General features: G+C 44.4%; 5 protein-coding genes across 12 annotated transcripts; 1 reads left to right on the top strand and 4 right to left on the bottom strand.

Annotated features, from left to right (window-relative positions):
* Positions 1–1,786: 1,786 nt before the first annotated feature.
* Positions 1,787–13,637, bottom strand: LOC310915798 (interleukin-9 receptor-like; the record flags this gene model as incomplete). Its single annotated transcript, XM_083872938.1, has 9 exons — positions 1,787–2,326; positions 2,818–2,902; positions 3,913–4,027; positions 4,270–4,444; positions 4,768–4,913; positions 5,600–5,793; positions 7,077–7,185; positions 7,595–7,691; positions 13,545–13,637. 9 exons carry the CDS (start codon positions 13,635–13,637, stop codon positions 1,787–1,789), a joined length of 1,554 nt encoding a protein of 517 aa, XP_083729064.1.
* A 1,764-nt stretch (positions 13,638–15,401) lies between these two features.
* On the bottom strand, positions 15,402–33,278 carry IL21R (interleukin 21 receptor). 7 transcript variants are annotated; one of them, XM_083872855.1, is made up of 10 exons: positions 33,134–33,278; positions 31,767–31,857; positions 25,697–25,771; positions 22,468–22,573; positions 21,655–21,851; positions 19,887–20,038; positions 19,307–19,484; positions 18,852–18,945; positions 17,966–18,047; positions 15,402–17,461 (listed from the first exon to the last, which is right to left on the bottom strand). In XM_083872855.1, the coding sequence occupies exons 3-10, from the start codon at positions 25,749–25,751 to the stop codon at positions 16,547–16,549; spliced, it is 1,779 nt and encodes a 592-aa protein (XP_083728981.1). In that variant the 5' UTR covers positions 25,752–25,771; positions 31,767–31,857; positions 33,134–33,278; the 3' UTR covers positions 15,402–16,546. The 7 variants fall into 7 exon arrangements, 6 of the variants coding, with proteins under 6 accessions (XP_083728981.1, XP_083728980.1, XP_083728979.1 ...); XM_083872854.1 differs by lacking the exon at positions 33,134–33,278 and adding an exon at positions 32,035–32,129; XR_014591212.1 differs by lacking the exons at positions 31,767–31,857; positions 33,134–33,278 and adding an exon at positions 25,915–26,064 and having other exon boundaries at positions 15,546–15,568; positions 15,685–17,461.
* Positions 33,279–37,048: 3,770 nt separating this feature from the next.
* On the bottom strand, positions 37,049–49,279 carry IL4R (interleukin 4 receptor). Its single transcript, XM_083872225.1, is given in 11 exon segments — positions 37,049–37,699; positions 37,701–39,212; positions 39,314–39,390; positions 39,530–39,599; positions 40,178–40,277; positions 41,039–41,195; positions 41,770–41,924; positions 42,972–43,123; positions 43,951–44,092; positions 47,324–47,446; positions 49,157–49,279. Coding segments are annotated over 10 exon segments (2,718 nt in total). The 5' UTR covers positions 47,403–47,446; positions 49,157–49,279; the 3' UTR covers positions 37,049–37,425.
* A 142-nt stretch (positions 49,280–49,421) lies between these two features.
* Positions 49,422–55,073, top strand: NSMCE1 (NSE1 homolog, SMC5-SMC6 complex component). The gene is made up of 8 exons (XM_083872888.1): positions 49,422–49,489; positions 50,474–50,633; positions 51,304–51,425; positions 52,029–52,106; positions 52,844–52,990; positions 53,931–54,047; positions 54,278–54,398; positions 54,861–55,073. The coding sequence occupies exons 2-8, from the start codon at positions 50,516–50,518 to the stop codon at positions 54,926–54,928; spliced, it is 771 nt and encodes a 256-aa protein (XP_083729014.1). The 5' UTR covers positions 49,422–49,489; positions 50,474–50,515; the 3' UTR covers positions 54,929–55,073.
* Positions 55,074–55,195: 122 nt separating this feature from the next.
* KDM8 (lysine demethylase 8) lies at positions 55,196–61,466 on the bottom strand (the record flags this gene model as incomplete). 2 transcript variants are annotated; one of them, XR_014591214.1, is made up of 7 exons in its annotated part: positions 55,196–55,728; positions 56,024–56,327; positions 56,424–56,516; positions 57,561–57,710; positions 58,454–58,495; positions 59,359–59,491; positions 60,778–61,466. XR_014591214.1 is itself a non-coding variant. In XM_083872887.1 (6 exons), 6 exons carry the CDS (start codon positions 61,464–61,466, stop codon positions 56,163–56,165), a joined length of 1,272 nt encoding a protein of 423 aa, XP_083729013.1. In that variant the 3' UTR covers positions 55,196–56,162. The 2 variants fall into 2 exon arrangements, 1 of the variants encoding a protein (XP_083729013.1); XM_083872887.1 differs by having other exon boundaries at positions 55,196–56,327.
* Between the last annotated feature and the right edge of the window lie 60,430 nt (positions 61,467–121,896).

The raw sequence follows: 121,896 nt of genomic DNA, 5'->3' as shown, positions 1-121,896 counted from the left end.
GTTTTGCACTCTCCCTTCCACAGAAGCCTGATTTGCTTCTCCTTACTTATATCTGAATATAATTGTTCCCACTCTCATTTTGCTAATACAGTACAGAATACCTTATTAAGAAAACCAGATTTTATGAAAATTGTTAGATTTCTATATTATCTAAATTATGAATGTGTCTGCATGTACATAAGAAAGGCCTGTCAAGATCTGGTGAGTTGAAAATACAATTGATCTGACAATTTCAGAAAGCATCCCTCAGATTCTGAAGATTAGAAATTTGGGATTCTACATCAAACTATGCAATGGGATCTAAAAGTTTGGGATCACCAAAATCCTCCAGGTATGTGGCATTGTTTTCCTGATTTTCTTGTCCTGGGGAAATGACAGCAACTGTTAATGATAGCAACATCATGTTCTTCTCTTGCCATTAGATTGTGGCGGAGTAATAGAGGCACCCTTGAATATAGTTTTTGCAAGTTAAAAAGCACCAAGGACCAGAAATGGGATATTATTTCAGGTATCAGAAAAGCCCTTTGCTTACAACACTGAAAACAAATCTTTGCCATCACCCCCTGTGGCTGTCATACAAATCCCATGTAAACTCCTCTTTCTGTTTCTGTTTTTCTCAGAGAAAAAGACTGCTCACAGCGGTTCTCAGGCTTAGCACACTTTTTGGGAAGGCCGTCTTGACCTACTTTGTTTCTTCTAAATAAAATCTTTCTTTGCCTTGTCAAAACTAATCTGTGCTGTCACCAGAGAGACAAGGGAAGCACTCCAAAGAGTAACAATGAATGTCTGTGACTGTGTATATAGATGTGTCAGCTGGTTTGTGTGTGTACACATCTCAGCATGCTTGCTAAAACTGTTGAGCCCATTAAATCTAAGAGATGCAACTAAGACTCCAGAAATCTTTTTGGTAGATTATTAATTGCATATAGGATTTTCTGTGTCTAGGGCAGAAAGTAAACCCCCAGAGATTCAGCTCAGAAAGGCTCTACCTGTTGTGCAGATAGGCAAAGGACTAATCAGTTCTGAAGAACTAATAGAAGCCTTGGAGAGGCAGTGGATCTGGCCTGTTCTGTCATTAAATAAAGGTCATTCGTGCTGTTCTTCTTTTTCACCTTTTTCCATTAAATCAACCCAGTCACTTAACCTTTAAGTATTTTTTAAAGCAGTACATGAGGCTTAGTTATTGCAAAATAAAAAGTTACACCCATTTCAGTTAATAAAGAACAAGGCCTACTGCCTGATTACCTTTAAACAGAGAAATTACAAATTCTTATCAAATCAAAAACCCCTATAATTGATCAGTATCATGTTAAGAAGCAGAATTACTTTCTTAAGCAAAAAACAGTTTCTCATAATTTTATGAAAAATCATGTATAGTTTTTACAAAATGATGGAGTTTAAATCATGGTTCATCACATTGCAAATATTACTGCTTCCAAGAGGCACACAATTCTAATAGTTCCTCCTGAGGAAAAAAACAGGTCTGCTGCTGCCTCCTTAGACAAGAGGGTTACTGGATCTTGCAGCCGGAGGTTAATATAGGGAAGGGCACAGTCACGTTTCTCTGGGACCTCAGATGTTGCCAGAGTCAGGGTTTGCCATGCCTGTAGGGGTAGTATTTGCTAGACAAGGACTTAGTCACAATCTTCTGAAGTACAGAAGTTGAGGATGTATTTTAAAATGATACGTTTGAAATTGTCTGCAGAGTTTATGGTGCTTGGGAGGACAGTGTTGGGAGGCGATAGGAGAGCACAAGGAACTTTGTAGGAATATTCCTCAGGGAAGATCACTGGTCTTTCTGATGTTTAACATGACTATTGCCATTACAGACCTTCAGTAGTTCAGCAGAAATCAAACCTCCTGTGGTATCATTGTCACACAAAGTACAATAGTCACTACCACTGAAGGACACATCTACTATCCCCAAAGATTCTGGAAGCATAAGAAAGTCACCCTTTCCATGCTGTGAGTGAGAGGGATAATTCATTCCAACACTAGGGCTCTCAAGGTTGTCTTTAATTACTTCTGAGATTTTCAGGCCAATGGTATCATCAGCATGGTTTGGTGCAAACGACAGTCCTGGCCACAACTCTGTCTCTTCTGCTCTTATGTACCTGCTGGGGACGTATTGCTGGCTTGGACCTGAGGCAAATGCAAAGTTTTCTTCTGCAGTAACCACATCTGTGCTTCCTATAGGTTTCAATGAAATTTTGGAAATCAGTTCTTGGGTCTTTAGATCAGAAACTTGATCTGCATTGACTTTCCTTGAGTTGCTGGCCTCTTCTCTTTCAAGTTGGTTACAAGCCTCATTCGGTCCAACCCAGTCCTAATGAAAGCATCAATAAGTTTGGGTCACTTTGTATAGTTATTCCAAAATAAATTTTCTTTCTTTATGGCTTTGGCACAATAACCCAGATGTTTACTGCAAATCCAACAGGCAAAGTTAGAATAATAGGATAAAAAAGCCTAGCAGCTAATTTCACAAAATTTTAGAAGAATTTTTACAAGATCACACCACCAGAATACAATGCAAGCTACTGGTATTTCTTTGGTTTTTGAAAAAGTGCACCTTTTGCATTGAGTCTGAGCTGGGAGCCACTGAAGGAGTTCCACTTCTAAGGAGCAAGAGGCTGGACAGAAACTCTGGTGGTTAGCTAGTATATGGAAGTGGGAAAATGAAAAACTATGAACTTCCAGGAAGATCAGAACCATGTGTCAGCAACTCTGTTCAGGAGCTAGAATTATTAATCCCAGAAAAAAAAAATCCTCTTGTCATGAATGGAGGGTCATAAGAAAGAAATGAAATTTATTTCTTACCTTAAAATTCCCATTGTGCAAACTATAGAGTGGCTGAAAGAAAGTAGCTGGCGTGGGAATGTTAAAGCAGGTGAGGCTTTTTGCCCTAAAGTGAGAAAATAACACTTTTTAAAAATGGACAGTTTTTCTGTGTTCTGTCTCCATGATGCTGGTTAGATGAACCCCCCACACTTATGTTAGTAAGATTGCACAAGAAGCCCACTCATCATAATTTCTGACTTATCATGTAATTATTTTTCTGCCACCTGTGCATGCATTTAATGTTTCTAACCTGAAGCACAGTCTCATAATTTTCTTAGGAATATGTAACAAACTTAATATACTGGTCTATTACTCATTATATGCACTGAGCTTTGTTTATCAGTTTACTTTATCTAAACCACTAGTTCTGAAAGTTCTAGTTCCATTACGTTTAAACAGAGAAATTTTGCCAGACATCCTTGCCCCTTTATTGAAGTCTATCCTATAAAGATATTTTATTATGTGGACATCATTTATTCTGTTTCTCTAAGAATGATGTGTATATGAAGCATAATAATGTATGTCAAGGTAAAAAAGAAAGAGGGAGGAGATTTACCTATGCTCTGCCAGCATAAAGAGTTGCAGAGGATGGTTGAACTGAGGTTCTAAAACCAATATTTTTTTTTCTGTACAACTTGGTCTCGAATCAGAGTTAGTTAATTTGCTTATATTGGTATTTTACCTATTGACTCCTGCCAGCAATATCACATGATGTAGCTTAGCATTGACATTGGTTTAGCCGCCTTTATGGGTTGCCGTGTACTTGCACTTTTTATTTATCTACATGGAACTTCAAATATTTCCATGGGCTTAAATTTCTTTAACTCCAAGATGCCATCATCCTTGGGCTTTAGCCGAATTTGGGAGCCCCAAAAGGTACTTTGGTCTCCTTAAGGACTGTATAGTGGGTCATTAACTATTATGGCCAAGGAACATTCCAAGATTGTCTTTTGACAATTCTTTTGGAAATGACTGAGTCTGTGCAGCAGAAACAGGAAGGAAAAGGGATATAACGACTCTTGATTTACCCTTCTGAGGCCATAAAGATCAAGGGCCTTAACGAAAATCACATACCTTGAGGAAAGCTTGCAGCTCCAGAATAAATAGAGTAGAGTGCCAAAACTCAGAGGAATGAATAAGTACTGCATAGTTTTGGTATTTAGAATCTTTTCAGAGACTTTTGGGACATCTAGGAAAAGAATCGGCACAAAAATTTTTAATAAAAAGTCTGGAAGTCAAGATAGAACCCCAAATAATTAAACACTGCAAATTAAACAGGCAGCTAAAGGCCTTAAGGAAAGCAATTTGGCTATGAATACTTGAAGAAAGCCAGGTCTGATTTGAAAAGCTTCATTTTACCAAGTATCTTCTCTTTTTTTGGAACATGGGCATGAAAATAAATGAAGTAAGATGAAAAAACATTCTTTGTACCTGCTCTTTGAAACACTGTTGTCTTGCTCCAATCACTCCACTGACTGTGGAACGAATCCTCATTTTCAGAAACTTTGCAGCGAACTCTTGCAGTGTAAGAAATGCCACTACGGAGCTCTGTGGCTTCAATTTCTACTTGTGACAGTGAATTGGGCAGTGTCTTGTTCAATGCAACCTGCAAAGTATTACATAGCATTGCTGTTAATGAGACTGGGCAAAAGGATGGTGTTTAAAATACTTTTTTGTTGGTTTTTTTTCCCTTTTCTTTTCCAGATTTTTTTTTTTCTTAGATGCAGGAAGAGGGCCTGAATGATGATGGATGCAGGGTTCATGAGGAGAAGAGTTATTGAACTTCAGTATTGATGTAAAATCTCTCAGCCTTAATATGGGAAACCAGAAAGGCCAGCTTAAGTCAGCTGGTGGAGCACCCTGAGCTGAGTGGCAATGCCATTGTACCCAAAGAACAAGGCAGGATCACTGTATTTTGCATCCAGTTACCTCCCAGGATGTGCTGTATTCCTTATACTGCAACTCATATTGGAGAATTTCAGTGAGGTACCAAGGCACATTCTCCACACTCCACCATATCTGGCACTTGCTGGCAGTGGCATTGCTCTGGATGTCCATAGGTGGATCAAGTTTTACTGCAAATAGAGAAGACAGGGTGTTTTTCCTAGTGTTTGGGACACCACAAAAGAAAATGCATGATATTAGGGTGACTGAAGTAATGGAAAATAAAGCTGAGTCTAAAGAGGTATACTGACACTAGCAGTAGACTAGATTAGCTTACAGCATCAGAACAGCTACGGATCATAAATTAATGATAACTCCAGTAGTCCCTATGGTTAATCTTGCAAGCAAAGAACCACTCTGGATATCAATTTCTGCCCTTACAACATACCACTAATGCGGATTGGTTTTGAGCATTTCTTTGTAGTGCCAGGCCATGGGACATTCAGTTAAACCCATGACTCCTCATTATATAATTTCTTAGAGAAAAATAAAACAACAAAACAAACAAATAACTGAAGCAATCCAATTGCAAATTACCCAGGGCACAAGAAAACATGATGCAAATGAGAAGTATTGGTGAATGGTGCTCCAGAGCCAGCCCTTCTGAAGTGCAGGAAAAGTCAGGATGGAGAGACTCAGCATAAGGCATCCTTACTGGTGCAGTTCTCACAGTGCACTCTCTTGGGATGGGCAGTCTTGATTTTTTTCATTGTTTCCCCTTGTATCTTTGAGACATCCTTTGTTGGGCAGCATATCAGACCTATCCTGAAGCTGCGGGGCAGACCCTCAGCTCACAGCTCTGCTGATTTGTACTTACTGTGTTTGCGGGGATTGTACTCTGGAAAGATCACGTATGTATCGTTATGTCCAAAGAAGTTTCCTTGAAGAGAGACTCTATAACCATCTGTTTCCAAGATCTGGCTGACTAAATGAATTGTGCAGTGGTACTGATTCTGCATGCTCTCTATGGCAGTCAGATTGCAGCTGGCGTTGTGGCCCTTTGACCAGAGGCTAGAAGAATAAAAAGGCTGAAAGTTTCTTTTAGGTCATACAATTAAATGCTTTTCAGTTTGTGAATGTGTGACAGCTTAGCACAACACTACACTCTGGAAGACCATGAACCTCTTTAGTGCAGACAGCAAGCAAACCAGCAGTCCAAAAGCTGGATGGATGGCAGGGCTGGATAGGGAGGAAGAAGACACCTTCATAGCCTCACTGCTGAGAGCATCAGATCTCAAAGGAGTTGCACATAGCATCCAGTAGCTGTTCCCTGCTCCCTCTGAAAGTGAGAGCAGCTGTTGCTGCAGGAAAGCAGGTGGGTAGGGGGAAAGGAGTGGATGGACAGTTGGTTACAAGTGCATAGCACAGAGGTAGTGGATGGACAGTTGGTTACAAGTGCATAGCACAGAGGTAACAATAAGCTGTAAAGTCCTCTTTCACTACAAACAAACCAGTACTGACAGCAGAACACGTTTGAAGTTGGTTTGTCTTTTTGTGGTTTAGCCATTTATTAGCATTTTTTTTACATTGTGTATGATCCTACAGGAAACTGGGATATCACAGTTTATCAGCTTGCCCATCTTTCCATAGATTTTAAATCCAGTATTAATAAGAGTTAGGGTATTTTTTACTTAACTGTAGCAGAATATGAGGCATCTGCTGTCAGAGTGGCTTACCCTCATGTAATAGTTATGAGTGGTCAAGACAATGTTTCTACATAACCTAAACATTCATCTGAAGTTATCCTATCAGTTAGCAAACGATTCACCTGATTTCTTCTATTAGAGAAAAAACTATTCAGATAATATTCTAAATCTCTTATTAAAGCTTATAACTGGACTTGTATTTATATATAGCCTAATAGACATTAAACCATTAGATGTTTAATTTGTAGGCAAAAAGGAAAGAAATTATTAGAAGTTGATTAGACAGCTTTATGCAGGATAGGCCCTAGAAGTTCCCAGGTCATGAGGACCAGAGGCCAGGAAGGGAAGGTTCTGTGTGCTGAGATGCCTGCCATAAGGGTTCACTGAACAGATGGAGAGCCCACAGCTGACAGAGATCATGCAGCCAGGTGGACTTGACCTTTGCTGGAGCCCCTGAGGCTGTGGGATCACAACAGAGAGCAACTTCTGAGGTCTGGGGTGATGAGATGGCAGAGCTAGCTGTGCCACAGGTATCCTGCTGTGGAGGGAGCAAAGCCCATAGCTGGGCTCCATCTCTGCTTCTCAGTGCTGTCCTGTCCATGCCAGGGCTAGGGCTGCCACAGACAGCTCTTGGTGTGCAGCTCTTACTTGGTGAAATGCAGGTGGAAAGGTCCATCACCCACAGGCTTCTCCGTTACCCACGTGCAGCTCACAGTAGTCACGTAGTTATTCAGGCAGCTCAGGCCACCAGGGAGCTCTGCGGAGGAAGGAGACCAGAACTGGATTCATATATTACTGGATGATGCCTTACTCAGTACACTAAATAAATGCATTACTTGCTAGTACTTCCTTTGTTGATGCTGCATCTGATCTTCCTCATCGTGTTCTTACTCTGTTGTAACACACTTCACTGCATGAGATGAGTGTAAGATCTTAGAGCAGGGACCTTGGGCAGTGACTACGCTTTTTCTGGTGCCCATTTTGACCAGTATGAGTATGTGCTCAGTCCCTTAGGCCTGGCACTGTCAGCCAGCTGTACTGGTTCCTGGTACCTGGAAAGGGCTGTCACAAGATCTTGTGTTGCATATTGAAGGGTCTGTGAATGAAAAATGAGCAAGGCGTGTGCCTGTATTTGTACAGCAGACCTATTCCAGATCTCCTCTTACCTCTCCCTCTTCCTCCACCAAAGAGCAGCGCAGCAGCAGCAGCAATGCACAGCTGGAGGCCCAAATGCCACACAGCTCCTCCCATTACAGATAGTATCTAGAATAGAATAATCGTTAAGAGCAGTTTTGTGGGTATTTCTACCAGCAGATTGAAGCATAGCTGCAGGCTTCTGTCAGCCCGACAAAAGCTGATCCTGAATCTGTCAGAGAGGGCACCAACTTAGCTATATAATTTCTTTGATAGGAACTGTTCTTCTAATGACAGTAAACAGTACTTTACCCTAAAGCACCAGCTGCCTGAAAGGAAATCTACAATTCCTGCAGTTTTATCAAGGGTGAGAGAAGACGTGGATGTTCTTTCTTTCTGCATTTTTGTCGTCTGGATAATGACCATTTAAGAGCAGCAGAGAGCCACAGTGGGCTGGAACCGATGTTCATGTTACCCTGAATTCTGTTTCTGACCATAGTCAAAGCCAGATGCTTAGAGAGAATCGTAGCAGTAGAGCAGAGATGTTCATCTCTGAGCACTCTCAGCCTCCAGGCATTTGCAGCTCTTCCTGGAGCAACGTTATTTCTGCATATTCAGAAAACAGACACAGAGAATAACTGATATGATCCTGGTCAAAGCACTCATTGGGAGATATAGAATACTTATGGCCTAGTCATTACCCCAATTCACTGAAGGGTTATGTAAGGATGAAGTATATCTTCTGCAATATGGGACACTACACCTCAACAAGGTTATACTAGGCTCACTCTCTTTGTAACCAAAAATTCCATTCTCTGAATTGTCTCCTGATGAAGTTTTAATTTAAAATTATACTTTTTCACTAAGTTTCTGATTTGATGATTTTTTTGGCAACATTTAATATGAAGAATATGGACCTGATCTGTTCAGCAATATGTGGTGTTTTAAAAAGATGTTTCCAGTTTGCCTTATTTGCTGTTACCTGAACACAGCAAATGAGCCCAGCACAGCTGCAAGAAGAGTGCTGCTCCAAAGAGCCTGAAACCCAGAAAACATGGAGTGAGTTTGTAGACAGAGACCACTAATCAGTATAAACAAAAACAGTTTCTTGAAAAATTAAAAAAAAATAAATTTGAAGGAACAATGTTTGCACTATTTGACTAGCACAGACACCAAACTGAGCTTTACAGCTGGGGTAACAAGAGAATGGAATGTTCCATCTCAAAAGAGCTTGGGTTAGTTGTTATTATTAGAAAAAAAGAAAAAATAAAAAAATACCAAACAAAACTTGCCAGAGATTATGATCTTTCTTTCAGAAAAAAAGCTGGGGGAAAGGGAAGGAGTGTCAGGACAGGAGAAACAATCAGTACAGCATTAGCACAGGACCAAGTGTATATAGCCTGACTATAGAGTAAGACTGTGATTTCTAACCAACAAAAGGTCTGACACAGTCTGTAATAGAAGTGAGCAAGAAAAGGTCTATACTTAGCAAGGACTATGATATAGTAATTGTTAGGATTGTTTTGCTGAAGAGATTAAGTGAACTGATCCACGACCAAGAATATCCTTCTAGTCATGAGTTACATAAAGCCAGACAACAGCATCCATGTATAACTACTTGCATGTGATTATGCCTGGCCATAGTGTCCCTTGTCTGAATTAAATTGTAAATAATTACAATGTTTTGGAAACTGATCAAGAGAAAAGGGTATTTCTGGCTTTTACTTCACCACCTCTTTAATTATGGGTTTTTCATAAATATCCTGTTTTGCTGCACACTTTCTTCAGGGTGGGGGTTGTTGAGAGGAAGTGTCACCATTAGCTGATTTTAGCTGAGGGAGGCTGGGAGGTATGTTGTCTCTCCTGCTTATCATTTTAATCAGGTTTGCTTATGGTCCCTGTGATAAATACAGTAATACTGACTAAATATGAAATAGAGAGAGCTGCATTAAGCAGAATTATACATGTACTTACAAGAACTTCTTCAGGCACACAAAAAAATAAACAAACTTAGATAAGTAAGATATGTAAACCAGGACAGAATGCTTCCAGGTAATTGCTGCTAATTTGATAATCCCCCCCTCCCACCCAAGAAGTTCCTTGTTCATTTCTGCAGTGTTTGAAATGTGTTAGACATTTCTGGCTCTCTAGCTCACCTGGAGACAAATACAGCATGTTTAAATGCAAATTTTTGTGTTAGAAGCCATAAATGTTAGTCATAAGTAGGTCACAGAACACTGAATTCTGAAAGACTTATCAGAAAATAATTTCAGGAAGTAGCACATAACCAGCTGAATGAGATTCTGCAGCACATTAGTGCAATTAGAGGAGCTAACATACAGACTGTGGATACAGATCAATTAAAAGAAAAGCTATTGCAGCTACATGTAGCATTTATAACACCATTAATTAATTTCTTCTGTTGGAATCAACACTAAACAAAAAATTGCTGTCAATATGAAAATGCTTCTGAAAAGGGCTATGCGAATGGTTTAGTCCTGGAGAACTTTACTCAGAAATCAACAATTACAGACCAAGTGAATCTCTTTAACTTAGCCAAGGGAAAGGCTAAGTAGTCATGTCACACCTGCCATAATTATCTTACATGAGGAGATGATTTCAATGAGGAGAAAAGTACTTTCTTTTCTTTACTTTCTTTTTTAAATCTATGAGAGGAAGATGGAAAGAGTCCATAGTTGGACACTGAAGGTAGATACAATTAGACAGAAATGAAGTGAAGAATTTTTACAAAGGGGAACAATCTTTATTGCTGAAACCTCTTGCCTAAATATATGCAAGACTTGTAGTCTTCCTGTTAGCTCAGATGGAAGCTGAATACTAGCAGTGCAGGTGCAATTACAGCAGCTGGTAGCAGTGGAAGACAGATCAACTTCTTAGCTGGATATCTTGAAGACTAGACTACTTCCTGCTTTCTTGTGTTCTAATGCCTAGTTTCTGCAGCACTGCAAAGTTGTGGGTGAAGGCAGAAAAGCCATATGAGAACTATTGTCAAGAAGGGAGAACCACCTCCACTATGCAGGAAAGAGAGACAAAATGTCTGAGATGATGCCCTGAAGTGATACACCAGATATGCTGCCAGCAGTCTGTCAGCGCCAGGAGGTGGTAGTGACCTTAATTTCCAAAGTGGTCTCAAGCTGGCTGCAATGGTGTTTCTATCCGTTCTGTTTTCATGTTTCCAGGGCAGAATTCTGCCTGTTATCCGCTCAAGGAAATGAGGCCTTGCAGCTGTGCCTTTCCCCTCCCCTCATCTAGTTCCTGCATCCACTCTCCAAAAGCAATTTTACGTAATTTTAACCAGAATTTGTACAACACAGATTTTTCCAAATGCTCTCATCTGCTTATTAACATAATAACAGATGATTGACTGTTATTGATAAACCTATCACCAGAAATTCATATTCTGGGATTCACCCCCAGATTTAGGGTCCAGTTGAACACACAATAAAAAGATAAAATTTTCTCATAAGAATTTGTAAGTTAAAATAAATTATTTGATAGATACCACTGAGAGAGGAAGTAGTACAAGCAGTTGACAACACCGTCACAGCATGTGGGTAGCCTAGATATCATCTAGGTTTTAGAAACTCTGTAGAGCAGAACTTTACAGGGAGACCTAAAGAATTATATAGCCCAAGAGAATTGTAAGCAGTGCCTTCAATGTGTAAGCAGTAGCATGGAGGATGATTAGGAGAAGTACATTTAATGATCTAGTGGGGGGTGGAAGCTGACATCATAGAGTGAACTTCTAGATGGGGAAGTGAGAGAAGACAAGAGGACAAGAAGAGGCTGTCAGTGACTTTAAAAGTGGGGACAAGAAGCTTATGCTTGATGAAATAGAGAGATAGAAGAATTTTATAGATTGTGTAATGGGCTCAAAGGGATGGACACAAAATAGGATTTTTGTATCTCTGACTTTTGGATGACTACAAGTAAAATCAGTTTTACAAAAGCCTGATAAAAACATGAAGTATCATGTAAGAGCATGAACAAGGATTTCACATGGAGATGTGTGCATAAGGTTCTTCAATATGCTTGGGTATCCTTTGATACATATGATATTATATGCCAACCTACAGCAGTCAGGCAGGAGTTCTAGGTTTTATTTCACTTCTGACATCAACTTTTTTATAAGGTATGTTGTTTAACCAATGTAATTTTTTCTTGTTGCAACTCATTCACAGTCTTGTATGCTCGCCTAAATCTGAGAGGAAGTCAGAAGCTTCAGACTCTTTCAAAGTATGTTTTGCTTGTTCTCATTTCCCAGGACAAGATTCTGATGTTGAAAGACGCTCAACAAGGTCTAGCAATGCATATTTGCAGCCCAGAAAACCTGTTGTGTCCTGGGCTGCATCAAAAGCAGCATGACCGGGTTACGGGAGAGGATTCTACCCCTCTACTCTGCTCTCGTGAGACCCCCACTTGCAGTACTGTATCCAGTTCTGGGGTCCTCAACATTAGAAGGACATGGAGTTGCTAGAGCAAATCTGGAGGAAGCCACAAAAAATGATCAGGGAACTGGAGCCCCTCTGCTATGGAGACAGGATGAGAGAGCTATACTTGTTCAGCTTGGAGAAGAGAAGGCTCCAGCCCCTGCCAGTACATAAAGGAGTTGTAAGAAAGCTGGAGATGGGCATTAAGTGATAGTGCAAGGGGGAATGGTTTTCAACAAGCAGAGGCCAGGGTTACATGGGGTGTTGGGCAGAAATTTTTCTCTGTGAGGACAATAAGACATTGGCACAGGCTGTCCAGAAAAGACATCCCTACCCCATCCCTGGAGGTGTTCCAGGTCAGGTTGGATGGGGCTTGGAGCAACCTGGCCTAGTGGAAGGTGTTGATGCCCATGGCAGAGGATTTAAACATCCCTTCCAACTGAAGCCATTCCAGGATTCAATGATACAATAAGTGGTGCACAGTGGGAGCCAACACAGCAGATCTGGAACCTTGAATGCTCAGTTTCTGTTCCTTACATCTTAGCAACTAGTCATAAATGACCTGCTCTCCCTTTGCCCTAATCCCTTCCTTTGCTCACATCTCTCCCAGAGGCAGTACCAACAGGCACTAAAGAAAGGTAGGACTCTGACTAACACCTACAAAGTAACACAGCGTCAGGCAATAGTATGTCTGTACCAACAGGTACAGCCCTTCATCCACTGAGATTACCCAAAGTGCAGAACCTCCAGAGCAATCTGCTGTGCTAGTATGTGTAATTGGAAGTGTGTCCATTATAAACAATCACCTCTGCCCATAAGAAAAGATTTTTGTAGGTCCTTTAAGAAAAACTATTGATACCTTATCTACCTTCTGATCACCTAGGCCTCTAAGCACACGTCTGACAGAGGCACATCAAATGTGCACAACAGGCTCCCATAAGACTTATCCTGGGGAATAAGGAAAAAGTAGTTGGATTTTCTTATCTGCATAGATTATCCGAGAGAACCACATATAACCAGCCCTTTTCTCTCTTCATCTTTGGAGAGCCATTTTCCCAACAATTTGATGCCCACAAACAGCAGTGTATTTTTAGATGTGGTAAAATTGGATCCCAGAAAAGAAGCTGCTACAAAGGATGACTGCAATAAAGCAATATTCATAAACACACATATATATACACACATACATTAAAAAAGTATGTTTGTGTCTGCAAAGTCCCAAACACCAAGGATGATTTTGGCTGGATTCCTTTACATTAATTTCTTGCAGTCACAGAGGAGTACCTTGTTCAAGATGATCCTTCTTTCAAGCACAATCCATCAGAATTAATGCAATAGTGTTTTGTGCTCAGCAAACTATCAGAACAAAAGTGCAAAGACACTTCTGGTCTTCAGGTTCCTAGTTCAAGAAACAACATTTAGAATTCCACATTTAGATAAAAAAAATATTTTGCAATATTTTAGATCAGTAGATGTCCCCTAATATTACATACTGGAATGCATGGAACAGAAATATGTTAAATTGTCTTACCAGCTCAAAAGAAATGTCACTTTTCACACCGCTTCTGTCCCTTGATAGTTTAAGCTGTGTGGTTTGGTGATCAGGCAGTAGCAGCAGTAGCATAATAAAGCAGAGCTTACTGTGCCTGATTTTAAAGATAATCTCAAAAACCAATGAAAAACTGCTCCGATTATCAGATTGAGTTAAAGTAGCTATATATGTAATTTCTCATTAGTCATGGAGAAACAGGAATTTCTCCTAAAGGGTTAACATTTAAAAGGCCAAGTAATTTGCTGAATAGAAAAGTATCTGCTTGCAACTTTTATATAAATAGGTCAACAAAAGAGCTTTCTAAGTGACCTAAAGCCATTTCTAGCCCTGTGTTGATGTTGGGCTAAACTGCTTCCACCCAAGACCTGTACCCAACTGTGTTCAGATCCTTGCAGCACCCCTGAGCTGCCCTGTCCTGTACTTCTTCCACAGCCAATTGCTGCATTGTGCTCAAAGGACAGCTGTGGAAGTAAAGGCAAACAAGCATTGCAGTGCTTCCTTGTCCTGATCCTAGGGTGTATAAGGAACAGATCTTCCCATGCCCAGCAGCAATGATGCAATGGCAGTGTTACAGCCAGGATCCATCCAGGCAGTCCTGTATGTGGGTCTAGGGCTAGAGAATAGAAAGAGAGTAGCAGTCAAAGAACAGACTGAAAGAACAGCTTCTGGGGCCAAGAGACAGTGAGGCAGGGGCCATGCAGAAATGGAGATGGACATTTCCAAATTGGTACATCAGATTAGATTGTGGTGCTTCTCCCCGTACCTGTTTTTTGACCCTCTCATTCCTGGGGGGGGGGAAAAGCCAAATTAGAACTGCTAGGTCAGGGACATTTGCAGTTTGCTCCTCAGAGGCACTGAAAACCCCCCACCTCAAACCCCTCCACATGCACAGTGACAATTCACTGACCAAAAGCTTAATTATTATAGCTTGCTTCAAAGGGAACAACTTGCATTATTCTAATACCCTTGTGTCATGTACTTGTTCATGAAGTCTGCCTCCTAGGGTGAGCAGAGATAACTTCCAGCCCAGCAGAACACCAAACCACCACCTTCTATCAGATGTAGAGCCAGATAGTGTCCCAATAACAGAAACGGTTCCTTCAGCAGTTCTGGGGCCATCAATACAAACGGAAACAGAGAGCACAGAGAACTGAGATGTAAAGGGCCCCAGAAAGACAAGCAAGTTTCTCCCTTGAGCAGCCTGGGGTCAGTTAACACAGTGTAGTTTCTGAAGTGAAAAGAGCTGCCAGGTGAAGGCTCAGGAAACTGTGCTGAGGCCATCAGAAATGCTTCTGTCCAGTACATGTTAGCATTGACATGATCACTCTGCAAGCAGCCCTGGCAGGAAAGTGTGGGGCAGTCAGCTCATCAGGGCAGTGGAGCTGGGGTGATCCTCTGCTGCCTTGTGGAGGGCATGTGAGGGACTGGCAGCAGCAGGGACAATGCATCAACACATGGAGACAACATCTCCCATGACTTATTACAGCAGATGACAAGAAAAATGGAAAATAAGGAGGGAGGAAACCAAAGAAGCTAATATCTCTTAGAACAGTACCCAGGAAGCCATTGAGCTAGGGATGTATTGAGGAAGCAATAACAACATGGGCAAATCTATGTCATGTAGGTCCAAAGTCAACATAGCAAATACCATGGCAGGTCTGAACAATCAAACCAGAGGATGTGGATGCAACACAGTACTGTCCCAGCACTCACCTATGAAAAAGCCAGCTTCTCTTTACTACATTGCTCTCTCCTGTTTAGGGAGCTGTGGGGTTACCTATAGTCTCAGGTAAGAGAAGGGGATGAGGGAAGGGAGTTTATTGGTATCACAGCAACAACAGATTATTACTACACTGGAAACATGCATTGTTCACCACAAAGGTTCTCTCAAGATATGACCTTCTGGAGCCAAGCAGTCTATGGGTTAGCAGCACTATGACTATGTGAGACAAAGGTCTTCACAATCAATTTCAGCATTAAAGTGACTTTTAAAGACAGTTATCCTGAAAAAATCAGAGATACAAAGATGTAAGAGAGAAAAACAGATTCAAGGTTACAGTGCAGTTTCATATTTGGCTTTATTAGCTAGCAGAAATTGCTTGACATTTGTGCTACTGACCTGTTAACTGCAGCAGAGTAAGTCCAAGGCAGAAGTGGCAGGTATATCCAGGTAGGACAATGTTTCAATAATTTTGGTATAATTCTAAAAGCTGCTCAATTAATATGCATGAAAAGTGCAGGGAGAGAGTCTGACTCAATAGAAAAGCCTAGTAGCGAGAGTTTGCTTAGAATTATTTATATTTTGAAGACTTTTCATTTGCAGATTCCACCTGGAAATTCTTTCTGAAACCTGAGTTGTGCTTGGTGTCTAGTACATGCATTCTGTGATGATTATGTAAGAATTAGTTTTCATCCCCAGGGACAGGTCTGGAACCCTCTGTAATTAACAAACCACTACAGCTGAGTTTAAAGGGACAAAGATAATAGAAGGAAAAGTAACATCACATGTTGTTTGGAAAGGGTGGGGGAACTTTAATGTACCAAACATGCTTGCCATGGGTTATGATTCTAAGGTTCCATGTACAGCCAAACTCTCAAGTCATGTGAGAATACCAGGGAAAATAACTTAAAGTTCTGGACTCTTTATAGGGTTACTACAAACAAATTTGCATATCTACAGAAGCCAAAGGATAATTTTCAAGGTACAGATTTTTTTTTCTGACATTTTTCTCACATCAAGGAAAGGTTCATCTATGATTCTAAGAAAAACACCAAACCCAACAAAACTCGGGACCAATCAATCACAGCAAAATTATGACATTAATAGGCTAAGTGGGAACGGAAACAGGCATATTTCTGTGTCAGTTTATGCAATAGAGCTTACACAAAAGTAAACTTTGTTTCTTCTGAATTTTGCTAGCACTTTGCTCCTGGCATACTATGGAAAAGGCCCTGCACTCATCCAGGCAACATCGAAATCCTTAGTTTGGCTGTGTCCCACTGACAGGGCTCTCAGAGCGACAGGAGACCCACTGCTTGACGTAGCTCCGTGGAAAGTCTTGCCCCTCCTGCTCAAGAGGGATGGCCCCACAAATGGTCTGACTGTTTTGCCCAAATTCAGAGTCAACTGGACTTCCACAATCTGAGTCCACAAAACCACTGTCAATAGTGTCCAAATCTACACAGATCAAAGGATAACTGTCACCAGACCTTGTATTGTGAGGGAAGAAGTCATAGAAGCCTTCACTGTAAGAAACACTTTCACCATCTGGAGAAGGTAGAGAACCTGGATTTTCCAAATCCCACTCATCAGGCTGCAAGCAAAGGGCTTCTAGGATGCTCCCCACCCCTCCTTCCACTCCCCTTTCTCCTTGCTGGTTGACTGGGACACATGTGCTCCTCAAGTGGTCTGTGGACACAGAGCCTGAAGCAAGTATTTTGTCCTGTGTGCTCAGATCAGCCAAATGCAAGTCACTGGACATCTTTCTGTCTTCCGCATCCATGTTAATCTTGGGGTAACCGGATTCCCCAGCACTATCATCTTCCTTGTTGGCATGCTTGTGTTCTCCGTACACATGGTTACAGCTGCACTGGCAGTTACAAGGTGTAAATTCATCAGCCACAGTCACTGTATCAATTGACAAGTGCCCATATGTCTGGTCCTCAGTCCCACCACTGCTGTTTACACTACTCCACAGGGACTGGCTACCATGACCTGGGGCGGTCAGGCAAGACACACAGGGCTTGCAAGGCAGATTCTTCCTCAGCTCATGCAGCTCTTCCTGTGGGGTGCTGTTGGAAGGATGTGTGGTGTAAACTTCTAGGATTTCTGGAAGGACTATTCCCCATTCAAAGAAATCAAAGGTCATTTTCATATGGGACGCACCAACCCACTTCTGCAGAAAAGGAAACACAGAGAGAGAGGTTAGTATCACAAGGCTTGAGGTTCCACAGAAATAACCAAATTTCTTATGCTTTTAGAGGCAAAAATCAAACTCTAAAATCACTGACTCCTCCAATATAATAGAAGGATGCTGTTATTATGAGACACAGGCAATTCAGGAGCACTAACTGAAGTAATCAAAAATAATTAGCTCTGAGAGGTTTGCATGGCTTTGCAGTTTTCTCTGGCACTCCCATCAGGATGCCAGGCTTCAGAAATCACATTAATTCAGCTCACACACTGAGACAGCACCTATGGAGAATAAGGAGTATAGATGTAACATAAAGGTCTTCACCGCAGATACTAGAAAGCTCTGGTTCTTATATCTGGAGATGTTTGGCATTCCTTTGAGGTAGATTTCCCTTTCTACTGCCCTAATTAGAATCTCTTACTCAGGATAGCATGATAGCCTTTTAGTCTGTCATGTGCTCCACTCACTTGTGTAGACCATTTATACCTTAAAATCTCCGTTATGAGCCATGTAAAGAGGTTTGAAAAAAGGAGCAGGGTCTGGGATGCAAGCCATCTTCTTCCACAAGCTGGAAGAGAACAGAGAAAGGCTTTGGAGTTAAGCATACATTACAGATGCAAAGCAAGGCATCTCCAGAGCCATTTCAAGCAACTGGAATCACCTGCCCAGCCTTGTGAGTTAGCAAGTGGCTGAGGTTCCAAGGAGGTCTTGTGCTGCCAGAGACATCTAATAGCCTTTCTTGTGAACCTCACTGGAGGTGAGGCCTCAGCACTTGCACACACACATTAAGGAAAGAGGTTCCAGATTTTTCCTTCCTGGAAAAGCACCAAATGCTAGAAATGCATTTTCACTGAGACTGGGCTGGTTTGTGGTCTGCAGGCCAGAACTCTTCCCTATGCAATTCTTCCGTAAACCTGGGCTGTGCCAGCCCTATTGCTGCACCAGCCCAGCCCTCCTCCATGTCAGCACCCCATATCTCTTCAAGGGTATGAGAAGCCTCTGAGAGGGACAGAGGCCTCCAGCCAGCATTGAGGGACCTACATCAGCTTCGGAAAGGGACAGCTATACTGCTTAATCTGGCAACAGCAGAGCACAGACAAGACCAGGAGAACAGCTCAGGATGCTCTGTGGCCCTTGCTTTGTCCCCATGGGCCACCATCTTGTCCCAGCCAGCTGAATGGCAGCAGAGTCCCAGAGAAAAGCAGGTCACTCGGGGCAGTACATCAGCCAGTGACCATTCTTGGCTGTCCCTCACAGGCCCATAGCTGCCCACTCATAGATATACAAGATTCAAGGAAGGCTGCAAGTGAGCACCCCATCTTTAACAAGATAGATTAAAAGCATTAACTCCTGCCTCCTGAAGCATTCTTACCTCTGCTGTTTGGCCAGAAATGTTGTGATTGAGACCATGATTGCCACGACAATACCAAACAGCAACAGCCATTCCATACCTATTGTCTGTGTCACTGCTGGGGAAAGAGACAAGGTCATTCAGGCTCACCTTGCATTGTCATGATCAATAAACAGGAGATGGTGAGGAGAAAAAGAGTTTTTTGAATGGAAAGTGTTGTCAAACATTGGAATGGGCTGCCCAAGGAGGTGATGGAGTCACTATCCTTGGAGGTGTTCAAGAGATTGGTGTTCAAGAGAATGTCAATACTGACAGCCCAGGCTTGGTGTTCACATAACCAGTAAGGGAGCTAACCATACCTGTCTTTACTGGACTGTTTAAAATTTGTTCTAATTAATTAGATTTTTATTAAATTTCTGAAAGCATTCTCTGACACTGGACTAATTGAAAGGGCATGGGGATCTGGCAGCATGTACCGGCAGGGCTGGTTTTCAGTGACAGTGGAGAACTCCATTCACTCCAAAAACCACCATAGCCTATGTCTTCCTGGGGTCTGGCTCTCACTTGGAACTCGTACTCAGTGTTGGCCTGGAGTTCCCATGGCAGGATCACCAATGTCCGTTTATCTTCATGAACAGCTTTAGTCTTCTGAGTCTGTGAATGATTAAACACCAAACACTAGAGTGACTGCTCTTACTTTGCACACACTGCTGTGCAGTAAGGATGCCTGCAAAGTAACCTTTTCTGCTTTCATGTTGTTTCTGCAAGCCCATGCTCTGACTGGTCAGCAGCTGCATGCAATCCTGGGGGAGCCTTTCAGGCAGGACAGCATGAGAATTGAATGAATTATCAGCCTTCCTCACAGGATCTAACACTTCTGGCACAGCTTCTGCTTCTCAATTATTTTTTGGGTTTGCCTGTTTTCAGTCCAGTTGAGCAGAGAGACATTTTTTTCTTAACCATGAAAACCCTTCTTTCCCACCAGTCCTACTGTATTGGTTGTGCTGCCTCTTTTCTGGTACATCCTACTTGGTGGTAAACTGACATCTCACTTACCTCCCAGGTGTCAGTTCTTCTTTTGTAACGCAGCTGATATTCCAGCTCCCCATTCAAAAAGTAGAAGGAAGAATTCTGGTAGATGGTTTCCCAAGAAATATTGTAACCCTCTGAATACAAAGCGGTCAGGTTGAATGGAGGCTGTGGTTTTACTGCAAGACAGGATGGTGTTACCTTTCATAAGATTACTACAGTTAAAAGATGGGCCAACATGGTATCAGCAATGCAGAGTGTGTAGGGAACAAAGCTGTCCTGGCAGTGGTGGGCCTTCCTGCACTAAAGAACATCCACAGCATTCCTGCCCTCAGCCATGCACAGAACCTCACATATGAAAAGAATAATGAAGTCAGGACCGTGTTTCTCTGAATATATCTTCTGCTTGTCTCTGAACCTCCTCATTGCCCATGGAGAAGGAAAGATAGTTCACAGGGCTAATAACCTCCTGGGAGATTATGTAAAATATAGAGCACCTTGTTCTTCTCATGACATAAAAGAACTCTGTGTAGTCACAATCATTTGCAAAATTGGCGAAATACCCCTCAATGTAACAGAGTCATGAGGAAAAGCTGAGGCTAGGGGACACTGCATAAACCCACAGCAATTCCATGTCCCAACTGCCCAAAGAGCAATGTTTGTATCCCTGCAGGGAGTGTTCATATATTGAAAAGCAGTAATGCAAAACTCCAGCAGTCTGCAGGGCCCACCACTGAGATATGGTGCCTTTGGATGAGGACCTCTAGGAGATATGCAAAGCACCACCACCCAGTCTCTAGTCTGTCAGTTGAAGAAAGGAGGCTTCCTGAAATGTTATGGCCTTTGTCAAAAAGATGACACTTCTCAGTAAAGTTTAATTTGAGAAGAAGCCAAATAGAAAAATCTTTTTCCTATGTCATTCCTATGCATGGTACCCATCTGCCTGGCTAACCACTCCTTTTCTTCAGTTTGCTACACAGCCCAGAACATACCAACATTCCACCAAGTCAGCTACATGATTGCATTCAGTCTTCGTGTCATGCAGGAGAAATTATTAGGAATTGCCCCAGAAAGGGGCACATCCTACTACATCTGGGACACCTTGTGCCACCCAAAATAATGTCACATTGGTTCAGGTGTCCACTGCAAAAGCCTTTTGGGAGCCTCCAGCTCCTTGGATATTACAAGAGAGCTGGAGAAAGACTTTTGACAAGGGCATGAAATAATAACACACTGACAGAGGACAGGGTCAGATGGGATATCGGGGATAAATTCTTGTCTGTGAGAGTGGTGAGGAACTAGCACAGGCTGCTCAGAGAAACTATGGCTGCCCCATCCCTGGAAGTGTACAAGACCAGGTTGGATGGGGCTTGTCTAGTGGAAGGTGTCCCTGCTCAGAACAGGGGGTTGGACCTGGATGATCTTTAAGGTCCCTTCCAACCCAAACCATTTTAAGGAATCTGTGATTTGTGACATTTGTAATAAAGCAATTCCTCCTGCCCTTTAGAATCCAGCCAAGAACAAGCTATGGCATAGCCTTGGTATGAGACTGGTCTAACGTGGATATTTATCACCTACTGCTTTATGGGGAAAAGGAATTTCCCCACAAAAAGAATCGATCAAGCCAGCTCAAAGCTCAGCCTCAAGCATAATAGCAATAAGAGCACAGTGCTTTATGCAGGTCAGTGTACAGCAAATGTAGCCCCGCACTGCTTGCCACTCTCACTCCTTGCCCAGACTATCCTAGCACATAAAGTCAATCAGTATTTATCTAGTTCACCATTTTTGTACTTACTGCTGTCTGACAAATAAAAGTCTTTGGAAAGCACGTGCTGCCCATCAGCTATGTCTGCAACATCCACCTGGACTTTGGTATCTGCCAGGAATTCAGTCATGTCCACAGTGCATGTGTACTGTGTGTGACTGGTGTTCTTTGACAATCTCAGGAGACTGCAGTCAGCCGCAATATTTTTTGGATCTTCCTCAGGAAACCTAAAAAAGCCAAAATGAACAAGTTTGCATATATCAACTACTCACATGCTGTAGTTGGATTAATTCGTTGCTGAACCACCAAGTACAGGAAATGATTAAAATGAAAAATCAACACATTCAAATAAAAAAATTGTCTTTGAACTTCATCAGATTTCTTTTCCCTTCTACTTGCTCAGCTTAGCACCTTTAGAGAAATAAGAAAGTGTTTCTGGAAAGGAAAGGTGCTCCTCAGGGCTACACAGCCCAAGACTGTATCCACTTCCTTGCTGAGGCAGAACAGCAGCAGACTGGACAATCCACCAATGCACACAGGTGAAAGTTCACTTTTAACAGCAGCAAAGGGAAAGGTATTCCCACGGCAGCAGAGAAGGCAATGCTAAGGAAGCTGAAGTCAGCACAGCACTCAGCAGCAAGAAGCACAGTCAGAGGACACTGGAACCAGGGGTCCTTTGCTAGGGAAGAAGTCAATTTGTAACTGGAGTGCAAAATACCAAGTAAAAAACCAACATGGCAGCAAAAACAGGATTTCTACCTAACAAAGAGGACAGAAGGTTGCCACAGTGCTGTGGCCATGTAGAGGCCAGTGACTGGACTTGCTCACCCCACCAAGACATACCATATCGCAGTGAGATTGTATGAGCCGGCACGCAGCTCATCTCGCAAGATACAGGTCAGGGTCTGTACATAGTCCACAAAACAAGTGAGGCTTTCAAAACACACAGCTGTAGGTTTGGAAAGAGAAAACACAATATCAACTTCTGTGGTAACGTAAGGAGAACTTTATATCAATATATGCACTACTCAGGGTTCCCACTAAATCTGAGAGGAACAGACCAGCCTCTGCAAACCATCCTCCCTCCCACTGAAAGTCTCCAGTTTTGGGATGTAAGATGTGTTCCAACTCTAACAAGTCATTGATGGCAAGATAAGTGTCAAACAAAAAACTTTTTAAAACACTGCGGCAGCCAATATCAGGAAATGCCCAGATTGTGACTGAATTTTCAGACTTATCACTGGCCTCTCTCATACAATCACTGCATCAGTCACATATTTCTCCAAGAGTCTTGGCTTATATGGCACATAGAAGAGGCATGAAATACAATAACAAACAGTAGCATATTCAAACATTTTAATTATACCATTTTCTAAATTGAGTACTGTTCTTTGATAGTCTAGTTTGCATTGTACATCTACATAGCAATTTACACATTTTATTAAAGTGCTATTTCAGTAATTTTTTCTTTGCCATTCTCTTTTCTGTTTTCTAAATCTTAATATCTGCAGCATCAATACTTTTTATGTCCAGCTCCAAAGCCTTGAAGTATGTTTTTCATGAATTTGGGAGTAAAAAAAATATTGCAAATTTTTAGTTGCTATAATTTCTATAAAACATTCTAAGCAAATTTATTAATTACAGACTTCTCAAGAGAACTTGAGAGGAAATTGTATAACTTATACTCATTAGGAAACTCAAGTAATTTTTTGAAAGTGGTCACAAAGCTGCATTTATATTTTTGTACTTGTTCTGCAGGAGCTCTGCTCACAGAGCAGTATCCAGTATGTGTTTTATAAAAGTACAATTGTCCTGTACTTACGTTTCTGGATTTCAAGGCAGGTGAGATAGTAGCACAGTGAGAAATGTCTGCATTGATGAATCCCCTCCTGACAGCTCCCTGGGCTGACAAGAGCTACCACCATTACAGCAGGAATGGGTGAATGAGGAAAGGCCTGCAGGAGATGCAGCATGCCTTGCTGTTTCAAACCATGCCTACTGCAGTGACCATTCATTTCTGGCATGTAAAGTATCACCCCTTTTCGATGGGAATAAAATTGTCATCATCTAGGAAAATACTCAAGATTGTTACATCCATGTTTAAATCAAGCACGGGTCCTTCCCTACCATAAAGGCTGCTCCCAGTCTCCTGAGAACAAACCACTTTGCAGCCATCAGGCAACCAAACCCTTTGATGCTAACCATGCTGCGAGCTCACTTCCCTTTGTTGTTCTGCTGCTTTCTTGGTTAGAGAAGCTGCACTCCCTGCTTCCTCCTTCCCTGTTGCAACGTGCTTTATGTCCAGAGTGTTGTTTGCTGATGTGATAATGTTCAACAACCCCCATGCCCAATCTTACAGCTGGAGCTGTACGCAGAGAATGGCATGCCACAGAATGCAGACAGTGTGTGCAGTGATCAGAAACAGGAACGTCTGTTCCTCCCTCCAGACCAAATGTCTGTCCACACAAACAAGCTGTCTGCGTTTACAGTCACAGTGCACAGCAGGTGTGTCCAGTGGAGGGTGCAGCCCCCTTCTAGGCTGGGATAAATTCAGAGGAAAACTAAGGCCAACCTTTCCCTGCTGAAGTCACCCATCACAACATTTACTTCCTAATCCTCACATATCAGAGCACAGACTACTCTCCCTACACAGCTCTCAGATTTGCATACAAGATCCTCCTTAACCCAAAGAGTGAGGATGGTGGCAGAAGAAATTTGGGAGTGTTTGCAACAGATTGGTTCCAAGGATGTGTATATAATTTTTTTTAAAGCTTCATTTTGACTTTTTCATTTCACACCAATTTCAGAATTCTGTTTTAAAGTTTTCATTAAGTTTTCACATTTTATTTTGAACCCTGAGTCGATTCTTCTGAGGGTTCTGGACCAAGCACTATTTACAGAATCCTGAGCAACATACTTTTTCTCTTTTTGCCTAACTTTATTTTCCTAGAAAAATGGGGTTAGAAATCTCTTGCATTCCTTTAGAAAGGGCAGCAAGTATTAATAGGCTATTAAGCAGCAGTAATTAGTGTTCTTCTATGCTATTATGTTAATTAGTCAAACAGACTACTATTCCTAGGTAGACAGACTACTATTCCTAGGTAGCTGGTGAGTTGCAAGGGTATCTTTGGGCAAGAATCTGTTAACAAAATTAAGAGGACAGCTTTTTACTGGGAAAGGAATAATTAAGTGTCCTAAAACTGGTTAGTTAGATCTAGGATGAAATGTCTGTCCTTGGCAGCTTCAGAAACAAAACTTGAATATTTCTAACAGTAAGGTCTAGATTGATCCAAACTGAAATTAGCACATGGTAATTCCCTGGCTTGCATCACACAAAATCCAGACCAGACATCACAGTGGTCCCCTATGACAGGAAGATATAATTCTGAATGCATCTTTTCTCCTTATTTAGGTCTGGGACAAATCCAATGTTCTGCCTAAAAGCAGCAGGTAAGATACTAAACTTGCATGGCTCTCTGCAGACATGGCTGTCACTGCCTTTTTCTGTCCAGCTGATCTGTTCAGAAAGTCAGCTCTGAGTCAGATGGAGTTTGCAGTGTGGGTAGGAACCAGCAAAAAATGGTGGGGGGGGACGGGGCCGGGGGGGGACGGGACGGGGGGTACTATGCACAGTCCAGTCCTAAACAAAGGGACTCAGACTAGGAGAGGTTCACTCCACTGACCCTGACTGACCAGCCAACAGCAACCCTGGGGATATCCTGTCTCACCCACCAGATCCTTTTCTACAGCAAAGGGTATTTTTCGTGGGGGAAATCCTACTCTAATGTCACTAGAAGACATTTCAATGCAAGGCAGGCACTACCTCTGCAGGCTCTCTGCTAGTGCTGCTCCCCAGAGCAGTATACAGCCTGGCTGAACTCTGCCCAGCTGTGCACCTTTCTGTGCCTGTCCTCCACTTATTACCACATGGAACTCTCTCCCCTGAGACCTTATCTTAAGCTTGCTGTCCCCTGGCAACCTTGTGCCATGGACATCTCATCAGAGCCAGCACATATGGTCACTAAGGTAATCCTGTGGGTGTACAACCTGAAAGAAATATCTGAGGACTTACTGTACTGGAATAAAAGGCAGAAGAAAATATTCTGGACCCACTGTTTGTTCCTCATGGTGGTTCTCACTGGATGTCCTGGAGAAGAAAAAACCAAAACAAGAAAAACAACCTCAAACAAGACTCCCACAACCAATTTAAAGCTCTGGTCAGACATCTACTTGATTAAGGTTGAGGTGGAATTAATCTTGCTTTCATTTAAACATGTAAAAGTAAAGTACCTTATTTAGACAATTAAATTCAGCTCTCCTGTGTGTATCTATTCCATGGGCTAAGGGGGTATGACCAACAGCCTGCCAGCTTGCCATAAGCAAGGTCAGTGAAGTCTTTGCTCCTTGCCAGCACATGCAGAGGGAAAGCAACAAAGTGGCTGCAGCCCTTGTCCAGGCAACAAGAAAGACTCTTGGGTTAATTGCTAACCCATTTTTTCTTCATTAGTATTGCAACTAGGAATGGCTTGCCACTAGAAGTGACATGGCTGCAGATTAAACAGCTGTGCAGTGAATTGGCCAAATACCATAATATCATTGTGGGTCTGTGTGAGGAAAGCTGGTGAGAACTCATTGCTTTGGCCTACCTATAGTTAAATAAGCATGAAGTATCTAGTTAAGGGACTCCAGAAAGACAGGCCAGAGAAAAAAAAGAGAAAAAAAACCCCCAGCCTCCCACGTAGCATCCAAGAGAACAATGTACAGTACTGACTGCAGGGAGAGGTTGCCCTAATGCCCTGAAGAGACCCTACAAGAAAGTCTTCAGAGAAGGGGACAGCAGGATGCTTAAAACAGAGGAAATGGCATCACATACAAATGACTGTTCAACCCACAGACGGTGCTCTAAGACAAAGCCCTCAAGTCATATAATATATTTAAAGCTGTATTTTCACAGCACTTAAACATTTATAGAAACACATGGATGTACACAGAAAGACTTAAAATGTGCTCCCTGTAGAGTATTGGCTGTTGATGCCTGGTCCAGACTTCAGCACTGTTTTGTCAAGCTATTCTTAAATGGGACAAGACTTTGGAGAAGCAATGCGTATTGTTTTGGGGACATAGTTTCACTGAAAGCAAGTTGCAAGGATGCGCAGACAGCAGGAAGGGCCCATATGCCATGCCACATAATCTGATATACTCTTTTAATTTTATAAAACCAACGCCCCTTGTGCTGTTGCAACGGACTTTGCTAAAGTATCTGTCCTTATCTTTTTTACTGTCTCCCTTTAAATAATGAGAGGTTGCAGTAAGGTCTCCTCAAAGCCTGCTCTTCTTCAGGCTGAACAAGCCCAACTCTCTCAACTTTCTCACAGCAGGGATGCTCCAGCCCTTGAAGCATCTCGGTGGCCTCCTCTGGACTCACTACAGCAGCTCCCCATGCTTGTCACATTGGGGGTCTCGGACCTGAAGGCAGAGCACTAGGTAGGGTGTCAAGAGAGCAGAGTCCAGGGGGAGAATCCTCTCCCTCTATCAGCTGCCCACACTGCTGCAGAAGAGCTGCAGGACACAGGGGTTTCTGGGCTACCACACATGGCCTGCCTATGGCCAGCTTTCTATCCACAATGTCCCTAGGTCCTTGTCAGCAGAGCTGATCTCAATCTATATGTCCCTCAGCCTGTCTTCATATGGGGGGTTGCAGGTCTCTGGGGTTTTGGGGTGTCTATGCTGCATCTACCACAAGTAACAAACGCCCAAGGCAATCGCTCAGCAGAGAGAAACCCATGAGACCTTGAAGACTTAGGGAACATTTGTGGTGTTTAAAAATTTCCCAGGTTTACTCAAATAATGAAAGCAAAACAAATTTAGCAGCTACCAGAAAGCCCCTGCAGCCTCATGTAAGCTCACAGATGTGTTCTCAGGGTGTCAGTGCCCAGGTGAGAACAGCAAGTCTCACTCTGGAGGTGCCATAGACACTGTGTCACACCCTGCTGTGGGAGCAATGATGCAGCTGCTGCCCCTTCTTTCCTGCCAAACAAACCCTGCCCATGAAACACTGTTCCAGCTCAGCAAGGACCCCCAGGCACCCTGCCATCCTCCCTCACCTGTTGCCAGTGGCAGGGCAAACACTCTACCTTTGTACTCCAGCCCTTCTTTCTGCATCACGCATTGCCTTGAGTAAACACTTTTCCTGGACCCCTCTGGTCCAAGCTCTCCAAGTTCTTCTGTATAATAACTTTTGTCATTACCACTACTTCTGGTGGTGCAGTCTCTAGTGACTGAGATACAGTCCACTATCTAACTGCACCTTGTGATCTCACCCATTTTCCACTGCTCTTCTCCAAATCCTCATTCCTTTGAGGAAGGCCTGCTGTTATTGTTATCCTGCCATCTGGAACCTGCTCACTTGATTTCATGCTAAGATTGGCTGCACCATGAGCCCATCTCAGCATCACTTTGTATTGTGACTGTCACACTCTTGGCCACCATGGAAAACAAAGAAAGGTGACTTGTTGCCTTGTTGGACAGAAGGAGGGAGGGAGGGAGGGAGGGAGGGAGGGAAGGAAGGAAGGAAGGAAGGAAGGAAGGAAGGAAGGAAGGAAGGAAGGAAGGAAGGAAGGAAGGAAGGAAGGAAGGAAGGAGGGAAGGAGGGAAGGAGGGAAGGAAGGAAGGAAGGAAGGAAGGAAGGAAGGAAGGAAGGAAGGAAGGAAGGAAGGAAGGAAGGAAGGAAGGAAGGAAGGAAGGAAGGAAGGAAGGAAAGAAGGAAGGAAGGAAGGAAGTGCTAAGCCCTCAGAGAGGTCTGTAGACCCACCACTTATTTCAGAATCCAATTGGCAGGGCTTCTGATGCTTCGTATTCACAGTATTGCAATAGCTCTCTGCTTTTATGCTCATTCCTGCCTAAATGAACAGACCAATGCAAGGAAAGTATTTTCTGCTTTTACCTATTGGACTGTGGTTTCTTTCAAGGGCCTCCCCTACTTTTCTTCCTCTGCTCAGAGAATTGTACCATCAGCCTGAAGGGACAGGCAGGACTGAACAGGAAAAAGTCAAAGCAAGAAGCCCAAGTAACTCATTGGGTAAATGTCTTACAGAGATACCAAAGGCTGCCATTACACAATGGGGATAGGTTAGCATACAGCCTTGTAATCTAGAAGGAAGATTCCTGAAGAAGAGCACAGTAGCAAAAATAAGAAAACCAGTAGGGTCTGCTAAAATAGCTGAAACAAAGAGACAACACTTTCTCAAGTGGGATCCCATTGTCCCATCTCTTACTTTTGCCTGTGCCCACAGATTAGTCCAACATTTCTGCCCTTCTCTTTCCCTATCTCAGTGTGGTAGGAAAGAACTGTGACCTCTGAGAGCACCATAGACAGTTTCAGTACTGCTGAAACTGTCTGACCTTCTGGCTGTTCTCCAGATTGTTATGACAAGCTATAGACAGACAAGACATGTGCAGAAGAGCTGGGAAAGCTGCAGCTCTACAGCAGTGTCTTTGTGGTCTCTTCATGACTTCAATGAAGATGTATAACAGCCCTAATTCTGAAGCATGCTCCAGTCAGGCCTCCTGTAAGCTTCAATCCCAGTCTATGATTGGAACCTCCACCTTTCCTACATCCCTCCATTTGTTACACCCTTCCCATTTACCTCCATCTCTCAGCATGTGATTGTTCATCTGGAGGGAAGAATGGCAGTGGGCAACAAGCAGAGGCAGGAATGCCCAGTCTGGCATTAGAAAAGTCTTTTCTACCTCATTTCATTTTCTCAGTCTGTGAAATGGGGACTCTGAATCAGCTTCACCCATCCTTGCAACACAGACGCTTCTTATAAAATGTCAAGCATTGTACAGCTGCCAAGTACCACTTCTGCAAACTCTGTAGTATCTTTATGAGATCACAGCAATAAAGCTGGGCAGCCATTCAGAATATACACATGTAAGTGATGCTACAAGTTTTTAATATGCCAGAGAATAGGAAATAGGACCAATACAGACAGACATTGATGAAGATTTTTTTTGTTAAGGATCTGGAAATACGATGCTATAAGCTGCCAAATGTGGATGCAGCCTAAGCTCACAGTTTGAAGTGTTTTCAGGAAATGTATGTACTTAAAAACAAAACAAAATCCCCCCACCCAAATACAATAATAAAATACAGTAAAAACAACCAAACAAAACCCAACCAACCAATTTAAAAAAACAACAAAACCCCCCAACCAACAAAAAAACAACCCCAAAACTCAAAAAAACCACACCCAAACCCCAAAACAAAACTAAGTAAGAACTCAGTTTAAGTAAAAAAAAAGAAAGAAAAAAAAATGGTATTTTCAAGCATGAGAAAATGAACTTTTGCACCCCAGTAAAAAAGAGTGGAACACACAGTCCACCAGTTATATGCCCAAACAAGCTTTCTTCTTGGAAAAAAAAAAAATCATTGATGCACACTGCCATCTAATCACAAAGCTGAAGCAACAGGGAGACAAAGGGGTGGTCTGGCTGTCCAGAGGCTAGGAACAATGACAGCCGGGGCACAAGGACCACATCAGCCATAGGAAAGATTCACAGTGAAGTTGCGACATCAAGCAGGAACAAACTGGCAGCAGGGAAAATCGGTGGAAACATGGACGTTACCTGCCCTGTTCTGTGCATTTCAGCCCTCCAAAACTTCCATGACCAGCCTGGCTAAATCATTAGTGCAGCGGCAGACCCAGCCTGAGGAGCTGGGGAGCAGGTGGATCTCAGCACTGAGTAAGAGCAAAGCCTCCTTGTGCACAACCAAAGGCCGTGGTGTATTGGAATACACGGCGATAAATGGAGATTGACGTCACCCGTGTATCAGTATTACTGTGCCAACAGAAGGATGTGGTGAGAGGAGGTGATGAATTCAGGTCCGAACACCCACACAACATTTATTACTGTACTGCTCTGCTTTCTTACATGAGAAAAGTGTGGGAGAGCTGATAAAAACTCACAAGCCCCATGTCTAAAAGGTCATAGTGAGGCTGGTGGACTTAGACTTGTGCAGTGAGCAGGCATCATTGTCAAGGTACCAAAGGGCTAAGCCAAACTACACAGTACAGCATGTGCTACATTGGAGACAGTCAAGCACCACTGCGTTCAGCTTCCATCCATTCCCCAAGGAGTCCCAGGATCAGGGCAACAGCACCAATCCTCAGACCACAGGCAAGGAGGTCATCTGGCTCCTAGACAGGTGAGGCTTTATAGATTGCACCAAAAGGCTTGTTTTCTTCAAATTTAACTCATAAAAATTGTAATTTCAGCCCAGCCTGCAGCAGTAATATTCACCAAGAAGCAAGTGTGAAGGCCAAACAAGGGAAGGCTTGGTAGATTTTGTTATTCATGACCCAAAAACATTTTGCCATCACTGGAAGAAGGGCAACATCTGTATGTATTTATCAGCAAGAATACACATCGAAAAAACAACATTCAGAGTGGACAATTCTTTTCTCTAGATATAAAACTAGTCACTTGTGGACTTACTAGGTTTATGATTTGAAGAAAAGGAGAAAAAACTCCACAGAAACAGAACTACCTCTGTACTTTCTTCTTGTCATAACAGAATTAAACCAATATCACCAGCAGCATCAAAGATACAGACCTGTCATAACTTTAGGGTCAAAGGCACCATTGCTGGCTGGTGACATTTAGGAGGAAGATAATCATACATTACAACAAGTAAAAAATGGCAGGAGAACAGCTGAGACATGAGTAACAGTGTTCTGCTGGAAGGGAAAGCAATAGAAGAAACCACCTCAAAGCTCAGGAAACAGGCTAAAATATGAATGAGCCAGGCAGAAAGCAGAGGTGTTAGTCAGCAAAGCAGCAGGTTGAAAAACACCAAAGCTCCACAGGTGGTGGCTGTGAGCTGACACAGGATGTTGCAGGGGAGGGAGGGAGGAGTGCATTGCTTTCAGTCTGGGGAATACTGAATGTCACCTGCAGAGACCCAGCATCCTGCCCTCCTGCCTCCCTTCTGCCTTTGCCAGTTATCTGTAGCCATCAACACTGGGATCAGCCTCTTGTTTTGCCCAATATCCATCAAGTCTGAACCCATACTGCATAAGTGTATGGGCTCATGGGTGAAAGGACATTGCTTTGGCTCTAGCCAGAGGAAAAGGGCTTACCTTCACAGGGCTGTGGCTATGTTTGTCTTGCTCACATGGAGGAGATTGCACAGAAGCTTATGTCTTCTCTTTGGAAATCACCAGACACATGCTGGTAAAGAGAAACAGGAATGACTGTGCTTTGTGAACTGACCCTGACCATGTGAAACAGAAACCTAAAGCTCTGCTCAGGCTCAAACCCAACATCCGCAGCTGCACCATGCAAAACATGCCCAGAGCATCTCTGCACGAGGTCAGCAAGGCTGTCATGCATTCCCACAGTGCTCACCTGAGCTGGCAGTGCTGGCAGAACTCCCTGCTCCTTCCATGCAGGTTGGCAGAAACTGGCCCCCTTAGAGGAAACGTCTATCAGCTTGTCCTCAGATCTCTGCAAGTGGGGATGCACCAAGACCAGAACTCTGCTGCTGGCCCACAGCTATTTATGGTAAGATCCTCATCTGCATCTCACAGAGCTCTGTGTTACCACAGCTATCAAAAATCAGCACGTCCCACCTATCCTGCCTGGCTGCAGCTCTTCCACACTTGGGGCTGGTGCAGCAGTGGAGTGTGCCTTAGGCAGCTTCCAGCACCTGCCATAGGGTGAAAAACACACCAGCTGTCTTCAGCCTCTGGCTGTGGCAGCATGTGCAAAGCAAAGGGCTCACACAGCAAGCTGCATCTGCAAACCACAGAACATGCAGTCCTGATACATTTAGTGACTTCTCATGTCACTGGCAGCAATGTACTGTGCCTTGAGGAGAAAAGGCAGGAAAGGAGTGGCTTCTCAGAAAAACCTCCCTTGTAGCCCCTCTCCACAATAAAATCTTGCTACACAAACCCAATATAGGAGCAGAGCCAGAGGTTTTTAGGTGTAAGAACAGCAAAGGCAGGTTGACAGAAGTGAGAAGAATTCTTAATACTTCTGAACACGGGTGTTTGTGGCAGGGGCCCAGCACAGCTCAGAATGAGGTTATGAAATACTCAGCATGTGCCAAACTGTGTATACTAATTGTTGCTGTAGTGGAGGAAATGAGGCATTTCATGGCTTAATTGTCCCCTCCTCATGTTGTGGAGGAGCACACTAAGTGTTTCTGAAGCACCTCAGCCAGGCAGTGGAGGGGGAAGACCACCCAGCAGTGAACTGCCCTGCACAACCTTCAAGCCCAGGACCTGCCATATAATGTGCACTGGTCAGCACTTGCAGCACAGTACAAGCCAGCTCCTCCAGACCTCAGCTGGTTACTTACCATGGGCACTGGCTCCGTGGCCAGCCACGGCCAATGCACACCTGGTTCTCACAGAAATTCTCTAAGGCATCAAAAAAAGGACTGAAGGCTGACCCAGGCATGGAAATTCTACTCCCAGAAGACAGTCCAGTGTTTTCTCACCTCATTATAATTCTTGTTCCTGTGTGGGTGGCTCATTGCAAGTGAAACCAGCAGTAGCTGAGCTGGGGAGAAGCAGTCAACCTCAAACACTTCAGCTTATAGCAAATTTCCCCATTTCTAAGAGCTGGGGGAACAACATCAAGTAGGAAAATCCCAGTGCTATATATTAGTCACCAACTTGGTAGCCTTCAATCAGAGGACAAACACCACACTGTTATGAATGCCCTGCTTTTTACAGTTGGGTAGGACAGGATGAAGGCTGATCCACCACTGAACTGGGACAGGAGCTCCTTAGGACACCTGCCACACTCCATGGACTGGGGCAGGTCTAGCACAGTGACCCCTCTACCAAAGACAGACTGTGGCTCACAGGCTGCACTGTAACAACTCTTGCCATGACAATTGCTTCTCTGCATTCAGAATATAGAATCTCAGGTCACATGCACAGATGGTCAGTTTTACAGAGAGCATTCTGGCTAAGAGCAAAAAAAGAACAAAACAGCTGCTCCTCCCCTCATGCAGCTAAATGTGCCACAGCAGCCAGTTCCCCATTCTGTTCAACTAGGACTGCTGCCAGTTTTTCTTCCCTTTCATGTTGCAGTCTTACTGAAGGGACAGTAAAGACATTTCAGTGTTATAGAAAGACACAGGAGAGGCAGGTTGGAAGCAGGACAGCAAAAGGGACATAGACCAAAGCACCTTTGGCCAGAGTTCAGCAGAAATATAAAGTTCCTCTCAATAAACTTGTCACAAGGAATGAAAACACTCAGGATTTAGCAGGATTTACCACCAGTGCTTCTGGTAGCTGTTATTAGGCACTCTGGGAAAACAGGCCAAGGTATGGCAATTCATTAAGCTTTAACTTTGGTTGTGTTAGTGAGGTGCCTGGAAGGTGCCCTCTTCCTCACTTGACTGTTTTTTTCCTTTGCTCTGGAGACATCTGCTTAGAAAGACAACAGTCCTGCTGTTGAAAACCAAACCAGTTTAGTGGTCTCCCTTCATTTTTACCAGAAAGTTCCTGCTGAGCTGTTGCTTGGCTTCCGACCTTGGGAATTTGGTGCAGTAGGAGACGCCTTGAGGGCTGTGGCTGTGACTGGAAGGTCTCAGTCACACAAGTGTGGTGAAAAAACCTAAAATTCCGGGTAATGTGAGATCAAGATACACCATCACGTGGGAGCCTGGGGCAGACCTTGTCTTCAGCAATCTGCAGAAGTGAGAAATGATCTGTGTGTTTGTGTACATGCATGGGGACACATGCCTGGGCATTGCAAAAACTGGTAATAAAAATTACCTGTTTTTTGTAAAAGAAACTGCATACAAAAGAACACACTTTGGAAGCACCTCTGTCAGGGCTAGAACACAGACTGCATGAATCATGGTCCCTAAGAGGTTTTCTACAGAAAATACATGGTTAGGAGAAAACAAACTATTCTGTCAGCCTCTGTTCATTAAGGAATTTTGTCATATAATTCCATGGTCAGAGGTAAACTTTAGGGAGCAGGGTTTTGTGAGTTACAACCCTCTCATTTAGTTCTCTAACCCTTTGTTCCTTTGGCCCTGCCATTGCAACACTTAAAGAACTCGTTTTCTTATATAAAGTTTGTAGCTCGTGGTGGGTGAACACTTGGACATCTTTGCACCCTGCCTCAACAATGTAGGGTCACAAAGCAAGATGCAGAGGCAAGCTATTTAAAAAGCTGCCCCTCCTTCACCCTGAATTAACTTGTCCCTACCCCCAAGAACCTGACATCCTCAAGGTCCTGCTCTATACTAGTGTCACCCTCATCGTGTGGTTATTGTTAGTTTTCTATGGGCAATGATAAACCTCGTGATTGATGAGTTTTGCCAACAGCTGATACTTACAGGTCCGTATTTCCAAGGAGCCAACTCTGTTCAGAAGAGAAATGAAAAGCCAAGCCTGTGGCATTTCTGCAATGGAAAAGGAATGTGTCTGAACTAGTTCTCCTGAACTGTGAATGCACCAGCTTTTTTCCTCAGGAACCTATTTCACTCCTGGTGAGTCAGGTTGCTAGTATTTGGTAGACAGGCAGGTGAGAAAGATGTGGAGGTGATTATAAACAAGTAATAAATGGCACTATAACTAGGCTAAAACTTGGCACAAGCCTTCACCTGCTGGCAGTCTTTCAAGACAGATTGAAAACCACTGAATACATGCTTACTGTGATCGGTAATTCTCTGTCCTGGCAGAAGCCCTCCACTAGCAAAAAAGGACATGCCTGGAGGGTACCAAAGCTCCTCTCTTGGGAGGGTGAGCTGCCTCTCTCTGTATAAGCATGCAGGCACAGGCTGGTCCCCAGGGGGTGACTTCAGTCCAGACCCTTCACTGCCAGCTCAACTCACAATTCTCACTCACTACCCAAGGGGCAGATCATCAGCTTAGGCTAGAAATCTGTCACTTGAAACCCACCTGGGTTTCACAGCCTGGTAATAGCTATGGATGGCAAAAGTGGCAGGGCTGAAGGATGGAACATAGAACTCAGCTGGCACTACAGCCAGGCACCATGCCTGTCACAGGGAGAGGGAGACCAGACTGCTGCCCCCCTCAGCCCCACTGCCTGCCTCCTCTTCTGGGTTATACAAAGACATAGGAACAGGGATCCCCCTTCTATGAGAGTTAGGTTCCATTTCACCAGAGAAACACTGAAGGGAGAGAAACGGAAGGTCAACTCCACACAGAAAGCCATCTTATGGAAATGTGCAGACTGGAGGACATAGCTATGTGGAAGAAAAAAGCCAAGGAAAGGCAAAATGGAGCTGGTGCTCAGCAGAGAAGCAAGTGCTGCAGCAAAGTTGGCCTGAGCAGACCTCTCCAGCCAAGCCTTCATGGAGGATTTCACAAAGAACACAAGAGAGAGCACAGAGTAGAAGGGAAAGAAAGCACCACTGGTGTCCCTACATAGATACCTCTACTACTTTACCAACTTGGAAAAGAGATTTGCAGCACCAGTTGCTGTGCTTAGCATTGTGGCTTCCTTCCTTATGAATGGCAATACAAATAGTTTTCTAAATGAGAATAAATGTATACATTTCAATAGAAAAACCCCATTATTCAATGGTTCTTAACTGTTTTATGCCACTGCCCATGTGCTAGGGTGGAATTCACCATACTGAAATACATAATTATGCTGTAGAAAAGTTGTCAGCAAAACTTCTAGACTAATTACCCAACAAGAAATACATACTACCTTTAAGGTGCAGGCTAATTCCCATTCTGACAGGACAAGGACAAGAACAAGAAGCCAAAAAAAACATTCCACGAAGGTACGGTGTCAGACTACAAACTGGATAATCTTTCTGGGAAGAAACACTGCTTAGAAATCCCCGATTCCTTTTACAGCTGCTGAAGTAACTGTTTGTTTCTACAAGACAAGAAACTAATCACCAATAATAGCACTATGTAAGTGCAAATGATGGTAATCTTTATTTCAGGTCTTGATTGCGCAGTTATAGAAACACACACCCCATGCCAGGGCTCAGCACACAGGACATCCCTCACCCCAAAAGAAGTTATGGAAGCTGTGTGATAAATCAAGCACCTCCCCTTTGGATCTGCACCTATATCCCACCTTCAGCTGTGTAAGCACATTCCACATCACCTTTGTGTGCTTCCCACGCAACGCACTGCCAGGGCAATAACCACAGGAGCTGTACTAAAAACTCCTGCTTTCTGCAGCTGCTGCTCCCTTTTAGAGATCATTCACAGCTGGAGACACCAGCTCTGACTTGGTCCCTGTAGAGCTGTGGCTGCCACTGCCACTGCCCCAACTGTCTCTAGGGCTCTGCATCATGTCCCAGCTGCCAGTCCCAGGCAAGCACGAGTTACAACCCAATGAATAATCATGGGGGACCTACAGCAGCCTTTACTTCAGTCAAGATTGAAACAACAAGCAACAATTCAACTTGCCACATAGTTTATTTCCAAAGTTCAGTCTTGGCAAATGGAGCTAGGCTAACTCCATATAGCAGTTGTCCTCTTGGGCAAGGGCTTGCACAAGTTTTATTTTTTTTCTCATTCTTCCTGCTGTTTTCCATTGACAGTTCTACTGGTCCTTTTCTGACTGCAAGTACCAATCTGGAGTCCTCACTGTGAACGGTGTGAGAATCAGAGGGATAGGAGTTACTCACAAGATGATAAGGTAACACGTTGTCTGAGCCATGGAGCACCAGGGGTCTGTAGTTCTTCTAAGTTTAGCCCAATACTGCCCAGTGATGCTGGTAAGCTGGCTGCTGAGCCACACCCCCTGCCCCTATCTGCACACTTCAGCACCTCTTCACTTCCCCCTGCATCTCCAAGTTCCCTCAAGTGGTTGTGTGAGTGGCAGTGGAAGACAGTATTTTAGTCTGTTATCACCACCCTCTTGCATTACTTTATCAGTAGGGTTGAAGCTTTTCCATTTTGTTCCCTTTGCAGCTCTTTCTCTGTTGTTTAAATCTTGGCATTTCATCCCTAACAAATACAACAGCTGTTCATCTCTGCTGGTATTTTCATCATTGCTATCACCAGACAGCCCATTAGTGCTGTTGATCCAAGGGCTACCATCACTAGTCTGTGTCATTCTCACTAGATGCTAAACCTGGGACAATGGTGCAGTCAGAACCCTTAATAGTCAAACACACACTGTCCTTTCTCCTTGGGTCAGGTTCATAGATTGCAGTATCTGGAGGTGCTTCACTCAGGTTGTTGCACAGACTAATGAAGGATTCATACAGTGATGTAGAGATAACCTCATTGTCACTGTCCCAGTATAGACCATTACATTTACCTGCACTACCAAAAGGCTGATGACCAGATAGCTGAGGTGCAACGGGGCAAGAAATTATGTTGGCTTTCCTTTGAACATTTTGATTTATTACTTGCTTATGTATTTCTTCCTCTGAAAGAAAAGCTGAAGCACTTTCATTTGCATGTGTGGAGAAAGATAGAAAATCAGTGTGTTCTGAACAGGTGTTTGGAAAATCAAGCTCAGTGCTGGGAGATCTGTAGCTGTTATAACACATCTGACTGCGGGCAGGCTGAGTGCTTTGATCCCTGCAGCTGCACTCCGGCGTCTCTGACAAAGGCGGTGAGGAAGGCACGTTTTCAGAGCTCAGAGTCAGGCTGCTGTCAGCTATGGACTGAGACACAAGGGCATTGAAGCTCTTGTATCCAGAGCTGCTTGGTTCCTTGCATGCAGACACAAGCACATTAAAGCTCTTGTAGGCAGAGCCACAGGGCTCCGGGGATGGAGACAAAATGGTGTCACAGCTCTTGTAGGCAGAACCACACAACCCCATGGATGCAGACACAAGGGTATCCAAACTCTTGTCTGCAGGGCTGTTTATTCTGTCTGTTTTGGTCCCAAACAATGATTTATTTGTAGACTCCTGGATCAGGACATGAGAGTCAAGCTCACTTTCAGAACTACATAGAAAAAGGCTTTGATGAACCGTTTGTTGAAGATCTCTTGCATCCAGAGAAGCAGAATTTATGCTGGAGCTCCGATAGCCAGATTCAAAGGATTCTTCTGATAGTTCTGACTCTCTGCTGTCTGTACTACAATTGTAGCCATCTTGAGAGGCTTTGGTGAAAAGGGGAGCTGTATGAGAAGTATCACACGGTTGCAGGCTCTGGGCTGCACTCTCTTTTGGATTTTGCTGTGATGGATTTTCTGACCCAATGTTCTCTAAGGTTTTCCTCTCAGCTGTGGGGATATTTGGGCCTTTATTGTCTTGCATGTTATCTTCATCTGCCAGGAGTGCATCAAACATGTTAGCTAGTAACTCATTGTGCTCAGGATGCCCTCTGAAATCAATGATGCTGCTCTCACAAGGCTCAAACATGGTGATCTGGTTGCCAGTTTCTTCTTGGCTCTCTGTTTCACTGTCTGTTAAACATACACAGATTTCTATACACTCTTCAACCGACATTGTATCAGGGGTTAAAACTCCACTGCTGCCTTTTGGCAACCATTCTCCACACTTGCTGTGGCAACTGCAAGATTTCTCAACATTTCTGATGTTATCTTTTCCCTTGAAGTTTTGGCTTGACAAACTTTGAGCCAGACAGTTGTTGCAACTTCTGTTTTTGGAAGTCAAAAGGAAAGGACAGTTAATGAGTTAATGTTTATGGTACAGGAAATAATTTTATGCTGTAAAGCAAGGGATTTTTAATTTACTTACATTTGTTGTTCCATATGACTCTGCTTTAAGTCATGGAATGGGAACTTAATTTCATCAAAGTAGCACAAAACTGAAAACTAATAAACATATAAATGAGATTTAGGACACATATGAGCTGTATTTAGTATCCCTTACACTAGACAGACAATAGAATTTATTACATATTCTACTTCTGATGATGAGGAAAAGGTATTTTTTGCAAAGCTTTTAAATTACCTTGACATTTTTTACAACCAAATGGCTCTTTGCTGGATTTGGGATTTGATCCCACCATTCTTTCTTCACTCTGCAAGGAAGAATGAAAATTACTTGTTTTGACTGCACTTGGGCTTAATTGGTGTACATTTCTCTCCTCTGTTCTCCTTTCCCTCTTAGGCATCTGCATTGCAGCAACAGAAAGTGTTAGTTGTGGGCATCTCCTGCTTTTCATTAAACCAGTGCAAAGATGTTTGTAGGTTTGGTATGTGACTGCTCTGCATAATGACCGCCACCAATTCTTCTAATCGTGTCTACAATGATGTGTGAAATAGACAGGATCTCACTTTCACATAACCATTTCAAAAATTTTGAAACAAATAAAGGTATTTAGCCATCATTACTTGAACTCCAGCAAAGACCAGGATCCAAAACTGACAACTCCCTACTATAATAACACTACTCTAGTAACATTAATAAAGACAGAAAATGACAGAGTGCAACTGACTTGTGTTTATAAAATCTCTGCTCACACACAGCTAGATAAAGGTGCTGAGAAAACCCAAGACATTAGATTTCTGTGCTAGCAGACATTCAGCTGCTCAATAGCAATACTGATATCCCAATAAACTGTTACTCTATAAACTCTGTAACAAACAGGATACCTACTTGGTGAAACAGAAGTAACAAATCACAGATCCTGCCACGATCAGTATGCAGGATGTGGGCACAGCCATCTGCAGAATGTCTTCAGCCTTCACCCGGTATTCTGTTAAACAAGCAAATATTTACATGTGAATGTGCATCTAAACAAGCACTGGCAATACCAAATTTCTTGCTGCTCTTCTGCAACTTAAAAAAATGCTCTTTTAGAGGATGTAAAAGAAAAGCCTCCAGCACATAAAGAACAGCCCCTCAGAGCTGCCAGCAGCACTGGTGTGCAGTGTGTCAGACAGGTCTGGTGCAGGGACTGTGCTCAGCTACTGGGTGTGGCAGGAGCTGGGAGAGCCAGGGTGCCAGCCCTCGGGGACAAGGCCTGCCACACAGTGCCTAAAATGGCATTATCATTGTCACTGTAGTACAGCTGTTAATTGTTCTCTCTGTTGCTCTTCAGGGGCTTTTATAAACCCTCATACCTCTATTAAATACTGCTTAATTTGCAGCCTAGATAGATAGATACATTTAGTTCTTTTATACCCACTTGCTCTCACATCAATCTTGCTGTTTAGTTCAAATATTTCTTCTATTCACTGCTGTCTACTTCATGAAATATTTATAGAGAATAAACACATTCCTTTCAGCCTTTTTCCCACAAGACTAAGCAAACCAACCTCCCTTGGTCTTTGCTCCCTTATTTTCCCAAGCAGTTGCCTATTTATGTTTAGTGTCTTTGGAAGCCTTTTCAAGTGTATTCACATTATATTCAAAATGATGAAGATGATGAGTCCATAACTCTCCTCCAAGAGAGCAGCAGGGTATCTAAGACTATACACCATCCTTTTACCTAACTCCTTTTTCTGACACTATTACCATAGCGAAATTCAACTTCTTCACTCCATTCACTCCAGTAGGCTGGGTAGTCTGTGTAGTTACACCTGAGAGTTGCAATGTAATCATAGCCTCTCTTCAAGGAGCTTGCAGTAATCTCAAAGCTTTTTGCCTGGTAGTTAATTGCTTTTACAGAAATCTGAAAAGAAAGTGAGAAAGTTCACTTTGATTTCTTTATAGTGTGAAGGTTTAGTGACAGCAACTAAAACCAATGTGTTTCAGTGACCTTTCACAAATGAACAAACAAATGACTGTGTATGATATTGCACTTCATGTCATCAGCAGGTGGCATTTGTTACCTGCCACCAGGCATCTTCTTCTGCTATCAGAAGAAATCCAGTCCAGAAATGCTGGATTATTCAGAAGGATGTTTGAAGTGCCTCACCTTCCCCACAGAGCCACCAATCTCCAGCTTCCTGATGTCTAAGGAAAAAATTAAGTTCAGGGAACAGAAGCATTGTATTTTCAATCTCTTCCCTGTCTACTGCAAGCAGAAGACCATTTTGGGGTGGCAGCCAGAAGAGTTTCAGTCCTCTGACATCCAGCTGAACCATCCAGGGGGAAAAGTGAACTGTGGCAAGTGTGAAATCAGGAACACCGTGGGGCTTGCTCTGGCTGGCCCTTACATTACTATTCATGAAGTGACTTTCTAGAGGATTTTTTAAACCTTAAAGCTCCAGAGACAGAAAATGAAGAGACTGGGTGTCTCTTACCTCTGTTGGGTGCTGCTTCCGCCAGTATTTCACTTCATAGATGACTGGCTGTCCAGAGAGCAAGGATGAAGAAGAGTAACTCTCCTCCCAACTCAGATTGAAGTTACCATTTTCCGTTTCCTCAACGACAAGATTTTTGGGGGCTCTTGGCTTAACTGTATGTTAAAAAATACAGATCAGGGTAATGGGAGAGCACTGATAGAGAGAAGTAAAGAGAGAAGCATTCACCAGAGACCAGAATATCATTGCAATCAATGCACTTAGCCCTTTTTACTATGCCATAGCACAAGAAGAGAGAGGCCAAACCTGAGCAGCTTCAGGGTATTTATTAACAAGCACTGATTCTTCAAGCTGGCTGAACAAACTGCAAGCAGGGCTTTTTGGTGCACTGGATGCAGCTTTCAGCCTGGAGAAGTGGGAACTACCTGTGCCCTGACAGTAGCAGCTGTGAGGCTGGGTGGGCACAGAGCCCCAACATCACAGCCAAGCTGTCTTGGCTCCCTGTCTCTTGGAAATCCATGTGCTTTGCTTATTTGGCAGATAAGCAGCAGCATTAATCAAGTGTTCTGAAGAGAACCAGCTCCTCAGCCTGCCTAAGGTATGAAAATGGTTTCTCTCAGTGTTTAAGGTGACAGGCATTACCAACAAGAACACTGTTCTGACCAAACTGGGGGCAGAGACATGAACTGTGTCTACACTCTGTCCTGTTTAGGAGCAGTCTCTTTAACTTTTTATCACTGGTTGTTAAAATCCAACAGCAATTACTGTAAAAAATCTTCTGCTCATGTAGCATGATTCAACTAGCATAAAAAATCAGAGTATGACAGAGACAGGAATGGAGAGAATTTCAGTAGGGATAACCTAGTTTCTTTCTGGAAACTGAAAGTAGCATGATTCTTCTTCATCCCATAAGCCACAAGTAAAATGCACTAAACTTAATCTAAGACCCCAAACTCCTTTTGGCTCACAGCTGAGAGGGTACAGCTAGAGAAAGAATCACTCTCTCCCCATTAGTTACCTTAATTTCTTAAGAATCTAATCCAGAATCAGGTTTCTAAAAGAAATGGATTTTGCATTTAAGCTATCACGACACTTTGCACCTCTGACAAGCAGAAACTGTTCTGGAGAGGCGAAGGAGAAGTTAGCTAGGATTGCAAAGCCTGGAGCCAGATGTGCCAGTGACAAAGTAAACAAGTTCTTACCAACAAGGGCTGGTGTAACACTGTAATTCCACATAACCGTGCCATTGAATTGTAGGGTTAGAATAAATGTGAGGCCTGATACAAAATAATCTGGATATATTGTACAAGTGCACCTTAAACTGTCTTTTTCATTCTCAGGAACACACATGTTTCTGAAAAACAGGCACAAATTTATGTGATGTTTAAGAGAATGTGACACACTATTCCTTGAAAAGGTGAAATCAAGTTTCCCAGCATGTATAACTAATCAAAACTAAGACAAGTCAGTTTCCAGAAATGTTTCCAAAACAAAATTGAGATCCCCAAACAACCCACCCTCCCAGGCCACCTCCTGGATATCTGTATCACACAACTGAAAAACCTGACAGAAAGGCTAATGATTGATCCCAAATACCACCCTTTGCCACACTTCAGCTTCTAAAGGCACAGCTTGTTAGCACAGGAACAGGTTTATTGCAGCATATGAGCAAGGCTATTTGAATGTTGGTGTGGTGAAATCATGCAGCAAGGAACAGGAGAACTCAGATGTATATTTTGTAAGAGATGATGACTGGCCCAGCTCAGAGCAGGGACAACAGTCTGTGCCTGAACATAGGGCTCAGTGGAAAGTATCTTTCACACAGGCTACAGCCCAGTGAATCAAGTAAGATTGCTCATGAAGAAACTAAAATTTTGCACGAAGTTAAGGTTTTGTAAACTTCTAAGAGTCCTACCACTCCTATGAGTAGGACTTGATCCCTCGGCTGTACAAAGAGAGTAGAAAGTTCGACAGAAGAGTAGACCACTGAGTAGAGAGTGCTGTTAACTGCAGAAACCCATTTTGCTTAAAAGAAGACAATCTATTTTACTTTAAGAAGAATAATCTGAAGTACATTTTGTCCCAGACACCCACAGTAGAGGGAGGGAATGAAAGGCAATAGTGGCTACAGGGTATATGAAGTTCTAACAATGGCAGTGTAACATCTTATTAAACACTTACGACACAGAAGAAGTTTCCTTTCTGTACCAGAGCTGGAACTTTTTGGAGCAATTGGTTTGTGCAGCCACCTTCCAGTGACAAACCAGCTCTTTGTCAAAGTCAGTGAAGCATGCAAAATCTTGTATGTGTCCTGCAGTCATAACTGGGGAAAAACAGCATACAATGAGAAGCAAGATGATCAGAAGACTGTATTGGACTAAGAAGAAATATTAACTTTTTCCATCTAAACAGAGCTGCCACACACCTACAAATTAAGTGAAACCACTGTTATTTTTTGTGTCTGAGTAAATGGAAAGAGGGGCACTCAGACTGTCTCCACCTTTCTGGAGACAATGTCTACGGTCTTGAAGAGTCTGCAGTAGTAATACTGAGATAGAAAGGCACATCTCAGCCAACAGACTTCTAAGAACAGAAAATCCAATTCCAATAGCTCTATTTAAAACACATCAATAAATTACAAAACAGCATCGTCCCACCTATTAAATACAAAAGGTTCAAAACCCAAAATGCTGATAATTAACAGAGTCAGACCAGGATTGCTGCTTACAGTCATGACTTGTGCTTTACCTACAATGGTTCTAACCCTCCTAAATGCACACCACACCTTCTGCCTCCCCAGAGCAGCTCCCCGGTGCCTAGAAGATCTTTCTGCCACAATCTTTCTTCTATTAGATACCCTCACTTCATTTCACTCAGCACTTCCTGTTCTATCTTCTACTTGTCATTGTTATCAGAGCATGCAAGACCAAGGAGAGATTGAGTCATACTGAGCCAGACAATGAGGAGGCACACAAAAGCCCAGAGTCTCTGCACTCCAATGTTCAAATTTACAACTATTTTCACTGGCAGTATTTAAGCACAAAAAAAAAAACAAAAAACAACCAAAAACACAACAAAACAAAACAAACCAACCAACCAACCAACCAAACAAAACAAAACAAAAAAAAAAACAAAAAAAAAAAAAAAAACAACCCAAAACTGGTCAAAATATCTTTGTTAGAACTGGAATTGGAAATAGAATCCACAATCCTCAGTATCCTTTCCAGGCCTACTTTCCTTTACTTCAATGTGTTCCACAAGGGTAACACACAGAACAGAAGAGGAGAAAGAAGAGGAGAAGCTAGGTGACAGTAAGTTCATGTTGTTATTTGGACTAACTGTTTGCCAACCCTGGTACTGGACCCTGGAATGTGATCATCAGAAAATAGCTAGAAATAGCTAATACAATTATCATCCATGACAATGATTTGCTTTTTCTGATGTTTGACTTCTCTTTCACAGGTATATAATAACTGTATCTCCCTTTTCTTGCACAAGCTGTACAAATATAAATGCTTTTCTGCTTTACATGTCAATCTCCTGTAAAAAAACTCAAAATATCTTAGACTGATTATTTGAATCCTATTAATTAAGATTTTCTGAGAATTTCCAAAGGGATTCTGAAGGTTTTCTGTGGCAATTATACAAGACCAAATTTTGTGTATATTAACAACTCTCCATGCTGGTCATTTACATTGCAAATTCAAGACTCAGTTGCCAACTATTCACATCCTGCAAGGCTGTTGTCCTTCAGCCACTTCTGCTTCTTATTCCTTCTGCAGTCTTATTCCTTCCAACGGGTATCTAAATTTCAGATTATTCAGCCCAACCTTTTTTTTTTTTTTTTTTTTTTTTTTTTTTTTTTCTTTTTTTTTTTTCCTTTCTGGAAGTACCTAATTTCATTTTATCTTCCCTACATTTCTGTTTTTCTGTAGTCCACTTGTGTTATTTACCATGATCCAACTTCTGCATACTCTGATACAGTACAGGATCTGCAAATGTGAAACGTGACGGTCAGATACCATTCAGTGGACATGACATATAGCACAATGGAATCTATAAAGTCTGGATTCTACGTTGTCTGGTATATTGACTGCTTATAAACCTAGAACTGACTGTGATTCATGGTTTCATTAGTGTTCAAATACTTAGAAAATGTTTTGGTTTAGTTATTGAGCCTAAATATTTATCTGGTAGATAAGAACTTTTGCTGTTATGTCCTTTCTGGATGGCAGTACCATGTTAGGTTCCCATTTTTTCTGCATGGTACCCAATCCTTTAAAACTCATCAAAAGGCAGCAAGTGAAACTGCTGCAACACTTTAACAGTCACACTGCTTTTTATTCTACAATAATCATTACGCTGTTGATGTTGTTTATATTTGGTTTGCAATTTTATTGCTAGTTTCCTTTTCTCAGTTTAAAATGTACTTTTAACAGAGGTGCTATCAATTTAAGGCCCTTAAAGATGAATGACATTATTTTTCAACGTGTTAATCATCTCACACTTTTAAGAATACTTAAATTAAGCTCTTCCTGCTGTGTTGAACTATGATGACTATCAGTTTTACTTTATCTTGCTATTCAGTGCCCTCTTTTCAGAGTACTAAATCATATTCTCTGTTCTTTGCCTGTCACCTCCTCGCTTTTCCACCTCTGATACGCCATAGTTTTTTTTAAAAGTCCAGATATTTGAGAATTTCCTTTTGAAATCATACACAGTACAGGGTTTGTTTTGAGTTCGTATAGTTGAAAGAGGAAACTCAAATACTGAATTTCTTTTTTAATCCTCAAAGAGTACACGATGCTGAAGAAACTTAAAATGTATAGTTAACCAGGCAAACACATCCAACCAAAGCACAATAAAATTAAACTTTAATAAAGATCATTTAGGGAAATGAAAAGATGGGGTTACCTAGATCAGACAACCCCACCACTGCACTCTTGCAAACCTTGATCCTTCTCATTAATTCAAGTTGCACTATTTCACAGTATATGAGACAGTAGCGAATAAACCTTCTTTTTTAGAGACAGGGTATTTTAAATTGTCATTTAACTATTTTGGTTTGCTTTACAAGACAAAACAAAATGAGATCTAAGATACTACAGACTACTGTGGAACTAGTTAAAAAAAACACAGAAAGTATAGTGTGAGATTCCTTTTCCAGAAAACAAAAATGCATTATTGAAAACCATTACTATATATATATATATATATATCTCATTAGTATTAATAATCAAACATCATGAAAGATGCAATGAAAACACACTGGGACCCTGCTCACAGGGAGTGTCCAGGGCACATCAGAGGGTGGGGAAGGAGGAGATGGCTTTCCAAACCTATTTCTCCTTTCTGCAAATTTCTAGTTTTTCTTGCCTCCCACAAAGAAAAGGTCAATATAAAGAAAAAAAAAAATCTAAGACTTTTTTTCTAGTACAGGGATATTTCTGACATTTGCAATTACAAATTTTACAGTAGTTAATTAGCGGTAACAGCGTTACCTAGTGGTCAAGAAAAACTTCAGTATAATAATTTAAAATATTGACAAACATACCTTCATATTTTGTATATGAAAAGAAAAGGATCCACAGGGTATATGGTGCAGAGAAACTTGAGAGTCTTGGACTTGCCATTATTGACAATGGTCAGGTTCAGTAGAAAAAACTGTGCTGCAATTCTGCCAACAGAAAACATAATAAGCTTACGTCCCTGTCTCAATTAAGGTAAAAGTACAGTTTTTTCCTACCACTCTGCTAGTTGTTAGAATTCAGACCCCCTGCTGTACCTGTTTCCCACCTCTGGCCCCTAAAATTAGCTCATGGAATGAGACATGTAGAAGAATAAAGAGAATACAGACGAGCTAGAAGACTTATCTGTAAAATTTTAATTACAGAGGATACAGGACTAACACTGGCAGTGGACCTACTCTCTTTAGCTACCAGAAAAGTTGCTAATATGTAAAGGGTAAAAAAGGGCAAGCACTAGACCAAAATCAGTGACATTGTCACCAAAGCCCTGTGATTCTACTCAGATAAGTAAAAGAATTTAAGAATGATGTGTCCAATCTATTGACTAAAATGTTTTCCCCAAGTCCTGTCACCAGCATCTTGATAATCTGAGTATCACCCTCTTAAAAATAGGAGAGGAGAGGGAGAGGAGAGGGAGAGGAGAGGGAGAGGAGAGGGAGAGGAGAGGGAGAGGAGAGATCTCCTTCAGCAGACGAATGGTGTTGGGTGTTCTGCAGAAGCTTGGTAAGATTCTGAAGCAGAAAGACCACTGAAAAGTATTTGTGGATGGCAGTTCAATACTCTCTTCCCTAAGCCAACCATGCAGCAGAACCACATTTCATGTGTCTGACAAAGGTGTGTCTGTCTGACTGAGAATATCCATCTTAGAAGTTAAGGGATAAGGACATTGTTAGTGAAAATAGAAGATCAGAACGGAGACTCTTCTGTGACTTTCTCTGGGGCAACTACTGCTTATCTAGTAATAAAAGACAAACCTGAAAGACCAATTTCTCATAAGAGCTTGAGAAAACGATTACTCAAGAGCTGAATTTTTCATATTCTGAGAATAGATGAAATGTGACTAAGCAGCATAATACGTTTTCTAAAAGAACACGAGCACCTTTGCTGCTGTTCAAAAAAAAAAAAAAAAAAAAGAGCCAACTGCTCTGGCATAAAAAAAATCCCTCCTTCATTTCCCTTTTTCCTGGAATTCCCAAGAGAGGAAGCATTTGCTTTCCACTGTTAGGCAATACTGCCACATGACTCGAGTTCCAAGAAACTCTCAGAACTCTTAAAACTTTGGCAGAGGATCACGAAGCACGTAAACATGTCCAAAGGAGCAGACGGCAGACCAAACCCATGTTCTCATGGAGGAATGGATGTGCAGATGTGGATAAAAATAGAGTGACGCCAGAGCTCACTCTCTAGTTTAAAGCCCTGGCGTTTATATAAACGCTCAATAAAAACAGACAAGCGGTAGGTGCGAGGCAAAGCAAAAGGTTCAGCAATAGATTCTGTACCGAACTTTGCAAAGAAAGCCCGTGATGCCCCTGATGAGGATCCGCCCTTTCCCGGCCCGGGCACGGCGGGAGCGGCCCTTCGGGGAATTACACCGCTTTTGTCTAAAATACTGTAAAAGCGGCGCTCGAGTTTAACAACCTCAAGGGAAGAGACGCGATCCTGCCCGCGGGCTCCAGCCGGAGCCGCCGCACGGGCCGGGCCCCGGGATCTCTGCCCGGCCAAGCCCCTGAGGGAGCCCGGACTGTCCGCCCTTCCCGGAACCGGCACGGAGAGAAACACAGACCGTGCAAACGGCGCGCCGAGCGCAAGTAACGAGAAGGAGCCGGTCCATAACGGAACGAAAGCGCCACCGGACGTACCTTTTCTCTACCGGGCCCCGCGCCGGGCTCCGCGCCGGGGAGCTCCCGAGCCCGGACGAAACACCGCCCGGGCCCGGCCCGACACCATCCACCCCGACACCATCCGCCCCCGCGCCCCGCTCATCCGGCCGGGCCGGGGCGGGGCCGGCACAGGGGCGGGGCGGGGCGTGACCAGGACAGGGGCGGGGCCAGGACAGGGGCGGGGCCGGCACAGGGGCGGGGCCAGGACAGGGGCGGGGCGGGGCCAGGACAGGGGCGGGGCGGGGCCAGGAGAGGGGCGGGGCTGTCGGTGCAGGCCCATCGGTGCAGGCCCGCGCAGCCATCGCCGAGCCGGTGAGCGCGGGCGTGTGCGGGGGTGGCTCAGGGGGTGGTATCGCGATGGGAAGCCCGGTGGGCCCGGGCAGGGCCTTGGGCTAGCGGGCCGGGCGGTTTTCCGGGCCATTGCCTCCGTGGCTGCGGCTGGGCCGGGGCTGCGCGGGCGGCGGGCGTGGGCGGAGCTGAGCCGGAATCGGGCAGTCGGTTGGTGAAGCGATCAGGGAATTTCCTGAGCTGCTTTTAATTACTTCAGGCGTTCTTCGAAACCTGTAGAGGATGGTTTTCTGTCCGGAGTCACTCGGTCTGATTGACTGTACTCAAATCAGGCTTTGTGGGGAGCGGGAGCTTTATCTAGCAGAATGACAAACAGTGTTGTGTTTGTCACCCAACAATATTATTTTTCGGTTTGGGGCATCATAGCGGTGTAAATTCCGCAGGGGAGGGTAACGGTTAAAGGGACGTTATGCCGCGGTTAGTGGGACGTTGAGTCAAACCGGCCCAATTCAGTTTGCTCAGCACCATTCTGTGCAATGAAAGCCACACTGGATGCAGATAATTGTCAATGTTTAGAGGCTCGGTGACCACCAGGGGTGCCTAAAGACGCTCCAAGAACACAGTCTAACTGTGCAGACTAAGAGACTACTGTATGTATCACCTTGAGCCAACTGTGCACGTTAAACAGGAGTCGTGTCCCTGTGCATCCAGTGCTGCAATAAAGTATTGCTTGCTTCTTAATACTACATTGGTGTTAAGGAGTTTTATTCCCGATTTTGTGTGACAACAACACAATGCCTACGTTGTTCTTTTCTGTAGTTAAAACTAGTTGGACTTTATCTCTTGCACCCTTCTGGACCCTCACAGCTCATCACCCTCTGCATTCTGAGGACAGCCTTGGGATCTGCTTTTTTTGCCCTCATTCAATGTAATAGACTTTAACTGAAATCTTGTGTACACTTGGACTGTTATATTCGTAATTTGCATTAACATGTGCATTTATTCCAGCTTAAACCTCCCGCAGCACTCGAAGCCTGGCAAAACACTGTGATGGCAGCTCAGATGACTGATGCTCATCGACGGTTCTTGCAGCTTCTGATGTCTAATGGGATAACAGAAGGGTCAGAGGCCAGGAAATTACACCAGCACTGCTGTGAAACTGATAAAGGTGTGTCTGTCTTGGTGATGAAAGAACTGGGTTTTTTTCCTGGTGCAGCTTACAAATAATTTGATTTATGAAGGGCATGCACTAGCTAAAAAAGTTTAAAAACTGTAATGATATGAATGCTTCCTCTATTTTGTGAAAGATAAAATAATATAGCAATGAGTAAACTAACTTCTAATTAGGCTAGATTCATATATAGTACTTTTTAATTTATCAGGGTTGTTGTTTATAGGTTATACATATAAACGATTTTAAAAACATAATTTTTGACACTGGAAGTACTTCACCGTAGTGAACACTTTTAAGTAAATGCCCTTCAGTTATTTCTCCCAGGTGTTGTAGGAGAGGTGTCTGCTGCAGAAACATTTTAGTGAGGATGAGATGAGGTTTCCTGGTGAATTGCTGTAAATTTCTTCCCACCTCACCTGCACTGTATTGTCCATTTCAAATCCTGGAAGCTGTGCTCCTGCCAGGCTTAGGAGTCTCCCTGTGCCATGCCACCATGCTACTCACTCTGCATGGACTCTTCTGGTTTTCTGTGAATTTGTACCTACTTATCCATAGATGTAAGGTCACAATGAAGTAGTCTATGTGTGTTTCACATACAAAGATCTGCCTGATGTGTAGTTGTTTGACTTTTCTCTGTATGTGGTTTTTTCTCATTCATTTTCAGTTTACTATGCACACGATAAACTGGATGATTTCATCAGCACTATTAACAGCCACCTGCAGCCTTTGTTTATGCAGATCCGGAAAGGAATATCAGAAGACGACGGGAGAGCACATTATGCTGTAGTAAGTACCTGCTGTGCTGTGCAGGAGCTGCTGGGAGGATAAACTGTCACAGCCCAGGTGTGTGGGAATAGGACATGGCAGCAAGGATGAGAGCAGTGTTGGAGTTACTTAGCATAAACATTGCTTAAGTGCTGAAGTGAGATTCCTTTTCCACAGGAGACTTTCTTTACTGAGACAGATTTTTAAACTAGAAAACAGAGAGAGCTAGCCAACATCAGTTTTCTTTTTCTCCCATTCAAAAATCAACCTAGCACAAAAGGGTTGCTGCGGAGTGGCCTATAAGTTGTTTCCCCAAATGATCTGCAATGTGCACGTCAGAGAAGGTTATCTAGTATTTTCAAAAGACCATACTGGAGTATTCTAATATCAGCTGCTGCTTTTAACCTGTCATTTTGTCAGTTAAGTGTAGTAGCATGTGCAATAAGAGTAGCAATGATGGGCAACTGGTTTTCACAGTGAAAAAAAGGCTGACTGGTAGCGTAGTTCCTGCTCCTATCTAGCACCAGACCTGTCTAGCACCTGTGGTGTCAGCTCAGGGGATTTTTTTACAGCTTCTGGTGTGAAACTACATCAGCACTTTATAATCGGTTTATTTATTTGTAGGTGAATTTGGCGGAAACTGAAGTAACTAAAATGGCATCTGACTACACAGAAATGGAATTAGAATTGTTCAGAAAAACAGTAAGTATGTCAGTTATCACTTAATAAATGATATTATTTGTGAAGGTATAATCTTAAAATTAATGAAAATGGAAATAGAGATGTGGTTGAGGAAGTAGCTGCCATTTTACCTAAGTTTATCTGAGATCAAATGGGCAAGGTGGGCAGGGTTGAAAGTATGTCCAAGTAATGATTTGCTGTTGTAAGTCAGTTATGGGTAAGGGAAAATCAGCACCAGGGAAGGGCTCCTTGGGGTTAGGAACTCAACACACCTACTTTTAGTTACACAAACAGCTTTCTTCTGGATTTTCAGTCATGATTGCAGAGTTTTTCACTGGCTTCAGTAGTTTACTAATATACAATAGTTTTTAATGCTAGAAAAATACAAAATGAATTTGCTGATTTGCATGTAAACATTTGTCTATGGTTATTGAGGTTTTTCCTCAAAATATCTTTGACAAAGAGCAGATAAAAAGTGGATCTGTCACCACTGAGTGTGTCCAGGGGTCCCTGAATGCAGCTTCATTTAGGCAGTATACTTCTGGTTTTAGAAGCATTTTCTTGGAAAAGATAGAAACTGTCAAGGGGACAACAATTGTTTCAGGTTTTGGTCTTTGTTTTAAAATTCTGGTTCCAGCCATATACTGTAGTATCTCTCACATACGTGGATGCTAAAAAAGTGCACATCAGAACATTACTGTTGGGTGTGTCTTCCTAATTGCAGTGTTTCTAATACTTGGTAATGTTTCTTCCTGTAGATGGATCTAATAATTTTATCAGAAAATGGCTTTGCCTCATCTACAGATATTTTAAACTTGGCTGACCAACTTAAGACAAAGAAAATGAAGAAAAAGGAAGCAGAACAAGTGCTGAAAGTTTTTGTGGAGGATAAGTGGCTCTCTGAGGTAACTGCATTCAAGTGTTTGTAGTTCAATGGGTCCAGTTACCATGTTCTTATGGATGTGGTAGCTGAGACTGGAGCTCTTCTTGAATGAATGGTGACACAAATGGTCTTATGGAGCTCATGCTTATTGCTGCTCCAGCGAGTTTTGCAGAAAAGGAAGTAGACTTAGAAGGAAAAAGTCCTTGGGTAGGTCTGTGCTGGACCATATGGTTAGTTTCTTGTACCTGAGCCAGGTGGGTTTGTGTGTCCAGTCCTGCCCAGTGATGCGCAGACATCCTTTGTACACAACAGAACAGCATCCTTCAACCTGGAACGAGAGCTGGGGAAAGCTTTTCAGAGTGATCAGTGCCATTAGTTGCATTTAGAATTTCCTGAAAAGGAGTAAGGCCAGACATGCTGAAAACTCCCACACCAGAAATGCACGGGCCACTGTGCACATGGTTACACCTGTTTTATTTCCTGAGGGAGCAGAGATCAGCTCATCATGTGGACACTGCAGTTGCTTGCCAAGTGAGAATTCCTTTTCCGCTAGTCATTGCATCCTAGATCTCCAATCTGCTGGCACACAGTTACTTACATGTCAAGTTGATTTGGCAGATATTTCTAAAGATACATCAAGCAGGAAATGCCTAGGTTTTGTTGAAAGCTGGGAGAATTTCCTCTAACATATATAGAGGATCCCGAAACAGCATGCCTCTGTTAAGGAGCTTGCTCACCTATGCTTCCCAAGGACTAGGTCTCTTTATTAAAGGTGTGGGATTTTTATTCTGCTCCTCTAGACAAAGGAGTTCTGCTATTTCAAAAGTTCCGGCATTGCATTGTACCAGCATGTTGGTTTCACGATGGTAGAAAAAAGTGGCTTGTTAACAGGTGGTTAGCAAAGTCAAAAAAAGGTAAAAGGAGTTAAAAGAAAATCCTCATTTTAACACTTGTTTCCTTAGAAAAATGGAGAATATACTCTGCATACTCGTTGCATAATTGAGATGGAACAGTACATTCTCAGCAACTACCAGGATGTGGCAAGGAAATGTAACATCTGTCACAGCCTCGCCATCCAGGTAACATGCTTTATCACCTCAGCCAATGGACTTACATGGTCATAGCAGAGGTTCCTGATGCTTTCCCTAGTTTACAGAAAAATACCTCTTTTCACCATTTACCAGCTTTGACTGTTGAGTGTGTCCACCACTCATATTGTGGGAACCATTCTTTGGAACAAAGCATTGCATATAACAACTTTCTCTTAAATTGAAGGAAAGGTTTTATGAATCAACACTCTTGATTTCAGAGCCAAGTATGTGAATCCTGTGGAATTGGAATGCACTTACCTTGTGTCAGAAAGTACTTCAGAGGCCAGGCTGAACCCCGCTGTCCCAAGTGTAATGAATTCTGGTATTGCGACACCCCAGGTAACAAGCAATGTATTTTTAAGAAAATTGAATATAACAATACTAGGAAATGGGCTGTGATGTTCAGTGGTACTACCTGTATTATTTATAACTGAGTGTCAGCTATTTCTGACTTCAGTGGTATGTTTCAGACACTAAACCACGCAGGCAGCATTGAGCCCCCACAGTGCCCAAAGACTGCCACAGGGGCATAGCAGACCCTGTGCATATTTTTTATAACTATCTTTAGGAGGTGGGGGGGAGAGGGGGGAAGGAATAGAAGCACACACGACCCATGACACTAAAACTTCTGGAAATACCAAGCTTCTAAAAATCTCTTTGGAATTCCTCCATTTGTCTAGCAAAATTGGACACTGTGAACAGCAACAGAGGAATATACAAAGCATTTTAGAAAAGGAGGTTATACAATGTTACGTATCTTTTGTGTGTCATCCATTAACCTTCCTTTAATTTTCTTTACAGGTGTCAGTCGGATGGGCTCCCAGACTCACCACAGAGCTCCATTGTTGGTCGTAGATGATGCCAGTTAAACTTGATGTCAGTGACATCTGTTTGCCCATCTGGCAGAATAGCCAGATGTATTGTGTTCATTAGTAATAATGTTCAGTGTACTCATGTTCTAAAGTTCTAAGAACCTTAGAATAAAACTATCACTGATGTTCCTGTTCTCAGTAATGCCTGCACAGCTTTCTTGGCAGCTGTTTTGTGTTTGTACTTCTCCATATTCTTGGGTTGGGAACTCTCAGTGCATGTTTGGGGATGAAACATGCAAATGTTTTAGTCAGCTCTGCAAGCTGATATATACAGCTGAACTCTTGAAAGAAGCCTTTCTCAGCAAGTGCTCCCTCTTTGTACAGGGGCAGTACAAATCCAGTTGTGCAATGGAAATGAGGTGCTGTAGCTCCTCAAGCAAATCAGTGCAGTATGTGCAAGGTAGCTGGCTGAGTCTCGGGCTGGAGTTGGAAGCACTTCAAGTTGGCACTGTGGTTGCGTTTTGTCCCTTCTTTAGGTGCAGAAGAATTTGTCTTTGATGTAAGGCCAGGTCACGAGCAGCTGTGCTCTGTAAGGAGGATTGCCACAGAAGGATTGGGAAGCAGTAGGACTGGACTTGGGGCAATGTTAGCTTATGTCTGTGAAGTGCTGAAAAAATTATCATATTGAGATTCTTCAGGTTTTTACTCCTGGTACTTCTTCCTCCAGTTTTAAGTACAGATGCTTTTTCCTTTAAGAGCGACTTGGAAAGAAGCCAAGGACTGGCTATTGCCAGACACCACACTGAAATGGCAGCATTCTTGTAGAGGTGTGGTAGAGGTGTGACACTGCAGAAAGGCTGTAGCAGCAGTTCAGGTGATGGTTAATCAAAGTATAATTAAACTTCAGGTTATCTAACTGCAATTAAACTATGGATTAACTTTAGTTATGTTCTAGACTTTAACAAGATCTTGTGGTTTAGGAATGGTACTCCCCAAATCAGTGTTCCCACCAAAATGCTCCAAACCACAAGATGCTTGCTCCCTCCTCCCCCTACCTCTCCTCCCACGGACAGGAGAATTGGGAGGCCCAAAAGATAAAGATCATGAGTTGCAGTAAGAACAATTTACTGGAAACATTATCTTTCCACTTACCCATTGTGACTACTTCTCCATGCTTTAGCAAGAGTTTGTTAGTTTTCGGTTTTGCTCCATCTCTAACCTCTCCTGAGAGAGAGAGGCTACTTCCCTGATTTTTAATTTCCATTTCAGTGCTGCTGAGTCCATTTCAGAGCTAGGACCACCAGAAACTAACGGAGAAACTGAGCTCAAGCGATCGCACATAATGCCAGTATTTAACTGGAATAAACAGAATCTGTCCAGGCATCAGAATGCAGGACTGAAATGCAGCCTTTGTGAAATTTGGAAACTTGACCAAGTCTGGATCTTCCACATCAACCTATTAAAAAACCAATCATCAAAGAAGAATGTCTTTACTCAAATATGATTTGATAAGATAACATTACTGATATTAAAATTTCAGGCAACTATTTACCTGACTGGTGTTGTGAAGAATGTGGCTTTCATGGGGGTACAGGTTTTCTGAATCTTGTGGTGAACAGAGACGGATATACTTTCTTCCAAATACCTGTATATAATAAATGTTTTCCATTGGCACATTACTGGAAGCTGTGGGCTGTAGCTGGCATTTAACAGTAAAATATACCTGATGACAAGCAACTTAATTATCTTTGTTAGTAATAGACACTGCTACAATAAAAAGTTAAATCAGGCTGTTGGAATTCAAGTACATCTTCCCTTGGAGCAGATAAGAATTTGAAATAGCTTTGGGAAGGAAATGCCTTTAATCAGATTACTTTCAATTCAAAGTTTAAGGCACCCAATTTATACATCATTATTTGGGCTCTACATAGCTAGAAATAAAAACTGAGAATAAGGAGGCTCTTGGCAAGGAAGTTGTGGGTGCCTGGGAGACTGGGAGGAGACACAACCAGGACAGGTGACCCAAACTGACTGACCAAAGGATATTCCAGACTATATGACATCATGCTCAGTATATGGCGGAAGAAGAAGAAAGGGGGGATGTTTGGAATGATGGTGTTTGTCTTCCCCTGTTATTGTTAAGCATTACGGGCTCTGCTCTCCTGGGAATGACTTAACATCTGCCTGCCCATGGGAAGCAGTCGAGTAATTCTTTGTTTTGCTTTGGACATGCATGATTTTTGCTTATTAAACCTCAATCCACGAGTTTTCTAGCTTTTACTCTCCCCATTCTCTCCCTCTTCTTGCTAGTTGGGGGATGAGAAGGTGGCTGCATGAGGCTTGGGGATTGGCTCAACTCAAACCACAACACCAGAAAAATAAAACTCCTTAGTACAACGTGACAGATTCTTCCCAAATTCTGTTACAAATTCCATGTGACCTTGGAAAAATCTGTAAAACAAGGGTAAGTAATGGTCTCTCTCAATGAGCAACACTTGTGGTCTACAAGATTACATCCAGTATTGAGTTGCAGTAGTGACAAATGCAATAAAACAGCAAAACAGTCTCTGCATGTTGTTTATCCTTGGATTGTTCTGCAAGTTGTCTGCTCCCCCTTGTCTCCCAACACCATAAACATTTTCTCTAATGCATGCATTAATAGCATGTGTAGAGTAACAAGAGTACATACCTGGGCCAAAAAATTTTGCTGGGGATCCTGATGAAGAGGTGAGATTGTGCCTCCTGGACCAAACCAAGCATTAATGGTGATGTCATCTTCTTCCCCTTCCCCCAGGCAGCAGTAGTCAGGGATACTGATATCTTCTTTCAGTTCTGGGATCTATTTCCATAAAGAAACATTAAAAAGGGTATGTGCTGACTTGCCAAAATACGTAATTCACAGAATAGATATGCAAGGCTGGACACAAAGAAAACAAATGATTGGCTGGTCTGGCAAGGGTAGGAGAAAAGTAGCTGACCTGCTTGGAATCTGCAGGAAATGTTCTCAAATTTTCCATTCTAGTGAGCAGACTGTGGGAAGAAGTGGGAGAAATAAAGGGGTCTCCTCATTCTTCAGAGTCCCTTTGCTTTTGCAGAAATCAGAGACACCCACAAAAACGTTTGCTCTTCATGGAAAAGGAGCAGCTGATCTCTTCTATTCTATGTTTGCTTCTCTGTGAGATTCCTTATTATGTCTCCCACCAACCCAAGCTCTGGTAAACTGGAATGACATTTCAGATTATGGTAAACATATCAATGTTGAAGACTTTCCTGTCCAAATCTCTTCCCTGACTTATGAAATGGGCTTTCCAGGTGATATTCCCCTAAGTATATGCTACATTGTACTAAAACAGCACTAGGATTGAATGTCTTCATCTCAAAAGGGTTTTGTTTCCATGTCTTGCAGCCAAATGGAACAAACCTGTCCCTCCATTCCTTCAAATTATGAGAATGGAAACTTAAGAATTTCTGTGAATTCTCCATATGTCCTTCAATCTAGTACAGTCAACATCCTTAGAGACAACTTGTGCTACAAAAAGAACACATGACTGCAGGAAGATAAAAACATTCACTCAGTTTTACCTGATCAAAAAGCTGGTGCTGGGCAAGGTATCCTACACTGTTCTGAAATGACAGCAAAAAAAGAAAAAACAGTAACATACAGGTGAGTTAGTTTACTTATAGGTGAACAGAATTTACTTATAGGTAACATCCATTTCCAATGTCCTATTCAGAGTACTCTAACTATTTCAACACTATAAGGGGTCTTCAGAAATATTCAAAATTGAAATTGTGAAAGTCTGGGTGTGTCTCCACACAATAAATCATCCAGCTTGAGTTACTGAAGGAAGCTGGGACTCCTATGGGGTCTTGACACCTGACAATGCACTGCATTTTCTAGCCAGACCCTGCTGGCCACAAACCAGTTCTCCTTCATGCCCTAAAACTACTTCCATACTCTGTTCCAGGGTGCATCACAGATCAGTTTGCTATGGCATGTGGTCCTTCCTGCCAGAAGGCCAGGAAACAGAAACAGGGGTTTGGGATCCTCACCTGTGAAAGCAAAAGGATGTTCCAGATGTTAATCAACTTTGTGTTTTTCTGCCTCATGGCATGTAAATTTGGATCTGATCCTAAATCTCACTAAGCAGTTCAATGAGAAAGAGGAACAACACTGCTGGCTGAAGATCCCTTATTCTCAGGTTCCACCAGTCAGGTTTTTGCTGCATATGTATGTGTGTCTGTATTCATCAAATTCCAGCTACATTTGATTATAGGTAAAAATCAAATCTATTGTTGCAACAATTATTCCTAGCTTCAGGTCTTGAAAATATGGCAAAGCTTTTAATTCAGAGCTGTGCTTACAGCACACCCCCTCCCTTGATATCACCTCAGAGTATGTCTGTTGTAAGCAGAACTGTTGTCTGTGTCAGCACCATGCTGCTGTGTTTGGAGATAAGTGTAACAAATGAGTGTAGCAGACCTACCTCACCCATGATATACTGGCTGATGAAGTCACTGACAGTCATGAGCTGCTGAGACCACTCCTCATCTGTGTACCGAGCACCCAACTCCACGGGGACGGTGCGGCACCCCGCAACTCGACAGAAATAGTCCACACTGAAATAAAGAAAGGTCCATTACCTTCTACACTGCTCTTACTAATTTTGAATGTAAGGCAATCAATCCAAATCAGTCTTGTTGGGTAATAAAATTCTATTGCCCTGAGTTTCTCCTGTCTAAACCCAACCAACCAGGAGAAAAAGGCAGAAGAAAAGAATGCAAGCAACAAGGAAATCAGCAGGCAGGTTTGTGTGCACAAGACCCCCCAGCTGTCTGTGTTGTTTTGGTTTAAAAGCCTTTTTGTCTCGGTTGTTTCCTTCCGAACAAAGAAGATTTAAGCTGTTACTATCTCTTGGCAAGGGATGACCAATCTTTTTGCTGCCTGCTGCCACATTTGATAAAATGTTGTATCTTTCACTCAGTAATATTAGATCAACTCTCTGTCATTGTCTATGCAGGTGCCAATAACATTCATTCCAATTGTAGCCAGAGGGATTAGTTTGATGAGTGAAATACATCTCTCCATGGACAACAGTATTAATTAAACAGAGAAGTTAATCTTTTTAAGTGTCTAAAGTTAACCAGTGCAGTACCTTTCCTCAAAAGTTAATAAAATCCCTACAACATAACAAGTGTAGCCACTTAATTTTACCTTTGGTTGTTGAACTACAGCAATTACTCTAACTAAGCATGAGTGTTTTTTCCCCTTTTCTAGGGAATCATGACCTTCACTTCACAAATATATCATGCTCAGTACTGGATGTGTGGGCCCCATTGCATGCACTAACCAGGCAGCACAATGCTGTTACTCACTCCTGCACAGTGCTGTCTGAAACTCAAAAGTCAAACACAACACTGAACAAACATCAGTGCTTGGACTTAACAATGAAAAAGTCAACCATGCTTACTCATGACTCCGAAATTCACTTTCCTTTGTGCTAATTATGGGCAAGCTCCAAGGGGTAAAAACTACTGATGTGGGCATGACACGGACCCAGAGCTGCGAGCAATGTGCACTTCTCGTGAGTTCCCAGGTGTTGCCATCGGGCTCCTGGGACGGCTGACGGCTGGGCAGAGGGCGGCCTTAACCCATGAAGAGCCACAGGCTGGTTAAAGGGTCACCTTTGCCCGAGACAGCCCAGCACCTGCCCTGAATGCTATGAAAAGCTTCCCTCATCTATCAAGCATCTTCCACAGAGCAGCAGAACAGTGCTGCTAGCAAAATCCACTGCTCACGGCATCCAACCTCTGCGAAGGTCCCCGCCGCTCTATCGAGCATCAAGATATCCAACACAGGGAACGATCGCGCCTTTACTCGGACAGGGAAGGAACTTACTTCTCACCTCCACTTCTTCATACACGGCCAGTGGTCCATGACGCCCTCCAGGACCACGGGCCGCTGGGGAATGAGGTAGTTGTCTCTGAAGTGCTCCAGCGAAGGGCAGCGAAGGTGCGGAATCGCCTCCTCGGGCCGCAGCGCGGGGGGCGGCGGCTGCAGGCGGCCCCTCAGGCAGGGGCGCTCCCCCTCAGGCGGGCCGGGCCGCGGCTCTGGGGGCGCGGGCGCGGCCTCGGCGCGGGGCAGGTGCGGCTGCAGCGCCCGCACCAGGCGGGCCAGGGCGTTGTCCAGGACGGCGGCGCCCATCAGCAGCCCCAGGTCGCAGAGCCGCACTGCCCGCGCCAGCGGGCGGCCCGCGGCCACCTCGGCCAGCGCCCCGAAGAGGCAGCCGTAGGCGTAGACCTGCCGCCAGCCCTTGCCGATCTCTCTCCAAGGCCCCGCGTTCAGCTTTTCCCAGGAGTAATCGCGCAGGACGCCGCTGAGGCGCTCCAGTCCCGCTGCCGCCGCGGGCTCGGGCCGGCTCGCCGCGCTGTAGAGAAGAGCGCGGGCCCGCCGCAGCAGCGGCAGGACGCAGTCCTCCACCTCGCCGCTCAGCGCCAAGGTCAGCCCCTCCTCGGCTTGGGGCAGCAGCGCCCGCACCTCGGCCCACAGCGCGGGGCTGTCCTTCGCGCCCTCCGCGCTGCCGGTCGCCGCCATGGCAGCGGCTGCCCTGACGGCCGCCAGGGGGCGCCGTCGGGCCGGGCCGGACGCGCGCGAGGTGAGAGGGGCGGGGCCGAGGCGGGGGCGGGGCCGAGGCGGGGGCGGGGCCGAGGCGGGGCGGGGGCGGGGCCGGCAGTCTGTGCGGGGGCGGGGCTTCTCTCGTACCTGGGGAGTTCGGTCTCGCCCTTTTCAGCCGTGCTGTTGCCCAGCGAGTCAGCTGGAATCGGGCGACTATCGTCGGCGCTCCTTTGGCAGTCAGGGGCAACACACAGACGCGGTGAAGGTCACGGTGTCTCCTCCGGCCGTTCATGCTGTGGGTGCTCTCAGCCCCGGGGCGCAGGCGGTGCGTGCCGGGGGAAGGGGAGATGAGCTCTTCCCAGCCGACCTTTTGTGCTGCAGAGAAACGTCTGTGCCCGGCCGCGTGTGCTCGAGGGGCTGGAGCGGAGCCCAGCGCGGCTCTGAGCCCGTGTCCTCCCGCCGCATCGGCTGTCCGCTGTTCATCTTCACACAGGACGTGCTTTCTGCATGGGATGTGCACCAAAGTCTTCTTTCTAACGCTCTGGGCACGGCATCTCTGAGCCCCAGCTTGCTTTGATAGTGCGCCCTGAACGCTCTCAGGACTTAATACTTGACTGCAAAGGCAAACGATATTTTACTTAAAAATTCAGCACCTGAGGAATGTTTTAACAGGGTGAACCAAGCTCTAAACCACCGTAACAAGAAATGAGCTCCTAGTTAGGGTTGAAATTTTCAGATTTGAGACAAATCCTTTTAAGAAAAAGTCAAAATGATCATTTTCTGTACTGAGACACTCACTCTTCTTTGTTCCATGCTCAGTCACTAGTGCTTTCCAAAAAGGAAAAAAAAGTTGATGTGAATCCTTGTGTTGCTGGTGGTGGTGGCTCTCCCCCTGCTCCCCAGCTGTCTCCTTAAAATGATCACTTCTGCTCTCACACTTCTCACACTTGAGGCTTGTGCATTGCTTATCATGCTGGCCTGTCTATTGCCTGTCTTCTGACTGCCTTCCTCTTGGCACCTTGAATTCCTCCTGTGACAGTGTGATTTTAGCACCTTCATTCAGTATTTTCTCCTCAACTCTAAATGTTAATATATACTGCTGTAGGAGAAAGTATTTAAGCAGCAAGGATATTCATGTTAGACCGTGTTCATTGTTTGCAGTTTAGGATGCTCGTGTTGGAAGTGTTGTTAGTCTTGTGTCTTTGGACTGTCCACTTTTTATAGCCATTTACATTAACACTTATTTGCATTTAAGCTGGTTGATACAATTCTCATTAAATAATAGTTTTCGTAGTTTAAATATGAGTAATATTTTCACAAGTTTCACTTTGAATATTAGGATTTTCTTTCTGGAATTTCAAATAACACCAAGGTCTAAACAAGTAATCTCCAGCACAGCAGTGAGGCATTGAGGCCATGATGAGCTTTATCAGTTTCACTCCAGGTCATTTTAGTTTTTGAGTGTTTTTGAGGCTCGATGTTCCTCTATGAGCATACACTGGAGGACTGTTATTTCTAGTCAGTTTTGGTGCAATAGTTTGAATTCTGATACAGCATCAATAGTCTTGGAAGGATTATGCCACCATCACTGAAACTTATGCTGCTATTATCAGAAGTAATTTTTTTTTAAGATTGTGGAAAGCAGACTGCCTAACCTTGTAGAAAGATATCCCTTAAAGCACAGAAGAAAAGTTGGTACCAGGTCTTCCCCTGCTGCTTCCTGGGTTATAGTCTGTGCTTCTTGTTCTCTTTTATATTCTGTGTAGTTTTAAAATATGCTGCAGCCACCTCCCTTTCCTCTAGCACTGACTTTCAGAAATAAATTATCTATTTTAAAAAACCCAAACAAACTGGCACACAATTAAGGGAGATAATGAAGTCTGATAAACCATCTGTATTTCTCTCTTCTGTTTACAGTCATAGATTCCAAGACACACGATGGATGTTACCATGCCTGCCACTGGTGAAAAAAATATTAGTTGCACCAAAAATAATAATTAAAAAATGCTCTGAATCTTATCTTTCATGTCTTCATTGAAAAGAGTAGGTACTTGGCCTGTCCAAAATTTATTTTTTTTAAAAAAATTATTTATATTAATATTCTCCTTTATAGCATTCTTTCCTCATATAGTAATTTGAGTTAATGAACAAAGTCCTGTGATTGCTTTTGGATTTTATTAAAGTTACATCAAGATATATGCTCAGTGGTTCACCACTTAAGTCCAAAGTTTATATTAGGTGGATCGATTTTTAGAATGACAGCATCTGCTTGCTTGTACACATTTATTTATGATTCTTCCCTAGATGAATGTAGCAGGAGTCTGGTGAGTAATAGCCAGCTGTTGGAATTAGCAGATAGAGAAAGCAGTTATTTGTGAAGGAACTAGAAAGCTGAGGCCAGGAATAATAAAAACTAAACAGATGCTCCAACTATCTAAACACAAGTCAGGATGTGTAAATTGCTTGCAGTGCTGACTGGTGAAGTCATCTCAGATGGGTTGCCTTGTCTGGAGTTCTGGTAAAGATGAAACCTCCTCCAGTGCAACATCATGTCTAGCAATCCAGAGCACAACAAGTAACACTGAAGATTTTCTTTCTCAGGACTACAGGCTTCCGCTCAGCTCCTCAGGAATGCCATGTCCCTTTTGGCAGCTTGGCACTTTGGAATTTATACCCTCCTTAAGGGGAGGATAGCAAGAAGAGAGACCCAGGCTCTTGTCAGTCATGTCCAGCAATAGGGAAAGAGGCAACAGGCAGAAACTGATGTATAGGAAGTTTCACCTAACCATGAGGAAGAACTTCACTGTGTGAGTGAGATGCACTGGGCAGTTTGCCTGCAGAGGGTGTGGAAAGTCCCTCACTGGAGATATTCCAGAATGATCTGGACACAGTCCTGAGCCATGTTCTCTGGGATGACCCTGCTTGAGCAGGGAGGTTGGACTGGATGACCCACCTGTGGTCCCTTCCAACCTGAACCATTCTGTAATTCTGTACCAGGGAAGGTGATCTTTTCCCTCATTTCCAGGGCTTTTGGAATGCTTGGGCACGTGCCTTCACGAGGCATTGCAGCAGGTAAGTGCCTGTCAGTATTGGCAGTGTCCAGGAGCAGGGATGAAGAGGGGACAGGCTGGTACTGCTGCTGCTGCCCTGCCAGCAGTGCTTAGGCTGTTTTTTGCTTCTGGAAGTGGTTGACTGGTACCCTCCATGAGTAATATACACAATATACTCATTTAACATCACCCCTGCACCTGCCCACCCATGAAAAAAAAAAAAAAAAAAAAAAGAAAAAGATGAAAATGGAACCAAAAATGCCCTCTGCCACTTAAATGGGAATATAACTTTATGACTGCCATGAAAGCCATAGTTGGCTCTTATTTTCCTTTACTGGAAATGATTGTTTCCTCTTCTGCAAGAACAAAAGTGTAAACACATAAGACTTTGAAGATTTTGGCTGTCTTTCTGGCTTGCTTTTTCTGTTCTTCTGAACGAGAGATGAATGATTCTGATTAAAATATGTACAGAATTAATTATTAAACATAATTTTCCTCAGATGAGCAAGATCTTCCTGACGGAGAATAACACGGCCACGTATTTTGATGGTATCTTGGAGTTGAGTGTAATTGTGCAGCGACAGTGTAATGACGGATATATCTTTATCAGCCTGTTCCCTGAACTGTGTTTTTATCGCTGCCATCTGCTCGGCCGAGAGTGGCAGCTGCCAGGTCTCACAAATAGTGCTGTCATGTACTTTCATGTAGAACAACATATTGTTGTAATTTCCCTAATATTACTAGATGAAATAACTTTAAGTGAGATAAGGTGACATTTTGCGTGGCACTTTGGAATGCAAAATGTCCTATACCCAAATGCTTTGGGTATAGGACACACAGTGTTCTTTCGGGAGTAAGCTATATCAGCACACCCAGTTCTACTTTCAGAATTCACTGGAAAATACTTATTTTACAAAAACATTATGTAACATCCATCTGGGACATATGTGTCAGAGCTGAGATGCAACTGAGACAGTCAGTATTGCTTACACATGTAGCCTTAGTTACCTTTGCTGGATGGAAATTATGTAAGTTAGACTATTTTAAAATTCTTTTTCCTTACATCAACTTGAATCCCCTTCATATTTGCAAATATGTTCAGACAGCTCCTTCAACATTAAAACATAAAATCTTTACAACTGTCATGAATGAGTGTTTTAAGGTTGCTTAAACAATCACCAGCAAAGGTATCAGCAAAAGCATGTTTAGCATGAAAAGATTTGTTGGCAAAGTTAACTCTACTAAGTTTTTAAGAACTAGAAAGAGCAAACTAAAGTCTGAAATCAATCAATCTAAAACCAGAATCAACTCCAAAATTATCTTGTGTGAAGGCTGGGTGGTGGGGGGGGAAAAAGGGTAAGGGTAGAAAATGATAAGGATAAAAAGGAATAAGGAAGACCCTCCTGCTGAGTCACAAGGTTCAGAATGGACCTCTGCTACACTGAGCTTCGGCTTGACCAACAGTTCAAGCCCAAAGGTTTAATAGCTCTTAAATTTAACAACACTTAACTGATAGCTCAAGTTAAACATTTTAACAAAAGATTCATATAGAATTTACTATAGTGCAACAGTAACTACCAAACCTAATTTACTTACAAATCTAAACTTCTTAATAATTTAAGAGAGCAACATTCGTAGTACATTTCATATGGCATATTCACATTTGCATACACAGAGACCTAAACACTATGTACAAAGTATATACCTGTGAAAAATTCCTTTTGAATTCAGTAAAGGATTCACACTGGATGCCTTTGTGTCTTCTCAACAGACAGAGGATTGAGTTTCAAGGAGAGCCATCAGCCCAGGGTCTATCTTGTCATTCAGCAGTGGTTGTCTGAGTATAGCAAACCAGAATTCACTGGCTCTGAGTGGCCCCACTCAAAAGGAGGTTGCTGGTTGCAGCCTGCTGCAGTCCAGGAGCGTTCAAAGGGTCTCACTCAGAACCACTGTTTATAGGGTCACAAGAGAATGGGCTTCAGTCATAGTAATTTTTCATCCTGGCTGCAATTTGTGTTGGTAACTTTCTTTGAAATTTCAATAACAAAAATGTTGTTCCACTTGGGTTGTTATTCAGGCAAAAAAAATAAGTTTTCAAGGCTGTTCCTTAAAAACAGGAGCTCATTAGAGAGCACCACTTCCTGGAACAGACAGACACTGTTTCTGATAAGCTCAAGAGGAGCTTGGCACAGGTGCTGTTTGTCAAGGCCAAACCCTAGTCAGTGTTTCTTGGATCATAGTGTGGCCCAAGAAGAAGCGGAGCAGATGCACTGCCTCAAGGACAAACCTTTAAAACAATCTTTATAGCTGCAGGTGAAAGAAAACTAAATTGGGATGTTTCTTATTGCTAATGAACATTATTGAGAAACAGCCTTTCTCATAAGGCACAAAACCCATTGTGATGAAGAAGGTAGAATATGTATTCCTGATTCTTCTATAATTTTCTTATTCAAGTGCCATAGGATGTCAACTGCTGAACAGCTGATTGGCACCCTGAAGGTCTGAGGCACAGAGATAGCTGCCTTGTGGTCAGCCTTTTTGGAACACTGCTGCAGGTAGAAAGGCTTCCTGACAGGAGTGGGGAAGGAAGTGACAGCATGGGCCCTTTGTGTTTTTCTGGTTTATCCAAATGGATGTGTAACTTTGGCACTTCATTGCTAGCGAGGCAGAGGCCATTGAAATTGTGAACATTGGTTCCCCCAATGGCAAACAGAGGGCCAGGTCAGAGAAAAGTCTCTTGGCATTTAGCTGATGTTGGACACTCTGGAAATACAAGGCTTACCTGTCGTTCCAGTAGTGCATTTCAAAAGCTGATGCAGGCTCCTGGCATTGTAGTGATCTTGAGCACATACAAGATCCCCTTTTTATGCTAAGGGCTGGGACATGTCATTTTCGTTAGCCACACTTTATATATGTTTATGTACCTTAAGAGGAAGAATATATATACATATATATAAACATTTTTGCCTTCCTCCCAAGATTTAAAAGTCTGATTTGAAACTTGTGTTTAATTCATCCCCTGGACTAGGGCTATAAAAGCTGCATGAATTTGTTTTCTGCTCTAAGCATACACATTTATCTGTGTTCCTACATCACATTTTTATTAATGAGCACACTACAATTGTTGGTTGTATTGCCTTTTGTTTCTGTGGATGTTTTTGAAAGATATTTTAAAGTCTTTGTTGGAGTTTGCATGTGCTTCAAAAATTAAATTTAGTCTGTGATTTTATTACCCTTTTTATTTAATTTATCTTAACTGTTGCTTTCAAGCTGTGAACCAGCTGTTGACTTTGAAAAAACATTGTTCAATTTGAAAGGAGCATTTTAAAGCTTAATGTAATGGCTGTAAGTAATCACTACAGCAATTATATTCTCTGGTGTTGTGCGTCACTATAGCAATATTGGAGTCTGTAAGAAAACGCAGGAAAGAAACCCATCAGGTTCATATGTCTCATTTTTTGCCTGCAATGGCCGGCTTCTCTCTGTTCTATGTAGCTTGGTGCCCCTGCTTGAATTTTGTCAGAAAGTCAGAAGTTGCACTCTCTTGGGGCTCCATGTTTGCCCAGCAGCAATCAGGGGCTCTTGGCTGTGCTCTCCTTGGACTAGAGATGGGTTTTGCTTTTTCCCATGCAGGTGTGTCATGGTTTGAAAGCAAAACGAGTGAGAAGCTCCAAGTCAGAAATACAATTTAATAAGAAGAAAGGGAAAAAAAAGTAAAATAACATAAAATAAATGCAATAACACAAAGGACCACTGACAGAGTCAGAATACAACCTGAGCAGGGTGGTGGAAGCAGTCCAGGTGAGGTGCTCTTCCTGAAGCAGTGATCCCACAGAAAGGTCTGGGAGCTCTGGTCCTCTGGGAATCCAGTGGGTAAGGGCTGCTTGTACTGTCCCAAATCCCAGATTACATCCAGGTGAGAATGCTTGGCTCCTCCCCCTGGGCAGAGCATCTCCCAATGGGATGATGAGTTGTGAAGTGGGTCCTTGATGGCCCATTAAACAGAGATAACTCCTAGAGGGAGTTACCTGTGAGTCATGGGCAAGGCATTGATGGGCCATTAACAGAAGACAACCCAAAGGAGAGGGGCCTGGGAAAACACTGCCTTACCTGGTTCCAACAGTTCATGAAGATGGTGATAGAATAAATACTTTGTGTACATCCTACACTACAACCCAGGACAGGGTGGATGGTAGATATGCTGCTCTGCTGCCTCCTCCTGACTCATTCCAAGATATTGTGTGGAATTTTGGGGTTGATTTTTCTTGAGCTATGTACCCACCTTGCCCAATGACTGTGATAGCAAAGCTCCTCACAAAACATGCAGAGAGTCTGGCCAGGATGGGAGATCTTGGTGTCCTGTAAGGTCAGGCCATGCTCCCATTGTGCTCTGGAAAGCATGGTAAGGTGAATTAATAGAAATGGGTGTATTTTCATACATGTTCTGAGAAGGAACATCCTCCATTTATTTGTGAGTAACTCTGCAGTTCTGACAGGCTGGAGCTTTTGGGGAAGAGAATTTTCTGGATCACTGCAGTGAGGGTAAGGGACGAAGCATGCACTCTGCATCCCTTCATGTTGTAATAGTCCATGAAAATGCTGTGCAGCTTCCTCTGCTCTGGAGAGTCTCTCCATCATGATTTTTAAAAGAACGTAATGCACACCAGTGTGGAAATAGATTTTATTTCCTGACGAGTGACCCAGCCATGCTTTACACACAGCTTGTGTTTGAGAACTGTGGACAACACTACTGCTCCAAAAAGGTGTAGCAGGACTTATGCTGTCTCTGCTTTTCACGGAATCCCAGAATGGGTGGGCTTGGAAGGACCCTCTGCAGATCGTCTAGTCCAAACCATTGCTAAATACCTGGAGCAGGTATTTTTCCAGCATGTGTTGCAGAGCAGTTCAAGTCACCTGTCAAGATACCATCAGTTCCTGTTAACAGCTCTGTGAAGTAACAGTGCAGGTGGGAAAAACCCACTAGGAAGCTTAGATTCGGCAATATACTAAATGTTCCCTAAATCTAATTTGTAGCAAGATACCTCAGGAGGATATGTATCTAATGGCAGCAAGATCTGATCTGATGTGGTGTAGTGACAATAACAGGAAGGGTGAGTGTGCAAGGAGAAGGGGGCATTGTGAGCTTGGGATGACTGGGAGACCAGGCTTACTACTGAGGCATAATTACAGATGTTTGGTTGCCAAGGTTTTTAAGAAAGAATAGAATATGCATCTGGAAGTGGGTTTTGTGATGGCACTTGTAGTAGATGGTATTTATGGTGTTAGGACTGGAGTGATCCTCTGCTAAGTCATAGCCATGCCTTGGCATGGGAACACCCAGCTGGAACGTACATTGCTGTAAAATGAAAAAATGAGATTCTCACAAGAACGAAGGCACAACTGTGTGTGCAGTTTACATTTGTGGGACATCTCCAGCAAAAGGAGTTTTAGTGTAGTTTCCCATTTCTCCACCTGTGTGTAGTGTGGAGCAAATCAAAAGCTACAGATCCAAGTGTGCTTCACAGATCAGGCATGTCCCTTCTGTACGCATGTGGCAGAAGCTGGGCTGGTGATCACAGAGTTCACAAAGGGACAGAGACAGGATTCTCATTTTGACAAAGCCAATATGACATGTGAATTACACTATATCTTGTACATGTATGTGTGTGTATAAATTAGACACTTAAAGGAAGTAACTGCTGGGATGGATACAGACATGGAACAGTGTGTTCTGGAAAGTTAAAAGCTTAGCCAGTGTACCAAGGTATTTCTTAATGTAGCAGAATGAAGTTCCTTTGGGTGCAGCAAATGAGACACATTAAGTGTAATGTCCTGTGAAATCACTAAGAGCCACTTTCAACAGATGGAAAAAGCAACTTTAATACAAAACCAGAAATTGATAGACTCTGCCTTTGATAATCCAGGTACCAGTTTACACTTTACAGTATCCATTACTGGCTGTGAATTGTATTTTGGTTGTTAAATGCACTTGCTAGTTTGTCACTATATAGAATTTAAAATTATGAATCCTATGTTCTGCTGTTTTCTTCCCTATGAGAAACTAAACAAACTCTGTGACAAATGGCTCCCAAGTCACACATGCTGTTTCACTCCCCTGTCTGCTGCACTAGCGTGGCTGTTCTCAGTGTGGAACTGAACACCTGGGCTTGAAGCTGGTGGTAGGAGTTGCTGTGGTAGGAACGTCAGGAGGCATGTATGAAGAGCCCATTGCCAATGGCAGATGTTTGGGCTGGCACCCTGGAACCAGGGAACTTTCCTGTGCCCTCAGAGGAGCAACATCATCACGTAAGTGGGTGTGAGTGCTTACCTTTCCTCACCACCTCTGATCATTTTGCTACTAGGGCACCTCTCCCAGTGTCTTGTGCAATGGCTGACTGACCTGATGTAATCCAGTGTAGAGAACTAGGAAGTGATGAGCAGAAGGGAGAATAATCCTAATTTTGTGTAGATGGTCAAAAGTACAGAGGTGATTGTTAAGTAATGAATGAGACCTGGGATAGTAACAAATACTTACATGGAAAAGCTGGCATAGCACTGAGTCATAAGAGTAAATAACATGTTAGGAGTTCTTAGAGAAGCAACAAAACATGTAACAGGATTATGTCCTTACCTAAAGCTACTCTGAAGTGAGTGGTGTCTGTCTGGGAAGTGCTTGCTTGAGAGCACACTCCAGTTCCTGTGCTCTGATTATCCTAAACACCACCGTATTTTTTATGGTTTATGTTTCTTTTTCCTCCCTTGACTTTGCTAGTTTTGCTTTCTTTAACATTGGATTCTCTGTTGTAATTACTGCTTTAATCTATAATGTTGCTGCCTGCCTGCCCCAACTTCTGGCCACCTTTAGGGGCAGTGCTGGTAATAAGTTAAGGTGCCTCTCAGCTGCAAGATTCCGCAGAAATAACTCCCAAAATAAATAACAGGCAAATTGGATATCGGAAAAGAACTTTAAATAACCTCTGAATTCCTAGGGAACCAAACTTACATCTCTGTTAGGGACAAATGGCTTCAACATAAGTAATGATCCTCTGAAATGAAAAATAAAGAAACGTTGTTCATCAGCCTCTGTGGACTGGAATGAGAATAGACTTTGGTGATAAATGTAAAATGCAAAGATGTCCCTGGGTGCTGGATGATAGCAAAAGAATTAAACATCATTGGACTACAAACATAATCTCTGACATGTGCCACAGCTTGGCTCCAGATAGCTGCTTTGTATATGGCTGCTCTAGCTCTTCCCTCTCATGCCATGGGAAGAAGCTAAAGGCCCTTTACTGTGACAGCATTCCTGGCAGCCCTTGGTGGCACATGCCAGACCATGCAACCAATGAAGTTGCATCTTTCAAACACAGTCTTGTACTGAATTCTCTCAATGTCGTTCTGGTTTTCCCCATACTGATGTAATGGTAAAATCCTCCTTGTTTCCACTTCAGGTGATTCGTTGATGTTTTTATTTTGATTGTTATCTCCCTGTTGTTTGATACTCGCTCCTTTTCTCCTTCAGGAGTTTATGACTGGACAAGCCCCTTTTGGTTCTGGGAAACATATTCGTGTGAGTGGGTGGACCAATTGCTTTGTCCTTGGATGTTTTGCTTTCTGAGCTGTAAAGTTCTCTGTCACAATAGGATGGTGCCAGTGTTTTGAGTCTGTCACTGTGATCCAGTAGCAGAGCCCTCTGTGGTGTGGGTGTCATGGCATGTGCTATGGAGGAGTCCCCATTTGTGTGCTATCCACTGCATAAGAATGTGAAGCAGCGAGTATGGGTTTTGCTACCTTTAATCTCCATCCAGCTGTTTGTTCCACCAGGTGTATGCAGTGGGTGTTCTGCCGCCACTAATGCAGCACCTGCTCTTTTGTGTCCCTTTGCATTTCCTGAGTGCGTGTTTGTCCCAAAGAAAGGCTTATTCTCTCTCCTTGAGCTTCAGCTGAATATGAGCGTGTTCAGTGGTGTAGAAAAGCCTTTCCTTTTGAGAAGCTCTTTAGCTTTACTAAAATGAGTTTCTTGGTGTGCCTGTTTATGCAAAGCAGCCCATCATTCCCTGTGCAGGCCGTGCTCGCCTCCTGAGGAGGGCAGTATGGGTTAGCTGATGCTCCTCGCCTGGAGTTCTGCTTTACATTCCAGCCATGTTTAAGGCAGAGCTAGTGAAACGTAAAACAGCATTGAAGGAATCGGTAGTAAAACCCTTGGCTCTGTGATGAGATGCCTGGGCTGAGCAGAGTGATCCCCACTCCTGTTCTTACAGGAGAATTTGCCTCCTGGTAGTGGTTGTGCTGCTGCTGCTGCAGCCTGACAGTGTCTGGTGCTGGGGGACCTGCTCACAGGCCGGTCCCACAGCACTGCCCCGGGGACAAGACAGACGCAGAAAAGAAGATGCATGAAACCCCAGTGCCTCCCTCTCTCTGAAGGGCTGACCCTGCATATTGGATGGTCTCCAGCGTGACTCTAGCGTTGTGGACAGGTTGTTACTACCTGTTGAACACTGATGCTGAACTCAGCCTCAGCTCTGTGGTATGTGTACAAAATAACAACATGAAAACACAGACGCCCTATACCAAGGAACTTGCACCGTGCTGGGGGATAATATATGTTTTTCACTAAGAGAAAGACCCTGGTAGACCTAAGGAAGAGATTCCTTAGGTTCAAATCTGGGCACTTCAGTGCCTGACTGTCTTATAGGTGATGAATGGACAGTTTTTTCCTTGAAGCAGAAACCAGGATGGCCTTAAACACACAAGAAGCCTGGAAAATCATGTGGAAATACTTGTGGCATGCACATTAATACTAAATGGAACTAATAAGGATTAATATTATCAGGAATAATGCCACTGGATATCATGATTGGACTATTATAATAATGAGTTTTTCAGAAAGGATGATGACAGGTGATTTATATACTGTACAGGTATTTCTTCTATGTATCCAGTTGATAAGCAGCTCTGGCACTTTGCTGTGAGAATTTGGGACTGCTCCTTATTGCTGAAGTTGTCCACTCTTCTAAATAGTTAGTTGGCCAAAAAGATCCCAGACAGGAAGGGAGAGAGGGCTGAGTATACAAAAAGGGTGCTGGTGTCTCATTCTTTGCCTGCTTGGGGAGAACTGTTGTGAAAACACCCTGAGTTGTTTTCGGATCTCTCTGGGAAAGGAGGAGGAGAAGTCTCTCTGGAGGCATGATGCAGGGACAGTTTTACAAGCACCACTCAGATGCAGTAATTGTGATGAAGGTTTGACTCTATCTTTGTAATTGTGATGAAGGTTTGACTCTTTGCATTTCTATCACACGCTCTACTTTTCTGCTCTGTAGGTATGAGCTGCTGTTTTCCACTCTGATATTCAGAAGAAATATATCCAGTGGGATATAAACTTCTGTTGCTATAGACAGTTTCACACAGTGTGTATGTGTATGGTCTTCAGCCCTCAATCCTTGCATCTGCCCTTGCTGGCCTTTTTTTCTTGTTCTCTTTTTCACTCATCACTCTTCGTGTTTTCTCTTGATCTTGCCATGTAAAACACTGTCCATAGGTTAAAAAGTCAGTGAAATTTCTACTCAGATGTAACATGTCAGACCAACCAGTGGAGCCTGAGCAAGGCAGAGGCAGCTATAATTAGCACCTCTTATGGAAATGTGGAAAGGTGGTCTCACTGCACAGCAGCACAAGAGCAGACCCTGGCTGGACACGCTGGTCCCTGTGCTCAGCTTGGCTTGAAGGAGCCACAGTTCTGTTGGTGGCACACCTCTGTCTGTAAGGATTGGCAGGGTGACAGCATTAGCTTGGTGTCAGCTGCTGTGTAAGCCAGACTGTGCTGCAGGATAATTCTGGGTATCCCTGGACACAGGCTGAGCTTAGCAGCTTCAGCCTTCCACCTTCCAGAATCAAACAAATCTTGTCCTATATGCTTCTGGCAGACTATTTCTAGTGCATTCAGACCCACATGACTTTTTAGGCTGAAGATATTGGTCTGTTTTGTGCCATTATTTTCGAGTAGGTTTTTCCACAGTTACAGCATTATGCTAAGGCGATTAAAGGAAATATTGATTTCAGTCTGATATAGAAGCTTTGAAAATTTATTAACCATTAACATTCATGCACAATCAAAACATAATGTTTTTCCTATTAGTCAGATGTTTAGAGTTGTTGATTTGACTTTCCAGAAATAGTTGCCAATAGCATAAATGGGCCATTAACTAAATACATTATTGCAGTTTGTTTCAGTGTAATTAGAGACCTGTAAAGTACATTTTGGTAACTTGAAAGTGTTAATACAGACACACATTTTCAGCCCTCATTGAAAACATGCATGACAATGTCCCAATTAGCAATCTATTCAGACCCAGATTTCATAAAAAGGCAGGGGAGAGCTCTGAGGCACTTCCAGGTGTTCTGCTTAGTCAGTCTGGAAACTGTGATTTGAATAAATATTGGTCTCCAGAATGCCAGTGACACAGGGCACAGATAAAATTACTCAGAGGCCCAGGTGCAGGAGCTGCTGAAATATGCCATATGCCTGAGTTCAGGGTCAAACTTCAAAAACAGATTGTCAGAATATGTCATCTGGAGACCACAGTTCTCAATTTCCCAGAGCTGTTCTCAGTGCAGAGGCCAGCACACGCATTGCATCACACTTCTGCCCTCAGAGCCCTTGCACTCACAGTCAGTGCCTCACTGGAGCCTGTGGAATGTCATCTTACAGATGTTTACCAACAGGGAATTTCCAGTCTTGATGTGGACTGGTTGCCTTTCTTTTTTATTAGCTGTAGACTTACAATGCGATGTTCATATTTTAAATATGGTGCAATGGCATCAATAGTAATAATTATTGCATGCATCAAAGCTTTGGAGATTAGCCATGGATCATGCACCTAAATGGCAAATGGTTATAATAGCTCTGTACATGAAATATCAAAGTCTGAGGAAATGTTGCTCTGTTATAAAAAATACATCAGAATGATCATTCCACTCCAAGCAAAGTGCAGAACTGTAAACGTGCATGGAACAAATGCAATACATTTCATACTCATTTGAGTGTTTCAAGTGTGGGAAAAATTGATTCCACAGCTCCAATTACCAATCCATATCAAGTGAAGGCTGTATTGAAAGTACGAGATTTTGCACAATATTAGGCTTAAGTTGACTCCTCCTTTTGAAAATGTATTTGTAATTAGGGCCTAGAAGAGCAAGAAGCAATATTTGGGGTTTTAATTTTTTATATGCTCCCTGGCAGAGAGAGAAGTGGCTGAGATTGCATAAAATTCTTAAACCCATGATGTTTCAAGTATCCTTTTGCTGAATTGAAATGGCTGTCTTGTAGATTAAAGGAACTGCACTGTATTTTTCTTTGTTAGGGGAAAAGTATTCCAAGCAGAGTGAAGCATGGGCTCTCTCTGCTGAGCCTAGGGACAGCTACTGAAATAAAAAAAGCCGAACAGTCACTAGAAAAACAGAACCTCTGAACTCAGCAACTGAAATTCCTAATTACAGACATGCTGCTGTTTCTCCTGCCTCATCACAACTGTTTTGCTTGATCACTCCCTCAGCCCCAGTGGGATGAACAGTGTGAGGATGTGGTGCCACATGTGCTCCCACAGCCAAATCAAAGGCCCAGCCAAGCCTGTGCCTCAGCCATGAGTCTGGAGGAAATCAGAGACCTTCATTAAAGTTTCAGAAAAACCTAACTGGTATGAGGACAGCATTCAAAAATGTATTTGGGGGAAAACAAATATTGTTTTAACTCTGTTAATAATTTATGTGTTGCCAGCAGAGATCCTCCTAGCATTAAGGGAATTGAAAATTAAAGGCACAAAGACACTACTTTAAGAAAACATGTTGGTAAATAATTAATACGGCACAGACCTACTGGAATCTGAAGAGTGTAGGTTTTAGCTTGTCATGTCAAACCTATGCTTTCTAATACCGCAGTTTCTCCCAGAATGAGAGCATGGTCATTTTTGGTTTATATCAACAAAAACTCAAGTTGTTTTTAGGCCCAGCTGGAATAATTCACTGGCTTCTGTCAGTATCTTGTGCCAAGCCCTTTGGATCCTAAGGAGAATACACCCAAGGATTGTGGTTTTCTTAAATCAAGATGGACAAAAGATTGCTGATTATTTAGAAAACAGAACAGACTATGCCTTTTCAGGGAAGCTGCTGTTTGTCAGGGTCAGACTGGATCAGATAAAAAACAGATAAAAAACACTGGTGGAAGAAGAAGAAACTCTGGCAATCCCTGTTTAGCAATGTAATTTATAAATAGCTGCGAGAGGTGCCTTGGGATATCCCCAGGAACAGCTAGTGCTTTAGTTTGTGTATCTCTAGAGAGATGAATTTTCAATGGTGAGGCAAATCTTGGGGACCACTCTGAAAAATCCATGGCTGGCACTTCCCCATAGCATTCTCCCTAATGGGGAACTTAAAGATGAGAAATAGTGCAGCTCAGCATTCCACAGAATACAGGCTCATCATTATGACCAAAGAAAGGATGGACATGAAACGTGCTAAGGGAAGTAAATATGGAATTTCTTCATTTGTCTCCAAAGCAGCTCTAGCGCTGCTGTGAACAGAGCCTGCCAAGCAGCACTCTGTGACATCACTAAAGGGTTCAGCTGGTGCACAGCTCTTGACAGGAAGAGACACTGTAATTTCCAAGCAGTATACTGAGCACCATGTTAAATAACAGAGCTGCTGCCATCTCAGAAGGTCTGTGTCTTGCTGAAGGGTCTGGGGGCTCTTTAAGCTCCCAATTTATTTCACTCCTCTCCTATCTTTTAGGATTGGTATAATAAAGCAGCTGGTAAGTCAGGCATAATTTCTGGCAGGTTTTCAAATTTAAGAAGCTGCACAAAAGCATCCATAGAACTATTGTTATCCTTTAATTCCTTTAAATAAAGCAAAAGTGAATGCTGCTTCCTCATTTGAAGATCTTCAGTTCAGTACTTTAATGCAAAAGATTTGTTGACATTGATGGAATTCCTAAACACCCTTTTTATACTACAGCAAAGTAAATAATTAAGGAGAAGAGAGAATATCCATGAATGCTGTTGTAAACAAAATTCCTGCCTTAGTTCCAAGGAAAACTCCCATGGAAATTGAGAATGTAAGGGTTACTGACTTGAAGTATAAAGGGGATATTTTTCCATTCTGGATAAAATAAATGCAGTGGTGAGGCACTGGTGAGTGCAGACTATGCAGACTGCAGCTGAGTGTGTTGTGGCTCAAAAGGGGTGGGTGCCCCTTTTGCTGTCCCTGGTGCACCGATGGCACCCATGGCACTCGTCCCACAGCCAGCAGGACCTTGCCTTCCTGCTCACTGCCCTGGCTGCCCACAGTACCCAGGCCTTCCTTGGTTCAAACTAGAGTGTAAAGCTCATGGACTTGCAGTCCTGGGAAGGTTGGGCCTGACAGGCCAGAGGAAGAGCTGTGGGAAATTGCCTTTTGCCCACAGTGATTCCCCCAAAGGAGGATCTATTGGTGTCAGTATGGTTCCTTCCTCCAACTGCACCTGGTGGCAGTGGGTGGGGTGGGTGTGAGTGCTGTGCAGGAGCTGCTCCTGGCCAGCCCCAAAAGCCCCTCATGGTGAGTGCCATGAAGTCCAGAGCTGGTATCCTGCAGGGAATAGCCCCCTGCAAGGCTACACCTATCCTCAGCTGGTCTTCCTATCACACTGTTGCCGCCGCAGCCACTCATCCTTCTTCCACATGTCCTTGCCTGTGGCTCTCTGTCCCTCTGCTGCCACAGATGTCCTGCTCTGCCCTACCTTCCTCCCTCTGTCCCTGCCCTGCCCACTGCCTGCCTCAGCTGCCACTGTTGCTCTCCTGATGCAGGGACACCATCTCCCAGTCCTGCTATTGACTGGTGGGATAAGGATGGCTGCCAGACAGCCCTATTGTTAGTTAAAAATGCTAACTCTGGGAGCTCCATGCCCATTAGGCAAAGCTGAGAACCTGCCTGATTTAACAAGGCAAGGAAACAAACCAGTCAGAATTATCTTGATCTGAAGCATATTCTAGAAGTGATTAGCTGCCTAAACTTACTCTGTAATTATCTGTACTGAGTGGTTTCTGCACATCATTGCCCATTTTTCTGAGAGTTTTTATCTAAGTTGATAATGGAAAATGAATAAAGCCTTAGTTCCACTCTGATTTTGACACTTGTGCCAGAAAATATCTGAAGATGAATATTTTTGTGTTCACAATAGTTAGATTAATATTTAATTTGTTGACATCTAGCAAGCTGATTAGTTTTCCTCTAATACGACTCCACTTTGTAATTACAGGAACCAACTCCTCCTGGGGAGGATGGTGCCTGGGGTAAGAGGCTCAGAGATCATCCTGACATCACTGCAACCATGATTTCACCAGGATAATGTACTGCAAGGTTATTGTCATATGAAATCTCTACTCCTGGAAAGAGATACAGATACAAGGGACATTCTCTGTATCTTCTGAGGAGAAGGAAGATCTGCCCTTGATTGCATTTAAACTTCCATTTGGCTGGATCTTCCAAGGGGTGGACAGAGGGGGTCAGCCTGCTCTTAGGGACATGGAGGCAACAGGCAAAATCACATCCTTTGTTTCTAAGATCACCCAATGCTTTCTTCATAAATGGGACTATCACCTGCAATTCAGGCCTTCATGTGATTGAGCCTTCCTTGTTTCCTCAGAGAGCAACTATGGCTCAGAATCAAATTCAGCCTTTAGAATTAACCCATCTGTAATGGCAAGTAAGTCTGGATTCTCCTGACTAGCCATGCATAGTAACATCTCAGTGCCATATTCATCTCGCACTGTCAGTTTTACCCAGCTCCTGAGCACTCAGGAATAGCAACACTGTCAGGGTGTTTTTATTCATTCATTTTCACCCACTTGAAGTATATATTGTTGTCATAATCTGGCACTTTACACTGGGAACAAATTCCCCATGTGGACAGGGATTAGGGCTATTTTTCAAATGCTGCTGACTGTTAATTTGTACACTGTATGAAGAGAAAAGGTCGTGTTAGAACTCCATTGTGAGCATTACTTCACCAGGGCATAGTGGGCATTTGTCTCCAATAGCCAGGGGACAAATGTGTGTTGGTGACAGGCACACTGAGTGACCTCTGTGGGAGTGTGTGCTCAGTGCTGTATGCACAGTTCTCATTAGTGCACCCAAAATTGGTCTGATGAACATCATCCAGATCTACTTGTTTAGCATCTGTCTAATACCTGCTGGCAGCTCAGCCTCCATTCCACATTACAGTCCTCCAGAACTGTGCCAAAACCTGATCAGTGGGAACTTCAGGTGTTTTCTTTAGCTGCAGTACACTCCTGGCTGGGTGAGAAAAGAGGTGGTAGATCCTGAAGAGTTCACAGCTCAGCTGGCAGCTCTCACAAGCTGACTATCCTGTTTGCTTCCAGACTATAGCAGCAAGTGGAATGGCTACTGCTGCTGGGCCATCCTGAGCTCTGGTGAGTCTTTGGTCTTCCTTCACAAAAGGCAGACAAGTAAAAAAGGAAAATTAATCTCTCATGGGAAAACAAGTCAAACCAGCAACCTCTGCTACATCTCATGGCTTGCTAAATACAGGTCTGGACTAGAACATTTGCTGCAACCATTGAGTGACCCATGCTTGTCCTAGATTCATCTTATGAACTGGAAAAAGCAATTTGTCTGCCCACGTGTCCTGAAGTACTGATATTTGTCAAATCCACTGCTTTGAAAGCCCTAAATTTGAACTACTGGATATGCAGAGAGAGAAGCAAATGAAAGCTGGCTGTGATATGTGTGTTTCATCTGGGTAATATCCTGGTAAGGCTGGATTTATTACCTTTATGTCTTAAGGCCAGGCAAACCTCATGGGGTCAGACATAAAGTAGAATGAGGCAGGAGAAGAGTTTGAAAAAGGACATCCAGAAATCCTCTTTCCATGCTAGAAGTCTCTTAGTTCTTTGCTTTCAGAGTTTCTTCTTCAGGCCATGCTGTCAGGTCTACCATCTGTCTGGCACTTCAGCTGCCCCTGTGGTTTGGTGCCAGGGTGCTGCCCACTGCCCTGTGGGGTGACTGTGGGGTGCCAGCATGGTGCCTGTGGTGCCCATGGCTGCTGAGAGTGACCACAGCACTTGCCCTTGTGCTCTGTTCTCCTTTTCAGAATATAAGCTTCTTTATATGAAAAATTATTACAGTAAAAAGCATGGGCTGATACCACGTTATCAATGACAGGAACTATGCAAGTGTCACCAATGAACTGGGGTTAAGAGTAAAAGAAGACAAACAAAAGGTACACAGAGGGTATTTAAAACCGCAATACCTAGGGCTATTTAAAAAAAATACACTGAAATTTAAAAATTATTCATTTAATTGTGTTAATTCTGCCCAGCTGGCAGTGCTTAAAGAGCTGTGACATTATTTGCTAGCTTCAGGGAGTCTGGTGGGGTGAGCAGAGCAGTAGAGCTCTAGTATCCCCTCACTGTGGCAGGGGCTGGGAGGGGGCCCAGCACTCTGTGTCTGTGTGGCTGCTGCCCTTGGAACCCTGTACTGACTTGGTGCCCTGTGCTGCCCTTGGTGCCCTGTGCTGGCCTTGGTGCCCTGTGCTGCCCTTGGAGCCCTGTGCTTGCTTTGGGGCCCTGTGCTGCCCTGGGTAGCCTGTGCTGCCCTTGGTGCCCTGTGCTGGCCTTGGGACCCTGTGCTGCCCTTGGTGCCCTGTGCTGGCCTTGGGGCTCTGTACTGCCCTTGGTGCCCTGTGCTGGCCTTGGTGCCCTGTGCTGGCCTTGGAGCCCTGTGCTGCCCTTGGGGCCCTGTGCTGGCCTTGGTGCCCTGTGTGCTGGCCTTGGTGCCCTGTGCTGGCCTTGGGACCCTTTGGTGGCCCCAGTGCTGCTGTGTGGGGCAGACACCGGAGTGACCAGCACAATGAGCAGGTCAGCAGCTGCTGCCTGGCTGCCATCCCCTCACGATAGTCCTGCATGTTTGAAGGAGGGGAAGAAACTGGAGCACGTGAGGATCAAAAGCTTTGTGGCATCCAGTGCCTTTTGTGGGGAGCTTGGAGTGAAATCACAGAAATCTTCCAGAAGATTGGTTCATTTTTAATGATCTGGGGCTATAATTTGTCTGTTTAATTCAACCTGAGTGACATTATAGCTTCCATTTGGACTTATTACCAGCAGAGCAGTCAGTCAGTTGGAAGCAGACCTAGGGCAGGGCATTTTGTCATTATTTTAAATTTTCTCTATCTGACAAATTTGAAGGTCTTGAAGAGACTGAAGCCATTGTAAGGAATAGAGCATAAGAGAATAGGTCACACAGTGTGTTAAAGAATGAAAATTGATTCATTCTTTTTTCTGTTGAATAAGCACCTGTACTTTGGTCCCTGTGATCCATGAAATAAGCTGTCAGAGAAATAGGAAATGTGCCACATTTGAACTTCACTCATTGATTCTGTTCTAATCCAAGGTGTAATATTAAAATGCAGTATGGTTAGTGAAGAATCTGCAGCAGTGACAACAGCCAGGCCCAGCTTGCGTATCAGTTGTCTGGGCTATTTGTAATTAAATTATTCAGTGCTTTACAATGCTGGGACTCATTTACTTAGGTCATGTGGTCAGAGCCAGCTAACAGGAGAATTTTCACAAAACCAACATTTGTTAGTTTTAAATAAAACCAAAGTCTGCAGAAGAGGCTCACAGTTCTATAATTTTATTCCCTTTATTCTGGACTAATAATTTGTAGGCAATTCAGAAAATCTTACAGTAGTCAGTGTAAGAATGAGTAGCAGAGAATTCTAGAATTTGGGATTATTAGCTGGAGCATGTCAGGCCAGCAAATACCTGCAACTTAGATAGACCTAGCTATAAAATTAAATGGAGGACATTCCCATTATTCCTTAAAAACTACACCTGGTTTCATTTCTTGTTACAGAACACACCTTCCTTTACACACCTATTCTCAAGTAAAAAATTAACCTTATTATGTTGTCCTCAAGTAGCATGCAGAGGACTGCCTGCCACTATGATCTGCTGTATTAAGTCTGTTTCATCCATGCAGAAGTGTCTTTTGCTTCTTCGGTGAGTTCTTAAAAGTTTTATTAACTAAAACATTATTTTTACTGCTTTTGCTTTATTTGCCCTAAAATTGTGATTCATAAAGATGGATTTTTATAATTAAGGTAGAAATGAGAAATAACCTCCTATATATAATTTAAAAATGTTGGGATTACAGGCACTATCTAACTTCTGTTTTAAATCACAGGAACAAACTGTTCCCCATTAGCAGCCCTAATTAAATCCATTTTTCTGTGAGTCTTTGGCAAATTCCATTTTAGTAAAGCTGTATTAAACTCTCTTTTATTTCCTCTTGCTTTGCAGAATTCTCTGTTTGAGATGAATAATGATTTGAATATGGTATGTGATGGCTCTGTAGACTCCAAAGATATAACATGAACAAATACTTTGTTCTGGAGAGCTGGTATAAAAATACTGCTGAAGATTTAGGAGAATTCCAACTACCAGACAGGCAGGAGCAGGACCATCCTGGCCTGCAGGGTTTCTATGTGATGCAAGAATGGGCAAACATTAAGAGGATGTGAAAAGGTGAAGGAGGCTTGCAGAAGGGGAGAAGAGGGAGCATGCTAGAGCAAGCAGCATGCTGTTCTCCCTGACACAGCACATTGGGCTGTTGCACTTCTGAGGTCTGGGATGCCACCAGCTGTGTCCTTCTGGTGTTGTCCTGTGCCTTGAGTGAGGAATAAGCAGTTGCAGAGGAGTGGAGAAAACTTCCAGAGGTTATCCAGCTCTGCTTTTCCTCAATATGTGCCATCATATGGAGATGTGTTTTCTGCAAGGCCTATTTCTTGCCTGTGGCCTGTAGCATCTGTCTGGGTTGTTGTGTTGAACCTGTCTGGACCTGTTTCTGCACACAGATCAGAGTCTGGCCTGGGTCACTGGTCCTGGGCACAGACAATTTTGTTAGGGTGATGCTCCCTGGTGACTTAACTGAGCAAACAATGCACACACCAGAGAACCCACTTGAAACAGCCACTCATTTTGCAGTCCCTGTGCTTGAAGATTAACGTACTTTCCAAAACCTGCCTCAGTCCCAGAGCAACAGGACTGCTGTCCTCCAGCATCTCCATCACTCATTTACTGCAACAATTGGCTTCAGCCTTTGATTTCCTCTGTGGAGAATATTGGAAAGAGAGAGGCTGAGTTGTGAACATTAATAACAATGAATAATAACAGCACGAGTTCCACAAGCTTTAACAATCAAATGAATCAACAATCAGGAGGGTTTCATTAATAAATACTTGCTGGAATTAGATGACAAAGGAGCTAGTGCCAAAGGTGTGTGTATCAGTTAAAGGCATGCATCCAGCCCCTTTGTTTACCTGATGGGTTCCATGCTCTTCTCCATGACCTGCTGCAGAGAGGGAGCAGGGGCCAGGAGGAGCAGAGAAATAGGTGGGATGGACTGCATTGTCCCATGTTGGGGTTACATGGAAAGGTTTTGGCAGCTGAGGGACTGTGAGGGACTGGCTTCTATGAGAAGATGCCAGAAACTGTCCCCGTGTTGGACAGAGACAATTCTGCCATTATACTTATAGACAGGAGTATATTCTTCATGACTCAGGGCAAAAATATTCCCCTTTCAAAGCCCCCAAAGTAAAAGCTGGGTAAGACCTCTTAGGTTACAATGTATTTCTCTCAGGACCAAGTGAAGGTTGCAGAGTAGGGCCATCTGGCTCATTTTATGCATCTTTCTCTTTAGATGAGCTGAACCTGGGATGGTTTATAACCTTTTATGCAGAGCAAATTCCTGTGCCAAGAGGAGCATCCCTGGTCATTATGCTTTTACTACAGCAATAGCAAAAGGAAACACAGGCTTTCATCAGTCTGGTTTGAAGTCCATACTAGAGCAATTCTAATTTAGCTATGGAGAGTTTGAGGGGCAACTACCAATGTGTCCATTCATTTCAGGAAAAGAGAAGGACAGCTTCTGTAATTGTGATTAAATGAACTATTAAAGTCTCACTCAGATGTTCTTGTTACCATAAAAGTGGTACTTTTCTCTCTTTGGAATTTGCAGCAAATATGTCATCTGCCTTTGTTTTCTGAGCTGCTTGAAGTCAATTTTGTGAACTTCCATGTTTTCAATAATAAACATTTTTTTGCTAGAAGCCTTGCCTTAAGGCACTTGATGGTTATGGAAAGGACAATTGGTTTCAAGAGAAATCACAGAGTTCAAGGGTAAATCAGAACTCACTACAGTCACAAGGAGTAAAACTCAGAGCTGTTGTGCTGAGATCCTGTGCAAGAATTAGGCTGTCAGGAAAAGATGCTTCTCTATAAAGGCATGAGGTTTTACCTCAAAGACAGGAACTGTAAAGCTCATTCCAGCCTGTCGTCTCATTGTTTCCTGCTGCTTTTATATATTCAAGGGCCTCTGCTCCACTCTCTGAACCTGCAGCACACTGCCATGCCTGGCATGTAGGAGTTGTTATCAGGCTCCTGAGCACAGGCTAATTGCAGAGCACGCTGCAGATGCTTGTGCTGAGCAGGCTTTAGCATGGCTGGTTTGGCCAGGACAAGCATGTTACACTGCTGGGCTACCCCTGGGTGAGTGTGGAGAATGTATCATAGTAACAGACCTCAGCCCTTTGCATACCTGTATCCATGATGAATTGTGAGCACCTCTGGCACCTGCACAGCCTGGCATTTGCTGGTTCAGATGAACTTTCACAGTACAGGATGAGTGCAGATTGGCACTTGCTTTTGAAAAGCTATTTTCTCTTACTGCTTGTTGCCTTTCATCTTGAATCTGCGTTTTGGTATGCCTGTTGCCAAATTCCACTGAATACTCCACTTGGCATCGGAAATGTCTTTATAAAGAGGACAGGGTGCTTGGCAGCCTCAGAGCTCTCTCTCTTACTCCTCTGTAGCTGTTGGGCCTCTTTGCCTTTCCAGGTTTCAGAGATTGTGGAGAGGTGCTGTAGAAAAACTTATGAAGTACCATGTGATGGTTTGTCTTTGTTTGTCTTGTTTCTGAAGAGCAAAGAACACCCAGTGGTCTCAATTTTGTCCTTGATCATACATGGGTATCCTTATTTCTTGGAGAACACTGGGACCCCTTCAGATTGTTCCTTTAAGTCGAGTCCTGTTGCTCTGCTTCATAACAAAGTCCACCTGACAGCTGATACCAAAACAGCTTATACAAGATGAAAGTGCTTCTCCTTCTTTGGGAAAGCCCTGACCACTATCATTTGAGTGCCATGGTGCCAGGTGACCTCAGCATGTGCAAGGGCACCATGGCTACAGCACTGTCAGCTTGGGTCTTGTTGTTTTAACTCTGTAGTCACTCTGACCTCACAGGCTGGACAGCTAGATCCTTTTACCCAGGTGGGTCTGTGATCAGAAAATGCATGAATGCTCCTGGTGTGTGTCCTAGAGCAGCAGAAGTTCCAAGCTCTGGGTGGAGACAATTTGCAGAGTGCTGACCAGTCATTGCCATTTTGTTCCTTCTTATTTCACTTCCCTGATGGGTCAGGCTGTGAGGTGCATGTCCAGTCTGGGTGCTACAACAGTGCTTTACTTTGTGTCTGAGGCTCTGCTGCAGGTTGGATGGAGAGGATATCCCTGCTCTGTCCCTCCCTAATCCGCCAGCTGCATACAGCTGCTTCTTCCTGTTTCAGGTGTGGGTAACTTGATCCCACACCGATACTAATTCTGTAAAGGCTGACAGATTGCCAAAATTGTCTGGTAGATGAAATAATATTAATAATAGTAATAATTTGTGAATTCAACTAGAAATACAGGCTGTTCAGTCTGTTCTGGAACTTGCATTTGCTCTTCTGTTGTGATAAACTGGTACCAAGATTACTGTTACCATTGGCCCTGTGGTGTGCTGTGGTGGACAATTCTAAGGGCCCTAAGAGCAGGTGACAGCCCCACTGCTCTGGCACTGTACAGGCTGTGCTCCCAACATACCTGGGCACTTATTGCTGAATTCTGTTGGTGGGTCTGTTATGTCTTGCTCTAGCAGCAGTCTGTTGGGTTTCACTCTTCACATCCAGTCTACTTTACAATCTTCTCAAGATCTCAAGTAAGATCTTCACTCTTTTTACAAGGCATATTTGGAGTCTTGGCAAGTACAGTGCCTGTGTGTTGGTAATGCAACAGAAAATCACTGGGGAAGGCCAAGGTTGTTCCTGGCTCACAAGAATAAAAAGTCATGGAGCAGCCCTGGAACATATAGTTTCAGTTAAAAATGACCAATGCAGATATGAATTATCAAATCTACTAGCGTGAGGCTGCCATAATGAAGTGTCACATTCTTCACAAATTTGATTCATATTCAAAAAACCTAAGATTAAAAGCAAATGAGATTCTAAAATGATGGGAACTGAGAAGAATGTCTGTATCACATAAAAGGAAGGAACAAAATCTTATGTTATGTATTAACTGGACTCTTCTGGGGTTTCGAGGAAGCCTGAACTCAAGGAGATAATCTTGTGATGAGGTAATGGTGCTTCATTGCCAGGTTGTATTCTTTCTTCTTCTTTATCAAACCTGACATAACTAATTACATTAAGCAGAAGTGACCTTGCTGGAACAGGTAATCTTTGTCATTCGAGTGTGTCACTCCCACAAGTCACTGGAATGACACTTAACATAACAGCTCCTTAATATGTGGAACATCTGTTCTTTGTTTTTGCAATCATCAATGATCTTCCTCATTATCTTTCCTTACCCGTGTCTATCTGAGCCATCCATACCTGACAGAACATTTAAACTTTTTCATTTCTGGCTAGACAGGGTTCTGAAACTACTGACAAAATTAAAAAAAAAAAAAAATCAAATCTGTAAATTATCTGACATCCCAGTTAGACCTAGTGTGTGAGAATTAACCAATGGTAGTTAGTGGTAAAGGCTAATGAATTAGCAAAAACAATTTCTCCTTTGGAATTGGAATAGCAGGGATGGTAATGTCATCAATTATACCTTCAGTTTTGCTTTTAAGAGGGACTGTCCTTTGCTTTACAAGCAGTCAGATCAAACCCCTCCAAGCTGCACACAGTGGAGTATTGTGATCATCTTGTAAAGCTGTGCCATAAACAGAGCTTGCTGTCTGCATGAGTAGGTGCTCATCATAGCAGCACACAGTGTCCTTGGACACTGCTTTAGGAGATCTGGGGGCAGGGATGGGGTTCCATGAGCTCTGTCTATGTCATAATGCAGGGCAGCCCCAGCACTGTCTGCCTGGGCGCTTCCATAGCTCGTGTCAGGGACATTGTCAGGACAATGTGCCTCGAGTGACAGAAGATCTGTGTTTGGGATGCCAGGAAATATGATATGACTGTTCCCCATGAGAGCTGGGATGCCTGCATATAATTTGTTGATGGAACTTCAGTAGAGCTGCGTTTTCCTCTTCCATGCTGTCCACTTTGCAGGCAGATACCAGTCAGGTTCTCCCTGCTGGGCATGGAGGACAGGGAGGATCAGGGCACACTTACTGATCTGCCTTCAGTTCACATCTGCCTTTTAGGCCACTTGGTCCTGTGCTAGAATTACAACAATGCTAGAGTAATGCTTTAAACCCAACCCTTTTTATGGGAACACACATAGTATGAAAGTTCTGACTGACTGTGCACACCTACACTGTCTGTGGCTATTACCTAATAAAGTTGTCAGAGAGAGAAGTGTCACAAGTCCTTGAACAATATCTTCCCAAGTTTAAACAGAGGAAAAATTGACACACAATTAATTTCTCATAAAAATAACAAAAAGAGGTTCAGTACAAACTGACTGAACGAATCAGGGTTCCTTCCTCCAGGCCAGGAAAGAACAGGCTTTGTGGCCACAGGTGCTGGATCTGGGAGCGCAGCCACTTCTACAGACCTGGTGAGAACCCTCAGCTGCTACTGACTGCTGTGCTGACAGCATGCATTGCCTATTCCCAGAATTTGACTTTATTCTGAAGAAGAGCAAGAGCCCGGTTTTTTTCCAAGGGCAGGCAGACCAGAGATTGCCAGACATCCCTGTTCTCTGCTTCCTGCACAGTGAGATGTGTTGGCACAGTAACAAACCTGGAGCACAGAGGAGGGTTTGCTGTGCCACACTGGTGTTCTCCTGTCTGTGATGGCTGTCAGCACCCTTTTCCACCCAGCAATTCAAGGCTTCCTCATTTTCACAGCAGTTCTTGGCCCCAAAAGGGGCTGTAGAAAGTGCTTTAGTTTCTCTGTAGTGATTAGAAACACAGTGCTTCCTTCATGACATGCTTCATTCACGTGCATTTGAGGCTCCTGCACACTGAGCATTTTGTATTCCTCTTCTCACAGCGTGAGCTCCACAATGCTCCATTTAATGGATGTTATTTGGGTTGAAAGGTAAGCAGCTTAAATGCTTTTCTTTCTAGTATCCCTGTCCTGTTAGAACCATCTCTCACTCACTCTCAATTGCACACTTTGTTACATGAACATGTTTAGATCAAGAGTTTTTCTCTCCTTCAAATATTTATAGTGATGACTTGTGATGTAATCAATAGGGTTTGCAGAATCTCACCCTGCTCCATCACATCTTTATTCTTCAGAATGATGTTTGCTGCAGTGTTATAGCTAGGACTGACAAGATAAAGCTGAATTAAAACAAATTGCACATTATCTGCTTCCATCCTGTTGCTGGGATTACAAAAGAGAACAAATGAAATTCTATTAAAGAGGAGCTCTTCTCCCTCCTCCCAAGCAGAGGAATGATGGCTGCTGAGGCAGACTGAGAGCAGTTCTGACAGAAGCTGTGCTGACACAGGGCTCCTCTTCCCTCACCCCTAGAAGATAAACACAGGGATCTGTGCCAGGCTTCCACATCCATCTTGCCTCCATGCTGAATCTGAGCACATCTTTACCAGCTCCTCTTCAGCTTTGCCTCAGCAGCTCCTGGGAGATCCCCAGTGTTCAGTGTCACCACAGGTCATGGAGCAGCACAACCTGAGCTTTCCTGCTCCTGCTGCACACCCCACCAGGGCACCCACAGCTGCTTGATTTCTCTGTATCCTTCTGCAAGGAGGAACACTTTCAGGAAGATATATTTGTAAGAGAGGTTATTTCTCTCTGGCACAGCCAGCTGTGAGCCAGTTTTCATGGGCCCAGAGAATGCTGGTGTCCCATGCAGTCTCCCCACAGGAGATGCTAACAGAACCCTTTTCTTTTTTTTGTCAGTCTGAATGCTGGTTGTCTGCTCCATATAGCCTGCATCATAAAGTCCAAGTGTTTGGTGCTGCAGTCCTGCTGGGACCCTGTCTCTTGCCAGCACACACTGGAAGGACTTTTTTAAAGACTTTAGGAAAGCAGGCAGCATGTGAGCAAAGGGCTTTTCAATATATGTGTACACTGAACTAAGAGAAGAAAACTGGAGCTCTTCATGAGAGATGAAATGCAGTCTTTTCAGGAAGTCACATCCTCATGTGGCTGATGAGGAGTGAGAGCATCCTGCCACAGAGCTGCCAACAAGGGGATTCAGCACAAAATCTTTGGGCAGTGTATGATAACTTTCATATGGTTCCTTTGTGCCGTGGAAGTATCTGCCACTGTCTAAGTCATAGCAGGATGTTCTCTTGGGCACAGAAACTGCATTAAAGAATAATTTGCTGTAATTTGCTATCACTGCTCTGGATGGATCTGCCAGAAATTGCCATTCCTTGCTATTTGCTGGAAGGAGGGCTCAGTTTTTTTGGTTTTGTTTGTTTGTTTGTTTGTTTGTGGTTTTGGTTTTTTTGTGGTTTTTTTTGTGTGTGGTTTTTTTTTTGTTGTTGTTGTTGTTGTTGTTTTGTTGTTGTTGTTGTTGTTGTTGTATGAGGTCGGTATATTTAAGTTCACACGACAGGAAGCCTCTTGACTTCAGCAAGAAGGCATTGCAGAGAATTCTGGTTTAGGTGCTAAAAACCTTCCCACTCTTGTTGCTGCTCCTATGAAAGAGGAAAAAAAGGATTTGTCAAAAATAAAGCAGATTTCACCTGTAAGTGGAGAGAATAGCTTGGTAGATGGCAAGGGAGGAGAAAAAGGATCAGCACTGGGAATATTATAGGCAAAATACCACCTGATTTCTGTCTAATTTAAAAGAAGCTCTTTTTGGGACTCTATCTCTGAACAGTTCTCTTCCTCAGTCTGTGAGTGCTGAGCTGGGGGCTCCTCCAAGTCTGTGTGATCTGTGACTCCTCTACCCCAAGGGATGGTGACTGCTCTGAGCTACTTGACATGCCCCTGGAAAATGTTTAGCTTTAAAGACTTTTAGCTGGCCATTAGAAAAGAGTAATTTTCAAACACTCCAGGAAATAAAATTCTACAGATTTTGAAGATACTAAAAGTCCTGGATTATTATTACCTGGTATTAGGAATTACATTTCCCAGTTCTGTGTAGAATAGTCAGGCACATACTGGCAGGTGGAAGGAACATCAGTCCTGTGTAGCCTTAGTGCCTTGGTTCAGAATATCCTGGGCACGGTGGGGCTAGGAAAGACTCTTCCTCCTTCTTTCTAGGGATGGTCTCCAAGCCCATCATTTCTGAAATGCTTTTTAACTGCTGAAGGGGCAGTCTATGGGGCAAGTCCCTGGGCAATGCCTTCCTGGGCCAAGCACTGTGGTGAGGTCTGCCAACACCCAGCCCTGAGCAGTCCCAGCCCTGATCTGGGACAGAGGTCCATGGCAGAGGAGACAGGCATGTGCCACTCTCGTGGCATCCTTCAGAAGCACACAGAACCTGGGGAAGAGCAGGGGCAGCCAGCCCCCTCACTGATGCACCTGCAGTACTGTTTCATTCTAGTAAGGATGCTGAGAATAAATGCAGGGCTTGAAAGTACCAGTTGGAACCACAATAGTAATGAATGCTGCATCATAAATGCAGCAGCAAAGCTGATGTGGTTCCTGTTAGACAACACAGTTGTATATCCCTTTTCACAGAGCTCTGAGGAGGCACTGCAGGTTCCCTCCCCCATCCAGTCAAAAGAGCCTGATCTGCTTTGAAAGCCTGCATTTTTTTTCACAATATCAAGGGTCTGATTCCTTTGGGCCCAACTGCAAATCCAGGAGCCTTTGTATTATTCCACAGAGCTCTGTCACTGCAAACAGACTCCTTTGGTTTCCAAGTGAGTCAAGCCCAGGACTTGTTCTGTGTTCTCTCCCTTTATATTTGTATCACTGTTCTATTACATACAGCAGGGTGCTGCAGAGAGGAGATGAAAAGAAGCTTGGAAGTCTGCTTCTATGAATGTGTGAATTTATTTTTAAACCTCTTGAATTATTTACTTTGTCTGCCTTTTTTTATTAACAGGTGAATATGTTTGTGACTTGTTCTCTTTCCCAAGGTAGCCCTTGGATGAAGCAAATTAATTACTTGTAGAGTAAAACCATCTGATGTTAATTTTCCAGTCAAGTTTCAGCTTTGCTGAAATTTCAGAAAGAAAATAGTGTTTTATAAATTAAACACTGCTTTGTGTGCTTCCTTTTTAAAGAAGGCTTGGCATCTGGAAAGGCAGCAGGAAGAGAAAACAAACATACTAAATGATGGAAACTTGTCTTTAAGGGTATATTCCATCAGCTATCAGTACACAGCTGTGAGAGATCTGTGCAGCAGCCCATCAGCTGAATGTTGAGTGTAGCAGGCTCCAGCAACACCCAGCATCTTTGGCAGGAATTGGCTTCAGTGGCAAATTGCTGGTCTCTGGCAGGAGCTGCTGCTTTGACCTGACAGGGTGATTAGACTGGTTGCTCCTCTCTGTGACAGCACATGCCATGTGCTCTACCAGGAAAACCTCATTCTTCTTCAGAGTGTTGAGGATTCTGATCCCATGAGAGCTGAACTGACAGGATCCTGGGATGCCAGGCATTGCCAGTGGGACAAGTGAGCCCTAGCTAGCTCCCTTTGCTGTTCCATCTGAGGCTTTAGAGAGCTTTAGTGCTCCCTCCAGGAGGCTGGGCTGCTCTTGGAGTAACTCCTGTGGTGCAAGTTGTCTTGGGAGCACAGCACCCAGCTGGATTGGTGCAGTGGGATGAGACACTGGCTCTGGGTCTGGCTGGACTCTCCTGCAGGTTCCCAGCAGACAGGTCAGTGAGAACAGTGGCTGTGGCAGCTGCTTGCCAGCCCTCAGGCAGCTAACATGGAAAGGGTCATTGTTAATTTGACTCTGCCTCCATCAAGCCCAGTTTTTGTCCCTGGAAGGACAACTCATACGTGATGATGCTTTGCAAGAAAGCAGTTCCAGCTGACCTCCACTGCTGCTGACAGGCAGTGGTGCTCTGTGCATCTTAGCTGAGAGCTTATCTGTTTTAAATGTGCTCTTCTGATTTTTTTGGCCTGCAGTATTTCCTGCCCAAGTTCTTAGGTCCCAGATTCCCAGCTGTTGTGTTTAAATTTGATGGAGATGACCCTGGGAGCAGAAGGAGAAGCTCTGTTGGGGTGAAACACTCTGAGCTGAGCTGGGTGCATTGCAGTGGAATCTATGTATCATCTGTATCACTGTGTACTCTTTGAGCAAGCAGACTGTAGTGTGGGAAAGTGAATTGAGTGAATTGGTTTCTCTGGGCCTTGTTCTGGGAAGCAATGACCACTGGGTGCCCTGTTATATCTTAGCTCATGTATGTATGAAACAAACAGTGATCTTATGTTTCCTGTAGCTTAAGGAACATGAGTTATGGAACAGATTCCATTTCTGATTGTGGAATGTAAAATTAGTTAATGATTTGGAAGTAGAAAACATTAACTCAAAATAATAATAAAATGTAAAAATGCAGGATAGAAATGTTACTCTAATTTTTATGGATTCTACATAGTTTTGTCTCCTTCCCTGAAAGACTTCATATAACTCAATGAGAAAATTGCATTCAAAATCTGTGGGCTGATCTGCCATGACTGAACTGAAATTAGGGGAAATATACAATGTTTTATAGAAGCTCTTTGGATGGATGGCTGCAGGAGGAGGCAGTTGGTGTCAGGGCTCTACTGTCTCTTGAACAGGCCAGAGATGAGAGAGCAGCAGGACTCAAGTGCCTGTTCTTGTGGCCACAGTGTTGCCCTGGTGGTCCTGAGGAACCTGAGTGTCCAGTAGCCTCTGCCTGCTGTCTGTGCCCCAGGGTTCTTGCTGAGTGACTGGGAGGGAGCAGCTCCTCAGGCAGCTTCTTGCTCAGAGGGTGGGTCTCATTTTAGGTGTGTTATTGGTTTGTTGATGGCAACATTACCTGCCCAGGTCTGCCCAGCATCCAGTGCTGTGGTCTGAGCCTCCTAGTGAGACACTTTGCCATCTAACCCAGAACCACACGCAGTGCTTTTGTCTCCATCCTTAGTCTTTCTTGAGGTGTTTGCTGAGCTCCAGGACTTTGTAGAACCCTCTTGAGCATATTTACAACCAAGTTGTGGCTTTGCCTGACCTACACATTGTTCAGAGCACCATAGAAGGCTCCTCCTGTATGCAGACAGAGCACTCTTCCTCCCTCTCCTGCAGCACACAGCTGGAAAAGTCTTCCCCAAACTTGAGGCAGTCTTAGCTCCTGCTTTTTTGGGAACAGAGGGATTAAAGGGAATAGGTAAGTGTGTGTCTCTGCCCATGCAGGGCCTTTGGGAGGGACTTGTGAGTGAGAAGGACCTCTGACACTCAGCTCGCAGCACAGGCAGCCCTTGCAAGGCATGTGCCAGAGCAAAGGGCTCTGCACAGCTGCTCTGGTGCTGCAGCATGAGCTCCTGGGGCTGTGAGCACCAAAGGGTTGTTAGTGCTGACACTCCAGACATGACTAAGCCATTTTGATGAAAGAAATGGAATCTGACACTTTTTCTATTTAATTGTTTCTCGTAAATTTCAAATAAAAAAATAAATTGGCTTCTTTTAAAAGAACAAACTGTGTAAAAGCTTTGCTGAGCAGAAGCGAGTGGCCCCTGAAGCATGACAGGCAGCTTCATGATCACAGCCAGCTAACAAGTCTTCAAGGCGCAGTGCAGAGGGGGCTGGACTGAAAAGCAAATTTCTCTGCAGCTCCAGCTTTGCCTCGAGGCACTTGGGGATAGAAATGTGCAGGGGGAAGGGGAGGAGGCTTTGAGTACACCTCAGCCCCGAGCTGGGCTGCCCTGGCAGGAGTGTTGGCTGGGGCAGGACTGTGGTACCTGCAGCCCCTGAGCTCCTGGATCCTGGGGATTTTCTCAGCACTTTTGTTCAGGTGGAGGCTGCAGGATCTGGTGGTTCTTTTCAGGCTCTTTGCACCTTTAGCTTTGCTCCTTAAGCCTGGTATATGTTCTAGGGTATCTGGGGTGTCAGCTGCACTTCACCAGTGAAAGCATGCTCTGGATTCTTTAGAGGACTTTATTTGCAAAGGCCCTGAGATCCATCAGCAAATGGCTGTAAGGAAAATGCCTTTCATCATTCAGGTAAAAGAACATCACAAAGCCTTGGAGACAACACTTCACTCGGGAATTAAATTGCAGGAGTCATCTGGTGTCAAATAAGTTTCATTTAATAGGTTACTCAAATAAAGTTTCTGTAGAAATCAATATCACTTTCTCCTGCAATTGATAGCTCTAGACACTTGAAATGGCATTTTTCACATAAGGTTTATTTAATTTTAGGAGGAAGAATCCCTCCTATACTTTCTACTTGGCCTACACAGCTCTACAAGGTTAACAGCCTGCTGAGTTGGACACCTGCCCTCCCTTACCTGGGGGACAGTGTGAGGTCACAGTGTGAGGTCACAGCATGAGGTCACTAACACAGACTTGCCAGTCTCAGGTGCAGCAAGGATGCCATTGTCAAAGGGCTGTATCAGAAGTGTGTTCACAGCTCACTGAAGGAAACAGGGACAAGGCATTTTGTTCCTTCTTACAGGTCATCTTGGCAGGACAAAATACCACATTATATATATCTTAGTAGAACTGGACTTTCAGTAGAGGTAGGGGTCTGTGGGCTGTGAAGATTGGAGATTTCAACAGCAGTGCTTCTGGGTCCAGGGTAGGTGAATCCTGAAACTTCTGCCTCCCTTAGGAACACGGGACACCTTTGCTCTGTGTTTTTTATTTCAGTCTGATAGTATCCCATGAGGAAAGGAAGAGACTTTGGCACTTTTCTGCACCATCCCTGGAGAAGAAGCTCCTTTTCTCAGCCTTTCTTTGGTCACACTGGCACCTGCTCTGCTGCTATACTGTCTTCTGAGGTGCTGGTTCTGTTCTCCACATCTGTTTGTAGTGCTGGCAGAGCCCCTGTGATTGTACATCCAGCAAGGGCAGATTACTGCTGGGCTGCTCAAGTGCCATGAAGAGGCATTTAGCTTTAGGAAAGGACAAGTTCACCTATCTAACATCCTTAATGCTTGTAATTCCTACAAGCAGCAGTATTGATTCCTGGATCTATGCTGACTACAGCACAAATGGACAGCAGCTGGTAGGAGGAATTTCCCAGCCCTGTGGCATTGGGTTCCCTGAAGATGCACTGAGTGACTTGTATGTTTCCAGAAGCTGCAACCCAGTAAGGACAGAGGCTTGTGACCTGCATGCAATCAGGAACTTTCTGGCTGCAGGTTCTGCGGCAGAAGCTCAGCTGGGAAGTGACTTTATACCATCAGTGCTCTCTAGTGCTCTCCAGTCTTCTGTTGTAACCCAGTTCCAGAGACCCTTGTGCTGTAAGATGTTTCCCATCTTTCCATGGCTATAGAGCTTTCAGTAATATAAAGTTGACTTTTATTTGAACATGTTTGTTGTATTAACCTAAACCGTGGTTCTGTGCTGCAGTTTGCCCATCTGATAAACAAAGATAAATATAACTAGTACTAGCTGAGAAAGGAGATCTGGCAGTAAACAGAGTGTTATTGAAGAATGTTATTTTCAGAGATGCAGCTACTTGTCTCTGACAAATTAAAAAGGGAAACATCTGCAAAGCACAATGGGAGGAAAATACTTTGGGAGAAGTTTTATCAGGAGTCAGTGGTAGTAGTCCTGTGGAGACAGTCTTCTGGTGCTCTGCAAAATATTATAATGCTAGATGATAGCATTCAGAGAGCCAGCATAGGCATTTGTATGCATTGTGCCATGGACAGTGTGTTATTTAATCATGCTTTCCTCTAAGAGTCTGTGCTGTCTAATTCTCTGTCAGCAAATATGAAGTGTTTCTTTCAGATGAGGAGAGAGTTCAGCCTTCAGTTCTTCTGGCAGGAGAGAAGATACAGTGACCATCTCTCTGTGCCTTCCCCAGGCTGACACCAGCCTCTCTCACTCCGTGGTTTTGTCTGGAGATTTTAATAATGGACCAACGACAAGCAGAGGAAAGCTCCTACCAAATAGCCCAGTGCTCTTGCTCCCTGTGGCACACCTAGGAAACACCTCGTAGGGTCGCTGCCCTGAGCAGTCTGAGCTGATGGTGGGAGCAGGTGACTGCAAATGAAGTACTCTGTCTCCTGCTGTCAGGCGTGTGGTGGACATGTCTGTTATTGAAAGGCGTATTCATGCTTTGTAATGCAGATGTATCTCTCCTGGAGACGATCTGTAATGCATCAGAGAGGAACACACTGGGGGAGGTGTGGCAAAGGTACAAGACTCCTGCTGTTCCACACTTTTACTTAACAAGGTAAGCTTCAGAGATTTACAGTCAAACAAAAGGTGAAGATGAACCTTTTGTAAATGGTAGCAGTGCTTTGAAGCTGCAGGCTGAGCAGATGCTGCACGCACAGCCATTGCCCTCATGAGACGTGGGTTTTAATTCACCTCCATTTATGTCATCTGTTCGCTATGTGCTGCTGTGACACTGTAAAACATGTCCAGTTCCCAAGGTGTCTGTGCACCAAATGAGCTTCTGCTGCAGCTCGTGCTGCTCATGGCTCGCTCATCCTGTCACGGGGTGTTGGGCAGTACAGCAGTGGCCAGGCTGAGCTGCACATTCCAAATCATCCCACAAAGCTGTCATTTGAGGAGAGTCTTGACTATCTATCCATGTTTTAACACCTCCTGCAGGAAGTTATCAACAAATTTTCAGAGAAAAGGAACCTTTTTGGGGCTTCAGCCTTCTTTCCTGTGGGAGGAGAGCACTGACTGCAGTGATGCCTCTTTGTGGAAAGCCCCTTGCATGGGGAGCAGATGGAACGCTCTGAGGACTTTGGTGTGTTTGTGCTGGAGCTAGCATTGGGGGTGACACAGGTAGATCTTTAAGTCAAGTCAGACTTAGCTCTAATCCTTTGCTGAGTACCAGCCAACTCCTTGGATGGAGGAGGGAAAACTTGGGGAGCAAGCAGAAAGGCAAGCTCGCTGATGACCCTTGCAGAAGTCTTGTCATTTGAAGCCCAGAGCAGTGTGCTGCAGAAATCAATTGTCCAGCTCTAGGGTAAATGTTAAGCCTGGAGACAGATGTGGATGTGAGTACCCAGGGAGCTTCTCCGGTGGAACTGTATTAAGCATCTCCTGTGGGACTACAGGGAGCCTGCAGAGGGGAGCTGGAGTGCCTCATGGGCTCACAGCTATAGTGCCATGATTTGTAATTACTGCAGGACTCCTATACTTTCTACTTGGCCTATTGCCCCAGGGGTTTGTCTTGCACCTCTTGGCTTGAAAGACTTGCTCATGAGCACAAGGCTGCATCTATAGCACCAGGCTTCTGGGTTCTGAATAAGAGAAGAAAGCCAAAGGCTCTCACTTCTGTACTTGTGGTGAACAGAGAAATGATATTTTGTTGAATTGCCTCTAATTCTCCAGCATCCATGACTCATTCAAAGTGCCAGTGAAAGGGTAGCATGAGCTCCTATTCCAGAGAAATACTGGAGGGTGTCTCAGGCTGGCTGGGCTAGAGCTCTGACCCTCATCTCTAGGACCACAGTCCTCTACACTAGTTATGTTCCCCTGGACAAATCCAGTGAGATGTAGATGAACCTGAGCTAAATACAGTTTCTGTAGTCCTTGGCACTTCCTTAGCCAAAGAAAGTTAACCAATGTAGTTTATTAAATGTCTTACGGTTCTTGTTCAGTCATGTTTATCCATAGGTGACCATCTACTTCCAATGTGATTATACTGGAAGGAAATGGCAGAGTTTGATGCAGCAAGTTCTTTCAGCTGCTTAAAGCTAGGTCTAGGACTTGGTGCTTAACATGCTGCTGCAGTACAGACACATCCTTTAAGCATCAAGAAAAAGACATGGATTGGCTTTTTCTTTCTTCAAAAAATGACATTTTGAAGTAGGTTAAGTCTACTACTTTTCCACATTTTCTCAGAGAGAGATTTTGTCTAGCTGGTGTACGTGCTTTCCATGAGAAATTATTTATGAGTTCCTCCATCTCTGGTCTAGTCTTCTTGATGTAACAATAGTAGATCTGGAGGAATGACCAAGGTTAGTTTTATGGTCTCACTTCAGATGTAGTGCCAAGTTATTCAGCGCTTCGTTTTGTTAGTGACTGAACCAAAAAGCGATTTATCTCAGCAATGTCCTTCAGATTATACCTATATACCATGATACCAATAAGGCATGCACCTGCCTGCTTCAGTCCCAGAAGAAATCAATGTTTCATTTCAAAGATGCCAGTTCTTTCCTCTCCTTCCTTTTGCTGTTCTTATGAAGAAAAGCTGTTTTAGGGGACATGGGAAGAAATACAAAAGGATTGTGGAAAAACCTCCTCTACTTCAGCTCTGCATTCTGTTCAATTATGAATCATAAAGAAACTCACTGAGGGCACAATTGTCAGGACTTAAATGGTCAATATACATGAATGAGAAGGGGCACATCCTTTGTTGGGGGGCCCTCCAGGTGATGGGCCTAGACTGCTGCAGTCCTGTAGGGATGTGTGCAGTGTGACCACAGCATTGCTGTCTTTACTGGGAAAATGCAAAGATGTAGCCCAGTTCCTTGCTCACAGCCAGTTATCTGCCTGGCACCGGTGTAATTATAATACATACTTTATTGCTTGTCAATATTTTAACCTTTCTGACACATTATCCCCTAGGGCAACTGAGCAGCCTTAATAATATAGCTGATAATTATCCTCCTGGTGAATAAAGTTATCACTAGGGTCCTGTATAAATCACATGGAAAACATGATGGATTTCAGTGGCTGGCCATCACAAAAATGGGAAGAGGCACAGATTGTGACAGCTTAATGGAGAAGGTAATAAAACCAACAATAAAATAATTTATAACATAGGCAATGATTTTCTGGCTTTTCTATTTGTTCTCATGTTAATAGAAAATAAATGTCATATTAGAAACAAGACCTGAAATTTCTATTAAAAATATTTGGGAAATGTCATTAAATATCAGCAATTTCCTGTGCAAGAAGTGGCAGCATGTCTTAATTACCTGTCTTAATTACCTGTATGAGGTCCTTAGAACCGAAGTGTCCTTGTGGTCAGCAACTACCTCTCACATTTTTAAGGAGTGAGATGTGTGGTGCCTCAGTGGGAGGAAGCCTCTTGGTGGAAAGCAGGACAGCAATCCTGCCAGGGACCCTGAGTTGGGTACATGCTGCCTGTTTCATAAGGCTGCAGGTTTCCTAAGAAATCCAAGCTGTCATTATCAGCAGAGAACAAGACTTCAGCACAAATGTGAGAAAGCCCTGCAGCAGTACAGGAGTGGTGAGAAGGGGAGGGTGCAGTACAGGGTGGACAAAGCTCTAAGATACACTCACTAGAAGCACATGAAGGACAGGTGTTGGCATTTGTAAGTTACCTGTCAGTACTACTGATTAGTCCTCTGAATTGCATGCTATGGAAATGAATGTGTGAAGCCTTCAACATTTATACTCCTCACTCACTAAAGGTCTGGGGGAGTGAGTGAGCTGCAGTGGGACTCTGGAGTGAGCAGGAGTGTCCTGAGGAACGGCTGAAGCTCCCTGGGTGAGACCAGGGCAACAACTACCCAAGAGCAGTGATCTGTGCTGAGAGGGTGCTGAAGAGATGGAGGCTGGTGTGCTGCTTCCCAGCAGAGTGGGGTGCTGGTCCTGGCTGTTTGCAGAGACAGCACTGCCATGCCTGGGAGGGCAGGACCAGCTCTTCCCAGTGAGCAGCCTGGCCTGGGCTGCCCAGGCTCTGGAGGGTGTCCTCAGCAGTGATTAGTGTGAGGATGTCTCTGGGACGCAGGCGGGGAAGAGATGGGGAAGGGAGAGTGGTGGAAATTGTATTTGTGTCTGTGCTTAACATTCTTAGTTCATTCTCTTGAATTTCTTCTAAACAAGCACTTTGAGGTCTGAGCCCTGGTGCCTCTAATCTAGTGAGCACCTTATTGATCAAGTCTTGCCATTTGGTCCCCTGAGCTGCCTTGTGTTGCACAAAAGGGATAAATTACTCCTTATACTTTAAAGAGTAAGGATGTTTTTAGTGCATGTAGACCCATATGATAAATACAGAGGCACAGGTGGGATGAGAATAGCAAAAAGCAGAGGGATAATTAACAGCTGGAACAGCACAAACCAGTTCCCAAGCCCAAGCCCTGGAGGAACACAATACATTCATCATGCTGCTCTCTGGGCTGATGCTACAGCTCTGGGGTGTGAGGTATTGAATTACAGTCTCTAGAAAATATTGTTTGGGGAATGTTGAGGAGAGCTGGTAAACAATGTGCTGGAAGGTGACAGATATGTTTGCAGCTTCATATAGGGCTATCACAATAAAAAGAGCCATGAGGGGTTTTCCCATCTCTGCCTGCCTGTCAGGCTGGCAGCAGGCAGGCTGCCAGGCTTCAGTGGGGGATGGCAGACCCAGCAGCCAGTGGACTTGCTTTCTTCTGATGCCTATTTTCTTTAAAATATTATTTTCTTACTGTGTGAAACTGAAGAATCTCAAGCTTAATCAAGCAGCATCTGTGATTCAGCTGCTGTAGAAAACAACATATAGAGGGCTCTTAAGACTGGATTTGGAGTAAGTCTGGCCTGGACACCCCTTCGGGGCTCTCCTACCCTCAGCGTGGTTGTTATAGAGGATGGCACAGGGGCTCCCAGCTCAGAGGTGCTGCCACACAATTGGCACAGCCGGTGTATCAGGAGCTGCACCTCAGTCACACAGAGGTGAGGAAGGTGAAAGCAGCTATAATCTGCCTTGTAAGATGCTTTCTTTTCTATCTCCTTTCTTCACAGGAAGTCACTCAGAAGACCTTGATCTTGGATGACACTTCATTCCTACAAACCTGTGACAAGTGATGGCAGTGTCCTTGGAGTGGAGCTCAAGGCATGCTCAGGGGCTGCCTCCTCTGGAGTGTCCCGAGTTACCTCCTCAGTGGCCCTCGGAGGGCAGGGCTTACCTATCAGCCAGCAGTAAAGCACACACCAAGTTTAGGAAGGGGGAATATTGTGTTCTCTCTCAAATGTCACATTCCTCTGGCCAAAACTGGGCGCTTGCTTATTTCATTGATTAAATGGGAGACTCCCACAGCTGCAGTAACCAGAGGTGTATCTGCACAGGGGATAAACAAGGGATTAATGGTCAGTTTTTGTTTGTGTAATGATGGAAGGGGAAGTTTTAAGGTGGTCTACTACCTGTTAAAAAACCCCACAAGAATAAAAAAAAAAAAAAAAAAAAAAAAAAAAAAAAAAAAAAAAGAAAGAAAAACACACAGAGAGTCTATTACATGGGAAAGTCTGCAACAGCATTATGCTGCTTCTAGAGGGATTTCCTTGCACATGGAGTGAGTGGTCCCAGCAGTATTGGAGCACATGGATGTCTGGTAAGGATGCATCACCTGTTTTTTGCAGAAGATGTGGCATTTCAGATTATTCCATCCTTGCCAATGTGCTTCCCCCAAGGGGTATGTGTGATAACAGGAATGGCAGTAGAAATACTGCTCAAGAAATCCTGACTGTATGGGAGGTCCTGATCCAGACAGCTCTGAGTCACCTGCTCCATTAGCTGCTGTTTGGCTTACAGCTCCTGGGTTTCTCATGGCAGTGGATTGGGAGGGTGTAGGAGCATCTGAGGGTGGCAGGGACAAGGAACTCTGCTGACCTGAGATATTCTAGAACACGTGGTTTTATTGCAAGGGTTGTGGGTAAAAAGGGCCTTGCCTTCAGCCACCAGCCTTGGCTGAAGGGAAGTCCCAAAGAGAGAAGGAGAAAGAACAAGAGGGTAAGAGCTATGAGAGAAGGGAGCGATAGAGCAAGGTGGCAGGGGTCAGAGAGCAGGGGGAAGAGAGCTAAGAGTAGGGGGAAGACAGAGCTAAGAGAGCAAGGTCTTTGTTACAATACATTATTTCTCCTTTTGTGATGAATATTCTAATTTACAGTGACCAACCAATACAAGACACAAAATCCTATAGAATCTACATACAGCCTATGAGAACTACTACATTACTATACTGTGTTATATTTTAAACTCTAAAACTACTCTTTAGACTTTTCTGTTTTGCTACATTGACCTTTGGATCCCTTAGCCAGCAGAAAGGTATTGTTCAATCAAAAAGGATTCTCCTTCAGCTGGCTAGGCTATTGTCTTCAGGTTATATAGTAACTAAGACTCGGTATCCTACAACTCGAAGTAAGCTTTCATTTCTATTTCAATTATAGCTTTCATATTTTCCGATTCTTTTGCTAAGCAATCATATTTATAAGGTTTCATCTTCCCCAACAGGAGGGTGCAGGTCTGCCTGTCCAGGCTGGCTGGCTGCCAGAGGGGAGCTGTCATGGTGCAGAACTGGGCACCCACACACCCATGGTACCCCAGCAGTGGGCAGCCAGGGTTGTGTCAGGGGGCTCAGCTGGGCAGCCTCTTCCCCTCCAGCAGGAGCTGAGGCAGCAGCAGTTACAGGCTCTGCTCTTGCTTCAGAGGAGTGCTGTGATTACAGGACAAACATAAAGTCACAGAATCACCATCAAAACCTAAAGTAAAGGATTTGGCTCATAAAAAATCACCTGAACAAAGAGAAGAGTTATGGTTTTCCATTCTCCCTCTTGGAGTCAAGGGGAGATTGTGCCACTATAGAAGAAGACTGAGGAACTGACAGTGATCAAGGAAGAGGATTTCACTGCCCCTGGAGAGACCCTTTCAGAGTTATTACTTATATGTTTGTATTTAATGCACTGATTAGGGCCAGGACTTGTAGACAGCCACTAACAGTGCATGTGAATTGGCTTAAGCATTATTATGTACAACCATCGTCAGCTCTGCTCCCCAGGAAGATGGATACACTGAGTGAATCTTTTCAAGCTGCTTCTGAAAAGATTCACGACACTGCAGTGAAAGTGGCTTCCAATGGGAACCTCTGTATACTGATGTCAGCATATATTTTATTCCCCCTGACTACAAGGGCTGCTTAGGTTATGAGCCTCTCACTGAAATGGACTGCATACAATTGCCAGATAATTGGTTCTTTTCCTTGTAAGCTGATGAAGTTATGATTCACCCCTTACTCCCCCAAGAGCAGCAGGCACAGCACCATATCTTGCTTATCTCTCATCCAGGTGCTCTGCCTTGCTTTCCTTTCCACCTGTCATGTGTGGAGGGGATGGCCCAAGAGGAGAGGGCAGGAATCAGCTGCTCAGCATGGATTTAACCCTGGGCTCACTGCTCACTGCAGTGGGGCTGCAGGACTGCACAGGTTTGTAGGGTGCTGGTGCAAGCAGGCTGGGGATGGTGGGGCCGATTCAGCTGTGGAGTGATACTGAAATCAGGCTGCTTTGAGCCTTGGTCCTTGGCAGGTGCTGCATTCCAGCTTCTGGTGTTTGTCCCTCGGACCATGTAGTTGTTTTCTGCTGTGGCAGAAACATGTTGTTCATGCTGGTGCTGCTTATTGCAGAGAACGTGTGGAACCCTTCAAATCTCAAACCAATTGTATCTGGCTGCAGTTGAAGACTCAGGAAGCCTTAGGAAAGAGTGTGCCTCTTTGCCCCTTGCTTGCCTCCCTGTCTGATTTGATCTTACCAAGGGACCATGGTAGATGGTGAAAATCCTGCTCCCAACTGAGTGGAGCAGTCTCAGAGAAGCGCTGGATGTCCATCTCCCTCCTTTGGCCTTGTCCTCATTTGGATATTGATCCTCTCCCCAACACAGATCCTCTCTCCTCTGCCAGACGTCCTTGGTATGCAAAATTTGGCTTCTCTGTCCTGGTATTCTAGAGTTGGACTGAGAAGTGCTGGTGCTTGGAGCCATCCTGTTGCTTGCTCCTCAGCTCGTTGCAGGTTTGTACACCATCTTCACCCAGTGTGAGAGGACACTGGGGGGAAAGTGGCATAGGATGGTGGGAATGCTGCTGCTGGGAAGGCTGTGCATGCCAGGGAGCAGAGGCTTCAGTGGTTGCTGCTGCTCTACACTGCTGTTTGTAACTTCAAGTAATAAGCCTGCAGTGTGCCAATTTGAAAGCTTATATTGTTAGTAATCCTGCCTAACAGCTCCTAAAAATAGGTGTAATATTTTCAATAATATATAGAATGCATCATTAGCTAAGAAAGGCTAAGCTTCTCAAGTTAAGTAAAATCATATGTGTCATCATGCTGTTCTGTCATCTTATCTGCAAAAGAGCCTTTGCAGGTAAAACAACAGAGAACACTTTACATTTTTATAAAGACTGGAAAGGGGAACTGTGATGGATATAGCTAGACTATATTTGCACAGATGATTTGGCTTAACACATACCAGCTCCACCAGCCTAGCTCGAAGTACAGTAAGTCAGATTCAAACCTGGTCAGAAGACCTCAGCCAACCCCTATAAAGTACAAATACACCCATATCATTGGCCAGTGAGCTTGACCAATCATGTCTGAAAGGAGAGGAAATTTGAAAACCCTATAAAAGAGGCTGCCAGTCAATAAACAAGGCTTGTTGCCACATGATCCTCAGTGTGTGTGTCAATAGCAACAGCTCCTCCACTCTTGCTCTGCACACTGAGTTCTTCATCATTTCCCTCTCCAAAAGACACTGCAGGCAGAATGAGGGAGGGGAGAGGGTCATCAAAACTGATGCAAGATAAATGTGCTTTGGCTGACTTGGACAAGATCAAGTATAAAAGGGGAGAAGACACAGCACCACTGTTCAGAGGATGTAATGTTCGGGCATCACACCACCACATGTGGGGAGTGTGTTGGATGGCTTATGTGATGGTGTGTTTAAGAGGATTTTCCTAGATACACTGACTAAGGAGAAATTGGCCTCTGAAAGGCCCTGGTTACTTCTAAGCAAAGAAATCTACTTTAGGAACATAGACCTTTTGCAAACTGCTGTCCAAACATTGCTCATTCATCATGATAGATCCTTTTCTTTCTTCTCCTGGACACTTCTCACAGCCAGGGGAACATGGGCCAACATCTTCACTACCCGACTGGTGGCAAATTGTTGCCATTCACTTTGTCACAGCAAGATGCCTCATTATCAGTATTATCAATCACTTTCATGACATCACCCACAAAGTATTTCACTTGCTTTTCTCCATCATGCATGATGAACATGGAAATCCCTTTCAGGAAGACCAGCAGAGTCCTGATCTCAGATCACTTCCCAGTGAGTACAGTTAGGATATCTTGATTAAAGAGGGAACCTCACTATTTTCCTTTCCCCTTGAGGATGCTGTTTGATGGTAGAGCAAATGCTGTTGACAATGTTAAAATGCAATAAACAGAGAGCTGTGGCTCTGCATGAGGGGATGCACATTAATCCTTGTTTGGAGAGTGTGTGATTGGCAGACTCAGTTCTTTTACGATCTGTCTAAAGAAATATAAAGCATTAGGAAAATGCTTTATATTTCTTTAGTTTTGACTTGACTACTTTTCTTGGCATGCTGTGGTGGTAGGACTGTCCAAGACCACTGGCACTTTCTCAAGACATTTCCCCAAAATGTGTCAGGCACCTGAAAGCTGAGTGTGCTTGCTATTATCCCTGCTAAGGCCTCCTCCTTGTGCTGCCAGTGTGCAATGCTCTGGAATATAAAACATGGAAATAATTAAGTAGATTAATTAGCTAATGTTTACACAGGACCTGAAAAATATAAAGAACTATATAATTGCTAAGTACAGTAGATTAATTAGTTAATGTTTACCCAGTGCTTTGTAAATGTAAAGGCATCACAGCAGTGCCTACTGTTATAATTAATTAAGTTTTCACTCTGGGATGCCCTGCTCCAGTTCTGAGGTAGGACCGTGGTCTCTGGTCCACTGGCAGCTGTGTGCTCCCTCCCAGCCCTGTGTGCCCAGGCACGAGGTTGTGTATGGAGGAGTGCCAAAACGGTGCTTGCCGTGAGCCACTGATGGGTAGTAAATGGCAGAGGGAACAACGTTACTTTGCTGAGCATGTGAGGAGCATTTCATACCCAGGAGCAAATTTGTGCTGCAGGGCCAGGGCCTGACCCTGCATTGCTGCGTCCTTCCTGAGGGACTGAGAAACTGTTCCAGTGCCTGTGTCTGTAGCTCTGTGGGAGGAGGCTCAGGAATGTGCTGTGTCCCTGGGAGAGGCAGGTCCAACGGGTGCAGGCAGCTGGGAGCTAAGGCAGGCAGGCAGGCTGCTGTAATGACTGCCTTTGACACTTCTTCATCTGCCTCAGAGCAGAGCCTCTGCCATCTGCTGTCACTTCACACTCGGAGATGGGCTCCCAGTGCCTTCCCCCACTCTGCTCATCTCTCTTTTTGCGCTGTGGTCTTTGCAGAGAGAAGAAATGCATGAAGAATGGGAGGCTGATAGGAAGGGAAAGGGAGGAGAGTGCAGTCCTTCCTGGAGTGGCAGGTAGGACCTCACTGCTGGCACTGGGGAACTGCTGTCTGAAGTTCATGCCCTCCCTTCACAGGGAGCTCTGCTGGCCTGGCCACAGGCTCAAAACTGACTGACAGGGTGTAGAGGAAAGAGCCAAGAGTTTGCTCCACCTGCTAAGAAAGCAGGTCTGCCTTCAGCTGCTGATGCAGGTGTTTGGAGGACTGTGACTGGTTGCAAGTTTGGGCAGCCGTCCTTGCCACAGGCTGGGCTGTGCTCATTCATGGACTCAGCTTACAGGACCATGAGATTTTCTGTCATCAACTCCTTGGTGAAAACAGGTTTTGTGAAACAGCTGGGAGGTAAAAGCATGGAACTTGCCTATTGGCTATATCTTTGATTTATTTCAAAACTTTCTTCCTCAGATTCATGTGGAGGAAGTCTGAAACATGGAGGGAAGCAGAATGCCAGGCATGGGAGGCCTGGAGCATGCAGGCAGTCCCAGTCCTGCTGCCCTGGGAATGCTCTGGAATGCCTGCATGCCAGGCAAGAGGGAGTGACTTCAAAGAACATCTTTATTAGGGTACACTGCTTAGCATCAAAGAAATGTCAGAGCTGCTCTACACTGACTCTGCCTGCAGCACTAAACTAGCCTGTCATTCAGCAGTCTGAGTACAAACCACAACTGCTGACAGGGTCCTGGAAAAATTTATTTTTCCACATCTAATTGCCCTTTTTGCTTTGTAAACATAAAGGTTGAAGCTTAAACTCTGACAGCTCCAGTAGCCTTTTGCTTAACTCCTTAAGAAAAAAATGACATTCAGCATGTTAAGTTTTGCTTTTACTGCAGCTGAAATCTCACAAAATCTGCACAACAGTTTTTTTAAAGATCATTGAAGCATTTCAGTACTCACTTTGGGAAAAACCCTTCAGCTCACAAAAAGACAAAAGGTGGTGCCTGAAGAGTCAAGACCTTTCCCCATAGCAATTCAGGATAAAAATGCTTGACCAAAAGAGGCAGAGCAAGCAATCAGCATTCCACCTTTCCCTACAAGCAGATAAAAGAATGCCTATCTGCTTTTGTTATTGTTCCAGAAAGAAATGAAAGACGGAAGAAAAAGAAAAGCAACTGTTAAAAAGCAAAATTGAATGTATCATAGCAGCCTGAAAACTTCCAGTTCAGTTTCTTCAGTGAATTGGTTCTCTGCCCTGGAGGAGGGTTTCCTGAACTGGGGGATGCACTGTTCCCCAGACTCACAGTGCCCCCTCTGAGAGCACTGTGCCTGCAGGAGCCTCCTGGGTCAGGGCTTTGAGCTGCTCCTGCTGCAGTCCTTCACCTTTAGAGATAAATGTCTCAATCACTGCAATCACGGGGAAGTGATTTTGTAGCCACAGCTCTTGAAGAAAGATCCTCTGTTTTTTCTAGGAGGTGCTGCCCATTCCCTCCATCTGACATGAAAACAGAGCATTGCATCACCATTGCTGTCCCTGCAGAGACTCTCCTGGCCTCGGCTCTGCTTCCATCTGCCCACAGAAGATGAGGACCAGACTGCCCTGCCCTGGCCTCCAGACCTGCATAGCACAGACACTCTGCTTGCCCCTGTTCCTGCACCCAGTTACCCCTGGTTTATGCATCTGTGTCTGTGAACAAGTGACAGGGTGGTCAGCATTGTCCTGAGTGTCAGATTCTCCCTAAGTGGCAGCTCTAATTGGCCGTGGGTCTGAGCTGGGGAAAGAGGGACTTTTCCTTCCTGTCCTCCCTGGTTCTGTTACCCCTTTGCTGTGATCCATGAGGGTGTTCTGTGTTCCTGGAGTTAGCCATTCATCTTACTCAAATGCAACATGCTTTCTGTTTCCCTAAGTATTGGGTGTATTGACTGTGTCTTGGCCAAGATTAGCACACAGGATTCATGTTTGCTGGAGGAAGGCTGCAGGTGTGATCCGACACTGTGTGTTTTATGGCACCTGTGTTGCTGCACTACCTTGAATGCTGAAGCTGTCTGAAACTAGGCTGTTTTGGAAACATTTAAAGCTTCTTACATATACAACAGAAATGCAGAAAAAGTCTCAAAATACCTTTTAAACGAGTCCTTTGATTCAAACTGCAAACTTGAAACGAAAAGTGAAAGAGATGTTTCAGGACAATCTATGTCTGTTACAGATCCCAGATGTCATCAATAAGGAAACAACAATGATGGACAAATTCTACATTCCCTGTGCAGAGCTGAACACAGGCAAGGCTGTGCTTTGTGCTGCTTAAGGAATAGCTGTCATACCATTACAGTGAATAATGTCTCTGTTAAGTTTTTGATCTTTTTTTATCTTCCAATTTGCCCAAAATTAAATTTCATGTTGTTTAGGTGTGGCTTTCAAAAAGGCATTGAAGGATGCCAGTTTTGCAGCAGGCCAGGTCCAGAGAATGGAGCTGGGGAAGGGGCTGGAGCACCAGTCTGAGCAGCAGCTGGGAGAGCCCAGCCTGGAGAAAAGGAGGCTCAGGGGGGACCTTCTTGCTCTGCACAACTCCCTGACAGGAGGGCAGAGGCAGGTAGCGGTTGGGCTCTTCTCCCAGGTAACAAGTGACAGGAGAAGAGAAAATGGCCTCAAGTTGTGCCAGAGGAGGTTTAGACAGGAATAGGAAATTAGGAAAAATTTCTTTCTGGAGAGGGTTGTTCACCTCCTGACAGTGGTAAGTCAGCATCCCTGGAGGGATTCAAAAGACGTATGGATGTGGCACTTGGGGACAAGGGTTAGTGATGGTCTTGGCAGTGCCAGGGGAATGGTTGGACCTGATGGTCTTAGAGGGCTTTTCCGACCTCAATGATTCTGTGACTCTGTGACCCCAGGTAGGATGTCACAGTAACTACTAGTACTGTATTGTTCTTTGGCATTCACTATTTAGCCCACTAAGGAAGTGACAAAGGATTTAAGTCTTTTCAAGGAGAACTGTCCTGGGGTCAGCTCCCCAGTATGTCTGGAGTATCTACATCCACAACAGCTGTGGATGATCAGATGCTCCTGGGATAACAAGGTTCTGGAAAGAGATAAACACAGCAAATGTGTTTGAACAGGAGATGTTGTCATGGCTTAACCCCAGCCAAAAACTCAGTCCCACACAACTGTTTGCTCACCCTCCCCCCTCAGAGGGATGGGAAGGAAAATCAAAAAAAAAGTGTACTTTGCTGTAGATTTAAATAAGAACAGTTCAATAATTAAAACAAAGTAAAATATTGCTACTTCCACCCTGGAGTTCTGTAGAGCAGACTTTGGCCTCTTCAGGGATCTACTGTCAGTGTCCTTTTCATGGAACATCTTCCATACTTTCCCAGAGATTAAGTTTCTCTATGCAGTGCATGTTTTAGTTCCTGCGCTCCAGGGTTCATGTGTAGTGCTTGGTTCCCATCTCTCCTGTAGGCTTTAGTTTTGTTCCTGCAGACATATTTGACTACTTCCTGGCCACTGTTTCACAGAGGATATAAATTTAACCAGAGTTGTTGTCATGGTTTGACACTGCTCAACACCAGGCTGCCACAGCTGGGCAGCAGATAAAAAAAAAATTAACCAGGGGTTCATGAGTTGAGATAAGATCCAGGAGAAAACTCTTCAAGGGCTAAACAGGGTCAGCTTAGAGGTATAAAGTGGAGGTGTGTAGGTGCAAGTGGAGGAACCTTGAGTAGATACTCTCTGGTCATCACTAGACCACATCACTCACCTCTTTCATTAGCCTTGTTTTAGCTACCCACTCTTGTACTTCTCCCTTAGTCCATCAGACACTTCATTTCTCTCTTGCAGGGCTCAGCTGATAGGCATTTTTGCTCTTCACCAGACAGCGTGTGCTCTTGTCAGCTGCCAGCCAGCTGATCGTGATTAGATTGTAGTTGTGATAGTGACTTCCTGTCTTTCAGGCCTGAACAGATGGTGTGCTGCTCCCAGCCCAAGGTTTGACTTTCAAAGTGTTTTGTGGCTTGGCCAAATGGCAGTTGTGGAATCTGTGTACACAACGCTTCTCAAGGAGACCGTTGTAAGGGGGAGGAGCAACTGTGTTCTCTATGGACCTTGCAAAGCTATACCCACTTCAGAGGAGTGCTGGGATGCTTTTGTCTGTTGGATGCTGTCCTCCAAACTACACTTCTGTTCCCCAGCTTAGAACTCTGTTGCTGATATGCTCTCAGCATCATTTTTAGGTCTGATGTTTTAGAGAGCAACAAGTGTTTTATCCAGTAGGAGATGCTACTTTTGAATTTTATGTTACAGGATCAATAAGGAGCAAGGGAATGGGAGCCCTATGATAGGCCTGATAATGGATTTGCTCCCAGGATTTCCAGATGTCTTTCTTCTTGGGACAGTTTTCCTGTCTAGCTGCTGTACAGGGTAACCTGATGTGGCTTCTTCTGTAGATGTTGTATTGGGGCTTGGATCAGTGTCAGGAGCCCCTCATGCCTGAGGAGCCAAGGATGTGGGGGAGTCTGGTGGTGATGGAGCTGTCAGGAAGGGGCTCCCCTGCACAGTTCAGCAGAACTTGGCATTATTCTGACTGCACGTGGAGATCCGTGAAATGAATGATCATCAAACGTGGCCACTGCCTGCCAAAAAATAACATTTCTCCTGCACCTCATCTTGTAACAAAACAGCTCCTTCTCGTAAAATAATAAGCTTTCATCTCTTCATTTATTGCATTGCATGGGAACAACTGGCAGCTTGCTCACGTGTGCCAATTTATTAACTAAATCTCATTTACTAACTGGGAACAAATTCTTTTTTCTTGTAGCTGCTGAATACAAATGAGGTCGGGCTTCAGAGCTACCCAGGTGCCGGGAAGCTTCCTTGGCCCATTTGTCCCTGTGTCAATGACAGTTTCACTCTGCCAGTAAAAAACTTCTTTTCTGATGGGCCCTGCTATACATGAGAGGATTGCTGAGCCTCAGGCTAAGGAATGCTTACACAGGAGGGAGACCAGACTCAGAGACCTTTCTCTGGTGCTGAGCTGCAAGAGGTGTGTTCTAGTGTAGAGGAACACCTCCCCAGCACTGGCAATCATTTATTCCAAACTGTGTGCCCTGCCCAAGTGACAAAGAAAGATGGGCCAGCCTTAGAGCCACTTACAAAGGGCAGCATCAGCTGTGGCATGTGCCCCATGCTGACACATGTCTCTGTAGGGACACAGCACTGGAAAGAATGAAGTTCTGAGAACTGAGGGGGCGGGTACAACAAGGCTTGCACACTTCTGACAAGGGACATCCTATCCACTGCCTGCCACAGCAGTGGAGCTCCTGTCTTCAGGACAGGCCAAGGGCCAGCCAGGACAGGCAGAATCCAAGTTGAGGCAGAGGGGGAAGGGGCATCTTTTAGCAGGTTTCCATCCTTGCAGGACTTGATGGGATGCCCAGGCTGTTCACTTTCCTGAGCTCTTCCTCTAGTTCTCCCATAGGTAATTTTCCCTGGGTACACCCTCTTGGCTCAGCATGTTCAGCTGCTCCCTGGGGGAGCATCTTGGACACCCACTGCACCCACCAGTCCTCTGCCTATGTGCAGTCCCCAAACAGTGGGTAAAGTGACCTTTCTAAAACAGCCTGGTACTCACTGCTCAGGACAGGGTCACTGTGCTGGCACTCACTCTCTGCCAGGAGACAGTCTCTGTGCAGAATATGGTGCTGCCTTTCAACAGAGGCTTTGGCAGGAGGCAAACAAGTTGAGTTTTGAAATCTCTGGGAAGGGCCAGTCTGTGATGAGTGTTTGCTTCTTCTTCATACCTGCCTCCAGGTTTAATGGTTTTTCCCAAGCAGGAAAAATAAGAAAAAAGATAATTCTTTTAAAACTGTTTATCTGAGAGTCCAGATTGTCAAGCTTTATGCTACTAGATAAATCAAACTAACTAACTCAGAGTTAATGTGTCCGACCATAAAGTGGATTCAATAAGTGTAAAACAAAACTAATTGGTTTGCTTCCATACAAATTTAATCATACTATAAAATGTGATCAATGCAAATAAAAAGCATTGTGTAGGTTAATTATCAAGAATCTATAAAGGAAAAAAAGTGCTTTCATTCAGGAATTGAAAACTATATGGATTTCCATCTCTGTAGTGATCATCCCATGGTGTAGAGCCAGTCCAAATGTGCTGGTGTCTGTGTGACAAGCTGTGTGTGTCACAAGTAACTTGTCTCTCAGACTTCATAGTTTCTGTAATTATATGGCTTGAAGCTGTTGCTGGGGTGATACATGACTCCTGGGGATGCTGTGCAAATGGCTCCTTGTGAGTGGAACAGACTCCCAACAAGGGAGCTGCTCTGCCAGGAGCAAAGCTTGTTCACTTTTGGAACTGCTCCTCCACTACTTTCCCAGGCTGATGTTGTGGGGTTTGTGAGTGTAGCTCTCAGTCTTTCTTTAAGCTCCACGGTCAATGACTGCTTATGGGTTTTTGCTTTGCTTTATAAGCTCAGTGGTATTTGGGAAAGCATCTGGATCCCCTCCATGAGCTCTGACAGATTACAAGGGCTGCACTTAACTGAGTTCACAGTGTTCCACCATGTCAGACACACAGCAACAGTGCTGTGGAGATGTGCCTTGGCATAGCAGAGGATAAAAACTACAGCAGAGATGGAAGATAAGTGGCAATAAAAAGTAAAATGTGGAGTGTCTGCCCTTTAAAATATATTAGGCAGTGTATAAATAAGCTCTGTGTTTTCAGGATGAATGCAGACTTGTTCAGTCCCTGAAGAATCTGACCTTGAAGAGAAGAAATGCTGTGAGCAACTTTCAAAATGTTCTCAGAATGATCAGACAGGACAATTGCTCTTGCTTTTTATTTCAGCAGTAGGTGCTGTGTTTGGCTGGTGTGGTTTGCAAAGAAACTTGAGCTCCAACCTCCTCTTCCTCTCAGGTAACCTCAGTGTGCAGTGAGAGGCAGAGAACTTGAGGGTAAAGTTACCAAGTGTCTGGTGAGATTTCCAGGGATGCGTCACTCCTGGCAGTTGGGACAGTCTTGGCTGGGTGACTCGTGTGCTGGTTCTGACAGCCAAGCTCTGAGGGTGTGAAGCTGAACCAGACAGAAGTGCACAGCCTGGTTCTCACCACCTCTCTTGGCTGCCATGTGCTGCAAAGCTCCTGCCTGGTGAGCTGAGCTGTCAGCTCTGCCATGCCAGCAAAGCTCCTGCCTGCACCCTCCTCCTGGCAGAGCAGGATGTGGGTGCCTGAGCTGGGCTGTACCTGTTCCCCAAGGGTGGTTGGACATGTATCTCCCACATCTCACAGCAGTGTAGCAACCTCTTTGAGGTGGGGAGGACTTTCTGCTGATACTGGAGCTGTTCCCCTCTGTGTTAGGTACTTAGCTTTTTTGGGGGGTGAAGTAGCAAGCTTGTGAGTAGGAGACTCTTGTGAGGAGTGGGGAGAGGTGGGTTTTGGCTTTTGTTCTGGTAAATGCTGAGGAGTCAAATGCTTTCTTTGGACAGATAGAGGTTCTGGCCCAAACTGGACAAAGCTGCTGCTGATTTGGGATTCTTCTGCTTTCAGGCAGCCTGAGGAGAGATCCAGGTCTTGTCTTCTGCTGCAGTAGCCCAGTCTTGAATGAATGCCATCCTACCAGCCTCTGTTTGGGCAATATGGAAAACAGTGTCCCTGCAGGTTCTTTTAGGGGTACTGTACTGACCAAGTGGAGCAGTGAGGTGAACCATAGCCTCCCTATTTTAAGTCTGTTCTTAGATAAAACAGAGATGATTCCCTGTGTGGAGGAATAGCCAGCAAATTGATCCCTGCATGTCCTGACACAGGGAGCCAGAAGCCCCTTGTGCTCTGGGCTCTGGCCGAGAAAATGTAAACAAACTCCAGTCTTATGTCTGACCAAGGAGACATAAACCAAGCACATATTGTAGCCTTTTAAATATTTTGACATTTTACAATCCATCAAGGCCTTTAATTGTATTTTGAGTGAGTTGTTCTATATGTAAATACCAGTTAATGTTGAAATTGTTTATAGCCAAATTGTCTGTTTATGCAAATTGCGTTCCAAGATCACAGAGCTTCTATTGTACAATAAACATGTCTGTTTTATTTAATGTTGGAAACGTTTCCTTTGGCTGCTGTAGCTCTTCAGTGCTGCTAGTGAGGGGGCGAGTGCCAGCCTCCCTGTGGGGCAGAGAGATGTGATGGCTGCTCCAAGAGCTCCTGCTGCGGATCTGATTCCCTGAAGCTGGTCCCCTGGGATGGTGTTTGAACTGCTTTTCTGCCTGCACAGTCCACGGGCTGTGGTATCCTCCACAAACCTCGGGGAACCCAGTGGATCCCTCTCCTCTGTCCAGGCTGGGGTGCAGACAGATCCCCCCTACAGGTGCAGATGCTGCTCTGTGAGGGGAGGGATCTCCCACACTCTCCGGCATTCTTCAGTCTGATTTTGTGTTGATTTGACGTTTCGGTGCAGAAGATGGCCAGCATTAAAACCCAAAGCGCTCCTGCTGGGTGTGAAGTGCAGAAAAATCAGCATGCTGCTGCTGCCGCCTGCGCTGCGCCCAGGCAGTAATCGAGATCACCACCCCGAGATAAATCTCTTCCTGCCATCGGACGGAGGAGAGAAGCAGTTACTGTGGGCTTTGCCTCCAGGTTTATTATCACGGGGAAACGCATGCAGATGGCTGGCTCACCCCGACACAAATCAGCGGTGCTGGAGCGCTCGCAGGCTGCGGTTCGGGGGTCCCCGGCGAGGAGCGAGATCAGCCCTCGCCTCTGAGCTGCCCTCCGTGCCCAGGCCACGCTCCTTTCCCCCTGGATTTTTCACTCTAATGGCACTGTTGATCTGGCCTTTCTGTTTGCCTAATGTCAGCATTCCTCGAGGAATGCTGCAGAGCGCTAGCAGCTGCGCGGCCTGAAGGTGGGCTCCCATATTATTTCTTCATTAATATTTGTTGTTCATAAATATATATTCACTCCTATTTATCACAAGAACACCGATTACAAGCCATAAATTCTAACTGTGGGGAATATTTCAGTCCAGTTTTATTAAAAAGTGATTTTTAAAAATGTTGCCGAGGCTTTTAGCCAGTTATGTGCTACTAAATATTTAAATCTGTATCTCTTGCGGCATGCTGAATTACAGCAAGGGGATATTTAATGTTCCCATTTCTCCAGCATAAATCTGTGAAAGATTGACTGGAAGAAAAATACAGTCAGGAGCAGCCCACGTACTTGCTGAATGCTCTCTCATGCCATGCACCCACTGGCGCGTCCCTGCCACTGGCAGCAATCCAGCCTGGAGGCAGTGATTACCCCCACAGCCACTCTGTGGTCACCCCGCTGGGCTGGGGGCTCTGTGCTGGGGGCTCTGGGCTGGGGGCTCTGGGCTGGGGGCTCTGGGCTGGGGGCTCTGGGCTGGGGCTGGGGGCTTTGGGCTGGGGGCTTTGGGCTGGGGGCTCTGGGCTGGGGCTGGGGGCTCTGGGCTGGGGGCTTTGGGCTGGGGGCTTTGGGCTGGGGGCTCTGGGCTGGGGGCTCTGGGCTGGGGCTGGGGGCTTTGGGCTGGGGGCTCTGGGCTGGGGGCTCTGGGCTGGGGGCTCTGGGCTGGGGCTGGGGGCTTTGGGCTGGGGGCTCTGGGCTGGGGGCTCTATGCTGGGAGCTCTGGGCTGGGGGCTCTGGGCTGGGAGCTCTGTGCTGGGGGCTCTGGGTTGGGGGCTCCAGACTGGGGGCTCTGTGCTGGGGGCTCAGGGCTGGGGCTGAGGGCTCTGGGCTGAGGGCTCAGGGCTGGGGCTGAGGGCTCTGTGCTGGGGCCTCTGTGCCAGGAGCTCCAGGCCAGGGGCTCAGGGCCAGGGGACGTGGCAGAAGCCTCTCAGTCTGTGGCCATCCTGGTGTGCACGGGGCTGCTGTCAGGGCCAGGAGCTATGGGCGCCGGGAGGGCTGTTACCCGCCAATTACACTGTGGGTTTATTGTTCGGCCGTGTGCCTGGTTTACGATATGAAAAGCTTTCGACAGTTAAATGGTACTAATATTAACCTCTCCCTCATGGGCTCTAACAGTCTTCACCATTAAAAGTGTGATTAACAAATTAAGTCATCTGGAAGGGATTGGCATGTGGTGTTAAACAATGGTATAATGAATTTTTTAATGAAATCTGAACCCCTGGCTGCATGGAGAGAGGAAGCCCTGTTGCTCTTGCGTGATAGCTGTGGCAGCAGCTAAATGCAGTGGGAGGACTGAGCCCTGCCATGGTGCTTTTTGCAGGATCGTAGGATGAGGAGGAGGCAGATCAGGAGAGCGCTGAGGCTGGCAAGGCAGACAGGCTGCCTGGGCCTGCCTGAGGCTCTGGGGTTTCTCATGGCGCTCACTGAGCCAAGGGCTCTCCCGTGCTGCAGGGGCACAAGCTGGCTGCTTTCTGGCTCTATATAATGCTTGTAACAGTTCGAGCAGCTTGGAAAAATGGCTATTGAGGAGGCTGCAGTGATGGAGAATCTGCTCTTGTCTGGGGTGGACACCTGGATACCCCGAGCACACCCCTGTGGGCAGGTGGATGGCAAGCACTGTGACCTCTGATGTGGGGCCAGCCTGGAGTGAGCCTCTCCTGGTGCTTCTCTAACCTGCTGGTGCTAACCACTCAGCACACTGTACATGGCAATTCCATTCTGATGTGGAAAAGCTTTAAAGTACATACACCTGCTGGCAGGTGACTCTAAAAAGCTGTTATTTGCTTTTGAAAAGCAATCCAAGATTGCCCTTAAATAGCCTGTTTGGGAATAAGTAGGGGCTGGGGCTGCCAGTTCCCTCACAGTATCCCCTTTTCCTTCTTCTTTCCCCTCTTCTTTTGCTCCTATTTCCTGACCTGTTCATGGTCTGTGGTGGGGCTCAGAAGCTGAACCACTATGAGGAGCAACTCCTGCTCTTGCCCCCTCCAACTGTCCCCATCTCTGGCTCTACAGTGTCCCAGGTATTGCCAGCATGGGGAGGACGATGCTGAGTGTGGCTGTGGAAAACACACACTGCCAAACCAACCTTCCTGATTGAGGAAAGAATCTGACAACTTCTCTTCCCAGCTGGAAACAGACCTGGGGTCTGTCAAGCTGAGGGTGGCAGACCCCCTGCCCAGGGGCTGTGCTGGCCAGTGGGACAGGGCTGGGTCTGAGGCCAGGGGTGCTGGAGAAGAGCTGTGTGCCTGGGACAGCTCACACAGGCTGCCCTTCCTGCCTGTCCTGGCAGGGTGAGTGAGGGATGGAGGGCACACCTCTGCAGTGGGGCTGCTGTGTTCCAGGAGCTGATGCTGTTGGAAACAATAGAGAGCCAGAGGCTCCTCCAGCCTTGAAGGAGTCACTGTTTGAGTGCTGGCAGAGCCATGTGCTGCGCTTCAATGAAGGCACTGAGAATATTCATATTGTGATTTATTCAGTTCTGTTTCTCCATTGATTTTAATTAAGTTCACTCTCTCCTGCCAAGCCCGGGGAACACAAGCAAAAATTGAAAATGCTGAAAGTCAGCTTGCTTTGCACTTGAGTCTTCCCAGCCTTCTAGAGAACAGAGGGAAGGGGGCCTGCACCACCACAAGGGCATTTCCAGTGCTTTGCTGGTCCCCAAATAATAAACATAAAATTAAAATCCTGTTAGGAGAGTCACAAAAGCTATTATAGCTCAGCAGCTGATATTGACTGTGATCAAATCTTTTATGTGATTCAGAGCATTCTGGGCTGCTCACGTTCACACCTTGATCATGTTAGCTCTGGCTTGATGTTTGTTTTTTTTTTCTTCCACACTGAAACAAAGCAAAAAGAATGAAAAGATAAAATCCAATCTAATCCTGCTGTATCAGTTAGTGTCACACTTTTGCGAGGAGCAGCAGTGTCTGGTGCTGCTGTGTGGCCTCTAAAGACAGGGTCCTCCCGGGAACAGGTGCTTACTCTGGCAGAGGATGTGCCATCCCTGTCCTACACAGCATTAGGGCTGCCATGGAAAACCCTCTGCGGACCCTGGCCAGCAAGGGTGTCAATGCCTACCCTGTGTCCATCGCTCAGGGCACACCTGGGATGATGCTGCTGTCCAGGGGAGTGGCAAGGATGCTCTGTAGGGGCCCTTCCATGGATCATGGGTCATGTTGTACTTCTGCAACCTACAACTTTTAAATAATCTTTGGATGTCTCTTGAATATTACAGGTGAACAAAAGTGGTCCCCAAAAGCTGCAATTCTTGAATCAGAAGCTGATTTAAGTTATCTATCTATCTACAGTTATCTATCTTCATGGTATTTCTCAAAAGTTAAACTCATTCTTCATATTAGATAGGGTGATAAAAGGGTAAGGGTACCTCTTATTCAACTCTAATTTTAGGTAATACAGCCATCAAATTAGACATTAAGAACTAGGAGACCTCAGCAAAAATTCTGAAGGGATATAAACCAGGACAATTTACTGTTTGCCAACCTGTGCTCTCCTCTAGTCATCAGCAGTCATGGTGACTTGGTTTCTGATAGATGTCTGGAAATACCTCCACTAATCTCTTTAGAAAGTTTAGGGACCTTGGGTCATTCACTTTTTAAAATATTTTAGGAAATAAAAACTGTAAGATTGTTGTAATAACACTCCAGGTCACATCCATCTCCCTTTGGCTAAAGGTCTATATTCTCTGAAAGCAGCCCCTCTCCAGCAGGAGGTGAGCCCAGCTGGTTGAACCTGCTGTCCACCTTGTCCACCTGGTAATAGGTGAAATGCCAGGGAGGATGTGTGCCATGGATCTGGCCACTGGCTGGCGGGTGTCAACTGCCCTGAGGGGACAGAAACTCACCACACTCCATATTCTCACCACTGAATCTACTGGCTATTTCAGGAGAGCAGGAATTTAATTGCTCTTAAGGACAGGGTTAGGAAGGAAGGACAAGGAAGGAAGCCCACGGAAACAGGTCAGGGATGGAGCCATGGGCAGGATGACAGGTGACAGGTGACGGGTAGAGGGCAAGGGGCTGTTCTTCCCTGCCTGTGTGTCACTCATTGTCAGAGCCAGCCCCATGGGCTGGGACACCCGGGTTCAGCACTGCAGGAATTAGGCAAAACTGCACGAGAAACGCTGCCTGGGGCAGCTGCAGTGACAGAGCTTGGGAACAGCAGAGGAAGAACACTCAGAAAAGAGCTGTGGGGTACTGCAGACAGCTCTGGCAGTCTTCAGACCACTGAGATGGACCCAGGCTCCCTGGGACAGCAGATGCAGGCAAAGAGGAGGTGACAGCCTGATCCCTGCTATGCAGAGCTTGGCACTGGCAAGAGTGAAGTGTAGGCTGGAGACTGGTTCCATTTCCTCCTTGACATGACTTCCCAGAGTGCTTGCCATGTGGCTTGGCACAGAGAGCAGGAACAAGGCACAAGAATGAGGGGCATCATCAGGCCTGTCTGTCAGGGCTGGTGGGCACAGTTTGAGCTGGCTCAAGGCAGAGCAGTGACACAGTGCTGATAGTCCCAACCAGGAGTTTTGGTGGGGACTCTAGGATTAGTGGAGACATGCTGGTGACAACAGGACAGGTGGCACACTCCCCACTTAGGTGACAGTGTCCTGTGTGGCTCTGTCTTGTTAGATAAAACATCAACTTTGGCATAAATGTCAGCTGGTTTTGAGCTGGTGTTACTCCAACAAGTTTACGAGTGACAGGAATTCTTCATTAGGCACATTTCTGGAGTCCTCTGGCTGGCTCTTGCACAATGTCTACAATAAGTATTGCAGTTTGGGGCTCAGCCTTTGGATTAACTGATGAAAATCAATTAATGAATCCTTTCCTAATTGCAGCCTTGTATCACGCATCATTTACATGATTCTGAGAGGGTATAATGACACAGCCTCAAGTACATCACCTCTGGAGGGAGGGAGGGAGGAGATGCGGCTCCTCCCAGCTGCAGGCTCTGCCCTCAGGGTCCTGTCCCTCATCACCCCGAGCCAATGCCGTTCTCCATCTGGTCCCCAATGTAGGGGTCAGGACTTGTAGGTGCTGCTCCAGATGTGGGGGCTTGGTCCACGGGATTCTGCATCAGGAAGCGCTGACTGGAGCCACTTCCATTCCCTCAGGGCAGCAGTGTCACAAGTGTCCCAGCCCCTGCGTGGGGCCAGGCTGGGGGTCTGTGCAGAGCTGTGTTGCAATGAGGTGAGGAAGTTTATGAGCCTCATTGCTCCTCCAGGGCAGTGCCAGAGCCTGTTTGCTTTGCAGTGGCTCCTTTGCTCACTGCTGAGCTCTACTGGTCTCAGGGGTGGGCTGCTGAGGGGACAGTCAGAGCCCCTCTAACCAAAGGGGCTAATGGGAACTTCTTAGAGTTGCCAGGAAAGGAAACGTGTGCCGAGGTTTTCTGCATTTGATCTGTTCCTCTCTGTGGTGATGGTCTGCTGGAGAAATGACCCTCATGTTGCATTTCATGTTTGCCCATAAGACTGTGCTTCCAAACCAGGGCAGAGCCCAGCCAGGGTGGCTCACACCACCTGCTGGGTCCTGTTGATGCCATTGTCTGGTGCTGAGGTCTCTGGTACTGTTGTCACCAATAAAGTGGCCCGAGAAGCAGGACACCCCTGGACCATGGTTGTCCAACCAAACTTTGAGTGCTTTTGGGAAGAACTGGATGCTGTGTGGTGCTTGACACCTTGCTGGCCATGGGCCCAGCCATGGCACCCGCCACACCAGGGCACAGTGGCCACATTAATGCCTGCAGCACTGAGCTCACCATGCCATCATGGCAAATCGTTATTTATGCTTTCAGACCCTGCTAACTCACAGATAATTAATGTCAGGAAGCTGCCATGGTGCCGTGGCTAATAGCTCAGCAAAAGGAGACACATTGGTCAATTAGCAGCTATTTGA

This window comes from Zosterops lateralis, assembly GCF_965231275.1.
Source record: "Zosterops lateralis genome assembly, chromosome: 15".
Lineage (NCBI taxonomy): Eukaryota > Metazoa > Chordata > Aves > Passeriformes > Zosteropidae > Zosterops > Zosterops lateralis.
This window is presented reverse-complemented; position numbering and strand designations above follow the sequence as displayed.

Excerpts from the sequence above, each read along its gene's own strand:
- IL21R (XM_083872855.1), bottom strand. The coding sequence starts at position 25,751 with ATGAGGAACAAACAGTGGGTCCAGAATATTTTCTTCTGCCTTTTATTC. Across the intron at positions 21,852-22,467 it reads TACAATCTCACTGCGATATG|GTTTCCTGAGGAAGATCCAA; the intron begins GTATGTCTTGGT and ends TGGCTTTTTTAG. Across the intron at positions 18,048-18,851 it reads TTTCTGGCCAAACAGCAGAG|CTTGTGGAAGAAGATGGCTT; the intron begins GTAAGAATGCTT and ends GTTCTCTTCCAG.
- NSMCE1 (XM_083872888.1), top strand. The coding sequence starts at position 50,516 with ATGGCAGCTCAGATGACTGATGCTCATCGACGGTTCTTGCAGCTTCTG. Across the intron at positions 50,634-51,303 it reads CTGCTGTGAAACTGATAAAG|TTTACTATGCACACGATAAA; the intron begins GTGTGTCTGTCT and ends ATTCATTTTCAG. Across the intron at positions 51,426-52,028 it reads GGAGAGCACATTATGCTGTA|GTGAATTTGGCGGAAACTGA; the intron begins GTAAGTACCTGC and ends ATTTATTTGTAG.